General features: G+C 38.1%; 5 protein-coding genes and 1 long non-coding RNA gene across 10 annotated transcripts; 1 reads left to right on the forward strand and 5 right to left on the reverse strand.

Annotated features, from left to right (window-relative positions):
* Positions 1–1,718: 1,718 nt before the first annotated feature.
* On the reverse strand, positions 1,719–5,504 carry tspan34a (tetraspanin 34a). The gene is made up of 8 exons (XM_032563030.1): positions 5,397–5,504; positions 4,150–4,221; positions 3,257–3,472; positions 3,048–3,122; positions 2,827–2,934; positions 2,589–2,717; positions 2,390–2,482; positions 1,719–2,254 (listed from the first exon to the last, which is right to left on the reverse strand). Exons 2-8 carry the CDS (start codon positions 4,204–4,206, stop codon positions 2,198–2,200), a joined length of 735 nt encoding a protein of 244 aa, XP_032418921.1. The 5' UTR covers positions 4,207–4,221; positions 5,397–5,504; the 3' UTR covers positions 1,719–2,197.
* Positions 5,505–9,284: 3,780 nt separating this feature from the next.
* On the reverse strand, positions 9,285–22,815 carry LOC116720034 (ras-related protein Rab-3D-like). Of its 2 annotated transcripts, XM_032563032.1 has the most exons (6): positions 21,964–22,815; positions 18,081–18,155; positions 17,778–18,011; positions 13,127–13,245; positions 10,154–10,278; positions 9,285–10,014 (listed from the first exon to the last, which is right to left on the reverse strand). In XM_032563032.1, exons 3-6 carry the CDS (start codon positions 18,009–18,011, stop codon positions 9,827–9,829), a joined length of 666 nt encoding a protein of 221 aa, XP_032418923.1. In that variant the 5' UTR covers positions 18,081–18,155; positions 21,964–22,815; the 3' UTR covers positions 9,285–9,826. The 2 variants fall into 2 exon arrangements, with proteins under 2 accessions (XP_032418923.1, XP_032418922.1); XM_032563031.1 differs by lacking the exon at positions 18,081–18,155.
* Positions 22,816–22,989: 174 nt separating this feature from the next.
* On the reverse strand, positions 22,990–30,373 carry pld6 (phospholipase D family, member 6). Of its 2 annotated transcripts, XM_032563033.1 has the most exons (4): positions 30,275–30,373; positions 27,366–27,544; positions 26,892–27,121; positions 22,990–24,270 (listed from the first exon to the last, which is right to left on the reverse strand). In XM_032563033.1, the coding sequence occupies exons 2-4, from the start codon at positions 27,542–27,544 to the stop codon at positions 24,044–24,046; spliced, it is 636 nt and encodes a 211-aa protein (XP_032418924.1). In that variant the 5' UTR covers positions 30,275–30,373; the 3' UTR covers positions 22,990–24,043. The 2 variants fall into 2 exon arrangements, with proteins under 2 accessions (XP_032418924.1, XP_032418925.1); XM_032563034.1 differs by lacking the exon at positions 30,275–30,373 and having other exon boundaries at positions 27,366–28,396.
* Positions 30,374–30,396: 23 nt separating this feature from the next.
* On the forward strand, positions 30,397–35,756 carry LOC116720037 (transcription elongation factor 1 homolog). The gene is made up of 4 exons (XM_032563035.1): positions 30,397–30,476; positions 30,779–30,916; positions 30,996–31,066; positions 34,819–35,756. Exons 2-4 carry the CDS (start codon positions 30,801–30,803, stop codon positions 34,881–34,883), a joined length of 252 nt encoding a protein of 83 aa, XP_032418926.1. The 5' UTR covers positions 30,397–30,476; positions 30,779–30,800; the 3' UTR covers positions 34,884–35,756.
* Positions 35,757–37,563: 1,807 nt separating this feature from the next.
* Positions 37,564–44,705, reverse strand: LOC116720038 (uncharacterized). Its single transcript, XR_004339304.1, has 3 exons — positions 44,590–44,705; positions 41,364–41,495; positions 37,564–40,520 (listed from the first exon to the last, which is right to left on the reverse strand). It is a non-coding gene; the product is annotated as an uncharacterized LOC116720038 (long non-coding RNA).
* A 9,463-nt stretch (positions 44,706–54,168) lies between these two features.
* On the reverse strand, positions 54,169–110,916 carry LOC116720475 (phospholipid phosphatase-related protein type 5-like). 3 transcript variants are annotated; one of them, XM_032563764.1, is made up of 9 exons: positions 110,886–110,916; positions 109,251–109,703; positions 104,023–104,133; positions 89,593–89,781; positions 66,546–66,666; positions 65,681–65,931; positions 61,974–62,150; positions 59,181–59,314; positions 54,169–58,970 (listed from the first exon to the last, which is right to left on the reverse strand). In XM_032563764.1, exons 3-9 carry the CDS (start codon positions 104,131–104,133, stop codon positions 58,862–58,864), a joined length of 1,092 nt encoding a protein of 363 aa, XP_032419655.1. In that variant the 5' UTR covers positions 109,251–109,703; positions 110,886–110,916; the 3' UTR covers positions 54,169–58,861. The 3 variants fall into 3 exon arrangements, with proteins under 3 accessions (XP_032419655.1, XP_032419656.1, XP_032419657.1); XM_032563765.1 differs by lacking the exon at positions 110,886–110,916 and having other exon boundaries at positions 59,165–59,314; positions 109,251–109,771; XM_032563766.1 differs by lacking the exons at positions 104,023–104,133; positions 109,251–109,703; positions 110,886–110,916 and having other exon boundaries at positions 89,593–90,078.
* Positions 110,917–115,464: the final 4,548 nt, after the last annotated feature.

The following is a 115,464-nucleotide window of genomic DNA, read 5'->3' on the forward strand; positions in this document are numbered from 1 at the left end:
TAAAAATCTTTTTAACTTGCATTTGACAACCATTAGCTCTTTAGTTTTTAGCTTAACTTAGTTTATTTTGCACCATTAAAATACAGATCAAACATATTAAAATAAATTGTTTATAACCTCAAGAAGAGGCTCCATCCATGTAACATATTCCAAGAATAAAACCCTTCATCAGTTCGACATAAATTTATGAAATACAATCACATAGAAATAATAAAAACATGGAAACACATCCATAAAGTATTAATGGAATGTGCTCCTCCATTGCTGCTTAGTCATTTTATTGTGTTTGCTTCTTGTTTATGGACCATGTGGAAAGAGCTCACCTGTGTCACAATAATTATGTTCAGTGTCTAACCCTATAGTGCTAAAGACAGGAGGAGTTGCAGATCTAATCAACAATCTACACGGCATCCGATCTTTCACCTCAAAGTGCCCTTTGCTTCCCTGACCTCATTGTCTTGAGTGTGTGTCATAATTATATTATACTGTGGGAAACTGTAAATCTTTCCATATCAGTTTCAGGTTTTAGTACACTGATTATGGTACAGTAAACATGGTATGCATTGTGCATGAGATTCACTAATATCAGAGCAACAGGATTAACGTTTTGGTGCAGTAAAAAAGGATTTCAGGTATTTTCTTCAGTATTTGAGCAGAAGTTTACATACACTGATAAGTAGCATGTATGGAGTCTTAATTTGTACATTTAAAGAAACAAATGAAGATGTGAGTTTCAGAGTGATGGCTATACTTGTAGCAACTTCCATAGTTTTAAAACTACTTCTTGAGATGGTTCTCACACCACTGTTTGGAAAAAGGCCCAGTAGAGACTTTACTTCCTGATGCACCTCAAGAAGCAGTACAACCCACCACATGTGCTGCTGGTCATCTTCTACAATGCCATTATTCTGTCTATCCTGTGTTTCTTGATCACTGTGAGGGTTGGCTCATTTGCAAAACAGGACTGGACCAGACTGCAACACACAATTAGGTCTGCAGAGAAAATCATCAGGGCTGACCATCCTTTAATCCAGGACATGTGCAGGTCTGGGGTCAGGAAAAGGGCAGCTAGCATCTCTGGAGACTCCTCACATCCTGGATACAAACTGCTTTGTCGTTTACCTTCAGGCCAGCATTGCAGAGTGCTATTTACATAAAAAACAGCCACCACAGAGACAGTTTCTTCCCCCAGGCTGCTCCTCTGATGAACACTTAACAGTGTCCAGATCGATACTATGCACATTTGCACTAATTTGACCGTGTTTTCCTTTTTTGTAAAAAGGAACGTCCAGGAGAACATGAGAAATTTAACGTCACGTTTTCCTCACGTTAAATCTATCAAAACTTTCATGTCACTGAGGCTAATAAGCTCAGTCTTTGTTTCCTCTAACCATTTTTTTTTTTTTTTGCAAAAGACATTTGCCATGCCATTTTGGAAATCTGCAAGTTTCATATATTTTGGAAAATTTTGTTTTTGGAGCAAATGCTTTTCAGATGACATCTCCTCCACAATAAATTCAAACATGGATGTAGAGTCATAAGTAAAAAATAATAGTCCCAATATAAAAATCATACTGGTAACAAGTGGATTTATGTGAAACCTTAGCAAGAGGTTGTCCTCTTATTAGCAAAATTATTAACTGAATTGCTTGTTTTGTGCGAAATCAGACATGTGCAGCAGCTGGAAGATATCTTAACCTCAGAAATCAACTAATGTGTTATGTTCTTCATGTTTATTGCACAAACATGTTACACAGAGAAAATAAATCACATTTCTCAAACAAGACAAAGTTTCATTCACCGTTCCTACATAATTAAAAATACAAAATAAATGCATTCTATTAGTGCCATAAATGTGAGTAACATAAAACACACATAAAAGCTCAACAGAAGTCACCTCAATGTGCATCATTACATCTCAATATGGAATACATCAGCACAAAACATCAGTGGAGGTAAAGGCTTCCTAAAACTTTAAATAAATCACAGAATAAATATAAACAAGCAGTTTTAAAATGCACAACATATTAGTATTCCTTCTATATTTTAGTGCTCATAAAGAGTGATAACACTGCATAAAGAGTGTCATCTGTTCATGTTTGAATCAACCTGCTTGAATTAAATATCAGAAAAACTTTTTACATAAAAAGTCCCTTTTTACTTCCATTATTTTTTTTATCATCCCAAGGGCGAATCACTATCCCTTTTTGCCAGCATTGCAGTAGAGAACCATAGAAACCACCATTGCAGCAATCTGTAATCAAAGAAAATTCATTATCGGTTGATCAAATTCACTAGTATTCCAACCATTTTTAAACATCTCTACTCGGTACATTTATAATAAAAAAATAGTCAAACATAAATCAAATTAAATAGTGCCATACTGTACCTCAAGGGCAGCTATTCCTAGAGCTACACCAGCAATGATCGCAGAGTTTTCCTCCAACAGCTCCAACAGCTTAACAAAGCAACCTTTAATGTTCTGAAAGGGAAACATTTGGTTTCATATGAGGAAAGACCTGAGAGATAGATCTCCTTTGTATTTGAATAAGAAGCTAACAGAAAACAGAAATGAGTTGGTTTCATACCGCTGTTTGTGCTGCATTTGAAGTGCATGGTGATGCGCCATAACAGCATGGTGAGGGGTATCTATCTCCAGCGTTGTTGAAAGGGGAGCCTTCGAAATCTGTGTAGTTCTTGTAACCACAGCATTGAAACTGAAGATACATAAAAAAATAATAATAATTACACATCTCCTTCATTGCCTCGGTGGAACATATTTTACCACAATAAATAAATGCCTGACAAAAGGAATAAATTCAGTACCTGCTCCATGGTTGTATTCCAGAGTTGGGTCATATCATTCTCATTTCCATAGTTTGTTTGAATGTCTGTCCTTACTTCATTTTCTATGCTGTCAAAGATTTGATCAACCTGAGAATGAAAAATAAATAGTGATACATTGTTGTTATTTGCTTTTAAAAAAAGATCTGATCTGTAAAATTTAAGACCAGCAATGTCCTGGTTTACATTCCACAGTCTCTTACCTCATCGTTGAAGACGAACAGCACCACACCTCCTGCAACCTCGATGATGAAGATGATCAGCACGAGACTGAAGAACTAAAGGGAGGCAAACAATACAATATGTTTTAGAGAAATTAGCAAAAATAAATAGTTTTACATATTATATATATTTTTTCTTTACAGCGGATAAATTTATATTCTATGCAAGTGTGTTAATAATGATTACCCACCGTCAGCAGCATACACTTGCTCTCTCTGATGGCGCCGCAGCATCCCAGAAAGCCCATGATCAAAAGCACAGCGCCCACACCGATCAACACATAGCCTACATAGTTCAGCTGGAAGACATCTTCTGGCAACTCGACCACTTTGTCCACCAAAGCCAGCAAAGAGTCGCTGTCCACCGTCACCCATATACCAACTCCCAAAATGGCCGCACCTGCCAACTGAACGAGCCAAGAGAAACAAGAGCATTAGAGGAGCAGAAACAAGCAAACAATGAGAGAACATGTAAATCAGGGGTGTCAGACTCCAGGCCTCAAGGGCCGGTGTCCTGCAACTTTTAGATGTGCCTCTGCTGCACCACACCTGAATAGAATAATTAGGTCATTAGCAAGGCTCTGGAGAACTTAACTACACAAGGAGGAGGAAATTAAGCCATTTCATTCCAGTGTTTTGTACCTGTGGCACATCTAAAAACTGCAGGACAGTGACCCTTGAGGACTGGAGTTTGACACCTGTGATGTAAATGATGATCATCCTGGACATGTTGGGAAAATCCAACTATTCTAAATTATTACTCAATAACTATTCTTATCAAATGTGGTATTTTTTGAGAATTTTGTCATATCAAAGAGTTAATGACAGGATTTGTCATGGTTTCTCTACAACATACCACCTAATTTTGTGGAAAAAATTTTTTTAACTCCTCAACCCGATCAGATTTCAAACCCAGCAAAGAGTCGCTGAATATCTTCCACAGGATGCAATACGCAAATGTAAGATGGTAAAATGATGCCGTATAATAGTGTTGCTGACAGTGGGGGGTGTTATTCGCTACAGTTTACACAAGAGAAGAAGTTTCACAGAAAAGAAGTAACACTTTTCTCTTTTCCCAACTTACAAAGATGGCACCGTTGAAGATGAACATCATGACTTTAAGGAAACCTGTGCAACACATCTTGGCTGATTTGGGCTAGTGAAAAGAAGAGAAAAACAAAAACAAAAAAGATTAGCATGAACAGATCAGGTATTTTAACAGATATATATTTTTTTTTACTTGAAATGAACAGGGTGAGGCACAGGTGGACACAGAATGCGTCAAATAGGATTAAGCTCTGTCAAACATTAACCCCGGCAAACTACAAAAAAGCAGAGAGGAGGATTCTAATCTTCTTTAAATATTGCAAGTTTTTCTTTCTCGCATGGGGCACGGTTTCGGTTTAAGCATTAAGCTGAAAAATCAATACTTTATTTTAAGTCACTTGACTGTAAATGGTGTATGTTAAGCCCGGATTTATCACAGCATGTAAAATTTACCTGCAACCTTTCCCCTTATGTCTAAACACATTTTAGATATTGCTTTTATAACTTCCTAGTGTGCCAGAGTAATTTATGGAAGCATGTAAAGGTGGTAGCTCATGTTCTGTACAGTTGAGAAAGCATTGCCATGATTTCTCAGAGTTGATAACTGACATTAGCTTTCTCTAATTAACTGTTTCCAAGGGTTTATGGGTCCAAATGGCACTTTGTTCTAACAAAAAAGCTTTGATATCTTCCTGGAACAAAAGCATCATAAAAATATTCATTCACCCTTGAACCTAACATTGCCCAATTTATTCCTCTGCCTATTCCCGGTTGAGCTCAGTTTAATGGTTATTGAAGATTTTTTTTTGGCCCTTCCTTATCAAAACAGGCAATAAAACGCTCATATGACAGCAGGAAAACTAACGCTTGCCTGACTGCCTTCAGTGGAGACAAGAGGACAGTTTTATCCAGTGGACATGCTATATTTTTATTATTTCTTTTAACCAAAATGTAAAAGTTTGATAAATCACTTGTTTTTTTATTGTGTTTTCTGTTTAAGAAAAGAGCATTGGACTTTGTATCTTCATTTGGTTGGGACTATATAGTATAAAAAAGAGAAAATAATAAAAAGATTGTCTATGACTGAAAAGCACAATCTTGCATCAAATGATCAAACTATGGAACAAAATATTGGCTACGGTTAAAAATATTGAATAAAGAATTCTTCACTTCTTTGACTTTTTATACTAAAATGTAGCTAATTTTCTTAAAAATGTCAAATCTATCCTGGTTCTGCCCAGATAACTATTTTGGCAAAAGGTGCAATAAAGCATAAGTTCGTACCTGTACTGCTGAGATGACTGTGTGTCCGTTGAGGTCTGATACTTCAGGTGTGTGTACTCAGTGAGGCTTATGGCCGTCCTTTTATCGACAACGGCTTTCACACACACACACCCCCACACACAAACACACACTTGTAAGCTGGAGTTAGTGCCCTATATGTCATCAGGAAATGTTTTTAATCTGATAGCATGACAAGGATAGATTCCTTCTGACCAAAGTTCACCTTGAATATGCTTTTATGATCCAAACTTTTCTAAACAATTCATCATCAAACTAACTTCAAACAGCATGTTGAGCAACTCTAACATTTAAGACAATTTGACTTCGATTTAAAACTAAATGTGGATGTAAACTCCAATGAATGAAAACTAGAAATCTTTTCGGAAAAAGTCATATGACTTGACAACTTGTTGTATCAGAGGTTAATTACGGATGTGAATACGTCATGGAAACATTTTGCAATAAATGAAGAGCTTGATTGATTGTTTTATTTCATGCAACGATAAATGATAAATGAAACTGCAACCAGACCAGTGAACAAGGCGGAGAAATGGAACAGAGATATCTCACAGAAGTATAACTCTTACGACTATTTGACCGAACACATGTAATTGATAAAAATGCCTCAAACTAAAACAAATAAGACAATATACATTTGTGAAGTGGAAGGAAAATTTATTACAAATAAAAATCTGGAAAGTGTGACATACGTTCATATTCGGTCCCATTTGCTCTGATACCTCTAAATGAAATCTAGAGAAATTCACTGTCTTCAGAAATCACCTGAATCTAACTGTCAATAATTTCATCCCAGTATAAATGTGGCTGTTCTGTGAAGGCCTCAGAGGTTTGCATTGTTCAATCCACCCACAAATAGAGGATGGCACAAACCTGTATTTAACACACATGGCCTTTAAAGAAGAACATGTAGAAGAGAGCCATTGTTGAGAGAAAATCATAAGAGGTAATGTTTACAGTTTGTCACAAGACATGCAGAGGACACAGCAAACATGTGGAAGAAGGAGCTCTGCTCAAATGAGGCCAGTATTAAACACCGTAAATCTTTTTGAACACACCATGATGCTTTTCTTAACCCTCTAATGCGTAAGTGGGTCCTTTTTGACCCGGTAAGGTCATCTTTCTTGCAATATCTTTGTAATGAAAAGTTTTCATCATTTCATATTCCAGGTGTTCCTCAAAAAATATGTTACTGATATCATGCAATTCAAATTTTTAATTTACCTTTTATACATTTTCAGAAATATCATGTTTTATATTACTACCCCATTCTTCCGTAAGTGGGTCAAAAATGACCCGCATTCATTTCCTATGGAATTTAATGGGAATCTTTGTTTCTTACCAACTGTAACTGTCAGGAAAACATTTTTTTGTAAACCATACACACTGAGTCCTGAGTCTCACCCCTGAATAATAATATTTTACACAGCAAGAATTTTTACAAATAATTATTATGTAAATTTTTTACCTCACAAATGTGTATGTGTGTGTCAATCATGAGTAATGTGACAGCGATATTGTCACAAATCAACATATTAGCCTTCTTCAAAGTTATCCAACACTAGTTATCTAACCAAGTAGCTATCATTACCGCCTATACTTTATCACCGCCTATAAAGGAAGGCGGTAATAATAGCTAGTTGGTTAGATAACTAGTGTTGGCTAACTTTGAAGAAGGTATTATTTGTGGGTGTGGGTGTGTGTGTGGGGGGGTCTCTGTGTCTGACACCCTGGATAAGAAAACCAAGGGAGATAGAGTGTGTTGAATGGTATGGAAAACCTGTTGATCAATGTGTTCAAGGTTCTTTCTTTTATCATCTCAATAAATAAAATAAAAATTCATAGCTATATAAATAAATGCATAAATAAATGAGCTGGAAAATAATAGAGTGCCTTCTCCGGGTCGGGGAGGATGTCCTGCCCCAATTGGAGGAGTTCAAGTATCTCGGGATCTTGTTCAGCAATGAGGGAAAAATGGAACGGGAGATCAACAGGCGGAGTGGTGCAGTGAAGAGGGGGCTGTACAGGTCTGTCGTGGTGAAGAGAGAGCTGAGTCAAAAAGCGAAGCTCTCGATTTACCGGTTGATCTAAGTTCCTACCCTCATCTATGGTCATGAGCTTTGGGTCATGTCCGAAAGAACGAGGTCACGGATACAAGCGGCCGAAAATAGGAAGGAAGATAGACAAGATAAGATAAATCTTTATTGTCAGTGTCACAAGAACAACGAAATTTAAAAAGTGCCATCAGTCAGTGCATATGCTTAAAAACACAAAATAACTGTCTCACAATTCACACACAATGTGAGAAATAACAAATAACTGGTAAAAACACACACACAAAAAACAAAAACAAAAAAAAACTAATAAATAAGAATAGCCACATTCTCACATACATCATTCATGATGACTAATGGTTGTTTTTGATTGCATTTAGTTTTGTTATTGCTATTGGGTAGAAACTGTCTCTGAGACGGTTGGTTCTTGGAAGGAAGGAAGGAAGGAAGGAAGGAAGGAAGGAAGGAAGAAAAAAAGAAGGATGGATGGATGCACACATACATACACTCACATGCGTGACACATATAGCATAATAGAATGCAGACAGTAATGTTAGTGTGCTTGGTTAGCTAGCTAGTTTCAAGAAATGTGCTCTTTCGCACCCCCCCCCCCCCCCCCCATGCCCACACACACACACACACAATAGATGTTGACATTGTTCATTATTGACATTTCAGCATTGCTGTTGTAAAATTGCTGTTGTCATTTTGTTTTAAAAATGTTCTACGAAGTGTCACAAATGTTCTACATATTGTTCTAAAAACATTTAAAAAAGTGAAAAAGGAAACTATTTCAAACATGAAATAATTCTTGTGTGAAATAAAACACAGTGGAAAGTATTATACGAAACATTATTTTGAATCAAAATGACAAAAGTAGCATAAAAGCACACTTATTGCAACCCGGTCAAAAAAGACCCACTCACCAAAGACTGTGTAGTCAGTCTCTCATGTATCAGAGGGTTAAGCTGGGGCAGGGAGTCTGACTAGACTTAAAGAAAAGATGGATAGAGAGAGATAAATACAGATTGATTTTGGAAGAAAAGCTTTAAGTCTCACTGTCTCTAATCTGGAAGTGAAATTAAATGGTGACTTTAAATTTGACACAAGTCAAATCTGTAGTAAAAAAAAATAAAAAATCTTAATTGCCAAAATCAACAGACAAAATTTTGAAATCATGATTTATGCTTTTATTCACATGTATTTTGGTGACAGAAAGGATTTCCTCTCTTGTCTTCAGCTTGTTGAAAATGCAGATCAGTCACACCTCCCTTCTGTCCTGCTTTGTACTGGCTTCCTGCGTACTACAAAGCTGATTTTAAAATCCTTTAATTTGTTTTTCGATGTCTCCGACGTCAGCAGACCAGCTGCTCTAGATTGTTCCAAAGACAAGACTGAGGTGATTGGGTTTTTGCCGTTGGTTGTTAAAAAACTGGTTGTCTCTATGTAGTAGACAGGCTCTTTCACTGTCTTTTCTTAAAATTTGTTTTGAACACCTATGTTTTCACACTGGTGTTCACCACAGCATGAATCGTTTACGAATTATGCTGTTGACCAGTGTTTTACACCTGTTTTCACTTATTTAGTAATTTTATTTATTCTTAATGTACAGCATCAGTTCAGAAAATGTTGCATCATTTCATTTCTCTATGCATTACAAGGTCTTCTTAGATAATTGTAACCACTTCAGTACATATTTTTTTCTGGTTTTGGGATCCAATTTTAAAGTATTTCAGATCATTTTAGCCCCTTTCCTGTTGTAAAGTTGAAAAAAAAGTATGGAAGTACTTCACAAAAGTAAAACTAAGAGACATGATGCACAGATACAGCTTTTTTTATTGTCAACTTTAAGAGGCTAGAAATCCGACAAATGAAACAGTACAGTGACAATCGTTAAACACACATGACAAAAATAAGTTAAATAGAGGCAGGTGATGGCATCTTTTCAAAGCAAAGAGTTACATACTTTTTACACAATAAGCGCACCTGTTATAAGGACTTCCATATACGAGTTTGGCCTCAACCTTCAGGAATCTTCAAACTTAGGCCTTTTTAGTGGTGCATTTACACAAAATGGCCATAGGAGGGCAATGCAACACAAGTAAATCCATGCTGATCTGGTTCACTTCCTCAACTGCAACAGGGGCTGTCACCTACAGGAAACTGTTAAAGCAGGGATGTTATGAAGAAAGGCAGAGAGGAAGCTCTTTGGCTTTATTGGATAACAGTCTGAGGAAATTATGAGGGATCTTTCGAACCACCTCAAGGATGAGGAGAAAAATCCAATGGAGTTCATCTGCTTAGGTGTATGAAGTGAAACTGGTCGAGAGAACTGCTCCCGTTGCCGCCGATCGTCTATCAGCAAGCACAGCCTCCCTGACTCGTGTCAGGCTTATCCTTCAAGGTGTCCCCCTTCTGATTGACTGGCTGGCTGGTGTAACCGTTGACACTCTCGTTCATCTTCTCACAGATAAGGTCCACCAGCTTGTCGAAGACCTGCTTCACGTTGATGTTATCTTTGGCACTGGCTTCGAAGAACTGAAAACCTGTGGACAAATAAGTATAAAGGGGAGATTAATCAAAACTCATCAAGTGACAGACGGGTGATCTGAGTGCTCTTGCAAGATTAGATAAAAACAAATGCAACATGCATGTGTGTACACGTGTTGGGGTGTGTGTTATTACCAAGCTCTGTAGCCACTCTTTGGGCATCTGCTTTTGGGACTTGTCTGTCGTCTTCCAAGTCCATCTTGTTGCCCACTAGCACGACCTGAGCGCTGTCCCAGGAGTAAGTCTTGATCTGGGTTGCCCTGGGAAACAGCCAGAACATTTTCACAATTATTCTACCGCTGACCCAACATGTACACTGAAGAAAAGTTGATTTCAAACAATGAGGCAATGTGGTTTTATTTTAGAACTATTTAAATCTGGCAATGAACAGAGTAACTAAGGGTCACTAATCATTTATTTAGGAAGTAAGGCCCAATTTAATAACACTTGCACTGATATCTGCTTCACCTACCTTAAAATTTATTTAACACCAGCTAGAAGGACAAGTTACTACAGACATATATTGGCATTTATGTATAAAAAGCCTGAAAATAAATTTGTTAATACACTTACATCAGTGCCACTATGACATACATAGTCATTAATACATCAGTACTGTATTAACATCATACAGTACTTTGTATGATCTTAATACAAAGTACTGTTACTAAGAAGTCATCATAGTCCTTTGTAGCATTTTACAAGGTTAGAGCATGCAGAGAAATTGACCTTTGACCCTTCCTCTATGCCCATAGTATTTCTCAAAAGGATTTAGGCAATGAAAAAAAAAAAGTTTTGTGTCCGTCAAAACATTTTCAGTGTTCTGGAAATGTCAATCAGTTGTTTTGAATCTGCTGGTATTTTAAAGAGTTTGCAATGCTATGCTCTGCAGCGAGTTTCCAGTGGCTTTGGAAGGAAAACGGTCCCACAGCATCACAGAACCTCTACTATATTTAACAGTGGTAATGAGTGCTTTCCAACATATCCTTTGTTTTGTTTGCTTTGTCCATTTAAAATCAAATATCTCATTTTTACACATCTGTAAAACATGTATATTTGTGTGTTGCTAATTTATTTATTTTCTATACCAAAATCTGACATCTCAAGATGACTCGTTATAAACCGAACATAAACTTTACCCCCCAACTGGATTTAAGTGAGCAAATGCTAACATTTTGTGCTCATTAACATACCAGGACGTGTTAATTTTGAAACTTTTCATCAATTTCTTTAAAAATACCTTTGGACAATTACAAGTGGCCAACAGAATTGGGGGCTGAAGTAAAAGTTTAAAAATCTAACAATCTAAGCTGCCAGTAACTCAGAACATAGCGAGACATGTTGTAATTTTTAGCTCTATTTAATCACACTGATTTGTGTACAATAAACTTCTATTGCTATTTTAGCACATTTTGACATTGACCAGGGTGAGTTAATTGTGAACAGTTGTTGTTTTGGGAGGTGGCAGGGGGTTAAAGAAAGAGCTGCAGTTTTAGCTTTAGACTATTATTGGTCTTCAATTGATAACAACCCTAGATCTCAAATTAATGAGATTAGAAGACTTTTGAGATAAGTTAACATAAGGTGAGTTATCCGTGACAGTGGAGCTGAATTTCCTTGGTAGGTTGGAAATACAGGGAACTTCTGCACATCTGTGCAGACTCAATTACAGCCGATTGATTTATAAAGTTATAGAAAAACTGTAGGTTTCTATCTTTTCCATCTGTTCATCTGGAAATAACATTTCAAACCAGATTTTGTATGCATTACAGCTGCCTGTCTAACTGCTTTTCACTCACCAAAAGCAGGCGCACTTCCAAACAACAGCAGCTGAGCAGCTGTAATCATTTATCAGTCTAGCAAGGAACATAAACTCTGGTGTTCAGACATTATTGGGAGCCTTGCACCTGTACCAATAAGCATGTTGTTATTAATGTCACAACAAGCAGGTGTTTGTTTCAAGATTTTTTTCTTTAAGAAAATTATTACTCGGTCAATTAACTTGGCATAATTTCAATGAGTTATAAACATCAACTTAAAAAAATAATAACTGAACTTTAATTTTTGATGCATTTCACTTAATGTCAATTTGCGCGATACATGTCGTACATAAAGGTACAAAAGGTGTGTGCAAAGCAAAGAGATTAATTATCCCAAAGGTCATCTAACTTGAAAAACATGTTTATCAGCAAAAACTGATGTACCAATCTGCATCAATAATAATCATTTTTATTTAAATCTATGAATGCATTTTTATTGCAAGTATAACAATCAGCTCAGTTAGATGAAAGGAAAATCCCCCTAAACATATTTAAGGCATATTGCTCAGGTGAATGCTGCAAGTTGTGAGCCGCACTTTTTTGGTAACACAACCCCAGCTTCATGCTCTGAAAGCCCACAGGGCACTTGATCTTTGTGGCTCAATTTATATGATGTGAAAGGAAAGCGTAAGATGATCCCTTCCCTACAGTAGACAGATGGCAAATCACAGTGAGTTCGTAGAAAAGCCGTGAAACACTAGCAGACTTTTAAACCGTCAAATGCAACTGTGGAGGAAGTCATCCTGAGGCATATGCACAGTGCATTTGAGTTGTTTTTATGAAAAGAAAAAAACAAAACAACTGAAAACCTTTACATTTGTGGGGTACAACTGTATAATAATAAATATTAAACATCTCTGTTAAACTCTTTGTTAGGTTTGTCTTTATTTCTGCAGTCAAACAATGTTCATGTTACTATGCTAAAGTTACGGTAGTTCAGTCTGGCATCATTCCCCCTGACCTCCTTGAGTCGTTCTTGTTCACCCTACAGGTGTTAAGATTTCTTGATTCTGTCTAAAGCCGTTTTGTGCCATTTTGGCTTTGTAGTTGTTTAGAAAATTTTCCAGCTAAATAATAACCAGCTTAGGCTTGCTTATTAAACCTGGCAGATGGCAATAAAATGCTGTGGTCTCATGTGAAAGTATGGAGTGTTAGTATTGTTTCTTTTGGCTAGAAACATGGCCAGTTTGAGTTGTTTTATATTGCTAAATTCAGCTGACACAGGGGTTTTAGCCGTCAATAATTTTTTTTTTTTTTAAATCTAACTATCTCTGAAAGAAGTCCTTACCAGTCCTGCACCGCACAGAAGGACTCCTGGCTCGTGATATCATACATGAGCAGGAATCCCATGGCTCCCCTGTAGTACGCTGTAGTGATGGTCCTGTAGCGCTCCTGCCCCGCCGTGTCCTGCAAACACAGGATTTCTTGGTAAGAATCGAGAATGTCATTTAAATAAATACTAACAATCGCACAATCACATCCCTCTGATTTTAGGACAAAAATACAATAAAACGACACAGAAAACAAGGATCAGCTGGTAAATAAAAGTTTGGATATTGATGTGGTGTTGCATCACTGTTGCAAAGTGTTTTTTCTGCTGAACTTTCCTTATGTCAGAGGAAAGTATAACACCCAGAACATAAGATTTAGTGCAGTTATCAGATGGGAGTCCTTGCCTTCCACTAACATTCAGTAATAGATCTGTCCCCGGTGTCAGTCTGCGCAGTAAGCACATTGGGCTCCGGCAGCTCAAACCCATGCATCTTTCATGAAGCCTGCCGTCTGGGGACAATGTTAAACATCAACTGTCATTAGCTCTGGAGCGAGAGAAATTACTTTAAATTCATGACAGGCAGCGACACATAAGAGGGCAAACAATGGAAAGCTCTACTCGTTCTGCTACTCCGTCGGCAGAGACTGACGGATTTAAAAAACTTCTCACCCATAGGTAAGTGCTATTAATTATCTCAAGTAAATTACAGTTTTGACACTACAGAGACAGCAGCTTTTTGTGCCCCGTTTTGCTGACACAGAGACTGTCAATCTTGTTGTCTTTTAAACAAGATATTTTATGTCATCAATAAGAAAAAAAAATGCTTTCTGAGAATTCAATCCGCAACTGTTCTTTCAAGGCTCATTGCTTAGCCTAATGTGAACATGAAATGCACATCTACAAGGTAAAATATACAGCAAACACATAAAATAATCTCTTCCTAATGTAGACAGCAATGTTTTAATGGGCAACATAATTGCAAAAACACTTCAGGAATAGTTTTTGGCAACAAAAGCTATTTCTGTTCTTCACTGTCTCCTAGTGTTTTACACTAGGAGACAGTGGAATTGCTTGGCATGCACTTTATGCATATAAAGAAATTATGATTCTGCAGTAATCAAGTACATCACCTGATGTTCATTTGTCAAAGATGTAGTTTACCCCTACCTACAGAAAAGGCAAAGAGACACAGAACTTAAGAAAAATTGAGAAATGTTTGGCTGGGCCTGAAAAGCAATTCTAGACAGAGAATAAAATATTGGTTTAATATTTCCAGTTACTACTTGTAGGATACAAGTCTCTTCACAAAATGATGCAAACAAATCCAATATAGTCATTAAAATGTCATTCTTCTTTTATGTTAAGAGAACCTCGCTGCAAGACTACAAAATGCCTGAAACTTGTCAATGCCCACTTGCCATCAAAGGTACAAACTGCTAGAAAATGGCACAGTTGCGCTTTAATTTGTCAAACTATCGGGTTGGTGCGGATCAGTAAGCTATAATATTGTCTGGCTTATTCGGGAGTTAGTTTAACTCTGTCTGGCCAGGAGGGGTTAAACCCAAACCTTAAATGTGGCAATTTACTAGTGAGGTGACAAAAGTGACGCGCCACTTATGTCGCACTTGCTTGTCGCAAGCAGTGATGCTTTCCTGTCCTTCTGACCCAATCAATGAACCATGTTGTGTGACAGCAGCACCACTGTCTTGTGGAAACGCAACTGAAGGGGGTCCAGGATGGCGCCATAGGGGTCGGCTGTACGACTCGCTTTTACATGGGCCAACAATGCTGAGTGCAGTTACAATACTTCAGTGCAGAGCTTGTAACTGAGTGAAGAAGACTTTAGTTAGCTATTTTCAATGTTAATAGTTTTTAAAAGGAATTCAGAGATTTGAGAAGCTATTAAGTAAAAACAAACAGTTTTCCACAGCATGTCTACTGTCACTCAGGCGGAAAAGAGCGAGAAACGGCAAAGAGACGGGAAGACACCACAGCAAAGGTGCTCTTTGTTACCCGTTTCAGCTTTCAGTCTCTGTTAGGGATCATGCTGGAAAACTCAGTTTTGACAAAGATGATGATGATAATTTACTTCAGACAGACACATCACCAACAAACATAATAATAATAAAGACTTTCATGTAAAAGTGTCTCTTTCATTCAAGTGTAAATACAATACCTTACTATCAAATTTACATACTCAACTACATGTAAATACACCACTTATTCGGTGACTGTAAGTCTGAAAAGGAGTATGAAGTTTAACTTATATAATCATACCCCTTTTCCATTCATTAATTCATAGCATAAGTAGTCTTCCTATTTCTAGTATCCTTTCCAAAACAATAAAACAATAATAACTATAATAAGTTTTCCTGAACCAAATGAAAGTAATACATACACCCATATATATATATATATATATATATATATATATATATATATATACGCACGCATCTACCTGTATATATACATAAATAATATTCACCTATTTACACACCCACATATATTTACACACACATACACACCCCTGCACCCAATTGCACAAGTCATCCACAGTGCTGTAATTCTCAGCCAAATTCATCACCCCTGTTCATCCTTATACTTTTGAATAGTAACCATTTTAAGTCTTTTCTTAAAATATCTCATGCTTGGACTTTGCTTCAGCTCTTTAGTGAGTTTATTCCAGATCTTCCCTCCAATGACAGAAATGCACATTCTTTTCATTGTTGTTCAAACATACAAAGTTCTGAAGTTGAGGTTTTCTCCACAGTCACACTCCATCAGTAAATAATTTTTGAATATTTCCTGGTAATAATTTGTTTCTAACTTTATACATAAACTGTGCAGTTTGAAACTCTACCAAATCTGGGAATTTCAGAAAATAAGAATCTAAAAATAAATTGTTGGTTTGACAATAAAAATCAACCTTGTGAACTATTCAAATGGCTCTTTTCTGTAATGTGCATAATGGTTGAAGTGAAGTTTTGTAAGTGTTACCCCAAACTTCCACACAGTAAGTTAGATATGGCAAAATAAGTGAAAAACAAAGAATATGAAGGGCAGAGGAGTTTAGAAATTTTCTAGCATTAGAGAGAATTGCAATACTTCTAGCTATTTTAGATTGAACGTATTTAATATGAGGTTTCCAACAGATTTTATTATGAATCAATACCCCCAAAAACCGAATTTCAGTCACTCTCTCCACAGTCACGTGATCAATTATTATGTATAAATCACTATGCCTTTTACAATCCCCAAATAACATAAACTTAGTTTTAACTAAATTTTGTGATAATTTGTTAATATCAAACCACTTTTTCAATTTACATAACTCTAAATTAATTTCTATCCAAAGCTGGCATAAATTTTCACCTGTACAAAAAATGTTTGTATCATCTGCAAATAAAACAAAATTAAGTGTTTTGGAAATCTTACATATATCATTTCTGTATAAGATAAACAACTTTGGTCAAAATACTGAACCTTGGGGATCTGCATTTTCTAGGGAATACACTCAAGAGCTAGAGTGTTTAGTACTATTAGTTGCGCCCAATGCTAATAAAATATAATTTGTCACATTAACTCCATAATCATTTTGTTTTAAAATGAAAGGAAACTCCTCCATTACAGCAAATGCTCTCTCACTCAGCAGGTGACAACGCCTCTGCCCTGAATGTAAATCTTTAATGACGATTCACAGCAGGAGGACTACAAAAAAATTATCTTATCTTGTATGCTGGTTTTATATCTTATTATGTTATAGTTCTTGAAGATAAATTGACTAAAATATTTACGAAAATGGAAATGACCCCCCAAAAAAGAAAATTAAACAACAACGCTGCTTTGACAGTTTAAACTAGACCACAAAATTTGTGTCACTGCCTATATATAAACCCATCCGTTTATGTTGTCGTTAAAACAGAGTTGTTCGCTTTTTCTCAGAACTAAAACTGAAGTGTATGGAATAGGAGGGGAAAAAAAAAACAAGAGAAATATTCCCCAGGAAGGAGTCTTTAACCAATATTTTTTTCTGAAACTGTTTCTCCCATGTCAAAATCTTGAAACAGCATTCTGGTTTTGCTGAGTTTTGACTCTTACCTCTAATGTCAGTGCATCAGCTTTATACACTTGTTTTAGTTCATGTACTTTAGGGTTGCATTCTGCATTTTTGCTTGGATGAGAAATTTTAGAAACACTGCTGAATAAATGTTTTCACAAAACATCTAATAAAAAGCAGTGTTCAGTCTTTATCTGAATTTTTCTTTTTAATTTCTGCAGGGAAGAAAAAATAAATAAAATAAAAAATACACTTTCCCTTGAAATAAAACAATGTAAAACGGGTTTTGTTGTTCAACATTAAGTTAATTTGTAATAGTTTGAATCAAATCCTCTTCAAACTTGAAGTGCAGCTACTCAAGAACTTCTGCACCTGCTTTTGTAAATAGCATAAAGAGATCGACAAGGAGGTGAAGGACTGAAAGGAATAAGAAAATAAAAATGTAGCAAAATGGATGTGTAGTTTTATTTCATTTTTTTTCACGTTAAAATGAGTTGTCCTACTATTCCTTCTAACACATCACAGACAGCTGATAATTGAAGGCAAGTTTTAGGGGCGAGTCTCTGTTAATGTGGAGTTCAAAGAGCGTCCTTTGCTTTATCACCTCACCCAGATCTGGAGCTTGACCCTCTTGTCGTTCCTGTAGATTGTCTTGACTTTAAAGTCGATGCCCACTGTGCTCACAAACGCTGAGGTGAAGGAGTCGTCTGCATAGCGAAACAGGAAGGAGGTCTTTCCCACGCTGCTGTTGCCGATGATCAGCACCTTGAACATGTAGTCAAAGTTCTGGTCGGCCGCGTCCCTCTGCTCCTGGCCGACCCCTAGGTCCCGGGCTAGCGCCATCTGTTGAACGACAACAGAATGAGGACGATCCCACATTTGACAGCAGAATACAGATATGTTCATGGTCACCTTGGTCAAGTTTCCCTGGTTCGTCAGCTTCAAAACAAGCCCTGATCAACACTTTTATAACTCTCTGCAAGATGGCTGAAATGAGAAAGATTTTCAGCTGCTACACTGTTTTTCACCACAAGCTGTCAAAACGTCTTACCTAGCAGGGCTCAAACCTGCTGATGATCAGCTAATCAAGTGCTTTTAATTGGCAGCACCTGGCAGCTACTTGCCTTATTAATTCCTCTGAAAGCAGCAAAGCTATGTTCCCATTATTACATTTTTGGAAATTTTTGTCACATAAAAGACAAATTTCAACATGTTCTGGCAGAATTTAATTTAATAAAGCAACACAAATTGCAGTTCTTAAGTAAGAGCAAAACTGTTTTTTTTATTGCTTTTATATAAAATAAAAAATCTGAAAAGAGAAGAGCGCATTTGTATTAGGAATGCACCAATGTGGACATTTGAACCAACATACAGTAGACACTCAAAATTACTATTGCTGTTAAAGCTAATAACAGATATTTAAAGATATTATCTATATTATATACATTTCCCTACCCTTCTGAGATCATGAAAAAACCCTAACATCTAACATTTCACAGAGCTCTGTTTAATCTAAAAATGACACTGCTCAACTCCAACCTACCAAGATGTTGCTGTAAAGAACAGAGAAACTAGTCAGAGTTGATGGCAAAATGGGTAGAGCAAAATGCAGCGCAGAGCTGAAAGAAAAAAGGTTTCATACTGGGGTGGAGGTTCAACTTCCAGCAGGACAATGGCCCACGTTTCCAAAGCAATCCATTGTCTGTACACACATGTCCTTGCAGTGTTATGGGGGGTCAGAGTACCTGGCAAGAACCCACCGCAAACCCAGGACCTTCTTGCTACAAGACAAGAGATTATGTGCTACTTTGTGTTCAAATAAAACTCACTAAAGTTTGTGTGAAAATGTGGAAAACCTCTGGGGGAATTAGTACTAATTCCTAAGTAGTAATTTTGCAAGGAATTGCATAAGCTGGTGAGTGAGACACAGCTGAAAATATCTACAACATTTATAATATTTATTAATGACAACAGCTGGATGTAGATCCAGATTTGCTCCATAAAGAAAAGACAAGAAATGTGAAAATGTCCTTAAAAGTCTTGAAAGACTCATTATCCTTTACAGTTGATATGTTGTGTGCTGAAGTTTCAGGAATCTTCTATTTGAGAATCACCTTGCTGGTGGTAAGATGGTGTTTCATGTCTACCCCTTTGGTATTTTTCAGATTTAGCTAAAGCAATTGGAGCAAACTGTGACAGGCCGTTAGTGAAAAAGTACATAAAGATCCTTTTAAGATAGCCTATCTGACTGGCTGTCAGTTATGGTTAGGTCATCTCTCTGTGGAGTCGTAATGTCTAAGAGATCCATAGTGCAAAAAAATCCTCTGGAAAAGATGTTATACTGGTGTAAAAATGGGAGAAACTGCAGCGAGTGTCAAAAGTAAAATTTTAAAAGACCTTCAGAAAATCTGGAGGAACATTATACTATTCTAAAAGAAGACAAAAGCACACAGTATGCAGAGCAGTAAAATAACAGCATTAAGTGATCATGTTATTTTGCTGTATAGAAATACTAAACATGACATAACATTTAGGAGGAAAACTATATGTCTAACATTTCCATTGTCAACGAGAGAAAAATAAGTCAGAGGAAGCACAAAAATTGTGGGAGTACTTAAAAAGAAACTATTTTCCACTGAGCCACATTTCAGCAGATCAAAAGCTAAAGAGTTTTTAAGGTTATCCATTCAGGTGTATCCAATAGGAACAACTTATTTTTACAGCAACATTGTGTCATTCTTTCTCACTCATACAGTGTGATGCAGTCTCTGGCTTTTTTATAAATAATCAAACTATTTTTTTACATTTCCAAAATATATTTTAAATATACACTGTCAAAGACGCACCGTTTTAAATTTGTGACATGCCCAAAAAGTTTCTTTTTAAAAACACAATGACAAAACGTAGGAACAATATTTAGAAAAAATTAAAGCCAACCTTCTTTCAGACCTCATTAAGTTAAAGGGGTAGTATGTATTTTCCAGGCACATAGACCAAGTAACTATGCTACTTTCAGTTAGTATAAAAAATGCTGCATAAATCAAACTAAAAAAAATTTACTTTACAATTTGATGCCTTGAAATTGGCCTCTGTCTCTTTAAGAAGCTCCTACTCTTACAGACACTCCGCTTTAGCACATCACCACAACAATGCTTCTCATTATACCGTTAACTGTTCTTAGAGTTAGACTGAGAAGCAGTTTGTATGCTGAGCTCAACAGACTCACAGTTCCACCAGGTGTTTGCTAGTGCTGCTGCTGCTAGTCTGATGGAGCTGAGCAGGGAAGTGCTCTGCTCTGCTCAGCTGGGAACTGCAGCTCCAAGGAGGAGCTTTGTGATAGCAAGCATGTAGGCAATCTTGAATGATAACATGATATGAAACTCAAAAAAGTTCATTTTACATAATACCCTCCCTTTAAGAGTCGAGATAAAGTCAGTTGTGGTCAGCACCACTTGGAAGTAACTTTTGTAAAATATGCTTACTGGTCAGAAAGACATCAGAGTTTTCAGTTTCCAACCCATAGTTCACCGGTCAAAGCCTATCAAGAAGAAAATTGTCTCATCCCGGTCACAAGCTGATTTTCTTTAAAAATGACTGGAATTGCAAACTTTTATATCTGCAGTTCCAGAACATTACCAAAAAAACAGAGATTTGCCAGAAAACACTGGATATCTGAAAGTCTGTGCATTGAGGAAGAGCATGAGCCCTCTGAGAAGTTTAATTTTTTAATTTATAAATTTTTTGGATGCGAGTAACAAGTCTTGTTTGGCAGTGCCCACTTTGCAACTTTGGATCGTCTCGGTACGGGCAAAGTTAATGACTGGTGGAATAAATGTCTATCCGTCTTCCTGCCTTTGCTTTCTGAGAGATCATCACTAGGCTGTAAATCACATCCAGGGCGTGCTCCCTCCACAGTATCCCTCATTATCAGTCACCCGCCGCTCCCTCCGTCCATTTGTCACATGAAGTCACCACATAAACTTATAGCATCTGTAGGCACTGAGTGGTGTGCTGAGGGCAACACATCCTCTTAACCTCTGTGTGCATTTCATCCATCACCCACTGACATTCCCACTCAAACGTATACACAAACACACACCCACTGTCATCCATCTCCCTTAACTCGGCCATATTCATCCATCTATGCATCCCCTCCTTGTCATAAGCCATCCATATCTCACCCACTCTTTCCTCCCCTCATCCCTCTGCATCATAATGAGGCTGAACCATCCATTCATCAGCGGCCCACCCCCTTCCTTCGTCCCAGAGGAACAGGATGGTAGTGCTCCTCCCTGGCTGGCTGCTGATGGGATCTCTAGAGACCAGCTCAGCATTACCACTTCCAAGATCCTGGAGGAGGCGGATGGGCAGCATGCTGCTGCGCACACACTCAGCAAAACACCCATGCCCACGCATGCGCCTACACATCAATGAGCAGCAAACTGTTTGGAGGACGGTTTTTTGCAGTTAGTTTAGTACAAAGAAGGCAAGTTTTTCCACATGAAAGCAAACATACCACACCGAAGCAGATATAGTTGGCAAAGATAAAGAATCAGCTCTAACAAGAGCAACTCATCCCACTTTTAAACGACTACAAATGTCCCCGATTTTCTACAAGTTAAATCCGTAAAAAAAAGTTATCATTAAGTCGAAACACGACTCGTGGCTATGCTTTATCTAGTCTGGCTGCAACAAAGCACCATATGGTATGGTAGGTATACAAAAACAAACAACAACAAAAAAACACCTCCACTGCCTCCCCGACTGGCTGAAACACACGTGAACGCAACTTTACCTTGGATGTCGTTTATGATCTGCACTTCTCCGTCCTTCTCCACAAACCGCCACCTGAGAGCCGAAAGTTGCGTGCTGCTATTGGCCACTCCAGCTCAGGTGCTCGCCTCCCGGACCGCCACCCCGGCGCATGTGCCTGACACTGGGGCATCCACTGTGTAACGTGTCAAGTTAGACAAAGGAAAAAAAGAGAAACACTTCCGGTTGGAGCTCACAAAAATAAAGTCGTAAAAGAGGATAAATGTTTTCTACGAATGATAAACGGCGCATATTTTAACATCACACACTTCATTTTTACAATTTTGTCTCTGTTCTTCAGAAAAAAAATATCTTGCTATAAATTGAGATCCAAATTATGTCTAAAAGGTAGGCGGGCCACGCCTGGAGAGAAGAGAACAAAAAGTAGACCACCCTAAAATTATACTCGGATAAGAAGAGAGATAATAATATCACTCAAATAAAAGAAAGCACAGTGTAGTAAAACTATTTTTAAATGTTTTTTTTAAAAAGGTTGCTCGACTAAATACAACTATTTTATACCCATCACTGTGTAGGTCAACTGTTATGTTTGTCCTCCTTGCCTACTGCTGGAAAGAGAGCAGGTAAAGGGTTAGGAGACTATTTTAGTCAGCAACCATATGGAGTGTCCAAAGTTGCTGAATCAGCGCATGTCCTGTTAAACTGGCCTCCTCCCTCTATGGAAGTCCAGAAGTGCTGCAGTTCATAAAACAGAAAATCAAATATTACTTCTTTTTTCATGTTGATCAATAGCGATTTTAAACAAATATATCAGTAGCTTATTAAATAAATATTTAAGTGGATATGTCAAGCTCTGAGAACTACTTCTTATTGTAAATAAGTAACACATTTTTTATTTGCTTTCATCTTAACATTTTCTGTTTTAACAACAGTTTTCACTACAGTATACCATTTATGGTCTGAGTCAAATATTTTTGGGTGAGTCCCCTATTATAACATTTCTTTTTAACTGTAATCCAAAATAAAATAAGATAAAACCAAGCCATACTCTTGAAAGGAAGAAAAATCCACATTTTCAGTCATTGATTGTCATTGACATATGTGGTCAACATTTGTTTTGAAGGTGCTCTCTTGGTACATGACATTTAGTAAACTTCAACATTGTTGAGCAACAACCTTTACCCACACCCATGACCTTTCTGTTAAGCTGACAGAGCCTGACAGAGCGGTGATTTTAGAAAATTACCGCTGCAAGGATGTTAATATTTTAGACGTGATCTTTAAAATACAAAAAGTCGGACAAGCGGATTCTTTTTTTCTTCAAAGTGTTGGACAAGCAGAGTCAGGAAAAGTCAAATGTTTCATGTTTAAACAAGATCCCCTCTACACATCAAAAATCCATAAGCAAAGATGCACACAAACAATTCGGAACAACATAAAACATGTTACAGCAACAGCAAAAAAAAAAAAAACTGCACCTGGTAGAAAAATGATGCAAGACTGCTACAACGAGCCTCCAGTCAAAACACAATAATCTTACATTTTTTACAGCCACTGCAACTCAGTGCTGAACATATATGAAGATTTCCATAAACTTGTATCCACAGTTGTATTAAACATGCAGCAGAATGCTATCGCATAAAAAACCTCTGCTCTTAGATTATCAGATCTAAGAGCTAAGAAAAAAATTAAATGTGTGACATGGTATAAAACAAGTATATATATTTTTTTTTTTGTTAAATCAACAGCATGTATTTATCTATATTGAAACAATAGGGATTCTGTTTACTGGTGGACACGTTGTTTTAGAATACTGGGTCACCATCTGTAAACTAGTCCATTGGTTAATACCTAAACTGAATTGTTTTTAGCAACAAAAAAGAAATACTAAAACAGTCTACAACAAATTGTAAAGTAAATGTCGACTGAATGATTAAACAAGTCTAATTCCCTTCAGAGTATCTCAGAATCATTTTAACTTGACTCGGTTAAAATGAACTTGATTCAGTGACACACCAAGAAAAGATCTACAAGGCAAGCTGAATAAACTAATTTTGCTCACACATCTCCAGCTGTCAGTGACCATCATGGCTAATCACTTATTAGCTCTTATAGAATCGAGCTGGATCATTAAGAGTCCATATCTGGTTGAACTCCTTGATGAAGGGTTGAACCAACTCTGCCTCCTCAGTGATGATGATGTTCTCCATGTTGCTCTGCACTGCTGTCAACGTCCAGTTGAGGGAGCCGGTGATGAGCTGGCGGCCATCCACCACTGCAAACTTGTGGTGCATGTGCACAGAGCCAGCATCACATCGTACGCAGACGCCTATGGCGAGAATGTTGGACAAGGGAGAAAGCCATGGAAAGTGAGGGAAACCTTTCATATTTGGATTCATCACACATACTGAGTGTTGTGATGTTGAGTTTGGATTTGAGTTTTCAGTCACTGAGAATGGTTGTGCAGTTTTTTGATTACTCAATTATTGTATCAATTATTCAACATAAACCTATACTTTTATGTTTACCATGCAGATGTATTATATATATATCCATCCATCCATCCATCCATTTTCTGTTCACCCTTTGTCCCTAATGGGGTCGGGAGGGTTGCTGGTGCCTATCTCCAGCTACGTTCCAGGCGAGAGGCAGGGTTCACCCTGGACAGGTCGCCAGTCTGTCGCAGGGCAACACAGAGACATACAGGACAAACAACCATGCACACACACACTCACACCTAGGGAGAATTTAGAGAGACCAATTAACCTGACAGTCATGTTTTTGGACTGTGGGAGGAAGCCGGAGTACCCGGAGAGAACCCACGCATGCACAGGGAGAACATGCAAACTCCATGCAGAAAGACCCCGGCCGGGAATCGAACCCAGGACCTTCTTGCTGCAAGGCAACAGTGCTACCAACTGCGCCACTGTATATATATGTGCGTGCCATTATATATATATATATATATATATATATATATATATATATATATATATATATATAGATAGATAGATAGATAGATAGATAGAGAGAGAGAGAGAGAGAGAGAGAGAGAGAGAGAGAGAGAGAAAGAGGACATGAAGGTAGTTGGTGTGAGAGAAGAAGATGCAGAAGATAGGATTACATGGAGACGGATGACTCGCTGTGGCGACCCCTAAAGGGAAAAAGCCGAAAGGAAAAGAAGAAGATATATATACAGTATATATATATATATATATATATATATATATATATATAGCAGGACTTGCAGAGAAAATCATATATGTTTATATCTGCAAGCCCTTAAAAAAGACCAAACACAAAAAAACAAAAAAACACAACTAAAATCTGAATGGGTTGAATTCAAATCAAATTCAGCTCGATTGGACTAAATTTTCTTAACTTTGGATGATATCTGATTGGCCGACACCAAATTCGCCCACTACTCTTATGTACCTTTGCAAAGGACTGAAAATTATCAAGTCCAATGGACCCTTTCTCTTAGGACTGCGGGATGGTTAAAAAAAATTGGTATTGGTCAAAAATCATAATCGGTAGATCAAGCTTTTTAAAGATAAACTGCAATCGCTACATCCCTATACTTTAGAATATTGTTGCACTGAGAAGTTTATGGCTGTCTGGCTGCAACAGTACCCCAAGTCATTACCATTCTACCACCAAACTTAACAGCTGCATGAGGCATTTGCTCTGCTGTTTGAGTTTTCTTGAATAGGCATCTGTGTTATCAATAGTAGCAGTGTGGAATCAGCTGTGTGTTGATTTAAGTCATTTTAGTCACAAATAAAGACCAGATTTTATACCAAAACCCCAGACAGTAAAGAGTTTGTACTTTCTTTTTGTCATGACTGTATTTTTACAAACACCAGGCTACTTCAATCAAACCGCGACTGCAAACTGAATGACCTTGTGGTGGACCCAGTGGCATTCAGCAGGAATAAACAGCTTTTGCAAAACAAAATATGGAACAGGAGCTTAATTTTCCTCTAGCCAACTTAATTTTCCTGACGTTTGCATTCAACATTCACTTAGGCACACACAAACACACACTCAGAAACACTTTGCCTAATAACATTTGCTGTCTGGTTGCCAGCTTTGTACTTACTTAATTCTAACCCGACCATATGCAGTGACAGTGATTTATTAAATGCAGAAGGGACTGAGAGACAGAGTGAGACAGCATGAGTCACACATGTGATACAAATCTTTCAAAGCACTATTACTCTGAGTCATTGAAGGGCTTGTAGAGGCAACCTCAACTAACCCCATTATCTCACTGCTCGCCATTATAGATCATGTGGGACTTACTGACAATGATACTTCAGGTCTGAAAGCCTGGAGCAAGCTCCTGTTATTGAGTAAGACTAGCGTCATGCTCACTGTATCTTGAACTAAATGTGTCTATAATGGTGTTAAATAGGTTCATAGCAACCTTTTATTGTATATCTAAAATGTTTCTACAAGGGAGTCATGACTCTATATCCACAACATTTCTAACATTTTGTGATGGGAGGACCCTTGACCACAATTCATTTTGATTTTTATAGCAACAGTTTACAATAGACTGAAGCTCAGAAAAGACAATTCTATTTATATACGATTAAGTTTATATTAATCAAGTAAAGTACAGTACCCTATTTTATTGATTGGGGTTACGAGAGAAATCTCGTGTTAAAATTCCAATCAGCTGAGTTTCCTGTTCCAAGTACAAAAGTTAAACGTGAATTCCCAGACGATTTCTGCTATCGAGTTCACACTTCCAACAAGATACTAGCAAAAATACAGGACCGGCAGATGGATGGAAAAGTTTACAAATACAACTTATTTTTATCTTTTATTCTGAAATGGAAACCAAAATAAATTGATCAAATAATTCTAAAGGATAAGTTATTACATGGAAAATAAATTTGATCGTTGTACAAAAAAAGAGTGTAAAAACAGTGTTTCTCTTACCAGCCTTGCGAAGAGCTCCTATTTGTGAGCCTGTGATGGCAGAATAGTGCTTGTCACTAAGGACTCGGATAGTTACGCCCTTGCTATGCAACAGGAGCACAGCTCTACTCAGATCCATGTTTGAAAAAGAAAAAACACACAGGTCCAGTGAGGAGGAGGCAGAGAGGATGTGGCGGAGGAGACAAGAGAAAGACGTCTCTACACCGTGTGGCAGTGGACAGAAACATGAGCTGAAGCAGAAACAAAGAAGCAAGTCAGAGGCCTGTGCTGATCCATACATTTCATACTACTGTATTGCTACATGCAAATGCACTGACATGACAACATAGGTTTTCAGAACTATGTGAAACTCTCAAAATGTAGTGGTTAAAATTCACCAAAAGGCCTTCAAAAAGTCAAATGTTGAGAGTCTAATGTATCCTTCATATGTTTAGTTTGTGAGATATTTCACTAATTTCGTCACGTTGGTCTTACCAAGCTGAATTTTGGCTGAGCAAGTGCTCCACACAAGCCACCTTTGACGGGAAGAAGAGGACCTTGTTGAGGGTTCTTCTGCGCTTGCAGCGACCAAAGATCCAGCCAAGCAGCTCCAGACTGAGAGAGAGGGCCACCACTCCCAGGCCAACAATCTTCACACTCCACATCAGTGACATCTAACTCACATTACATATTCAGTTAGGTCCAGCCATCTTCTATTGATCCTCTTACATCAGGATAACAATAATCTGGTATAAAAATATAACTGTGTTTTACTGTGCATTACAATTAGTATTTTCAAATACAGTTGAATAAACTGTATAAATTGCAAATGTACTTGTGTAGAAGAATTAAAATGGACCCTTTTTAGTAAGATTCTCAGTTAACAGCACAGTAGCTGGAAACCTTTTTGTTTCCACATTTTGTCATGTTACAACCAAAGATTTAGTGTATTTTATTGGGATTTTATGTGGCAAATCAATGCAAAGTAGTGGATAATGGTGTGTTATAAGGAAACAGATTTTTCTTTTTTGTCAACAAGAAAATTGCTATATGTGGCGAAAAACTGACACTGCACATTACCCTGAATATGCTAATGATGAAAAATAGCGGTGGCATTATCATGCTGTGCGGATGCTGAAAACATAGCTGCAAAAGACTTGTGACTGGGCAGAGGTTCAATTTTCAGCAGGAAAATGATCCTAAACAAACAACCAGAGCAGCAGCAAAATGGTCTAGAACAAAGCACAATCATGAATCAGAATGGCAACATCAAAGTCCAGACACATAAATCAAAGCGGGAACATGTGAAAAGACACAATTTCCATTAAATCTAACTGGCTTGAGCTATATTTGGAAGAGAAAAATGCCAGTCTCTAGATGTGCAAAGCTCATATAGACATACTCTATACCAGTGGGGCCGTGGACCGGTACCGGTCCCGCACAATTGGTCTTGTGCGGGACCAATTGGTACCGCACAGGAAATAATTAAATATTTCCGTTTTATGTATTATTTGAGTCTGGAGGATCTTTTATTTTGAAAATCCTTTAACCGGATTCTCTCGGTTACGTCTTGCGCGCCAACATTGAGCCCACCAGCAACAAAATGAGTAAGAAACAGATCAGATGTCTTTGGAAAGTTTCTTTGCGAAGGGGAAAAGGCCCAGAGAAGAGACAGGAGAATTGATTTATCCCGGACCGGTAGGTGATTCCCACATACTGAGCCCGCTCTAAATAATATGCGGCGACCGGCTCGCTGATGAGGCAATGAAGCCTTCAAACTGCTTCGCCACGTAGAGACCAAGCACCCTGTGCATAAGCAACACTTCGGGTGTCATTGTCTCCCAGATGGGACCATCTCGTTGCAGAGAAACAAGCTCAGGGATCCCATAAATTTTTTTAATCGTTATAGTGAGTAAAAATTTTCAAGAAAGTAAAATGTTCGTTTTTGTTGCGCATCTGTATCTTATTTTGAAGGGATGTTTAAACGTTACCACAGCTACCAGAGTCAGAGAGCGTTAGGACAGTGGTCGAGAGGAGAGGAGTAGAGCTTGTGAGTCTTTAGTCTGGTTCACACGGCATGATTTAAAAAATGTCGGCCGATTTTCCAAACCTCTGATCACACACGAGCCGATAAAAATACAACAGGTGCGATCGGTTCTTGGGTCCAGCCGCACGGCAGGAGCAACACACTACACACGAACCGATTCCACTCACGAACATCCCGATTCCAGAAGAAAACCCCGTAAAACCCCAACATACCATACGTGAATTTAGAATAAACAAACACGGATGACGATGTAGAAGCAGTAGTGATAGTTTGTGGACTCATTTTAAGCGATAAAAGACGAAACAAAAAGAAAAGGCGGTGGGTAGAAGACGGCGGGAGCAGGCGCTCTATTTGCTGCATTGTGATTTGGAGGCGAGTTATGTTTTTCGTAGTTAACAGTTTTAACTGAATAAACATCCATGTTTATTAAGCACATGACAGTTTCCACATATCATCTCCGATGTCCACCTGACTCTCGGATGCGCCATGTCAGCTGTTTGGGAGTCCCTCCATGCTTACGTCACCGCGTTTTCTGATTGGCTACCTGTCACATTCAACAGGTTGCGTTCTCGCTCGCAGTTAAGGAAACCAGGGCAAAAAATGTAAAATTGTGCCATGTGAACTAGGCTTTAGCTTACACACCAACATGCAGAAGCCTTATCTGACGACTCAGCCCCCCGCCCACCGGGCCGCAGTAAAATAGCCAAGTCTTGACCGGACCGCGGTGATTAAAAAGGTTGGGGACCAAGTTGTCATCTCAATGGCTGACTTGAGGGGCCTTGTCAATTTAAATATTTGTATTTTTTCCTTATAATTTACAAACATGCACTGCATTGTCCATTTTAATCACATAAAATCCCATTAACAAAACATTAAAATTTGTGGCTGTAATATGAACAATTATGAAGGGTGTAAGCATTTTGTAAGACTTTGAATCTTCTCACAAAGGTTTTCTAATATTTTTTTTCTCTACTATTATGCAGTTTAAATACATATTTAAACATTATTAATTTAAATAAACTAGTTCTTATTATAACAGTATAACTGAAACACATCTGATATAGAACACCTTCATAAACGTTAAAATATATTTACAACACAACTACTGATTTGTCAGCTAGCTTAGCTAGCTGACAAATCAGTAGTTGTGTTGTAAATATACGTATATCAGCTAAGCTAGCTGACAAAAGCTAAATGATAAACTGATTACGGTAAAGCAGGAAGTTTCTAAACAGCGCAATATGGCAAGGTCAGTGTGACGGAAAGGATATAAAAACGAAGACCCTATGGAACAAATACGGGTTTAGCAACAGTTTCAAGTCAAAACAAGAAACATGAACTGGTTTTAACCCCAAACCTGCTAAAGTTTCTGTCGCCACCATGCGGGAGAAAGACTTATCAGGTTCTGCCAATCGATGTGACTGTCGTCTCAGACAGCCAATGGGAGATCGTGACGTAAACGCTATCCTCCAATCACTTCAATCGGACCGTTGTTGGTACCGTGACTTAAGGAACTCTTTTGCTGAGCTCTCCAACGTGTATGATCAGCCTGAACTCAGGTAAATACGATTAAACTTCCTCTAGTTAACCTGTAACAGTCACGCAGTGCTCCGTTGTTGTTAGTAAATGAAAGCACTGGAAAAGTAATTTTCTTTGCAAAATATAGTCGATGTGTCTTTTATCCGGAGGTGAATAAAGTTGTCAAGCAAGTCAACAAACATGCTAACGGTAGCCTGCTAAGTTAACAGCATGAAGTATTGACATAATTTAGGCCCCGTTGTAGTCATTAATAAGGTTGTATATTCGCTCATATTTGGTGATATCTTCTTTGAACAGTGTTTGTTTTGTGTTGCTCACCCAGACTTACATAAAGCTTGTGTAAAATGGGTCGACGCAAGTCTAAAAGAAAGCCTCCTCCAAAGAAGAAGATGACAGGGGATCTGGAAACTCAGTTCACCTGCCCCTTCTGCAACCACGAGAAGTCATGTGATGTCAAAATGTAAAACACTATACGTTCATCTGATCTGAAGTTCTTTTGATTTGTTTCGGCTGGGTTCTAACTTGTCTTTTTGTTACAGGGAGAGAAGCAGGAACACTGGAGTAATATCATGCTCTGTCTGTTTGGAGGAGTTCCAGACTCCCATTACCTGTATCCTTTTCACCAAGTAGATTATAGTTTGGTGGTTATGGTCCTCTTCTTAAAAGGAAACAAAACAGTAGTGATTTGAAGAAGCACTGCTGACTTTAATGTGTTTTCATTTTATAGTGATGGGGAAATGTCGTTTAAGAGACCTGGTTTTTGTGGTTTGGCTCTTTAAAAAAGCCATCTTTTTCTATTCCCATATGGATCCTCAGATATTTTTTTTCTTCTTAAATTAAAATCTTATTAAAAAAAACATTAAAATGAATTACTCATTTACAAAACATTCATTCTATTCAGTATTTATTATTTCAGTTGATTATTATACTCCATGGAACACAGTGCTGTAGTTCTGTTGTAAACAAATATTTTAGTAATCGAATAATCTATCGATTATTCTTACGATTAATCGAGTAATCGGATTTAAAAAAACATTGGTAAATCTAACATAACAGCAGTATTACGATTGCATATCAACATCAGTCCAATTTTTCACATTTGAGCTTCCCTAACCAATAACTTTTATGTAGGTTAGAAAATGAACTCGTAACAATAATAGCTCACTTTCTAAGTTAACCTGAAGAAAAGTTATACAAAAATCTGAAATTATATTCAATTTAATAATAAAGAGGCAGGCTCACAAATACGCTTATAAAAAAAATATCTATTCTCCAGCTTTTGGTTTATGTATTCATCTTCAGTGAGTTTAATAGATGAACTCTCACCTTGCTCAAACATTTATAGCTTTGTGTTCAGCAATAATAGCGACGGGATTTGGCACCTTCGTTCGTCACACACAGAAACACATCTACCAGGTATGTAAACGCCACCCATTAGTGGCGACCAGAATGATGCGAAATTTATTTTCCGGTTCGTCCGTAAAGTTACGCATCTAAAGCACAGCCTCCCGCAGTGTTCAGTCTATCCGCTCACCTGTATAAATAATCCCGCCGTGTTTGTCCCCGCCGTTCGCTTTGAACCAGCAGCTCCCGGAGGAGAAAGGCTGCCGTTCTCCAAGCATCGCTCCCGTCATTTTAAGGATGCTTATTGGTCCCCCGAAAAATGACAAAAACCCAGACATTATCATGAATCAATAAAATCTTCCCAGGTCGAACGTGAAAATTGGACCTTATTCTGCTAACCCTTAGCTTCAGGCGGAAGTGAGAGCGCTGCGCAACGCAAGTAATAACCCGGTCGGAACACGGTGCATTAAATAATAAAACATAACTTAACCAAGCTTTGAAGCAGATAAATTTTCCTCGAGGAATTTTAATAATCGAGGTACTCGAATCACTCGAGGAATCGTTTTAGCCCTACAGTGCTGCAAAAAATACATTTTAAGAAGAGGCTGCTTGAGATTTCAACCTTGTATACTGTACAGTCTGCTTTTGGTAATGATGTAATTTAAATGGCATCTAAATTTAACATCTTTCTCCTATTACTAATTTTCTCACTTTTCCAGCTTGTTGTCTTTTATTCATTGTTCTGTCTCACTCCGTAGCATCTCCCTTCTGCCTGTTTCCTTCTCTCTTTGTGTGTGTGCTGTGTCTGTAGCCGCTGCCCCTCCCATTCCTGCTCAGAGAGGCCACATAGCTGCTGTTTGTGATAAATATTACAAGGAAAGTGAAAAAAAGAAAAACAGCAGCTCTGATCCTTTTCTACATATGTAGAACTGGTTCTTTGAGTTGATTTGTTTATGATCTGTTTGAAGACTAGTTTGTTTTAATGAGGGAAACGGTTTTCAAAAGGGTTGGTTTTTTTTGTTGATGTTGAAAAATTCAGTTAGTTCAGCCCTTCACCAGTTATTGCCTTCATCTATCCACCTAGTGGCTGGAACTCGTCAGTCTGCTCTTTCAGTCTGGAAAGGTTGCCAGTTGTCCACCTCCATCAAAGATGGTGGATTGCTTTTCTGGTGCCCCGGTTTTATGAAGCAGGTTCAGCCTGTTCCGGTTTTCTTAAAGAGATCTTGCTGAAGATCGTGCTTAAATGGTTCAATGAAGATAGCTAATTAAGTCAGTAAATCAACCTAGGGTTACTTACGGTGGATATCTGCTTGCCATATAAAACAGGTGGAGCAGTAAAAGGACTTAACCAATGTTGCTGCCGTATCATTAAAGCATGAAACTATATACCATTTTGTCAGGAATTTTATCATTGCTGTTCAACAATCCCAACTGCTTTAAACCCCCTTTTGCACTAAATGATCTATCAAGGTGGGAATGTTTAAATCTAGCAGGTGGAGATACTATAAATGTCCAAGACTAAATCATGTTGTGGTTGTTTTGTGATGTTAAACAGTTGTTAAAAGTCATAAATATAAACACAAGCGTAGCAACACATGCAGAATGATAAACGCCAGCTCATGATGAATGAGATCTTTAAAGATGGAGGCATTTTAATTGATTGCTGGTTTTTAATCTTCAGCTCCCAGCATAAACTTTCAAATAATCAGCCTCAGTTTTTGGTACATAAGTATCAATTCTTCCATTTCTATTTCAAAACAGCATCACTCATTGAGGAGAAGAATAAAGGAACATAAGCAGTTTGTGTTCATGCATAGCTGTCCTTGTTCTCTTTTTAAATTACGTTCTGAGGAGACTCATTGGTGGAGAGCCGGTCCTTTTATTTCTAATTTAGAAAGCTAACTTGCTCTATTGTTTAATTTAGAGGAGCCCAAGTCCAGTCCTCAAAAACAACTATCCTGCAACTTTTAGATACAAATGGCTGAATTGTCTCATCAGAATATCATTCAGCTCTGCAGAGGCCCAGTAATGAGGCATTCATTTGATTCAGGTGTAGAGAAGGGATGCCTCTAAAAGTTTCAGGGTAGTAGCTATTGAGAGCTGAGTTGAACAGCCGTGTAGTAAGTTACCATGGTAACAGGCCTAGGTAAGTTATTGACCAATTCAAGCAGAACATGAGGTTACCTTGATAAACCACTTTCCCTGCTTCGTAGAATAAGCCTCTGATGTTGTAGTTAGGAAATTATTTTGGCTGAATCGCGATAGCCTCATAACAGCTGGCAGCCTCTGACGAAGTGATCATAATAACATTTAATAACATTTAACCCACAATAACACTGTGAGTTCTCTACTTATTTTGTAATTTAACATTCATCTACTTCAGGTGAGGGAATTATTCCTGCTGATATTTTTCCAGCCCTAATTAAAATAACATGTGTTTTAATCAATTTTATAACAATAAGTAATCAAATATTTATACATTTCCTGCATAATTTCTGCTAATTTAATTCCATATTATTTTCCAGTTGCTTTCTAACACACACTCCATTTTGATTCTGATTTAGACCTGTTGACTATCTCTGAGTTATGACAAATTATGACCCTGATCACATCAAAACAACCCCAACACCTCCTGCTTTTTCTTTTTTTGTGTTATTTAAACATATTTCTCTGCAGCAGAGGCCACTTATAAAAGGGGGGTTCTTAGGCTATTAAAGCTGCTATGAAATATTCCTCTGCCCAGTATCAATAAGTGTAAAAAGGTGTAAACTTATGGGGGTTTTTTTGTTTTTTTTATACTGAAATAAATAAAGAATAAATCTGTAGATAGATGGTACTCTCTGACATCTCTTCACAGATTCAGAATAATTAGGATTCTATCGATAATTAAACATGCCCTACTTTTAAGCCTAAGAAATGGCTTGGAAGCAGAAGGACTATATAATAGTTTAATTGCAATACTTGTCATTTGTTTAGCACTTTGTAGGATGATCTTTTCCTTAATCAGAGGCTTCTCAGATCTGTCGGAGCCTGTAGATGTGTACAGCGACTGGATAGATGCTTGTGAAGTAGCCAATCAGTAGTCCTCATGGAGCTGGACGCGCCTCAGGAAGCTGGAGAGGTCGGACATGCGTTAATAGGGCCGCGCCTATTCAGATCATGCTGCTTCAAGGATACAGTTGAAACATTGAACCATGATAATTTGTGAATTTTGATGGTCAGTAAAGACATACAACTCTGGTAGCAGCGGATTCGCTTCAGACTCCTCAGCAAAAACCTGTTTGAGAAAAACAACTTTCATTCTGATTAAGTTTATTGTACGATAGTAACCTACGACTTTAGCTTTAGATCAGATTTTATATAATTTCTTCTGTGTTTTTAAATGTAATGTTAAATGGCCCTGAAACAAATGCTGGCTTTTTAGAAATAAAGTAGGAATCAAGATATTTAGTTTATTCTAACTGCTAGATATTGCAGATTCATAGTTTATGCAAAAAGTGCATAATTTGAAGAGGTCAGGTCCTTGCATGTAATTGTGAGATCAGTAAGTACTGGATGAAGTGTACTAAATTAACTCGCAATGATCAATTTATGCAAAGGTTTAAAAATTCAAGCTCTGCAGCTTTTTCACCTTAATCCCTCTGCAGGATCTCTTTGAATTGCAACATTGTCTTATTTACTGTATTAAAACGTGGAGCTGGTGGGAACTTCTTAAGGTGGATTTAGATGAAATTTAGGTAAATGATGCTTTGAATTAGTTATTTTGTCTTAAATGCTGCAGATTGCCACTTAGTTTTTGTATAAATAAAGTAACCCATCATTACCAAGAGATCTAGAGAGAGCATGATATCAGTTTTCATTGCCAACACAACACTGTTACAACGCTCTGCCTCATCTTAAAGTACTGCAGCTTTAGGTCATCTACACACAATAAAACTACTAAATGCAGAATAAAACCAGTTAGCTACATAGTTAAGAGGTAATTAGTTAAATGGTTCATTATCCTTTAAGTTTTCACTTCATTGTTTTTGCTTGTTCAATGAAAGAATCTTGCCCTAAAAGAGGGAAATTCAGAAAAGAGTATTTTGCTTTGCTGAAATCTGTAATGCTGGTTGATTTTAAATTAATCTAATTGTAATGTTTTCAACTGTGATCAGTGAAATAAAGACTTCTTACTTGATGTTATTCTGGTGTTTACTTTTACACGGAATCAACAAAATTTTGCGTATTCGAGCTGTTATTTTGTCAAGGTGAAATGATCATACAACTTTAAGTTTAAAAATATTGAAGCACAAATAAGAATTTTATGGAAATGTTCTCTGATCCACACAAGTAAAAAAAAAATATTTATGAACCTTTTCTAAAATTTGGATAAATGTCCTTGAGCAAGTAGAGAGGAACCACTTTACTTTTTGTGTCCATGAGCATAATTCTAATTGAATATTTAACCACTCTAATGATCAGAATTCGCAGACCTTATTTACATTGGCACAAACAGGGTTTTAAGCAAAGTCTATAAATTTCCAAAAGGGCTGAGCTCAGGTTATTAGGGACGCCATTCAGGAAGCCTTCCAAAACTAACTCTGATTTGTTTTTAGAATCTTTGCCCTTTTGAAACAACAAACTGTGTCCATGTTTAGCCCCACATGACCTGAACTGTCACACTCAGGACGAGGTAAGTCAGCTTTACAACCCAAAGAGCCATAATTGTACATATTCCTACTAAAAGATATACATTTTATTTTGACCTTATAAACCTTTATAAATCTTTGACTAAAAAAAAACTTAAAACTTTTCTTGAATGGAATATTCCATAGTTTTAGTAAGATAAGAAGAACATAGCTTGCAACAGGATGATAAAAGAATGTTCACCAGCATTGTTGTTCTGTTGTGGAATTTTTATGCCAAAATTAAATGAAAGTGCACAGAAATGCTAGCTTTGTTTGTTGCTTTAATACTTTGGGATATCACTCAGTTCTGTCTTGTTTTTGGCCAATGTTAGTCTGAGCCGCATGTAACTCCAGAGCAGCAGGTTTCAGGCGTCTGCCAGAGATCAAAGATAGTCTTTTAGGATTTTAACAACCCAAGAACCACCAAAAGTCAAGTTGATCATAAACTGGAAGATGCTATAATGGAAGCGTCCTCACTGTCAACTGTGAATCAGACCTAGAAAAAAGCACTTACTCCAAAATAGGCACCTTGTAACTGCACATTTACCACCAGATTTAAGGTCAGATAAGACACAAATTGAGCTTTTTGGTCACAATAGCCAGAAGGTGTCTAGGCAAGGCTTTTATGCTTTTTTTTACTCAGTACCATCTTTTTATATGATGATGTCACACCTGGGTGTTTCAACAGGACAATCATCCATAACGCACATCAAATCTGTGTCTGGGATGTCCCAGACCTCTGCTCTATTGAAAATGTTTGTACTGAGATTGAAAACCTGAGCCATGCAGGGAATCTGATCGGTTTAAATCAACAGTATCATTTCTGTCAAACAGAAAAGTTAAATAACCAGCCAGAAATACTGCCAAACCTTGTTGATGGCTTGAAAATGTTTTGCTCTCCCTGTGACTTACTAAGTACATTTACCAAAATGTTTGTGGAGATGTATGTACTGTACATATTTAAGCCTGTATGCAGAATTTTTTTACCTTTGTGGATTACAGAAAGTCTACCTAAAATTCAAACATTACACCAATTTTTTAAAACCCGACTTAGTTTCATTATTCTACCCAAAAAAGCAACAATTCAAATGCGTCATTAAAAATCCTAATTTAATACATTCAGAGAAGACGATGGTTGTGGGTAAACTTCTGACCAGAACTGTACCTTGATAAAGACGACAGAACTCAGTCATGTTAATACCATTCAGTTTAAATCTGTCACGCATTTCAGACATAAAAAAAAACACATTTTGTTAAATTTCTTTTTTAGTAAAACAACATCTGTACAATGGAGGCTGTTTTGGCTCCACAATCTAGAATAGAAAACAGAGAAATACACATCTTCCAACAACCACATGGTGATGTTACATTTCAATACGCTAAAGGCGGTCTTTGAATGCCAATCTACTGTCCTGAGGCATCTGTGACTGTTGCACGTTTTCAGGAGCCCATTCATCCCCACTGAGCGCAGAATGTAGCACAAATGAAAGAAGGCAGTGTAGTGGGGTTGTGCACCAGACAGACATGAGTGATAATAGATGAGATGTTGAGTGCTTGCCTGGGCTCTCCACCCAGGAGGAGTGTGTCCGTGCATGCATGCTCTGCGGCATGCATTGTGTTCGATGATGGACCCCAGCTGGAGAGGTATTGACAGCGCCTTATGAAACATGCTGGAGGATGATTACAATGGAGAATGATTATCACTCAGCTTCTCCTGCTCCCTCCTCCTCCGTCTCTCGCTCCTTCTTTTTGCCTCTCCCATTCAGCACGCGAGGTCAAGTGTCACTCTGTCTCCCTGTTGTCAAGGCTGCCAATCAACCCACACAGCGAGTCCGGGGCAACTGTTGCCAGGGAAACAGAGCGATTTTGGTTGCTAGGCACCTGGAGCTGTGCTCACAATAGTCATTTTGTTGCTTGGAAGCAACATACACGCGCTTGCATAAACACACACATAGCCACGGAAGGCGCTTTCCCCTAATCAACAAGTTCACGGAGCGTCAGAGGGAAATTTGCGTTAATTATGATTACATACTGTCACAGATTTGCTTACACATTGGAAAAAAAATCATGCAAGTGTATTTGATGGGAGCGTAATCTATCTTCAGGCTGATGCTAACAAATTGCTGAATTTGCAAACGGATGCTGATCTTCTAATTTATAATACTTTAGCAATAATGCTAATGCTCCGAAAATGTTATTCCGGATGTTTTATTCCACCACCTCAGCCGCCTGATTAATCAGCAAGCCCAAACGTCCCAAGAATTCTTCAAACCCACACCCTGGACCTGATCAATAAAAGACATAAACATCCATCACTGTGACCAAAAATAGTTACCCATAAAAGCAGTCAATCCCTCACCCCCCCCTCCAGGCGTACGGACCCAGTGAACCTTCACGCAGCATCGCATGTGTGCTCAAATGGACGGGATCTATCCATGTGCCTGTTGTCATGAGCTCCATCAAACCCCGCTGTTTCCCTGCTGGCATGTAGATCCTGTGTTTGTGTCAGTGTGAGTCTGATTCTGCATCATGACAGCCAGTCAACTGAGTCAAAATGCTGAAATGTCAGCCACGGGTGCAAGCTTTACATGTCCTCATGTGTTACTGTCTCCTGTTGCTGCAGCTACTGGCATCAAACTAGCACTTTTTTTTTTTTTACTCCTTTTATAAGGTTTGAGCTGGAGAGTGGAAAAAAATCGGAGCGCAGGGGGTAGTATGGATGGGCTCGCTGCTGAGCAAAATTCTCAGGCACCGTATCTGGAAATGTAAGGACTTCTTGTTTGGAATGAATATAGACATAAAAACAGCAAAAGACAGCCATGAAATGATGAGACTATGACATCGCTTATGACTGACAAGAGTAGATAATCAAAAGATTTAATGTGCAGTGGTGAAGACTTTTGAGATAAGCTCCCAGAACTGCCTGGGTTTTAGCCGAGCAGCATGGTGCAAAGCTTCTTGTGAAGAAGCTGCTGAACACACCAGCTCCACAGGTGGACAGAGTGACACGGCTGATAACACCTTGTTAGTGGCTGAATTCAATTGAGACTCCTGGCAAGCCTCAATTGCCTTTTACTTTGCCTTGCAAAAGTAATCACTTCCGTTTAACTTTTTGTCACATTTTGTCACATTACAGCCACAAAGCTCGTTGTATCTTCTTGGCTAGTTTTGGCTTGTGTTTCTCAGAAGGATGTGCTGTGCTAGCTTTCAGCTACACATAGGATTTTTCTTGCATGCCAGAAAGTTTTAGTTTCATCTGATCAAAACGCCTTCTACCACGTTTTTGCTGTGTTCCCTACATGGCTTGAGGCGAACCGGACTTGTTCTGGTTCTTCTGGCCAACAAATCATATTGACACATCATCGACAGATTTTCCTGACTGGGCTGTGAATCTCTGCTGCTCCTCCAGAGTTACAGTGATTCTGCTTCTCTGATCTTGAATGAATGAACCAAAGTTTATTTAGGGGTATCGGAGCAAAATCATGGCCCACTTCTTGGATTTTTATTTGTAAAAATGTTAAAAATGTTTTTTACAAAATGTTTCCCTTCACTTCACAATTATGCACTAGTTTGTGCATAATTGGGCACAAAGTATACAGTTATTGGAATTTTATAAGAGATCCCAATAATAATCCCAATAAACCTAATTGAAGTTTGTGGCTACAATGTGACAAAATGCAGAAAACCTTAAGGTTTATGAGTACTCTTACAAGGTAAGGTAATTAAAAATCTGATTGACCAAACATTTCCATTTATTCCTTCCCTTATGTGTTTGGACTCTGCAGCACTACAGAACAGATCTCCACATCAGATCCAGTGTTGATGATAAAGCTTCCCCTCGACTACGCGTATTCTCAAGCAATAACATCCACATCTGTATTATCAACCCAAGAATACCCGTGGTCGAGACCGGAGCACAAAATGCCCGCCTCCACCCACGCTTCCACTCCTTTCTCACTCCATTCAGCTCCTTTTTTTTCCCTCTTCTCTGTTATCCTTTCAGCTCCTGAATCAGATTGCATCGTAGAGGCGAATCTTTAAGGACAGCACCTGTGATAAAGGAGACAAAAGAGATGATATTTAGCCTTGAGTGGCAATGCACAGCAGCAGCAGCATTCACAACTTAAGCCCACCGCTAGAGTACTAATTAGATTGTATGCTTTATGTATTCCACACACATTAAGAGATCACACTGCCATCAGCTCTTCCTGATATCAAGCCACCGTTTAGCCAAGCACTCGGGGAGAGGACAGGATCACCAATTATGTGCAAGGTGTCAGGAATTGCTACTCTCCAGTGAGGGGGAGGGAGCGATTACCAACAACGGATGATGTACATAACAGATGTTCATTCCTCACCTATTGTCTTCCCTCTTTCCCAACTTCCAACTCCTTTCCAGGAAAAAAAATCCACAATCCTTCTGCCTTCCTTACTCCGTCCCATGGAGAATAAGCCAGACTCTTCCCAATCCACACTTGCCAATTAGAGACACAGTAGCTGTCAGCCGAGGAGGAGAAAAGATGGGAGGAGGAGAGGCATTGGAAAAAGAGAGGAGGGGAGTTTGCATCAGCACCACAGTCAGCTCCTCCTGGAAAACTCCAGCCCCAGTTTACAAACCGGGCATGACAGTCTTCCTCCTTTATTCCCCACTCCTTCTCACTGTTCCTCTTAACCTTTCCCCTCTAATCACGCTGATCCGTCTGCCATCTCTTTCCCGCTCCTGCCCTGTGTTTGCTCTTTCATTGTCTGGACGGCTGCTTGTTTATCTGTTCAGACACATCCAGCACTTGAGCCACACATCTCCTTCAAACTACCTGACTGACTCTCCTGCAAAATTCCTCTGAGACCCTTAACCTGCTGTCACTTAGAAGACCTCAACATCTCGCTCATTACCTATAACCCCCTTGGTCTTCCTCTCCTCATCTCCCTTCCCTCTTTCTTGCCTCTTCCTCCGCCCCAACTGTCCAAGTCCGGCCTGCCGGTGATGGCAACTCGTGTGGACGTGTCTTCTGTTCTCACCACGAGCTGTGAAGAGATGTAGGGAGGTGTCACAGATCTGGTGTAAAAATACACCCCGCTGCTGCCCAGCTCACCCCGCAGGAGCGGCCGTGTGTCTGCTCTGTGTCACCGGGAACGTCTCGGTCTGATCTGCAAACACTTTCCAGTGTGGTACATCGAGGTTAAGCTATGATAACATGACACTCATGTGGGCGTGCCTGGAGCAGCAGTTCTGACACATTCATGCAAGCTGGTCATGTACCCACATATTTATGATTTTACCTTCTTCCTCACCCACCCCAATAATATATTTATAGACTGGTAAGAAGTTTATTTGATGCCGAAAGACATCTGGTTTGCATCTATAAGAAAATCCATTTCCTGAATTGACTTGATTGAAAGTGAACTGGCTCCAGCTGGAGGGCCTAATGAAAGAAAATCGGTCTGTGTTTCATATTTATGTCTGACGCAAACAGACTTATCAATCATTTTATGTACCTGGTATTTGGAGTAGGACGCAGAATTACAAGTGACTGAGCCTGGAGGCAAAGACGAGACGGGCTTGTGATGGAAAGACGAGACGGGCTTGTGATGGAAACAGAAGCAGAGCGGATGCTGGGCCTGCTGCTTGCACATTATTGCTTAATTGTTTGGAACTAAAGGCCCTGTTATGAGCATGTTTATGCTTTTGCCTGCAACAGCAAATCCTTCCAGTCATTTCTGCCACGCTGTTGAGTCTAATAGTCACTACATAAAAAAAATAAAAATAAAAAAAATAAATGACCCACTCGTAGCTGTTCTAATGAATTTATTCTGGAGTCCAGAATTAGCAGATCCTCTCTACATTTACCAAACTTCTGACTACAGTACCCTAAAGCACAAGGCCAGATTTAGGAGAAGGACTCCGCCTGGGACACCGTCACTTTTGATTCCCTACCCAGAGCTTGCTATATTAAAAACCTACAATATTTTGGAACAAATCAAAATCTGTCTCAAGGAGGGAACTTCCTGTTAGAAATAACATCTGCCTCCACCTGGCAAAGTAAAGATGGGATTTTATTATCATCCTCAGAAATGAAGGTGTGTGCTTTAAGCTTAACACCCTGTTGTATTTATGCCTGAGACTCATTTTTTGATATGAAAAGGGATGCAGTACTTCAGTTGTTCCCTTGCACTGTTGACAGAGGCATCTAAAAAGTATGTCTTTGGACAACACTTGGTTACAAAAGTGCTAAAGATTGTTTGTGTAATATAATATCGAGGACAGTAAGCACTGACAAAATACAACCATTAACCATTAGCCATGAGGGAGCAAATGTTAGCTTGCAGTGTTCAGCTAACAGGTATTAAAAGGGCAATTTACATTTCATTTTAATAATAAAACACTGATTATTTCTATGTGAAAGAGATTTTTTAAAGCATAGTTTGAGATTAACAAGTCCTTTATTCTCTAACAACAGACATTAAAGAGCATTTTCAATGCATTTCTGTCAGTAGCACCACCTTAAAATCAGACAAGCATAAGTTACATAATATATAAACTGGTAAAATTCTCATCGTAACATTCATATCAGTCCTTTATTACACAGCTTGTATGAATTGTGAAACCTTTATCCTATTTGTGAAAAAATAATTAGGTGAAATCACATCTTGTCTTGTTTTCTTGAGCAGAGTATTGAATATCATCTCATCTCATGTCCTGGATGTATTGTTAAACCCCTAATGGCCACAAATTGCATTGAAACTGCTACGGATAATTAACTAGTGACAAATTAATGTCAAAGTATACAGGCCTTGTCTACATGAAAATAGAGGTTTTATGGTATGTTTTCCTTTTTGAAAACTTAATTTTAAGAATAGCATGCTTGAATCAAGATACGTCTTCATTCGTATAAAAAATAAGATAACCCAAAATTTCACAGCAACACCCAAGATGATTTTAGGTGCATGTCAGAAAATCAATCCAATTTGCAAGTTGCTTTGGTGCTAACTGTTTTAAGGCAATTCACAAATACAAACCAGATCTTAGAGCCCAAACACATAATAACATAACATCCAGCTTTTTGATCTGTTCTTTTTGTCCTTAGAAGTCTGATTTTTCATTTTTCCAGTTTGAAACACAATAGATGTTTGAATTTCACATGAAAAACTCAGAAGTGTTCTCTATCCAATATGGCTGCCGTGCAATTTAAACACTGAGAAAGATGCAGAATCAAACAGTTTATTTGTAATTCTCACATCTTACAATACATTAAGCCACACGTAGAACAATACAGCTTCTATTGCTTCTTAACTCTGCAAACAAACACAATAGAGTAATAGTAGAGAAAGGAATACATTGTTATTAACTGGTACTTCTAATAGCAGTTAGACGTGGAAATCACAGTGATATAGGCTATGAAGTGAAGCAAACATTTATTTAAAAGCTGAAAAAAAAAAACTATTTTGAGGCCCCCCATGAAAGGCCACCACCAGGCTTCTGCCCCAGTGAGCCCTTGTTAAAGTCCGGCCCTGCCAGTACAGATGGCTCCAAGTTGGCCTACTGGCCCAGATAACCAAACAACCACACACTGTAAAATCGCACATAGCCAGCAGCACCTGTTTTCTACGTGACAGGCGTGGGTTATCAAGCTTTCTTTGTTTGTAAATACATCCGCTCCCACTGACAAGAAGATCCCAGTTCAGATGCCATGGTGGCAGGCGTGGACTGAATCCTTAACCCTTCAGCAGGAGAGTGTGAACGGGATTCAAACCCACATACTTTCCATCCAGCTGGCTACAAAAGGAAAAAGACGCGCTGCGGTGAAACACTGAGCTGGGAGCAGGTGTATCTCCCTTCAAGGCGTTTGATGGGCACTTTGGTGGGGATGCTGCTGGGACCAACCTGTTTAGTTATCAAACCATAAAGCGTGCCAGCATCCCACTGATCACTGATAGGGCGTCAGTGGCGCGATATTAACGGTTTCATCCGGAATCTTAAAATCTAGTTTCTTTACTTCCACGATTATAAAGAAAGGCTGTTTAGCCACGATTACAACATCCTAAAGTGCTGGAATCCACGCTATCAGCTGAGGCAAAATGTGATTTTATGAAAGGGAAAAAAAAAAAAATCATCACTTACCGCTTGGTCCACGTTTACGCTGCTCCCACGGAGAAGCCGTTCTTAATGCCACGCACTGTTTCCACGCTGAAGTCAGAGAATAGGTTATACTGTGCAGGGAAACGCCCCCCCGCCACCCCCTTCTCCCACCACCACACCTCCACCCCCCCTATCCTCTCCATCCATGCTATTCCTTTCTCCACCGTGCGCGTCTCCTCCCGCTTGTGGGGGAATCACATAACCACTCCTTTTTTTTTTTTCCTTTTTTTTCCCGCGGAATGGAAGGAATGAATGGAGCGATGACGACTCTGCAGGTGCTGTAGCAACAGCAGCATCCTTTGCAATGCAACTCATCTGCAACCTCTCACCTCTCTCCTCCCCCGCCTCTAATCACACTCTCATTCTCTCTCTCTCTCTCTCTGGTCCATCCCAGTAGAGCGTGGTCCTATAGCGCAGCGGCGGCAGCTCCAGAGCTGGTTTGGCTACTTCCAAGTCATGATGGAGTACAGGCTAACACAGAGTTCAGGGTTAATACAATGAATGCACCTCTGCGGATGGGTGATTAATTTGTCTCACTGACCACACACACACGCACCCCACACAGAGAGAGGGCGAGCAACAGAACATTGTCCTTTTTTCCCAACTGGAGTGCATTTCAGAAAATGAATGTCTTTTTTTTTCTCCACACAAATAGCTAAGGATTTATTTTACAACCCTACATTATAACCTTTGCTGCATTAGTCACAGTTGACAGAGCTTTAAATTATTAAGCAATTAAATAAATCACTATAAGTTAAGGATGCAGAGCTGTGAAAAAGTATTTGCACCATTACCAATTTGTTTGCTGTTTGTCACACTGAAGCATTTCAGATTATCAAATCATTTTAACATAAACCCAACCAAAAAGTAAGAGCTATCCAGACATACCTTGTGTAAATAGCATTCTTTCCGCACACAATCCAAAAACATGACTCTCCAAAGTGCTGTTAGGTGTCTGTGTTTGTGTGTATTGTGTGTCTCTGTTGCTGGGTATAGAAAATGGATGGATGGAAATTCATACTCAGTAAAAATGTTTGGAATATCATCTGTCCATAGTGACTTTATAATCTATTATTGGAGTCAGGATGTGAAGGTTTAATATAGCTGCACTAGTTTGAATTTACAATTTAGTAGCTCAAAGGCAAATGTTACATTTAGTGAACAAACTTGTTCTCAGTGGCATCAACATTTTTAAACAACAACATCTTACCATCTTATAATTTATTATGATCTTCTGGAATGGTTCAGTGAGGCCTCATCAGGTCGCAGTTTAATTGAAAATGGTGGTCTCTGAAGAATGATAAAGTCTTCTTGTGTCTTCTGTAACTCAACAACCTACATCACAATTTTTTACTCATTGCTGGGCTTAAACTCTCTAGCTTATGGTACAGAAGTATAAACCACACATTTTAATAAAACATAATAGCCAGCAAGTTTTACAGTGTAGACTTCAGATATTGGCGAGTTCTTATAAATGTGAATTATGCGTACATAAAAGACTTTGAAGCTAAAGGGATGATGTTATATATTTTTTAAAATTTAGATTATATGCCTTTATGGCAGAGGCATATAACTACTGAATCAGAGTACAGCTTGAGCACCTAGAACAAAACAAAACAATAAAACAAAAGTTATCTGTCAGGTTTGCACTGAACAAGTATCCATTGTGTGTAAATGCTGGGTCTCTATGTGTTATGGAAAGTGTGCATAGTCTTAAAAGAACATGGCTGCTAACACATAAGTTTGCATCTGATTATAAAATTATATTCTGCACTAATTCAAAAGTTTTGATGTACATTCTGGTTTTTGTTTTCAGACATCTGAATTGCATTTGATCCTCTAATTCAAAATCTAAAAACTCTGTCTGAACTCTGAACTGGGTGATGCACACTTAGCATAAAATCCTCGATATTATCAGAATCTTTATTTTCTTTCCTGAAATAACTAAAATGAACACATCTGTTAAATTTGCAAAGTTAGTTTTGCATCAAGACCACCAAAGACAAGCGTGAAAACTGGATTATATAGATGGCAAAAAGAAATATCCTTCTATCATCTTTAGTTATGTCTAATCGATCCATGAAAGACAACACAGGTGAACAGCTAACATTTTGGCAACATTCCCAATATTTGAGTTTCCTCAGTTTAAAGATAATGACTGAACTCTTGCCATGCAGTAGCAGACTTCCACTGTCTATAAAAAAATCCTGTCTCAACAACTTTGTAGCAGTTTTGCAAAAGGTATTTAATGAATCGTCAATCTATCGTGATGTTTGCATTGTCCTGTGTGAAATGTGCTGAGAATGGAACGTGATTTTTGGCTCTGACCAACTGTCTGATGTAAAAACTACAGTGGTGTAAGCAAAATATTATTGAAGTTTAAGTGAACACTTTAATATTGGCGTTTTATTTTGATGCTCTGGCTGGAAAAGCTTTAGGTGTCTCATTTTCAGTAGATGTTTTCAGAATGCTTATCGCCGGTGGGTTATCTTAATTTTTCATATGAATAATCAGCATTTGTGTGAATATGAACTAAATTCAAACATGACTTTGATGTTTATAAAAGAATCAGCATATAATACTGCTAGGTTTATAAGCATAGATTTATTTGATCTTGGTCTCTTTCGGGCTACATGTTAGCCTCAACTAATCTCCATTAGTGGACTTCGAGATTTCGAGAGCAGGTGGACTGACTGCTTATAAACCTTTAAGAAAACATACTTTAAAAAGATACAAAAACTGGATCTATCTCTTTATGAAAATGTCCATTTGCTGTAGTTTTTGGCACCTGACACTTCTTTCTAAGCCAATATTTCACAGTATGCTGTCACTGTGTTGTACTGGAGATGAAGTGAATAAAAATGCAGCCAAATTTTAAAGATAATATTGAAAGACATTCAAGAAGCCTAGGCAGCTAGTGACCTAGACCCCCACATAGGCTCATAAAAAAGTGTCTACCCTGTGATCTACGGTAAAACTGTCATAGCACCCTGAGTGATGCAGTATAGGTGTGATGTTTTTCATTTTTTTATTTTAGATAATATATATAAGGATTTTTCTTTCACTCAGGTTTCTGTATATAGATTTATGTTAGAAAAGGTTTAGTCATTCTGTGTGGTAATGGCATGTTAACACACATGGTGCTGAAATCGTAATGACCATGTCTTTAAGGATGTTTCCTGCTCAGCTAAATTCCCTGAGGTATATATGTCTCTGTGTGTGGTGGGCGTGTACATGTGTGTTCCTCCTCCTGCTCCTACATCTAATGGGGCCTGTGCATTCGATTGATGGTCGTCCTTAGCAGACATGCAGCATAGGACTAGTGGCTTGATGCCTTTTATATTTCTCCCTTCATTCGGTGGACTGGAATGGAGTGAACCCTGAAAACCTGTTTGTGTTTGAGTTCTGAAAGCTGGACGAAAACCCACAAAAGGAGTCAAACTAGCTTTGTGCATGCAGAGAAAACCGTCTCCTTTGCAGCTACAGACGAGCAGACGGGGAGCAAACATGTAGGCTTGATGTTTTAGAGCCTGCAGCGCTAACGCAAGCCCAGGAGCTGTGGGGCCATAAAATAAATTACAACATTTCCTCAAATCAGCAACCATAGATTCTCTCGCTGTCTTTTGCCTTCTCTGACTGTGTCACACACACATACACGCCCCCGCACACATACACACAGTGTTAATGGCTTCATAATTGTCGGAGGCAGACCACTGAGCATAATCAGGAGACTGCAGAAAGGCAAAAACCACTATTAGTAATTTACTATGACAGACAGTACATTTTTATTACCCAGCTGCCTCTGCTTTGTTTTGGGATGCGATAAACCACTCTCTCTTCAGCTTTCATTTGAGCTTTTTCTTTCTCTCACTTTTTTCTTTCTCTCACTCTCTTTTTCTTTATTTTCCTCTTCCTCTTTTTGTCTCTTTCTTTATTTTTCTTTTTCTCTTTTTCCATCTACCCTTCTTTCTGTCTTTTTTCTTCTTTCTTTCTTTCCTTTTTTCTCTCTTTCTTTCCTTCTTTTGTTCTTTCTTTCTTCCTTTCTTTTTGCATCAGACAGTGTGGCGCAGGGGTCAGATGAATTACGTCAAACAGACAGACACTGAGTCAGGGAGTAAAGTCCAACTCATCACTAGAAATATCAGGCGTGGGTCTCACACACAAACACACCCCCACACGCACACACGCCCACACACACACACACACACACACGCACACAGACATGTATTGCAGGAAGACAAGCCTATTCTCGGGTGTTGCATGCTGGCACAGTTGCTAGCACTGTTGCTTTGCTGCAAGAAGGTCCAGGGTCCAAATCCTGACCTGGGGTCTCCCTGCATGGAGCGTACATGTTGCATGCTCTGTATTTGAGCATGCTCTGCTCAAATGCAGAGAGTTAAAAACACATCGGTTAAGTTAAGTGCTGTCTATAAATTGTCCATAGGTGTGAGTGTGTGCGTGCATGATTGCTTGTCCTGTGTTGCCCTGCGATGAACTGGTGACCTGTCCACGGTGAATCCTGCCTCTCGCCCAGTGACTGCTGGAGATAGGTTACAGCCTCCCAATAACCCTGCAAGGATAAGTTGGTATAATGAATGGATGGATGGATAGAGAAGCCTATTCTCATTCCAACTGATGCACACAGTTTCTTTTTTATCAAAAATGTTTGCTCAGCTCTTTGAGTCATTGATCTCAGGTGTTACAGCCTCTTCCAATCCCATAGGTGCATAAAACCTGCAGACTGTGTTTACAAACACTGAAAGCATAGATTGCTCTCAGAAGCTGCTTAGAAATCTGCTAACTATTAAATATTCCACAGTCAGCTGTCAGTGGTATAACAAAGGGGAAAAGATTGGGAATGAAAGCAACCAAGGCACATAGTGGTAGGACACTTAAAAGCACAGAGTGGGGTCAGTGGCTGCTCAGGAGCATAGTGCGCTGAGGTCACCAACTTTCTGCAGTGTCAATAGTTCATGCAATGTGACCTTCAGACTTGCTTATAAACAGTGCATATAGAGATTCAGTGAATTGTTTCCATGGATGAGCAGGTACATCCAAGTCTTACATCACCAAGTGCAACACAAAGCTTTGATCGTAGTTGTGTAGCTGCCAGTGGAGTCAGTGGAGATGTGTTCTCTGGAATGACAAATCACGCCTTTCTGTCTGGCAATTCAATGGATGAGTCTGGGTTTGGCAGTTGCCATGAGAACGGCACTTACCTGACTGCATTTTGTCAAGTGTAATGTGTGGTGCAGACTGGATTATGGTGTGGGGTTGTTTTTCAGGAGATGAGCTCTCACTGCTTCAGTGTACCAAGACATTTAGGACTGCTTCACACTCAGTTTGAGAATGGTCCCTTGCTGTTTTAACATGGCTTTGCTCGTGTCCACAAAAAAGGGTCGGTAGAAACACAGACAAGCGAGTTTTATATGGTCTGCACAGAGTCTTGACCTCAAGCTGATAGAACAGTTTCAGGATGAATTAGTGCAACAAAAAAATAAATATGTAAAACAGGCCTTCTCTACCGTCATCAATGCTGGTCTCACAAAAACACCTCTGGAAGAATTATCTAAAAACTCAACCTTTAACCTTGTGGGAAGTCATACAGGGTGAAACAATTTCATATAAATGCATTTACATATCTGCCAACAAAAGGCCAGTAACCCAACACTTCAGGCAATTCAGTGCACAAAACATCTTAGCAAGATTTAGCTTCTGAGATGTTTTAGCAACAAAACAAAACAAAAAATCCAGAGGTAGGTTTTTGTGGCAGCCTAAATTGATTTGTGCTGCTTTTGTTGTGCTATAGCTCAACCTCCATCACATAAAATCAAGACAAACATTTTTCAGTCTCTGAAACACAGATTCTTAAATAGATTAAGGTCATGAGTTTGACTGGGCTGCTTGTGTATGTGAAAATACCTTAAGCTAAACGTTTCCATTTTAGCTCTGTTGTTTAGTGTGGTTGTTCTGTTAGAATGAGAACCCTCCATACCAGTTACAAGTTTTGCATAAACATGTATGAGTAATATTTGATTAACAGTGTCCAAATGCAAATTTCACCAGTGGAAATACCTTGGTCGTGGTTCAGTTTTTTTGCACTGAGGTTCTGTGAAGTTACTGTTAGTATTTGGAGAAGACAGACGGCAAATGGCAGGGAAATCCTCAGAGTGGGGAGGAAGCTAAAAGCACTTCACACCTGGGCTGAGCCAGTTTTTGCCATTTGAACAAATTTTAACTAAAGCATTTTCATATTTGTAGGACATAACACTACAAATAGCACTGAGAGGATGTTAATCATTTACATGTTCACAAAGAACTGCCGCTGAGATAGTTACTGCTTTCTCAGCCAAAGTACATATGTGGTTCCACAGGAGCTGTCACACAGGTGAAAGCTGTAAGCTGTATCAGCCGGAGTCATGAGTCCTGCCAGCAAGGGGCGGTTGTAAAGAGGGGCCAACAGGGGTCAGTGCCGCTGTAAAACAGATCTGGACCCTTTCTACAGGGGTCAGTTGTTGTGATTCTGAATCTTTCATTCATTACGAATGAAAGATTCAGAATCACATTTTACATCTTCTAAATCTGTGAAGTGCCCCCATGTAAAAACCTTTCCACTGGTAAATTCATTCCAGAACCACCACTGCCACAAGCCAGTCTTTCAAGATAAAAACTACAGGACCCGGTAAAGTACAGAACCGTACCACTGTGATGTGGTGGCACAAATTACAACCTGACACACAAATTCAAACGTTTACACCAATCTAAGCAGACTGATGAGTCACAGGCAGTGAGTGACCTAATCCAACAAAACTGTAGGGCAGTGTCATGAACAAAGTTCGGTTGAGATAATGGCAACAAACTTAATATTGGTTAAAGTGTAAACCTTTAATATCTCGTCCTGTACAAATACATTACAGTAAATTTAAAAAACCATAAAAAAATAAGACTCTTGTCAGATTAGAAGATAGCCTTTATTTTTGATACTTAGTACTTTAAGGCCTCAATAAGTCCTCAGTTCTGTATTATTAATTCACTTTGGTTTGATGCAATGTTCTAATCTGCAAGTGTAAAAACATCATATTTAACAGAAATAAAGGCTTTTAAAAAAATCAGTCTGGGTGTAAATAATCTATAATGCAGGGGTGCTCAAAGTCGGTCTCAGGCCTGTGGGGCTTAGCTCCTTCCCTGGTTCAACACACCTGAATAAAAACTACAGGCCTCTGCAGAACTTGAAGAAGGAGTTAATGGGACTATTTGAATCAGCTGTCTTCAAACAGAGACACATCTAAAATGCGTTACACTTAGTGAATTGTGTTATTAAAGTAAATTAACTTTTCAATAATATTCTAATTCATTAAGATACAAATCTATAGATGTCATTTTCAGTTTGAATTATTAAAATCAGCCTAAATAAAGATTTCCGTCTGAGTGTTCCACAAATTATATGACATCTGTCTACAGCAAAACAATTACTGACTATTACTTCTCAGAACCTCACTTAAAAAAAAAAAGAAACAACCTTCAAGATCCTTCTCTTGGTAAATGAAAGAGCACCCTTCATTGTTTTCTTGAAACAATATGCCTTTAACAGTTTGGCAAGACACTTGATATTAAATGTTATTACATCAATTAAATATATACTAAATGTCTTCTTCATTAAGGATGAAATGCTGCCTGTTGACTGTGGTGACTTGGCAAATTATGAATTATTTTGTTGATTTTACCTTAGAGACGGAGAATTATTTATGTCCCAAACAGGGGACCTAAAAATCACGAGGCATTAGAATAACACACGCAAATAATTAAATTGAGTGGTTTGCACTCTGAGGTGGAACCCAAAGATGTGAAAGATTTATACTCTAATTGGAGTGGAAATGTGTTTATTAGGCTCAGCAGTTAGTTTATAGGATTGGGAATGAGGATGCTGGCAATCAGGATATAAAAAAATGTGTGTGCATGTGTGTATTTGCGTGTGTGTGTGTGTGTGTGTGTGTGTCAGTGTTAACAAGAGAGACAAATAGGACACACAAACAGGAACGAAGAGACAGAGAGAGGCAGGTGCATCACTAATGGCTTTTTAAAAAGGTTACAGCATAGAGCTCTTCTTTTCTAATGGGGCTCTGGCTGTGCTTGAGAAGCAATTTCCGGAAAAGATAATGTTGTCGAGAGTCCAGAGAGTTCTGTCTGAGCGTGTGTGTGTTTGTGTGTGTGTGGGGGTGTACATACGTCTTGTTGTTAACAAGACTGACAACCACAAATTCAGAGGAACACAAAGAGGAGGCGGGACAAGATCGGGGCAGTTGTGAGACAGACTGACAAAGAGAGAAATTTTCTGTCTGCCATTAAATTGCTTCATTAGATTGATGACTAATGTCTGTTATGGTCCATCAGAGGCTTCAGTTAGAAAAGATACACAGATTTTGGATTCTTCGCATTTTAGCGTCCTAATTTGTTGTTTACTACCAGAAGCTTTCAACCTGGTGATTTTTTTTTTCTGAAAGCCTTATTATTAGGCACAGTTAAACAGCACCACCCTGTGCTCATGGTGGCCTACTGCAACCATTATGATATTTATGAGCAGGCATTTTAGTGAAGTGTTTAGGAACACATTTTCAGTTTTAATATTATTAAGGTCTGACCTTAATAATATTGAGCATTTAAGAAGAGAGATCTGTGGCAGAAAACCAACAATTAAAAAAAATGGAATTGGAATGAAAGGCCTCACCAAAGTTGTATTATTAACTATGCCAATTCATAAGGTAGTTATTTATATTAATGTATTAATATTCAATCTGATTCAATGAAATAGTCTTTTAAATCTTTAAAAAATCTTTATGTCTGAGGGGTAAATTCTCTTCGTCATGTAACCTAAATTGCACACTTCTAAGGAATGAAAGGATTCTGAAAACATATTTGTTCTTACGATCAAAGAAATAACTTTTCAATGTAAATTTATTTGATTATATTTGATCTATCACACATAATATATTTTGACAATCTCAGGGGCAGATTTTTTTTTGTCAGAATGTAAAATGTGTCCATCATTGTGTGCACATTTATGTTCAAATGATAATTAATAATGGCACTTAGTTGAGGTGTGTGTATACATTGGAGCTTGTAGGTGTATATTTAATAATGTTTGGATTAGGGAAAAGCCACAAAATCATCCAAGTTGTTCGTTATCTACACTGAGATAAGAACAGTTTAAATAAATCCTTAAACAATCTGACCTTCATGCCAATAACGACTGTATGTAAACTTCTGACCTGAACTGTATTCATATTCCATCACTTCTGCAAGCTGCCTACCTGTATGTGTAATTTTCAGAACATGAAGTAAGGAAACATTTGTTCAAGATCACAGTAACGAGAGAGAAAATCTTTCTTTTACGGCAGCCTGAATCAAAGCTCAGACAATCAGAGGCAAGAAAAGCGTGAAATTGTATTTGTTTAGAGACGTAGAAAGGGAATCCAATCTAATTTCCCTTTTTTGACTGATGTTGAAAGACTAATGTCCTGTGGGACATTCTTTGTGTGCACAATCCTGAGGAGTAGTAAGAAGTCAAATGAAAGATTATATTTATTGCGGTGTTTATGCTAAACTGTGTGGAATTAGGGCATCAACATTTTTATGTGACATGCAATGAAACAACAACAATAAAAAAAATTCCACTTTAGTTCTTACTGAGACTCCTAAATAACACAGACTTATTGTTGATATCACATGGAAATGGGGATTTGAGTGGCTGTGGCACAAGATGAGGAGTATTTTCTCTGCCAAATGGAAGCTCTGTGGTTTGATCTCTCACTTCTCTAGTTTGCATATTCTCCTTGGGCCAGGCAATGAAAGCAACAATAACCTCGATGTTTTCATCAGCAGTAGTGTAAAAACAGAAAAACCAATACATGCAGGCTAGGAGTCTGTAAAGGGTCAGTGATCTATAACAGCAACAGCTGTATAAATAATAGAAATGCATTTACAGCGCCGTGCAAAAGTATTCATAACACATTTTAATACATTACAACCAGAGCTTTTACTAGGATTTTAGACTAGCAACAAGTAGTGCATAATTATGAAATGTACATTAGGAAAATTTATCAAAATAGCTTTACAAGTAAATCTGAAAAGTATGGTGTCCATTTGTGTTCAGCCCCCTGAACTCTGATGCAATCAACTGCCTTCATCAACCGAGTCCATCTGTTTGTGATTTTATGTCATGTTAAATAAAGGTGTACTGTGTGAACAAGCAGCATTGTGAAGAGAAAACTGAGGAACACAATAGCCTGTTGCTGAGAAGTTCAAAACAGAGTTAGATTTTAAAACATATCATGCTTTGAACATCTAAAAAATAACAGTTCAATCCAATATCCAGAAAAAATATGGTGAGCAAAAAAAAAAAGCCTATTGATGACATAGATGACTGCCTATAGCAGAGATATCCCTAAATGTCTTGCAGCTCTACACAAAGAATAATGTGGTTCTACAAAGTATTGACTCTGCAGGAGCATATGCAAATGGATGCTGCACTTTTCAGATTTTTATTTGTAAAACAGTTAAAACCATACATAATTTGTCTTTGAATTCACAATTGCATATCACTTTGGGTTGGTTTATCACATAAAATCACAATAGAAGGCAGCTAAGATTGTGGGTTTAATGTCAGAGAATGCAAATACTCTTGCAAGGCACTGTGAATTTACATTTAATGTTTAAGGCTCTTGTTGGAGCCTTACCTAGTAAAAAACCTAGTAAAAAGTCAAATCTGCGTCTGTATAAAAGAATCTTACTTCACTAAGTGGTAATTGCAGTTTATTTTGGTAAATAAATACAAAACAGAGACTTTAACATGAAAATAACGTTATCTCGCCAGAGGGGGTGTAGTAATTTTTTTTTTTCTTAAAAAAAGAAGAAAATAAAAACAGACTTACAATACTGTAGGTAATCTCAAAGCTATAATGAGCACCTTCTGCTTTAACCGGCATTGTTAGGACGCCTTGGCAGGGGTCCTTCGGAGGCCTGCAGTTACAAACGAATGTGAGTGTGTAATTATAGCAGCTACTTTTGACAGTTTAACTTAAGAAAAACAGGCTGCCAAATTAACAGTTGTGCTGCCTTACAATGTGCTCATTATAAATACGCACACACACAGACACACGCACGCACGCACAGATCTAAATAAGTCCAAACACACACACAGCAAACGCACACACATAAGAAACCCATTAGGACGTCTTGTATATAACACACTTTCTTCTTACTTTAAGAACCTGTAGTTTTCTTTTAAACTGAGCAGAGCTGAGCCAGCTGTGAGCCATACACATTGACTGCAGGCTGGCTTGATTTTAAACTCTTCTTCACTGAGCTACATTCCTGCTTTACAGCCGTCCACCATGCCGCAAGAACATTTCAGGTAGCTTCACATTATCAAAACCATACAAAACTGGATGATAACATCATATATGTTTGAAGAAACCTAACCACTGTACAATACTCTACCAAAGTCAGAGGTCTCAATGCCGCCAATAAACTCAGTCAGTGTGTGGAAAACATGTTGAAGAGAAGCCTTTGAATGACTGGACCAGATAGATTCAGTCAAATTAGGCATGGGCTGCTCACAGGTATCAAGGTATTGCAAGGATTTAAAAAAATTTTCAAATTGTCAAAAGTTTCTGTCATGGCATTTTCATGGCTTGAAGGATTTTTAAAATGAGATGCCAAATAAAGTGCTTGAGTGACTGGAGATTTATTATTCTGAGGCACAGAAGTGATGCACTGCCCCTAACAACATGCTGCTGCTCACTGCCAGTTAGCTGGTAAAAAAAAAAAAGGCTACAAATGTATTCACTCTCCAAGGAATAAGAGAAATTTAGCTGGAAATATTTCGGTAGAATGAAATACAGACAGTTAAGGAGTCTTGCCAGAATATCAACACAGTGTTTGAGTCGTCATTGTTCCTGGATAAGAGACAAATTGTCCTTAGTGGGAAAACTGATTTCTTCACACTGTATTTCTTCAAAAAAAGCTTTGCTGTTTTGTTTCTTTTTCTACTACTTCTACTCTGACACATCTGCCATCTAGTGATTAGAGTTATAACCAGTTGAGTTTATTTTTTCTCATTTAGATATCAAATAGCTACATTTGTATCTACTCTATGTGCTTTATTCAACTAAAAAACCTATTCTTTATTTAGCACCTGTATCAAAATAAAACAAAACATAATTTGCTTTTCACATAATTAGAAGAATTCTGCTCACCTTACAATGCAAGTAAAAAATAACTTAAGTTTGAGGGTTTTTTTGTTCTTGTTTAACTTTGGCATATACAGTATGTTACTACACTTCGTCACTTTCTTACTCCTTCTTACTCAGTATACAGAAAGCTTTTTGTCAACGGTAGTTGGCAGGCTTTCGCCAACGATCAAAAACTGTTTTTAAGCCAAACCTTGTTAAGCAAACACCTATTCATGAAAGAGGGGCTGGAAGTGGATAGGACTATTTGTCCTTAGTGGGAAATGACTATTTAATTGTAGTTGCCTAAGCAAATTAAAATGTAGAGAGAGCAAAATTTGATTTAGTTTGAGAGTTTGGTGATAATTCATTCCTACAGAGCTGTTGGCTGTCCTCCATTTTGCTAAATTCCTCAGCCACCAAACAGAATGAATCAATGCTGCCAATATATTAGTAAAACAAACAAAAACATTTCATAGATGAAGCAATGAAGGAACAAATGTAGAAATTTAAGATGTAAATAATGGAACGTGAGGCCTCAAGTGAAAAATCTTGATGTAGATTTAATTACCAGATTTCTTTCCTTCAAATTAAAAAATACTTTATTAGTCCCAAAAGGAAATTAAATGTTGTTGTAGCTAATTAATTAAGATTCTTGAAGGTGTAAGTCAGTAAGTAATTATTGTCCTGACAAGCTTTAATAACTTCTGTTTTTTTCTATTTATTTTGTATTTTAAATTTTGCATCATGTTTTTATTGTTCCATGTAACCAAAACCCCAAGTACATACTGACAGTACAAATGGTAAAACTTATGGTCTTTGTTAATACCATACCATATTAATTTCAAGTCAGTGAATAATAAAAAAAAGGGTTAAATTTACATCTTAAAAAACCTGCAGAAACCCTATGGTTTAAATAGAAGCAATTAGATCATATTGCACGTTTCTTAAACTCATTTAAATACCTTGATACTGTGAAACCGTGGGGCTTTTACTCAGGGTCATCATAATGTGAAAATATTATGCTGCTCCATGCCTAATTCAAACAGCAGCCAGCTTTTTTCTTTAAAATCCAGTTTGATGTTTGTGCAAAATTTAACTGACTTTAGATGTAAGAAGTACCATGTTGCCATCTATTTAGATTTGCATTAATAGAGAAAATATGAGACATAAATTTGGTTAATAGATTATGGGAAGTACTAAAAAAGTAATGCTTTTTACTTCTAGTGAACAATAAAAATGCCACATGGAGATTTTGCACAGCATGGACATCAAACTAACAGACATCTGAAACACACTGTAACATTAATGTTATAGTATTGAAAAGTTGATGACAATCCGATTCAGGAGTAAATAAACAAAAGAAAAACTGGTATCAAAAGCAAAGCCCTAGTGTGTATAAACCACTCTTCTATCACGTTGCACAATTAAAATCAAAACTGAAAATTACAACATTGTTTACTGAGTTTTAAACTGGTTCATCTGTGCTATAATTTACAAAAGTGCTTCCCTCAACGACAACATCTCTTCTTGTGCACAGAACCAAAAATCTGTACCATATCACTCAACAGTACCAGCATTATTACATAAAGGTCTTCTTTCAGCTGTTTCCCCTAATTGTCCTGAGTATAACAAAATGATCTTGAGGAAAATCCACTTGTGACCCTCAGCTCAGCTGAGTTTTTTTTTATTTGATTGGAAATATCAAGTCATCACCAGCCAACAGTCTTTAGAGTCACCGTTGAATCTTTGTGGAAAACCGCAAGGACACAGTATTGCTTTAACAGCTCTGGCCTTAAAGAGTCTTTTCATGGATCTTTTACACCCAAAAGAAAAGGGCGGCCATCTTGAAGGACAAAACACAGCATCACAGGGAAAGGAGACGACAGGTCTTTGCTTCCCGGTTGGCTCCAGGCTTTGTCCTCTGTGATTAGTGAAGCCTCACACCTGCGTGGATTTGACTCGCCTCAGAGGTTTTCGTCCTTCAGGGTGGGCGGGGCAGGGCGGGGGGATTTCACGGGGCAGGTCTAGACTGAGCTGGTGAGGCAACGTCTTGAGGGGAGGAGCACATCGGGCGGGGCGGGGGGCAGGGTTGGCTGATGGTCATGTGATCTCAGAATATGGTAGCCCCGGAGCCTAAGAAGGAGACAGATAAAAACTAATTAGGAAAACTTTTTAAAAATTTGGGAATTTATAGTGTCAACATGAGGCTAAAATATTCCAAACCATTCAGGAATCAGATTCATAGAGGCAACCAAGAATTCAAGTCATTCCTTGACTTGAATTCTTGGTTGGTGTAAGGTGTACTCTTAATACACCTCATCCCTTACCTGGAAGCCACTTAACTTTTCGAGTGGACTCTCCACACGGGGCAGGCTGATCAGAGGCAGACTGATGGGGGCTTCTGGGCGCTGTGGAGGGGGAGGCGGAGTCGGCACTGCTAGCTTGGTTGGTTTGAAATTGTTGATCACGCAGGACACCTGATGTAGAGCAGACAAGAAATGAGTAGAAAGAAAAAAAAATATTCTCTCTTTTTCAACAACAGCTTTTTCTAATGGACAAAGTTTAGCTCCAAGTATGTCCCCATCTCTCCTTTCTTCTGGGATCAATCAGAACAACTTCACACTACCTCTGTTCTGAAACATGTTAAACAGAGATCCATAGGTCAATAACCGAGAACTTGAAAATGAGCAAAATTATTAACGTATCAACCAGCATCATTTACTTTTTTTTAAGCAAATGATTAAATACAGGAAAGTTACACATCTTTCAAAGCTTAATATTGTAATTTTGTGTTGGATTAAAAATTACTATGCGTCTTAAGTTTTTTAGAGTCACAATTGGTGGGTCCCTTGTCAAAGCAAAACAGGAAGTCTGTATCGGTCAAAAAAAAATTTATCTCAGATGTCAACACTTCCTGACACCATAACAATCAATTAAAAATGTTATTGAATCAAACTTTAACTTTATTTGGTAAAAACATATAGAGGAAAATAAATACTTTCAAGTTGCAAGGGAAGAAACTAAGATGCACAAGGATATCCACTGAAATTGGACAATTTTCACTTTAACTGAATTTGACTACCACTGAAAAATCGTTAATGCACCATATCTATGCTTTTTCAATATGAAATGTTTAAGACTTAAATCTGAAGAAACACAAAAGGTGAAAGAAGCTATTCCAAAGGAAACTGTATTCTCAGTAACATGTTAGTCCATGTCTTTTGGTTGTGAGAGAGAAACAGAGAAGGAAGGATGCATGTATTACAGAAAAGTTGTTCTGTTTTATCTGTGTAAGCTTTCAACCTCTGGCTGTCACAAAACATGTTGGATTTTTAAAGGTCAACAGCCTTCAGGAAATCCCTGAGTTAGGATAAGGATCTACATTCTCTAGGGAAATCAGACAAAGACTGCCGTTTCAGTAATGCCACCTCCACTAACTGCATTAATCCCCAATATAAGATCCTACACTCTATAATCATTTGTTTTTCTTATTTTAAAATATCAGTAACACCCTGTTTTGTATGCTTGCTCTCTTTCAAACACAAATTAATGTTGCCTCTGCTACTAATATAAATAATTCATGACAGTTCATGGAAAAAATGCAAGAAAAAAACCCCCTATTTTATAGTTCTTAAAGAGAAATTTGAATGAAAAATTAAAACTGGCAGGATGAATATCAGCTGATTAGAAACTGATTACAAAAATCTAATTGGTGCACCTTAAATCTGTTGATTATTCCTATATTTTAAATTCTTATTCCAGACTGAAATAGAAGTTTGGACAAACAATGTTTACATATGAGGTGCAAATTAAGCCACGTAAATGACTGAAACTGGTGTGCAGCATATTTTTTGTTTACACAAGATTATTAGATTCCTCAAACCCATTATGTAAAGTCATGGTTTTTTTGTTTTTACCAAGAAACAAAGGGGCAATCAGAAACAAGTTGCTCTCTACAAACTGTAGAGTTTCAGTTAGGCCTGTATTAAAGTAGAGACACTTGAAATGGGAGAAAACCATTCAACAGGTGGATATATTTATGCTTAATGGTGTTAATTAAATCTGCAATGACAAAAACATGTCTACTAAATTGTCCATGTGGTGACAGTATGGTGCAACACTGGTGGTAAGTGTTGCACCAGTGTAACACTTACCACTGGTGCACTTCATATGTGTTGTATATGAAGTGCATCAGAATATTATCAAGTGATAATAATAATAATAATAATAATAATAATAATAATAATAATAATAAAGTTTATTTTTAACACCCTGATTCCACGTTAACTTTATTTTAGACGCTATTTGGAACAAAAACAGGTATTTGTTGCTTCCAAAGGATTTAGCAGGAACAGTAGAAGCCAGCTTCTGCTAATGAAGCACTTCAATGACTGATTATACAGTATACTGCAACAGTAGTTTACCATTTTGGACCATTCATTTGCATCATTCTACAGTGGGTAGGATTTTTCCTAAATGAGAAAAATGTAAGACAGTTGTTAATCTCTTCAGGAGTTGTTCAACTCTGCTGTTCAGACTGTACAATGCACTGCAGAATCTATAATGGAGACGGCAGAATCTGGCCATCTCCATTATAACCTTCACAAACCTTGGTTAGCATGTGAAAAATTAAAGGGGCAATGTTATGTATTTGCCATGCACATAGTGTAATTAAAAAGCAAAATCAACTAACTAGAGTAACTTTCTGTTGATATAAAAATGCTGTATATATCAAACATCACTTCTAAGAAATTTGACTTTGCAATTTGATACCTTGAAATTTGCTTCTGTCTCTTTAAGAATCTCCTATTCTTTCCAACACTGACATAGTGAAGCAATCTGTCTGTGTTTGATAGCTAGATATTGGCTAAATCAAGAAATATACAACAGAATGGCTGATAAAGAAGGGATGGTGTTGCAATGGCTTAGTCAAATCCAGGCCTGAACCTAATTGAAAAGCTGTTGCGGGATCCTAAGAGATCTGTCAAAATTCCTCAACAACAACATTTGAAGTAAGAACTTAATATTTTTGAAGGTATTAAAGACCAGATCCACAGGTTAGCTGAATTGCTTGTCAAATTTAAGGAGAAATGTTACACATTTCTTTGCACCATCTCTCTTTTTGCTCCCCCTCACCAGGAATGCAGCGATGGCGCCTCCTGTGACAAAACCAGCCAGGACGTCGTTCCAGTGGTTCCTGTGCTCCGTCACTCTCACCACGCCGACCAGCACCGCCAGAGACAGCAGCACCAGGCACAGGGTGGGCTTCATCAGACGGGTTCCTTTGGTCCGAAACATCAACGTCACATACATCTGTATAACAAACACAGTCACAAGAATATGTAAAAATAGAAGAAAAAAAAACAAACAAAAAATACACATTTTGATATTTAGATGTAGGTGCTTGAGTCATCCAGCTGAGACGATGCAGACGGTGCCGCAGTCTTACTGACTCGGCAGGATGCACATCTTGATCAGGCCACAAGAGGACGCAATCTACAGTCATTTTGCAGCCGCTGAGTGGTTCCACACAAACCAATATAAAATTATTTTCAGTCTGCTAAAGAGGAAGTAAGACAAGCCTCTCTCAAAAGATAACAAAACAATGTAAAAGCAGAAAACACATGTTTTATAATTTACATCTTATTTAAAAAGGCTCTAAAATATCTCTGCCCTCCTCAATAATCATTTGCTGAGCAGCATTTTGCATACTCCCACTAGTTTTTTGATTCATCTTTGTTGATGAGCTCTGTTCGGTTTGTTACATTAAGATAAGGCTACAATGACTAATGATAATACATGTACACTGTATTTGATTTAATCCAGTTCTTTATTAAACTCAAAGGGAAATAAAACCTGAGCATCTGGGGCAGAAGTTTTGGATGATTTTTTTTTTAAAACAGATCTGGTTCTCATGAAGGAAGACACTGAAAAATGTATACCTATTGAAAAACCTGCATTAAGCCCAGAACATGCCATGGGAATGGTAGAGCTCCCTTAAGAAAAAGGCCAGGACATGTTAAGGTGGAATAACACTTTAACATGTGTAAATTTATCCAAAATTACTGACATTTTTACTTCTTGCCGTTTTGTTGTACGCACTGCTGCAAGTCTTAAATCAGCCAGTTGTAATAATCGCTGCTTTTATAGAGGTATTCAGACTTGATGATGAGGTCAGGGAGTGCAACTAGCTGTTGCTGACATTGTAAAACTTTATGGGAACAGCAAGGCATAGACCTGGGCTCTCACACACTTATTTTCAGTTAAATAATAAATGACATAGTAGTTGTACAGCAGAGGTTTTATTTATACTACCCTAAAAATTGATCAACTGTGCCTGTTTCAATCCACATGATGGGTCTGGATTAGAGTTTCCTTTTGTTGGACTGTGCCTTTAATATTCAATCAAATGTAAAAATTTCAGGAAATTTATAAAAATTGTTACAAACAACATTACTGAGATGTTCTTTAGTATTTTCGGTAATCAGTTATTGCTAATGACTGAGCATTTAGAATTTATAAAGTATCGTTGATTGGCCACATGCAAAGGATATACATATCTTTTATTGTTTATAGGAAGAACAGATTATCATTGCTGAGCCTTTAAGTCTGTGTACTCAGTAAATTATACTAATGCTTACCTAACAGATGATAAACTTAATGTCTTCAAAAATACATTAAGTTCAAAAATACATTAAGTTACAATATATCAGGACAAAAACAGTGTTTTCTGGTATTCTTCCTCAGCAGAATTAAATTCAACATGATAACAGAAAAAATATGCATAATAAGACTTAAAACCAACTTAACCTGGGACTTTACTTGAGAAGCTCTGCATTACTCACACTCGCAAAGAAAAGGTTTTCCTGATCCTCTATTTATTAACTCCTTTTTCTGTTTGCTAATCTGTCATTTTATGCCAGCTTTTTCAGATGGTGTGTCTACAAGGATCGTATTCCTAAAAGCCGGAGCTCTTCTGATTGGAAGACTTTGAGGAAGCTGAGGTGCAGCTCTGTAATTACGGGGCTGTTGGCAGCCTCTGAAAGCAAACTGAAAACCCACTGGCAAGAAAATATGTCTAAGGATTCTCATGGAAATGTGTAAAACTACCCAGGAAGATGAAGAGCATCCTGTAACTGCCAAGGATGACACAATGCATGCAGAACTTTGATGGAAATCTTTCTATATTCAATAGGACCATTCAGAACTTTAACATGTAATATATGCAGTACAATAAAAAAATATTTTAATAAATTGTTTTCTAAAATGAATTTATTAACTAAATTATCTTTTTGTTTACTTTTAGGCATTTTGTCTGTATTTACTTTACAGACAAACACCCGTCTAACAGTCACATCTGAACTACCACTCAGAAATCACCATCTGTGATGCAGCTGCAACTTACTGAAAGGCAAACTAACTTTTTGGAGAACTTTAGAATGACTGATTGTATTTTTCTACATTATAAACCTAAGCTGAACACATCACTCCCTGCTGTCATTGAGGAGCTCTTTATTTAGGCGTAAACAAAAGATTCAAAGCACACTATTGGGGGGAAAGTTTAGCTAAAGTGCTGAGAAAAGCATTTGCCTCCTTCAGTTTGCTTTTGTTTTTTCCTTCTTTTTTTTTTATCCCATTTTAATATCTGAGATCAACTAACAAATCTTTCATGGCAAATGATAACTTCATTTCTTAAGGGAAAATACAGTGGCCCTGAGGTGCTAACCACTTCAGCAAATTGAAAGCATAATTACAAATTACAAAAGCACTACAACATTAACAAAATAGAAGAGGTATGTCCCAGTGGGAGACCTAAGAAATCGCTGATTGGACTACAGCTCATTTTTACTTTTGAACCGGAGGTTATTCTGGCTTTAACGTGTTTTTTAAAAGCATGAATGTTCTCGGTGATCCAAAGCCTCTTGCCACAACTGCTACAAAGGTTTGGTGACGGCTCAACCAGCTCTTTTCCACAGTTTGGGCAATACGTGGCGATGTGACCGTATTCCCGCTTGCTTTGCTTCTCATTAAAACAAAGCACACCAGAGTAACTTCCGGTTCAGAATTAAAATGAGCTGTAGTCCAATCAGCGATTTCTTAGGTCTCCCACTGGGACATACCTCTTCTGTTTTGTTAATGTTGTAGTGCTTTTGTAATTTGTAATTATGCTTTCAATTTGCTGAAGTGGTTAGCACCTCAGGGCCACCGTAGAAAAAGCTTCTAAACTTACAACAAGTCGTACATATAAAAATAAAAGGCATAGTATGTTTTGGAATGGCCTAGCCAAAGTCTCGATATAAAATCCAAATCCTTTCAAATGGGAAAACTCTCCAGAGGAGCTTCACAGAATAAACTGCAATTTTATATGCTAATTGTAAAAGCCTACAGATTTTGCAGATTTTATTTGATTGTTATTGTGTGGATCCACAGCAGAGGAGAGCAGAGCAATGAAATTGAAGCTTCAAATCGGCATAAATCGGCAGATTATCTCATTACCTACATGTTCCTTCAAACTTTACATCATATGAAATATTTAGATTGAACAAGAACTAGTTAATGTTTGGAGTGTGAATTCAGTCCTTGTAGGTGGTAAACTGTGAACATGAATAAATTCAGTTTTAACCTGTGAGCTGAATCTAAAACAAGTTCTTGTTAAGAATGAACTTAACAAGAACCTCTTTTTTAAAAAAGAGGTTTTTAAAAAAACCTCTTTTTTAAAAAGAGGTTTCTTTTTAAAAAAGAAACCTCTTTGTGGTGTTACATTCAAGTAAGATTTTTTATTTTCAAAATTGATCCAGCCTATGAGTCCTCCCTCAATAATTCCCTGACATTTGATTTCCTACCACTGTGTAGATGGCTGAATAAAAGCTGAGCGCTGCATCTTTGGACGGGAAGGATTTGCGAGCGGACACCACCAGGAAAGGGTTTCCTGTGCAGGCTCGGTTCTCTGTGATGTACTGCAGAGGAGACTGGCAGCCTAAAGCTGTGTAGTTTGGTCTGCAGGCGGACAGGAAGTGAGGGGTCTGGTTTCCTGTCACCACCTGACCGGCATTGGCAAAGATGGTGGTGGCAAAGAGACCAAAGGAGTAGACACCTGGGAAAACAAGAGAGGAAATGAGTAAAGATAAGAGGATAAGTGGCAGGACTAAGGATCAGAAACAAGACGTTGGAGAGTAAAAAAAAAAAGATTTCTGCTTTGTGCTACATACAATGTGACACAAAAATATTCATACTGCTTAAAGTTTTAAATATTTTGTCACATAACTTCTGCAACTGTCCATATATTTTATTGGAATCTATGCAATAAACTAATACAAAGTAGTGCATAATTATAAAGATGAATGAAAACAATGGATGGTTTTCAAAATATTTATTTAAATAATATTGACTAGTGATTAGTAAAAACTGTATTGACATCAAACCCTTCTAATATTTGCTGATCATCTTTTTGCTTTATCTTCTATGATGTAAAATTTACATCTGGAATTCTGCTGGACTACGTCAACATGTTATTACGTTCAGTCAAAATTAAAAGACTTAAAAGACTTAAAGCTAAATCTACTGAGGAAACAGATAATTAGGGGCTTAACTGTATGTATTATTGTTATACTACTACACATTTTTGCACAAAAACTGGGTTGGTCTATCACAGAAAATTCCAATAAAACACATTGAAGGCAATGCATAAGCAGAGGGACTGAGACTGACCTAGAAAGCGTACGATCCTTCGGAGGAGAGGGTTGAAATAACAGCAGTCAGCAGTCACTATGGTCTTCTCCTGAGAACCCTCCGTCTTCACAAAGAAGCTCGTCACTTCCCCGATCAGAATCTGGGACACAACAAGCAAAGCGGAGTCAAACATTTTTAGCAAGAAGAAGCTAAAACAGCATGGTTGAGGGCTGATCAGCGTCTATGAATATTCTGCCTGTTAAATATGGTGCGCAGCAAAATTATTCATGAGTTTTTCTCCCTCAGATGTGCTGTGATAAAAAATTTCCCCCCACAATGTGGCCACTTTTCTGCTCCTTTATAAATGAACAACATCAACACCTTCAGTTTGCTGGAATCAGTGGGAGACCTGTTATTTATTTCACTTTTAATGCACAATTTTATGATGCTCCATTAAACAATGGATTCTCTTTATTGTATAGCATTGAAAAATAACAGTGTCCACTGACACAAAGCATTGCTTATATAATTCAGATAAAATATCCCAAGTGTTTAATGTTTTAGCTCACCCACATAGCCACAATTTTACTAATAGAGCCTGAACACATTTGGAGCACCCATTTAAATATCCGCCCCTAGCGTTTGGCAACCGTTTGAAAAGCAGCATGAAATGTTTCAAGCTAAATCAGCAGGACCTTGATTTCTTCTGACAGGGGAATAAACTGACTAAACACCAAGCCACACATTCGCGAACACCATTACGGTCTGCTTATGGATTTTGTCTCGTCAGGGGACGTCTGCTGACAGAGGCGTGGATGGATGTAGGTTACATGCTCATGCAATATAGATGGCTCTGAGCGAGGAGCGTGGGATGATGCTAATGTACCGAGGCTCCTTGCCCTCAGTGTGACAGATGAACGCTACGTTGGCCCTGATGTTATGAACTAAAAGCCGCCAGTGGAAGGTTCATTGATGCTTATCCGGCATGTGTAGCGTTAGTTATGGTGTCTTCAGTATGTAAGAGGTTACCCCAAAGGTACAAGAAGCACTGTAAGGTGATAATTATGCATGTTAGAGAAATTAATGATGTTTACAGTACTTTGGTGTGTCTGAATGTGATTCTTGTCCCACAAGAGTTCAACATTTTCCCTGAAAATGCTGCATTATAATTTCTTTGCAACCTGGAAAGCGTTACGGTGGTTGCAACATTAAAATTGTTTCTATCAGAAAGAACAAGAACACCACAACAGTCCTCTCTTTTAACATTTTACAAGATTTAATGAGATGGAAATGAAATGATTATAGGGATGTACTGCCGACCCAACATTTGGGTTTTTATGTATTTTTGCTTTTATGTATTTATGGCCATTGTCTATTGTTGTATTGTTCTTATTGCTGTACTGCAGTCTTATCCCTGCTTTTAAGCCAAATTTCTCCTATGGGAGACTCATAAATGATCTTATCTTAATAAATCTTAGACAATTTTTCTTTGCAAGGTTCAATCTTTCATCTTCTCTTCTGCTCTTCAGCTCTCCACATAAATGTTCTTTAGGGTTTATGTCTTTTGACTAACATGGCTGTAAGGGAAGGTTGATTACGTATACAATAACAAAAATGTTGAATATTTTGCTGAAGGGCCTGATTACTTATTGTTTTGTTTTCTGGCACAATTCACGTTTTTATCCAAGGTCCCTCATTATTTCAAAAACTTAAAAAAAAACATTACCAGGACATGTTGAATTTGCACATTTTTTACTTGACAGAATCTGAATTCTATCGGTGTTGTATCATTATTAATATTAATTATAATACAATTCCTTTATCACACCATGCATGATCTCATTAACACGGGAAATAAATGTACTTCTGATAAAAATTAAAAAAAGCTTTCTTTTTAATATAATGGTTTTACAGAATGACATCATGCAACTGCACTGGAAATAATGTTATTTTAAGACTTTCTACACATTCTCGCCAGGGGTTCATATAAATGAGGAGGCCGCTCTGTCTCAGATTTTCAGCTTTGTAGGGGACTGATAGATCACAGAGCCACTGCAGAGCAGCTATATCGAGCTTTCTATCTTTATTTCCGCTTAACTCCAAATTGAAATATTTTCCCATACCTCAGAAGTGTTGGTTATTGTATTTTGCTGTGTTAATTACAATAAATTTAAAATCGCTCACCTTATTTAAAATCAAAGTAATCTGTCAGTCCAGGATTATTACATTTTTCAACAATGAACAGTTCCTTCTATTTGAAGCTGTTGTATTCGATATTTTATGTACAGGAAGAACAAAATATAACATATTTAAAATGTTTTCCTCATGTGCCACTGAATGTACAGAAAACCAACACTTCTGGACTTTCTATGTATTAGCAAGCCTCTAAAAACTTTACCAGAAACAAATTAAATTACAGTGGACCCCTTCGGTTTGCAGCGCCAGTACGTCAATATGCGAATTAAAACATGACATTAACTTTGGAACCTTGTGGACACTTGCTATGTTGCTTTAACCTGGACCAGCTCAGTGCACCACTCACAAGGACAGATCAATACCAGATGTCTGAGGCTGAACTGCAGACGGTGGAAGAAACTTAAAATCATTTTGGCGTCCAACTATTTTTCTATCATTTTGGTGCAGAAGTGTTCCTCCTTCAGTTCAAGATGTATTTTGGATAGTTAGCAGGACTTTTAGATTAATATTTTTCGCACAACATTGTACACATGGACATTTTTGTGAGTTTTGTGATTTGAAAAAATTTATTGTGTAGCTCTAAACAATCCAATAATATTCTAGAGATCTCAAGTTAATGTTTCTCCATCTTTCTATCAATCCTCAAAATCAGGCTGAGCTGGCAGGACCTGGTCAGGGGGGACCTGGACAGGTCGCCAGTCCATCACAAGACAGCATAGACACACACTGATACTTAGGAAGAGCAAAACTCCATCACCTAAGCAGAAAAGTCCATGTATGATAAGGTGGAAGCAGCCAGTGTTATGACAACGCTTTAATTTTATTCTCTCCCACATTTGACTTATTTGTTTCTACAAGAAGAGTTGCTCAGGGGAGGTGAGTCAGCCTCAAATCCTTATCCTTGAAGCTGGAAGTGGTGTGGTATTATGCTGCAGGCGCTTTGGCTGAAGTTGTGGTTGCCAGAGATAAAACAGCTGGATCATATATTCTCTTCCAAGCTACTTCACAGTGTTATTACTGTCTGTATTTAAGGAAAATGACTCCATACTGCGGCTGCAAAATATCATTGCATTGTCAGAGTGTATAAAGTTAACATCACACAGGACTGTGTTATTGCACGGCTAATATATTCCAAGTCTTATGAGCTCATACCACACAATTTGCATGCCAATGTAAGATTCAGCCTGTTGAATGGAGTCTCACACCTGACACAGATAAAACCTCCCAAAACACTAAACTTTTGCATTTATCACAACTGATATCACCGTTGTTGTAGTCACCAATAATATTGCAGCCACACAGTTTTCTAACACCATGCAGCCATTTAACTTAAAAGTCATGTCTGTGGACAGTGGGCGGAAGCCGGAGTACCCGGAGAGAACCTACACACGAACAGGGAGAGTTTTCAAACTCCATTTAGAAAGACGCAGGCTGGGATTTGAATCCAGGAACAAGGCTGCCAACTGCAGCAAAATGCAGTTCTTTTCTTCATAAACTTTGGAAAGAAACTAAGCTAAGAAGGTGTTACTAATTTCAGCTGCTCTGTTAATCTTGCAGTAAACTGTGAACATGTATGCAAGTCATTTCTCAGAGATCATGAGATAAACAGATCAGAGATAAACCACCTTATCTTTTGATAGTTAATTCTGCTGAATATTTTATGTAAACAAACACATGACAATGTCTTAGACTAAAACATGACAATAGTTATATAATGTAATATTAGGAGGCAGCAACGTTTGCAGCAATCAGAATTAGGTTGGATTTCTTATGGCTTTCTTTTGCGTTTTTCAGACCGCACTTTTTGAACTGATCAACTGGGGCTCCAGTTCCATGAACTCTTACTGTTTAGTAACAATAGCAGTTGTGGTAACAGGAATGTGAAGGTGATTGGAGATGGTTTCCTATATTTGACCTTAAACATGAGTATGCATAAACAGTTTTCTGAGGTCCTCAGGCAGCTCTCACCTTTGCTTTTGCTGCGTGATGTTCAATGTGGTGCACTCAGTGATACTGAACTACTGTTTGTTTCATTTAAACAAGCTGAATGGTTGATGAGAGCCTGGAAGGCATCTGTGACACTAATGAAAACAAGAAACTAATAGCCTCCTAATGTCTATCAGTATATACAGTATGTTTGCAATGTTTCCATGTTATTGTAAAATAAACAGAAAATCATTTAATTTCACAAATTACATGAAAGTATGCATTAACTAATGATAATTTCTATTCACTTTTTAGGAGTAGGAGAAATGAGGTCTCAATGAGATATGTGGGTAACTCCAAATGCCCCCTCATCTTTTAGAAGATGACAAACATTTTTCTGGTACTACATACACATACAAGATCATGAGCTCTTGTAAAAAAAAACAACAAAAGAAGGAAGAACTTTCTATAGGTTAGCTGAAAACTGTCAGATGTGCACAAAGGCTGCTGCAAAGCTTTGTTGTGCAGGAAAGGAAGCAGTCTCCTTTTTATTATTTGGACTTATATGTAGTTTTTAGAATCATAAAATAACACAGTAACAGACTTGAGCACTAGAAAGGAAAAAAAAATCTATCACAACATCATTAAGTTGTCTAAGCCTAATGGTGTACTTTCTAAATTGGTTTCAGCATTTTGTCAAAGCTGAGCAAACCAAAGGAACTTCAGTTATGAGCAACCGGCGGATGTTTTCCAAGTCTCTGTTTTGTAAGAAAAAAATAAGGCTGGAACAATGCTTCTGAAGAGTACTCTCTGCAGGGCAACAGGATGCAAAACCAGCATGAGTGCAAAACACAGGTGCGGAAAACATTCAAATACAAAACGTGGCTAGCAAAGTACATAAAGAGACCAAACCTAACTCTGATTTTGTTTTTGCTTGTTTCTAAGTTCTCACAACGTTTTCTGACAGAATATTTGGCACCTGTATTCTAACATTTCTAGGTATCTGTTAGTACTCAAGTGTCGATGTTTCTGTTAAGTTTATGCCAGCCAGGCTTTGAGATTGTAAACTCCAACCATCCCAGTCTCCGACATGTTGTCAATTTTCATGCATCTATTTTCAAACAGCTCTATGAGGGTACAGTTTCTTGGATCCAATGTCTTATAGAGAAGTCAAAGACACAGAGAGGTGAAGTGTAGGAGAACTGACAGAACTGTGTTCATCTGTTTATTCATGTCTAGTGCAGTGTTTCTCAGCCCTGGCCCTAAGGGATCACTGCCCTGCATGTTTTAGGTGTTTCCCTTCTAACACACAAGGACCAGGATTAAGAGACATTTGTCTAGTGATTGCATAGTAACCAGCTGAAACATGAGCAGTGTCTATAGTAACAGTAAAGGTGATAATAGATAATGAAACTCTTAATACATTAATCTTTTATGCAGTAGCAAACAGGTGCTGAACCAACCAGTGGACTTTTATACCAGTCGAGTCTGTGCTCTAAAATGATGCAAAAATACTTGGATGGTTTGAGTTACGTCAGCATTTAATTTCCCTTTGGAATCAATCTGTCATGAAGTGTGATTGTAGAGGTGGTGAGGAAAACGCGGATGACCCAGGTTGAAAGTAAAATAAAGGTCATTTAATGGTGAAATGCAATCTCAAAATCCCAAATCCAGGCAGCAACAGATGAGCAGACACCTAACGCTCAGAGCTGGTAGCAACTGGTAGAAATAGACAACTAAACAAGACAGGTAGGACAGGAACGACACACCGGTACGACAAGGACCCGACAGAGACACAGGTGGTATTAAATACACAAAGGGTAATCACAGAACGAGACACACTTGGGAACAATCAAGGGGAAGACAGGACAACACAGAGACTCAAAAGACACAGAAACCTAAAATAAACACTCAAAAAAACTCAAATCCTTACACAATTACTGAATTGAACAGAAATTAGTTTTAATAGAGTTTGGTTTCAAGGTTTGGAACTATCAATGCTTTTGAGAAAGGGTTAAGTCAAGGGCTAAGGATTTGAAAAGACACATTTTTACTTTCACAAACTCTTCCGTAGCAATCTTGTTAGACATTTTTTCAGTCTAGTAAAGTCAAAATTAAACATATTTCAAAGACTCAAATCAAGTTTGTGCAAAGTGTCAGAATTTAAACAGATTTCTTGGCATAACGTAAATGGTGACCCATTTAAGCTTTATCAGTTCTCAGCTGTTTTGTTCACTCTCTTGCTTGGAAAACACAGATTCAGTGGAAAAAGCTCTGAGGATTTTCCTGGTCACAGGCACAAAATATCAATGTTTTGATCTCTCAGAAAATTGGTTGTCATGTTTACACTGTGAAGTGGAAATAATTTCTTTTTCTATACTTATCAACACCTGAAAAATACTTGAATATAATTTCTGATTTTACAAGCCTTCCCAGATTGGGTACAAATGTGTGTGTGTGTCTTCACAGCAGAGAATGGGAGCAGCTCTGGAGCCATTTTAAATGCAACGTCTAAAGTCTGACAAGTATATATATATGTATACGCTGAGAGGACATTCAGGGAAACAGGTAGCACCAGAGGTGCAATTTTTCTAATTGGCTCCCTTTTATTTTCTACTTTTGTGACAGGATGGCAGTTCAATCTCGCATGTGCCTCTGCCTTTCAGAGAGGAGACACTGCGGATATTTTCTGCTTACAAAGCTGAAGAACAAACTCAAACGAAAAGAAAAAAATGGGAACTCATCAAACTAAGTTAGATACTTCCCCCCCCAAAAAAAAAAGTCTGGCGAGAGAATAGAGAAGTCCACAAGTAAGTGATAATTACCTCTAGAGCAGGGGTGCCCAAAGTCGGTCCTCAAGGGACGGCATCCTGCATGTTTTAGTTCTCTCCCTGGTGGCACCAACAACCTTTTCAGTATGTCAATGTTCTACTTAGGCCTTCTAACGAGCCATCATTTGATCCAGGTGCGTTAAACCAGGGAGAGAACTAAAACATGCAGGATGCCGGACCTTGACGACCGACTTTGGGCACCCCTGCTCTAGAGGCATTGATTTTTAACACCTGTATTCTGGATGTTCAGTGAAGAATTACTTTGTACAAGTGACAAATCTCCAAGCATGCAAAGGTGTATAAAGTGAGAAACAGACAGTGATAGGAACACAGAGATCTCCCACTGTGTCTTAGAAGAGCATAACATACCGTACACACAGCGGGCACTGTGAGTAATTCCAGCAATCATTATCAAGTGATGCAGCATTAAAAGCGGATTTGACGTCAGAACATAAAAAAAGAGGGATAAAACATGGAAGCCTATGTGGGAGTGAGAAAATAAATGCGAGTGGAGCTGCAGTTTTTATTGCTGCAGATGTTGGAGACGTTTGCTGGAGCTATTTCTACAATATTCCTATATTTTGATGCAATGTGTTTCAATAATCCACTCACTGATAATGACGTCAGGATTGATACGCATCATGAATAATAACTGGAGAGAAACAGAAGATTACAGAGGATTATACTGAATCTATACAAAGCCTCTGCACAAATCACATGGCACATGTTGACATTGGAGGCCCAGTGCTCGACTTTTACCGCACACACACAGACATAGTATACCTTTTTTGTCTTCAGGAGACCTTTGCATCGACTTTCATACATTTTTTGTTCATTTCTATAACCTAACCCTGACCTTTACACTGATCTCTAAACCTAACCTAAAAAAACTCACCTCAATCCAAAAACTGACCCCTAACCCAGAAACAGCAGCTCTTCCTATGGGACCCGACTTTGGGTCCCATAAGGACAACATGCTATTTGTTGGAAAATAGTCCTTTCAATGTAAAAAAGACAAGGCCATACACATACACACACACATCTCATATGCTACTGATGGTAACCATGACAATGTAGCTCCTTCAGCATCACCCACTCTCTCCATCCATCTCCTCCTCTCTGTTTCACCCTGCCTTTATTCAGAGCTTGGTAGGGCAGTTTTCCCTGATCTTTGTGGAGGAGAAACTGGGCTACCAAAAGCATTTCCTATTTTTCATCTGTTTTTCACTTTTTATACAAATACAAAGTGTCCTCACTTGCCTCTGTGGTTCTATCCACCGTCCCTTCACACAGTTGAAATCCTGTTACACTCAGAAATGTTTTCTCTGCGGTGTGAAGTATGACCCCAATCTCTTCCGGTTTTATTTGTCGTTTCCTCTCTGTGCTTCAGTCTCTCCCTTTCTTTGTCCCATTTGTGCGTTATCTGTCCTCTGCCCTGTATCCGATGTTTCTCCATATAAGTCAAGTTCCTTTCCTCATTAGTACAAAGGAAGGCATCCTTGATCGGTGTGGGAGGAGACCTTCCAGCTAATCTTCCACAATGCACCAGGAGTACAGCCGGATTAGGGTTCTCATCTATGGGTTAGAACGCGTCTTACAGGCTATCAGGATGGGAACAGATCGCTGGACCGGCGTAGCAACATGGGGCTCTGTGCCCTGCTGTCTTCATCTTTAATTCCTCCATGCTGTCTGATTGGCAGCTACGGGGTAAAGCTGAGATTATCTCTTATTATCCCTGCCCCTCTTCCCAATGCTCCATCTCATAAGCATTACTATTGCTGAATTCTCGTCTGTCTGCTGCTCTCCCCGTCTCTGACTTTCAAATAGTCATTGATTTGAACAAACACAGAACCAGATAAACAAAGTAAAAAAGAAAATCTGATCATGTTCGCAACCTTGTAAAAGTGCTCGTACCATTTAAACTTAAACCAAATAAAAAAAATCTGTTAGAAACTACAAAACGCTTCAGTCTGGTGTAAAGGTTCACCTTCTACCAGGCCTGAAACATACAACTGCACAGTATGCTGGACCACAATCATTATCACAACATTACTTTGTTGCACTACTTGGTAAGCCCTTGCATTAAAACTCGATAAATCAATAATACATTTGACCTCTTGCAAAGTTTTTACTGTCATGTATGCCGAATTGAAAAATATCTTTCTGATTAAGATTATAACATTCAGGGACAGTGATGAAGTCATTGTGAAGAAACAAAAGGAAGAAAACTTTAATTAATCTTAATAGTTATTCAACAATGTAATTACAATCTTATGTTTTCCTAGTATTATGTTTTCCTGAAATTATGATCAATGTGTTCAAATGGCCCAGTCAAAGTCCACCAGGCAAGAATTTTAATGTTTTGTTTCAAGATGTGAAAAGTTAACAATATACTGCAAAAGACCTGTAGCAGTGTGGCTTGTTCAAAGTATTGGCTTGAACATCAAATTTTCCAGATTTTGATTTGTGAAAAAAAAGGACATCTATGCATCTTTTTTCCTTTCACTTCACAATTGTATTTGTTTTATTTTGGTCTATAGCAAAATCTGAAAGGTGTGGTTTTCACAAACTTAAATCTAATATCACAAAGATTGATATTTACCACGTAGTAAAATGTTGCTGCAAGTCAATGTTCTTTTCCAATAGTAATTCAGGTACAGACACCGAGAGCAAATCACTCTCTGCAGTATCCAGGATTGGCTTGGTTCATACTTGACCCAAGACTAGTAAGTGAAAAAAAAACCTGGTTGTTTTTAACATGACATAAAAAACAAATAAACAAATAGAAAAAGAAATAGTGTAAAGTAAAAATGATCCAACTTGCAACTGAATTAATCAGGTATGATATCAGCATACGCTCATTTAAAATGATTAAATATAAAGTAGCTAAAGGAAGACACCAAACAAAGAGACACAAAATGATAGTAAATATGTGCGAAAGTTCCTCGTAGGGAGAACACTATGCAACAACTCCTAGAAAAACCGAATCCGAAGCATTTTGGGGCATTTTTTGCTGCTCTTTTTTAAAACTCTGAGTCAGACAAGTGAGGGACATTTATGCAAGCTGAATGTAACATGCTGAGCTGTTAAAGTTTTACATCCAATTGGGCTTGCATCAGCACCAAAATCTTTTTTGGGTTCTTCCTCAAAAGATAATAACAAAAAGACTTCTGATGCCCTCACAATCCATCCATTGTTTGCAAAGCGACAGAGGAGTTTCAGAGTGACGTCTTTTCTTATTCTTTGCTAAGTTCTTTATGTCTGTCTCCATTATTCATGAAGGATTATTGTGAGGTTTAACTAAATGCAAACTTTTGGCTCATTTGCAATAGGGTATATTTTAACGTGTGCATGTGAAAGAGTTTGTGGTTGCGTTTGTTTTTGTGCTCTTTGCCACCAGCTTTGATCAGATAAACCGAATAATTGCAATCATTTTCAAATGTCATAAAAAGAAGACGCATACGTGAACTACGGCTTGTGATTGCACTTTTGTGAGCAGCGGTTCTTCTGTGTGAAATATCTTTTGTGCTTCCTGTCAAAGATGACAACTCTGATTACACTAACAAAAGAGGGTAAATTTAGAGCAAAGAAAGGCAGCAAATGAGAACAGGGAAAGCCTGGATTTTCTGAACAACATAATTTGTTAAGATTACCATAACAATTGTGCTGTCAGGGAGCATGATGAGAGCCGATTCGGGACACCGGAACCTTGTTCTAGCTTAGCTCACCTACAGCCACCCATAATTGAGCAGACAAAAAATCACAAGTCTGTACATGTACTGAGACTCCAAGAGAGAAAAACCTATTTCCACATCCTGAAGTGTTTATGACTGAGAGGGAAATGGTGTTACTGGCTCCCGTCAGAGCTGACATTTCCATATTATTCCAGACGTTTAATAAGGGAGATTGCGATCCTACAAGTGACTTTATTCACAACTTAACTTAGCCTCTGGGCTCAATAAAATAATAATTATTTATTTTGTGCAAAAACTGTTGACAAGTTGCTTTCATTTGTAAAGCCTTCTGTGCTGTTAACTTTGATTTCTACTTGTTCAGTTCATCAAACTTTTTAATCAGATGATCATCAGTGTGTCTTTACTCACTTGTATTGTTTCAAAGAAGATATCTTTCAATTTGTATTCTGTTATAATGCTTTATTCAACCCTTTTATTTGAGTATACCAGGGTTCACTGCATCCATCTCCCTACTGCCCTGCATGAAGGCTCATAAAGCTTAATTTAGGTCTCCTTCAACCAGAGAACATGCTTAAAAATGTTTGCTGTTCATATTTCATGTATTATAGCAAATGTTACACATAACATTAAAGCTTTTATTCAACGTCTTTCTTTCTTGTCACTCTTCCATAAAGACTGGATTCAGAGCGCACAACTTCCAGTTGTCTGGTTAACAGATTCTTCCTTGGAAACATTTCCCATGATCCTCTTAGGTGCTTCCGTCTTGCTCTCTATGATTTGATAGTAACTTTGAGGACGGTCCATTATGAGTCCGGTTGTTCAATTCACTCTCTATTTTTGAATCTCAGTGGCACAAGAGATTTGGTTTTATATTTACTATGCACTTGACTGTCACAGTAAATAAAATCTCAATTGTAGTCTACAGTTTAAACAAGATAAAAGGTGAAAAAATTGAAGTGGTATTATTACTTACATCAGATGTTTTATTATTCTTTTCTACCTATTAAAATTACAAGTTAGGGTTCAATCTGATACAGCATAACTTGTATTTTGTTTACTTCTTTAGTAAAAACTACACTTCAAGGATGCCTCCACAACTGTTGATGACAGAAAGAATGTAGTTTGTCCAGCAGCTGAATGACTAAATGTCTGAGCAGGTGGTCAGCAGGATGTGAGCGTCACATGGGCCTGTGCTCTAACCCTGAACGCCTCACACTTCCAGTACAACATGGAGTCCTATCATCTGCAGAAACCCTCAGATGGCTCTGCATACAGCAGTGCAGAGTGTAATTGTCTTTGCAGCCATCTGTTGGATCAGCTCTGTGCTGGAAACTATAAGGAGGTCATTACTGCCCACTGCAATAACCTTTGACAAAGACTCTGGCCCTGATCCACTAACAGGTGGTATTAGCTTTAATTTTCACCCGTCCTTTCTGCCTGCTGTCAGCTCCCTCTCAGTGTCTCATTCACAAGGCAAATAGCAGCAGATGAACACCAAGGCTTGCTGTTTTTGTGGCTCACGGAACATTAAAGATTATGAGCAAAAAACAGCAACTTGATCAAATTTGATTCACTCCTCAAATCAGTGCTCGAGTTCAACAGGAGACTACAGTGAAGTCAAATCAAGCTTATTATGAAGTAAATTTAAAAACAGCTGACCAAAACTGCAGTACAGCTCGAAAAATATAATAGATCATAAAAAGACACAAAAAACAAAAAAATTGTTAAATGGAACTGCAGCTTAATTCAATTAAATTAGATACTATGCAAATTATAACACAAGGGAATGACGCTTTGTCTGCTTTTAGTCTCTTGAACAATAAGATCTTGTGTTGTAGGTCCACTGCAATGAGGCTAACTGCCTTTCAACACATCTCCAGATAAGCCTTGTATTCATTTAGCAGTCTGCAGAATTTATTTTCTTTATTAAGAACAGAAAAAGATAAGTTAACCTTTTCCTTTCAACCTGGGTTTTCATAAATGCTCATGAATGGGGAACAAAATGTAACCTAGCATTCACAGCAAGCAAAAACTAGCCTCATTGCTAACGTGATAGTATAACCAATAATCCAAAAAGTATTGACAAAAGAATTAGGGGCAAATCAGAAGAGTCAGCATAAAACTGCACACTGGTCCGGACTGTAACTAGTTATGGCATTACTACTGAGATAAAATAAGTGCAGAAGAAAAATGTTTTCAGGTTTTCATACAAAAAATGTACTTTTACCTTTCAGATGAACAGATCAGATTTAAGCAACTTCTAAAAACCAATTCCTCTAGATTTCAGACAAAAACTGCACCTTTATATCCATAAATTTATACATGCCTTATAATTACCACTGCAAACAGATAGGAGTGATGGCTCTCGCTTCACAATTAAAATAACTCAGCAGTCACAAAAAGTGAAGGAGAGAAAATAAAAACATTTCCTCACAGAAAACTCTCAGTCTTGGTAGATTAACCATCAGGGGATTCTTCTCTGTTGATATTTCTAGAAATCAGTAAGTATTAGAAATGTTTTTCATGCAGGACTAGAGACTGAATAATGGTGGAATGATTCATCCCTTTAGTGATTCATTCTAACACTTCAGCGAATGTTAAAAAATACATTAGACTGTACAAATATTTGAGATGCTTCTTTTAAATAAGCCTTGTAAACTTTGAGGCATACTGTCAGAGTAAAAAGTGAACTGTTTTATTTCCTGTTTCTTCTATTTATATGGAGATGGTAAAAGTTTCATCTGAAATGAATGCTACAAATTTACATTTAGAATATTTCCCATAAAGCCATGCATACTGATTACATTAAATGGAGGCAAATTGTGTATGTGCAGAGAAATGCTACTAACTTGTCTGTTACTAACTTCAAGATATTTATTTCTGAGGGATTTGTGAAATAAATAGGAGAGTAAAACTTGTAGTAAACACCAGACATGGTCTCAAGAAAGAGTGCTCCTTTTAAAACATAAATGCACTGACCTGCTGATTAGGTCACATATTAACTTTCCAAGCATGCTTTGCTTTGTTCAGAGTCGAGGGTTGCTGAACTCATTTGCATCTGTCAGCTATTGAGGGGAGGATTGTATGGTAGACAGAGTGCTGGTTCATCACGGAACAAACGCATAATAAATCAAGTATGCATGAATGCACACCTTCACAAGGTAAATTTAGTATGACCAATTAACATGCATGTTTTGTTTTTTTTTAAACGTGGGAAGAAGCATCTTGTGAAAACCCACGCAAGTATGAGTAGAAAACTGGGCAAAAGTAACATATCAGTTACTTTTGCCCAGTCTGTAAATTTAGGATACTTTTTTTTATCACGTGAACAAAAGACATAAATAAAATACGAAAAACAACATGTATTACACCATACACGTTCTTCATTTAGGCACATAAACAACCTTTGAACACAGCACAGGCTCACAGTGCTGTTTACAATCTGTTTGAGTCCAGAGAAAAGCAGGTGATCGTGTGGAACCACTTTACCTAAGGATTAAAAATGATCAATAGATATGAAAACAAAAAAGTCTGAATGTCTAAAGAAACATTTCAGTACAGCAGCTCCTCTTTGAAGCCCTACTTTAAAGGGACGGACAATAATAATGGTCACACTCACAAATTGCCCCTTGCCACAGGGTTGACTTCAATAAATTCCACCATTAATTGCTCTTGCGCTGCAATCCACACTCATTACTGTGATGTTGTTTTATTTGTAATTCCGTTTCAGTTGTATTTTTTTGCCTGCACAATTTAAAAGTAATTTTGTATTTCTTCCAATCCGAAAAGCTTATTTACTTTTCTGTCTTTTGTTTTATTTGAACATTTCCTTAAAACTGGGATAATTTAATTCCCACTGGTAGTCATGGGTTCCTATTGTGCTTAAGCAAATGAAGTAGGTGTAATAAAAAGAAAAACTTTTACAAATAAGAACCTCTAAAGAAAACAGCTCCTGCAATGTGAAAGGAAACAACAACAGAAACTGAATCAAAAGGTATAAGAACTGTGAAAAGGGGCCAGGCATCCTAAAGCATTTGTGAACAGGTATTAAGATTGTTTTGTTAAACAATCAGATACATCCCTATTTATTGGGTGGGTCGGAGGCAGGTGATCTGAGAAGAGAAGCTGAAAAACCCCCAGAAAAATACAAAAGTGAAGTCTCAGGTCACATCTATGTCTGATTACTGTGAGACCTGCATCAAGAAATCGCTGATTCATATTTCTCTGCATCAATAAACAGGAAGATATTGTAGAGAAAGCGCGAGGGAGACAAGAAAGGACTGAACAGAGCCGAGAAGCTGTTCCTAATAGAGTCCAGCAACAGGTTTAATTCATTTTGATTCTCTCGTTTCTAATCACCTTAATAATCCTTCATCTTCTTGCAAGAAAGGTTTTTGAAAGGGTTACAGAAGTCTGAGGGATGGATGTATTACCGATATGATTGTTACCACATAAAGGTAGCTAAGTATACAGTTGCTACACTCAAAAATCTATCATTTTGGAGTCTTTCCACTTCACTACATGCTGATACCAACTACGCATTGTGTAAGATTTAGTGTGACAAGATCAAATATCCACTGACTATAACATACATAAGATGTTATCACCTTAATTACCTTGGTTTTATTTTGAAATTTCTGGCTAGGTTTAGAGATGTTTCAATGACTGATCTTTCCTTCTGTGTAACTTCACCTCTGTTAATAATACAGATAATAATGATCAATCACAACAACAAAAAAGTTAGTGTATAGTTAGAATGAAGTAGTTCATCACTGTAAATCATAGCTTTTTGGCAAATATCTTGGACGGTTGATCTAGTAGGAGAAAAATAATGTTTTGTCATATCATACACTGCCTGTATTTTATTTGCCTTAAAAATGCCTTATAAATTAGTAAAGAAGATTTGGCAGCATATTTTCAATTAGGATTTATTTCTAAAAAGGGTTTTGTCTAAAAAATGTTTTTCTTTAGTTTTTTTTTCTTTTACAATAAACATTTTATTTTTAACAGGTTACGTTGAAGATGAGATAGAGAGCATACAAATTATTTTGCATATTAAAAATGGTACCAGCAACTAAGAGCTTTACAAAATCATCAAGCAAAATTGTCAACAAATTTCTGATCAGTTTATTTCTAATTTTAGCTCATACTTTTCTTCAACTCCTGACTCTTCCTGTTCATTTCTTCCCATCTCTTGAAGAAATGACAACAGTACAATGAAGTCTTTTGTGCAGCTGGATCTCTATTGATAAACTCAGGCTGCCTGGATAATGTGGCCTCTCCTTCATGATTTTGCTCAATCCCCATCTTTCTGTCACATGGAGATGCATTATGCATGAGGGTTCGTTCCAGCGTTTACCAGATAACAGCAAACAAACTTGGAGAAGTGAGCATCCTCTCGAAGACGTCAGGCACATTTCATTTCCTAGTTTTTCAGTTCCAAATCCTTTGGCTTCTCTTCTTCTGGGATTTGTTTTCTTTTTTTTCCACATCTTGTTTATGGCTTCTTGCTCTTTTTCTTTATCTCTATGTTATGTTTACAGCAAATTTAAACATATTCTTTGTCCCATTTCAAAAAGCACCCTCGCTGTACCTCTCCCTCTGTATCAGAGCTTATATTCAACAGCACAAGAAACAAGATCTCAAGGGCAACATTTAGCATTTTATTTCTGACCCACATTAAAAAGAAAACAACATTGAAAGCTTTAACCCATTTTCTGCCTTCATCTTGCTTGTATTTACAAGTGTGTATGTTTGTTTGGCTCAGTGGGAGTCTCCATGAGCTGTTAAGGCTCACACTATGCCACATGCATCTAAAGCCTGCAATTACCATTTGATCCTCTGATTGGCTGCGGCTAAACTGTGCCACCTGACAGGTGGGTCAGGGCGTGCAATCAGCGGAAGGTCAGCTTTGCAAAATACATGCTCTCAAATAGACGCAAGCAAATAATCAGTAAACAGTTCAAGCAGGGCTGTGCTTTCAGCCAGCCAGGAGGACGATAATTGGAGCGAGAACAGAAATGTCACCTTCAATGCATCTGGATGCATGCATTGTTCGCAGACTGTGCTACGGGCTGCAGGCTGGATGCCGCGCGTTCGCCTGCACGAGAAAGCGATTTTGTTGCAGAGAGCGATACGGATTGCCTGCAGGTTCTTTGACTTGTTTATATTGGAGCTGTGATGCTCACATTCCAGCTCTCATCTGTGCACACAGCAACGGTTTTCTGCAGCGGAGAAGGAGAGAATGTGCGGCATCATCCACCCACATGGTTACCTTCACTGATACACTGAAACCTACGGCATTTTCGCCAAGTGCCACACGAGTGCATCTGTTCCACTCAGCCTCTCTGTTCCCCACTATCTAGCACTCGGATAATAATTCACACATGCATGAGCACCAAGAGGTGTGCTATTCAGAGAGCAAGGAAGGTTCAGTAAAGTCAGAATAATTGTAGGAAAATAAAAGTGTTTCACCCGCTCAGCTTATGGCATAAACATAGTGGTTTTAAATCTCATTAAGAGAGTTTATATATTGCAGTTTATGCCAAAGGCATAAGATGCATAAATAAAAGTGTAATGAATATTTTATTAATGGGAATGAACACAATGATAGTAATTCTTGAAACCTCTAAACCTGAATCAAGATTAAATCTGCATGAAGGAAAGCGGCTTTATAAAATGTTCCGTTTGCTGAGGAGAAATCCCAGGTTCTCCCTTTTCAGAGACCCAACTTAAAATCTGAGTCAGTTGTCCTGGTAACCATGGTAAGTTACCATGGCGAGTGACTCTGTACCCAACCGGCAGGTTTCTCTTTGACAAACTCCGGGGGTCCTGTTGAATAATCCTTTTTGCTAAGAAATGTTCCTTAGTAAGTGACATGACCCAGAGGTGCCAGAGTGGCAGCAATAAAAGAGCTTCAGTTTTTCCTTCATTACTAGCCGAGGAAACCCCCATGAAAGGAAAGCATTTATTTTCTGTCTCACCGCTCGCTGCAGACACATCTTACAGAGCAGCGCTCATCAGTCTAAATGTGGTCAATAACTAACAGGTCAGATTTGTAAAGTTTTGTTTCTGCGTGTGCTGCAATACATTCTCTTAGGAATCAAACTTCCAATCAGATAAAATAGCATCAGGACTTTCAGATGTAAAGCAGGTTTCAATTTCTAGAAGATGATATAATCATAATGCTAACTTGTGAATTACATCATGACCTACATATGTATTTTAACCTTTGTTTCAGACAAAATGTGATGAATGAACAAGAAAGTTCCTGCTGTAGATGTTAACTGAATTCAGTTCTTGTTCAAGATTAAATGACTCAACATTTTGGGTAGTGATGTATTTTTGCCCCATTTTATGTGTAAAATCACAAAAACAATGCACAGGCAACTGCACCATGTGTGAACTGGATCAGAGGGAACCAAACCAACCCTACTTCATTCATAAAGCATCATAAAACATCAAGTGCTGAATAAACAAAGGTAAAACAAATTAGATTTAAGTAAGTGTTTACCTGCTGCATTCATACCACATTCTGATTGTGGATCTGCCTGGAGATTTCCAAACTACAAATCAGAATTTAGGTTTCAGGAAACTTTTTTGATGTGTTTCCGACTGGTAGCTGTCAAAATCCAACTTGTGAGTACTAACTGAATGCAACATAAAAGCAGTTGTCAATCTTCTCTGCACCATTCATCTTTCATGTATATTGCCTCTGCTGTCGATGTTCTCTCTGCCCATTTAAGTCTTAGGGAAGACAGCAGTTATCATTGCAAGAAAGATAATTAAGGAAGTCTGTCATGTATAACTTTCTGTATTATACTAACTAGATTCCAGCTATATTTTCCACCAAAACCCCATAACGGATAGGAAAAACTAATTTCAGCAAGTCTGGCAAAACAACATGTTAAAGTATTAACCTTCTGAGTTGTTTTTCTGCTTTGTTTTAAAAAGCACACTGATATCACTTACATCTCTGACTCCATCGGATTAAAAGCTTCCCCTTATGTGCCTGTAGCCACTTTTTTTCCCCTTTTACCTTATTACACACTTAACTCAAGGTGAACAGATGCACACGTAATTGGATTAACTCTGATCTAATTCTGCTCTGACACAAAAGTGACAGAATTTCAAGTTTGAGTTCTGGCTTATAGTTTCACTCAACATGAATCAAACTCAATCATGTAACATCAGTACATGTCCCTGGCAGACAACAGGATCCAGGATTAGAATAAGACAAGACAAGGAGTCAAAAAGAAGAGAAAGAATAAGATAGTGATGGAGCTTCACAGTCTAACATATCACAATATTGGAATCATAAATGACTTCAATCCAATATTTGGCAGGCTTCAGTATTTCAGGTGTCATGTCTTAAATTGCTGTTTTTTTTGTTTGTTTTTTTTTTACAAATTTGGGTGTCACTCTTTTATTTTAAAACTTGATATTGATCATAGTCACCAAGATGAGAATGACTCAAGGAGAGTGGTAGACGATGGAAAGGGGAAAAAATGACAACATTTTCCCTAGATGCTAATATGGGGAAATATTTTACTTAAAGATGCCATAAAATTAAACTTTCATTTCAAACATGAACATTTAACCAATTTTTTAAAATATTGATTATTACACATCAAAACGTGATGAGTGCTTGATGCTTTATGAAAGAACAAATTAGGAATGAGATTCCTACTGCACAACAGCCTTGTGTAAAATTACCATGGTTTCAGGGTATCACTGTAAGTTCCCCGTAAAATTTTAATGCATAATTTAATGTATTTTTATTTGAACCAAAAAAACAAGTGTTATAGCATACCAATGTTTAGTGTTAAAAAGTTTCCATAACATTTGTTTATTATTATTATCAATTAGATACTAAGACTTAAGAAAAGAAATTGAATAAACACTATAAATTTGTCATTTTCAAGACAATATGTTTATTGCACATATAAAAATACCTTTTGACACACTGGGAGGATAACAAGCTGATATTAGATAACAGCAGTTAAATCACTAGGTTATCAATCATGGTAGCTAGCCTGCAGTCAGCTTTACAGATATGTTGCAAAGATCTTGCAATCGGAAGTTTTAAAACAACATTATCTTCAAAACAGTGATGGGTGGAACTTAAATTCCCACACCATGACTGGCTGTGTTTTTACAACCAGGAAAATTTACAAACAGCCAAATTTTTCTTTTGTGTTGGTAAGGAAAGAATGTGGTTCTTATCCTTTGGCTAGTTGAAGAAAAAGAGGAGGCCCTGCTCTAGTATGAACTGCATCAAGCTTGGCACACTTCGGTATCGTTAGCACATCCTGTTGCTAAGTTTTAGTGCGCTCTTGGTAACCTTTTAAAACCTTGGTAGGATGACATATTGGTAACTGACCATAGCCTGGTGTAAATTAATTTAATTTACTCACTGAATAAACTCTTCTAAACTTCTGAATGTGCAAATATTTTACAAATGGTTTTCTGTATGCCTGTTTTATTAGCTCGTCTCTTAACAAATATCAAATGTCTCTTCGCAACTTTTACAAACTTTGACCAGTGTGACACTGTTTATTCATCAGTTATGGAGATGATAAGCTGTGAGGCTGTAACTTATGATAACAAGGGCAAAGTCACAGATGTGAGCTATTTAATGATTTCTAATTAGGTCATATAATAAACCAGGCCTTCCCAGCTGTATGTGAGATCGGGTCCTGAAGCTTTCTATATTTGTATACAACTCCTGTGTTTCATTATTTAATGGGTTACTTTTAAAATAAAACTAACTTTTTTTATGAGAGACTATCACAACACTTATTTAAATGAAATAAATTCAAGGGGAGCATGACTCCTGGAAACTTTACCCTTATACTAATTCACTTGGTTTCAAACATGACCCTGTACTATAGAACCGTACAGTTTTATACACACCTCACATAGTTTGAATTGTGAAATATATCATCTAAACTCCCTGTCAGTTTACATCCACTAATCAAGGACAGGGTATATTTTAAAAACAATAACTGGATGTACAATTTTGAGTCTAAAATGGATCCAGGTTTGTAGATATAGTCCATGCATTTTCAAAACAGTTGAGGTCAGATCTTTACAGACATTTAACATTAGACTTCTTCATCCAAGAGATTTTGGATTGGGTGTTCTGTTGGAACATCCAGTCAAGTCTAAGATTCAACTAAAGCTGTTGATTTGAAGTGAAGTTGAACACTCTGGAGGTTGTCCCTCTGTTATTATGCTATTCAGTTGAGCAATCCACCACCCTTGACAGTGAAACTGACTCTTGGCATGATCAATAAACCTTTTGCATCACTTTGGAACAGCCGCAGGAGCAAATGACCTGGAGTGGAGTCATGCAATATTTGTGCATGTCACTTATGTGTAGATTTAACTTAATGGACAGAATTTGCTTTATTGGCAAATGACTAAATTAAACCAGCTTTTATTTATTTGTTTTGCTGTTTCTTTGTAAATCATTATTTGACTAGTTAACATTAACTTTTGCAGCAAACCAACTTTTGCATCCCTTCTACGTCCCTCAGAGACAGAGTACAAGGCATTAGGTTCTAGAGCATTGGTAAGTAGGACAAATCAGGTCAAAGTGTTTTTGTTGACACATGTTCTTAACATGTATCTCCTTTTCATCTACACTGGGTGAAAGAGACTCATGAAATGTATATGGGAGGACGGAAATGACCAGACCTAATCTTTAGGTACCAACTATTTATCTGAGAGGGAATTGCAAACCCAGTGCATCATCCACCAACACTACAATGACTGATTACCAAGCAGATAGACTTAAGGTTGGTCCAGTCCAACTAGTTAACCCCATCATGACTGCAGCTGCTTCACAGCTATGATTTGAGCTAAAACTGGAGGGAAGAGCAGAGAGCTCAGAAAAAGTTGCAGCAGTAAAATCAGTAAATCCCAGCCTGGGGTTTTTCTGCATGGAGTTCGCATGTTCTCCCTGTGCATGCGTGGGTTCTCTTCTACTCCAGCTTCCTCCCACAGTCCAAAAACATGACTCTCAGGTTGACTAGTTTCTCTAAATAGCCTTTAAACATGAATCTGTGTATCTTTATGTTGCTTTGGGATAAAGCAACATATCTCCCGCAGTCATTGGGCGAAGGCGGGAGATAGACACTAGCCCTCCCTGTGACCCTGCAAGGAAAAGATGGATGGATGAATTGATGGATGGATGAATACATAGATTTATATAGTTTAAGCTCTGAATATTAGGAGTATCCTTGTCAATGTTTGCTTCAGACTTAGCATCTATCATAGCTTGTGGATCGACAGAGTCATATTCTGACTCATAAGTTTGGACCCTTTACAGTTCAAAGGCCGTATTTTATAATCCTCAGGAAACAAACTGTCAGACAGGATGAACAGTTTGAAATCCACTTCAGACATATTGTCTACTAAAGTCAATCAATAGCCTTATATACTCTCATGACCCACCATGAGTCCTTATGACCCCTCTGTGATGTCACTGCCCTAGATGTTTACAATGCAAAGATTATACAAGAAAACTTTTAACGTTTACAAAATCCTGTATTGTAACTTTATTTATTTTTTGCTAATCCCCTTGTGCTTCATTTATTATGTTTATAAAATTGTTGAAAAGCAAATACACCTTAGATTATTTGCTTTAATGTGAGGCTCAGTGACAGACATGTCCTAATGCCACCTAAAGGTCTGACATCTAGACAGCTGAGGCCTAGGGGTCAAATTAACTCATGTAGGCAGCGCTCTGACTGTGATGCAGAGCTATGTTTCACTACTTATTATTTCCTTTTAGAAGAGAGAAAGTGATGAAATTTCACTTATTAGCTTGAAACACCAATTACCCTAACTTGTAAATGCTTAGTGATGGTAAAAAAGGAGCATTAAATCAGGTAAAATCAAATGAATGAAACGTTCACCATGACCTACTTTTTAAAATTCTGCATCAGTGTTTAATTATTAAACACACTTCCTGTGCATTTATCACACATGCTCTCTTGCAAAATAGTGCAAGTGAGCATTTTGTGAACAAACACAGAAATCCTTTAAAACTAATGATTTGTTCGGTTCCTTTAGGACACTATTTGAAACAGGAACAGAGTCTATGCACAATGTAGCTGTCTCTGGTTGCTCTACGGAGGACAAATATAGTACCCGTTGCCATGGTTATGCCAGAGAACACATTGCCACAAACATCTTTGAGCACCACGAGGACGCACACCTACACACGCACACACACACACACACACGACACTCTTTTCACCACGTGCAGATAAGCAGAAACCTGTTTATGACTAACTGTACTGAAGCAGGTAATCATTTCATCTGTTTGCATTAGACGTAAAAATTTCGTGAAGGTGAAAGATAAGCGCTTTTGGAGAAACTGTTGCCTTCCTTTTTTTCTTTCCTTAAATAAGTTGCTGACCAACTCACCGTCACAGTGGGGATGGCGGTGACGAGGGAGTAGACCAGGACCGGCGGCGCCTTGCTGTAGTCCTCTGGTCCTGGGTATGGCTTTGAGTAGGCTTTGTCGAAACAGAAGAAGCCCTGGATGTGCACGGGGAACGTGTCCGTGTACTCAAAGTAATACGCCAACAGAACGGTCCCTGCCATGATCACCAGCTGGAAATAAAACATATTGGTAGCAGCGTCAGGATTGGGGAAAAGAGAGGGCAGCCAGAAAAAAGAGAAAGAAAAGTAGAAATATTTTTTCCTTCACAGAGCAAAATGACGGATGCTTCCTTAATGTGTAAAGTAAGCCATTTGTGCGAGGAGAGAGAGAGTGAGGAAAGAGGTTGAGAGGGAGGGAAGTAGATAGAGACGGAGGAAGATGGATAAGGAGGAAGCAGGAGAGGAGAAAAGAAAGCAGAGTGGGAGAGTGAGAGATCCCTTCAGCAGTGTCAGTGTTCAGAGTAGGAGGGGAGAGAAACAAACTGAGCTCGCTTGGGAAAAGAGGAAATAAAGCTTCATGCAGAAGCAAGAAAAGGGAATGAGAAAAGGATGAGAAAAGAAACAGATGGGTGAGCGTCAGAAAAGAGGGGCAATGAACAGAGGGAATAACACAAGTAGAACAACATATGCATGTATGGATCTCTGCATAACTTCATTTATGGCTCTTCTGACATTTCTAATATTTCAGCTGCATGAAAAACACACGCAACATAACCTCCATAACTGCTAAAAATTAAATCACAATCATTCATTAGCAATTCATAACAGAGTGCATGGGTGAAATGAGAGAGGAAGAGGAATGGTAAATATAGAAACCACAAAAAAAAAATGCATCCATGCATTTCGGCACAGATGAGACAGATACACTGGTACTAATTAAACAGAATACTCATGCTACTGTTTAAAAAAAGAACATACAATCAGAATCCAAGCCTCTCTCATTCTATGACTGAAGACCTGTGGTTTGTGCAAAATCCTGACAGTAACCTAAAACCATAATATATTAAGAAAACAAGCACAGCAAAGCCAGCTGTTGATCAGTTTGACTTCCATTTGCAGCCTGGATATTTACGTGATGAGCTTGCTGTGTATTTGAAGGACAAATTTGTTGAGAGAAAAGCGTGAGGGGGCTTCTGAGGGCAGACTGAGCTGGATTAAAGCTGCAGGGACACAACTCTTTGCTGTTTCAGCTGTTTGATGGCTGTTCGTAGCCATTCCTTCTCCAAAAGAGCAGACATGTATGTACTGCGGTCATAAAAACATGACATGTAAAAGCCTAATACTAAAAACTGTAAAGAGTACTTTCTAATTGAAAAGAAAGGATAATCTCTGCTGTGACGTGTAAATACTGTATCTCTGGATCTGAGAGTTAGGATAAAATAAAGGTAGCGCCATGAATAATGTAAACAGATATAGAACTATGTAGTTGTAAAAGAAGTTAAAGAGAAAGAAAATCAAATTTGACTTCTAGGAATTGGCAAATACACAATAGGTTTTATTTATCAAAACCTGACTTAGATCTGGGTGCAGTAGTGATCAGAAAACAAGTTTCACATATGATTCATGAAATCATGTGCAAGCTGTGAAGCCTGAGGCACAAATAGGCAAGTGTTTATATATCTGGTGGCTGAAAACAATTGTAATTTATAAGCCATACGCCACAGAATTTGAGACATGGATGTCGATTTCTTATTTTAATATCTTGCTGCTCAAATATAAATATTTTGACAGTCAGACTGCCGAGTCAGAAGTTGATCTGGCAGTTCTCAGACCTAAATTAGTTCGTAACGTCACAGAGCCTCAAATTAAACCTGACTGTCCAGCACAATATAGTGCAGAACTGGACAGGACAAACGGATGCCACACACTATCTTGGACGTGTTCAGCAGAGCTCCTCCAGCCGATCCAAGACTCAACCGTCTCCTCTTCAATAGTTCCACACATTCAGACACTGCTGCCCTCCCCTCTTTTAACCTCTGCATGGAGAACACCTGCACTGATATGGCTGTAATGGTTTACCACTTAAATGCCCTCTTACATTTTGGCATGGTGGAGGACAAAGTCGACATAATAGTAATGCATGTTTTATGTACGAGACATCACTGAACACTGATATTTCTTTAAATCTGTTTATGGGATTTAATTTTAATCACACATACAGTCCAGATTCATGCAGTAGCACCGCTGGAACAGTCATCATTCTGAAAAATCCTCTGCTCGCTCCAGAATCTAAAATGTTTTCCATTTCAGAAACTTTTACTTTTCCATGTGTCCTCCACATATTAAACAGGAAAGCACACAATTTTCATGTTTTCAGCTAAAGTCCTCAATATTTGAAATACTGCATTGACGTAGCGGCATGCAGTCTATGGAATGCGACTGCAATCAGCCTTCATTATCTTCAAAGTAAACTGTTGGAAAAAAATCACTCAGATATAATTCACAATATGGAAATTATGTAAATTTTGAACTAAAATTTTAGCTTTTCCTAAACTCATCTCCAAGTGGACACAACCAAAAATGAATCAGAAAATGACTGTCCTTCATGGATCCATCATGTCTCCAAACTCAATCAAGGGGCCCTTCAAGCATTCATGTTGCTCTCTCGATGTCTGTCCAGGAACTAGTGCCAGCGCTGCTCTTCAGGGCTCCTCAGAGGGTTCAAGCAGCTGTGATGTGGAGCATGTTTTGTTTTAACTGTCTTTGTTAAGGAAGGATAAGATGACCTCAGTCTCACCTCTGATCTGTGTGCTTTCTTTAAAGATGCTGAAATTTAGAGAGTGACTCCAAATGAACTGTAAACTAAAACAACAATCTGACAAATGCATCTAATTGGGATTCAAATGATCTTTTACCTGGGGTCCACAGTACCAGTTAGCTTCATGCTCCAAGCACAGCATAGCCAGACACAACCCTCCGTGCAGCAAAATTGCTTTGTTTCTCTCCTTTTTCTTTAATCTCATAGAGCTTTGTTTGTGGTTTTGCATTTGATTGTGTGGGCGTGTTTCCATGTGCACTGAATTTGAGGATATCTGTTGGTATGTGGGTGCATTCCCATGTCTCATGAGGAACTCAGGCACAGGCGAGCTATGGTGAATGTTTCTTTCCATCATCCGGTCCTCTGTTCTGCCCAGGCTACAGAAGGCTTGAGGGAGGGAAGTGAGGAGAGGTGGGAGGACGAGAAAGATAGAACATCTACAAACACCCATTGAAGTTAAATATTTGAAGGCAACTGCTGAAACGCTCCTGAGAGATTTATGTTTTACATTTTTATATAAAGTTTTGCCATATGTCAGTATTAAAATGTCTCAATCAGCTGAATGTGCAGCACAACGCATGACTGGAGACAGACAGACAGACTGGAGTGTTGCCTTTTAATGCAAAAACACATCTCAGCGTGGAAGGTGTTGAGAGGAAGAAAACTCAAAATTAGCTATTTTTACTACCAGTGAGGTGTTTATAAATGGAGTTAGAGGAAGCACAAAAGGTCTCAGAGCTCCTAGAAAACTGGATTTTCTAAAGATATGACGGCTGTTTAGTAAGGCTCTAAACAGCTGAAGTGGAAGTTGAGCATATCACAGGACACACCATAGCTGCTCTGCTTTATCCTTTTCACATTCTGGAAAAGGGAATATTAGTAACCTTTTAAAAGTCTCACAACTAACAAAAGGATCTTATAAGACGACGTTGAATGGACATATTCATTGATATTCTTAGTAATGCTAGGTGCTCCAATTGTGCTAATCACTTATATAAAGACACAAAAGACAGTTTAAAATGCCAATTCTGACATAATATTGACTTTGTTTTAAAATAACACTAGAATCCCATTTGACTGCAGAGTTCTGTAACACTGACTTATCTTTGCGTCACAAATGTGGTGTGAATAACAGAAATAAAATCAGAACAACCTTTTGATTATAATAACCATGTTATTGTTAGCCTTAAGTACTCACTATTTAGCACAAATATTTCAATGCTTCCTTATTAAATATGGTGTTTACTTGAATGTCATTTGAGCTTTTATGTGCAGCTCACTCTGCAGACACTGAAAGTTTTACTAAATACTCCTGAAGGTCAAAGCATCTTCAAGTTGATGGTCTTTAATTAGCATCAAGGCGACGCTGCAGTCTCCTTGGAATATTAATTTGCATAAATGGAGGCCTTCTGCAAACAGAAGGTAAGAGGATCAACGCCATTATGTGTTTGTTCTTTGTTTGCGAGTGCTTCGTTGAATTTCCAACTAAACGTCTTGTCAGTATGACAAAAACTCCAAGTATAGTCGACGTTGGTTTTCTAAAAGGGACCGAGTTGCTTGCTATGTTTTTGGGTCTGACGAAAGCACCACTTTGGTCAGAGACTAAAACCTAACAACTAATTAAAATTTTGTGAAATGACAGCAGATAATTAATCTGATTTATTTCAAATCCTGTATTTGTCCAGGTGGCCACATAGCCAGACCAGCAAATAAGTGTTTAGGAATGCCAACTTTCTTTTTATTGTCTTAATCAGACTTCCTGGTGTGAAGATCTTATCTGTCGTTTTCACTTTGTCCACGTTCTAAAAGTTTTCATTTAAAAGGACATGTTTTATACTCAAAACATTCACCATAGAATGAAGCCAAACACACCAATACATGTCCGGGTTTACCTCTCTTTTTTAACCATCGCCAATTTGAAATGACAGGCACCATTTTAACTATGAACTGAGTCTGCCATATTGTTCTCACAAGAACTCAAACTACATTTAATAAAGGCTGCCATTTTGATTTCTTCTCCTACCAGCAGTTTATACACATATTAATTAACTCTGGCAGACATTTACACATGCCTCATGCTGCTTGATTGGATTTATTATCCTGTGATTTGGTAATTACCAGTTTAATAAATTCTGCTGAACTGTTTGGGGAAATAAATAAATGCCTGTGATTGTTGTAAATGTGTAATGAAATAACAGATCAGGGGCCGAGTCAATTCTCTTCTTTGCAGAATTATGTTAAACTTGACTTTCAAATTTCCCAAATCCTTTCAGCAATGCAAGCTTTGAAGAACATGCAGATAATCATAAATGTTGCAGCTCAGCTGTTGCACAAATTTCATTTTATCTTCCCCCTACTTGATATTCTCGGGTGTTTGGTTGAAAATGGATGAAATTAAATTTAAAGTTGTATTATACAGTCAGCACAGATTCTATAAGTATATAGAATGAGAAAGATCAATAAAAAGTATTCAATTTCAGCTAATCAGGCAGCCTAATAAAAGCTTGAAGCTAATACCTCTGAAGTTGAAAACCAGCAAAAGGAAGAAATCATGTCACAGAAAGTGAAGAAAATGCCCAGAAAGCCCGTGGACTGAAGACGCAGAAAATAAAATGTGACAATAATAGAGCATTTTAGGTAGGGAAAAAGCAAGGCGAAAATAGATGGGGCATCACTAATGTCTCCTGGGGCCAAACTGAGTTTGCACATGCAGTAAACGGTGCATGTCCACCATTGGGCTGTGGGGAGCAGCCAGATGGCAGAGAAGTCAACTGATAAAGTCAAACATGGTTAAGGAGGGTGAGAAATTTGTGGACAGTGGCTGGTGTTGAGCTGACAGCACCCCGCTGGCGCACTACGAATGTCAGGATGAACCAGACTCGAGCCGCTCTGTTTTCCTGCTAACAAAACCGGTGTCTTTATTTAATTAAAATAAAATGGTATGTGAATCTAATGTTTAAAACATGAACATGGATTCAACTTTTTATAGCTACTGACCAAATAAACATTAAGATGATCTTTACATATTAATTACTGGGACTGGCTTTGTAGGGATCAATAACAATGAATCTAAAATTTAATACAAGTTTAAATATCTTCTCAAATCTTTCCAAAAGCTGGCATTAACTGTTATTTCCAGTGTCAGGCTGGTTTTACAAGTTTTTATTGTTACTTCCCCTGTTGTCTTTGTCACAAAAACCTTCCCAAAATTAGCCTGAGATGAGGCGGCACCTCTCCCCCTGGTTTTCAAATCTGGTTCCCAGATGAGCACACATAATTACTAGCTGGTGTGAACAGAGCATGTGAGTATTTGACAGCAGCCATGGTCTTAATTCTACATTTTTTAGCAAACAGGCTTAGACAGTGATGGTTGTTTTTTCTTTTTCTTTTTTTTTTAAATTGCATGCTGTCATATGGGAGTGAAAAGCTGCCTAATGCTGAGCACCAAAGTCATTACATTTGCCCCATATTCAATGGAAGAAGCCACATGAGACTGCTGAGACAAACAAGGGCAACACACAAACTGAGCTTCATCAAATCAACACTGGTGATTACAATACATAGGCTTTACTGCCCCCTAGTGGCAGTGGATTGCATTCAAACAAGTCGAGAAAGAAAAGCAGATGAGACTGAAAGAAGTGAACTAAAGGGAGAGGTAGGGTCGAAAATATATCACTGGGAGGCAATAAAGGGGAACTGGAGGAAGATAAAAGATGGGTGAAACTGTTAAAGAGACATTAACTGATCACAATAAGCAGCAGAGCAAAGCTGAGTGTGCCACTGGGAAATAAATCAGAGGGTGCAGAAAAAACACCAAGAGTGGCTCCAGAGGAGCAAATAAGGACACATGAGAGACAGACAGAGGGTGAGAAAAGCAATATACAAAGCAAAGCAATGCAGGGGACGATGGCAATGGGGATGAGCAAAGGAGTCACCCATCTTATGGGCACTAACGCAAACTCTCTTCCTCCTTCATGTCTCTGCCAGCTTCTTCTCCCTGTTTACTGAATCTGCTTTACCACCTTAATTCATTCACTCATTTTTTTGTATCAAAAGAGTTTATTCTCCATTAGAAATACACCCATTTGAATTCTGTGGCAAATGTCCAATCTTTCTTTTTGGTAAAGCTTTAATCTCGGGATACAGATTTCTCCTAAGAACCGCAACATAAAAGTGAAACAGCATTCTGACTTCTTTTTTTCCCCTGGCCTTTATTGTTTTAGCATTGAAAAGCTATTTATGTTAAGCTGCTGTAATGCTGTTTCCTATCATGCTGTGTATGCTGGCGTTTTATAGAACACTTTACGTGGAAAATCAGCACCTTCAAAACAGGGATCAGGGTTTTGAACCATTTCATGTAGGAAAAAACAATTACCTGATACACCACACATTTCTAAAGGATTTTAGTTTATTATAGAAAACCTTTCAGCAGCAGATATATAATCTTTTTCCATTAGTAAGTTCACAATATTCTGAGTAACAAGCAGCACAGGCAGCAGAAAGAATCAATGTGTAGTTCTGAATCTTGTATTAGCATGAATCTTAGAAAGAAGCAACACTGAGGGATGATTACATACCATCAAGTCAATTTTATTTTACAGACTCGCTGCAGAGACGATCATATCTTTTTATTTCAGCAGAGATCATTTGACTTCGACTACACCTCAGACGCAGGCAAGTTCTTTTAATGCCTGAGCATAAAAGGAGATTGTAGAATATTGTGATATATATGGGTTTCTCATGCCTATGTCTCTCTTTTTTAAACAAGATAACAGGTTGGAAGCAGCCCGACTAACAAGTGTCCCCAGAGCATTGAGAGATCCCAGTGCGGCAGAGAAACGGGCAGGTGTTATTCATGGAGTCTGAGCGGTAACGAGCTGAAAGTAGGAAATAATGCAAGAATGAACCGGTGAAGGTTCTTTGTGATGGTATGGGTGCTGAAGAGGAAGAGGTATTTAAAAATAATCAATGCAAGAAATTCTAGTTAAGAAAATGAGGATAGTTATTACACTGAGAAATTAGTGTAATAACTATATTTAGGATGATCCTGAACAGCTGTATTACTGTCCTGTCAAGATTTGTCACCTTCCCTGTGTGCAGTTGGTAGCTTTTGATAGTGCACAAATTGATCACAGCAAGGTTTAAGAGAAACATGTAAATCTGTTTCTCATTTACATTTGAAAATGACTTGCATTTTCAAGATTTTCTGAGTTTTACGTGGCAAAACGTGGTTCAAATCCGTTGTTTGTGCCAAAGATGATGTTTGTGCCATCAGAGATGGCACAAACATCTCTGATCTGTTTACACTCTCAGATCTCTGATCTGAGAGTGTAAACAGACAACAAATAAATCACCTAAAGGTAATAGATGTACTGAGGAGGTGTTGAACCAAGATGGGAATATAGATAAATGGAGCAAAAGCCCACTTTATTGTTGGCAACTGTGGAGTAATGAAAGCAATTCTTACATCAAAACTACCATCCATCCAACAAGGTTGAAGTTGACCTACCAATATTAGGTCTCAGATCCATAGTTATAGGTAGAAACAAACTTGTAAGCTCTGCAAACTGTCCTGGCAGGATTGAAAGAGTGACACAGAGATATAACACACAGCCTGCTGGAGCAAACAAAGCTGAGACAGAAGAAGATCCTTCACTGTCCAGCTAATATGAGAAATATGCTGATCCACAAAATCTGATTGAGGTACTAATAAATATATTGTTGTAATATATCATAAGATATTACTACAATTTGTCATATGTAGTTGAACAGACAGACAACCATGCGAGGAAATGCTGCAGACAAGAAGAACCAATCAATTCACCACACACAGGGACACGCCAACACAAAACAGTGTCATCTATCTTATATGCTACAGATTGGAACCATCACAATGTAGATGCTTAATAACAAAAAATCCATACACATCCATATATATGTCAAAAATAAAAATGTAAACATTAACAGGGCAAAATGTATGAATTTTTGTGTGACATGAGGAACAATGCAATGCTCTAGTACAGTTTATTTTGACTTAAGGAGCCTGACAGCGTGGTGGTAAAAGCTGTCTTTTAGTCCTTTGGTGCTAGCAGTCAGACTCTTATACTGTCTGCCAGATGGCAATAGAAGTCTGTGTGCTGGATGACTGTGGTCCTAAATGACGCTGTGTGCCTTTCACAGACACTGGCTGCAGTAAATGTCCTGGATGGAAGACAGACTGCAATGTGCCTCCTGCTTCCCTTTTCCAGCTGTGCAAGGAGCTTTTCCCACACCGCTCTGTCATTCAGCTTTCCAGCACGCTCTCTATGCTACACCTGTAGAAGTTGGTGAGGATGCTGGTCTTCATGCCAAACAGCCTCACTATCCTCAGCAGATATATATTTTGAGGTTGCAACAAAATAACTTTGTTTTGAAGCACTTAATGTATCTGCACATCCTGTATGAGGATCACAGCCAGATGGAGAAGAAATGAAAGGCACAGAAATATGATGTGATGGTGCAACATCTTCTGAAACCACAAAGTCTAGTTATACTCCAGATTAATATGAGAGATGTGAATGACAAAAGGGGAGTGGATGAATGATTTATCACCCTTGGTTTCGTGTTTATCAGGGAACTATGACCTAAAAGTTACCATAAACCCTCCTGCATGTTCTGCTTTCCTGAGCCCAGAAAAACTCCAAAACAGATTGTATGTGGGACTTTCTTTTTGCTGCCAAAATTTACTCTTGATCATAGCTGAGGGATGGAATATGAATGGATGAGAGAATCAAACGCTTTGTCCTTTGGCTCAGCTCCTTCTTCACCACAACATATCACAGTAACTCTCATATTGCTGAGGCTGAAGTCCTGATCTTTGAATCCACTTCAAGCCATCTCTTGAGATACTTGCTGTGGTGATGCTTTTTTTTTTTTTTAGAAGTGACTGGGAAGCTGGTCAGATTTGATGGTAAGATGGTTGGAGACAAAGTGTAATACTTGAAGGATCAAATCCATCCCTGTATATGAACGCATTGGGCTCATTGTTGTGCGTTATCATCTATCTCACCTAAACATAAATAAATACTAAATATAATATAGTGAATCATTAAGAATGGGATAATGCAAAACTCAATAAATGTGGTGAAAATTCAAAGAATGTGTTTCTCTTTTAGAACTAATGTGCAGATAATATGCAAATTTGTTGTGCATGAAAAAAGTAGGAAATGAAATGTGTGCTTAAAATTGTAAAATTACAAAGAAGAGAGAGGTTATAATTGACTATAAAAGAGATGAGGGATAACAGATGTGCTGAGAATTAACAGAGACAGCATAGGCTGTAAAGCTGAAATATGATTTGGTCTGATGCTCAGCAGTCTGTTTATTTTACAGAACTCACAAAGCCATGGGAGGAAGCAGCCAATGAGGCATGAGGAAGGATTGACAGGGAGGAAAGTCGACTTGTCTGAGCCAGCAGTTCAGGCAGGAGAGAAGCTGGGAAGCCTGCATGCTGTGATCCGGGGGGATATGATGCAATCAATGAGCGATTAATACGGTACCTTACAACTGAAACAGCAGATGCCTCTCTGGAAATGTTGAGTCTAAACGGCAGAGTGAAAACCTCTCCCCTTACATCAAATTTGTCTTTAAACTGACAATCTCTTGCAAAAATACCCATACCTGTTGACTGTTTTCACATTAAAACCACAAACGTAGGACTTCATGAGATGAACCAACACAAAGTAGCTGGTAATTGTGAAATGGAAAGAAATGATAAACTTCTGTCAAAATTTTTTTACACATGAAAATGTTTAAAAAAGTGTAGAATGCATCTGTATAGACTTGAGGCTTAGGCAGAGCTTCACTTTCCAACAGGTCAACAACCTAAAATATTACTGATTCATACGCTCTAGATTTTCATTTTGAAAAAACATGAAAAAATTTTGTTTTTTTTCCTTTTTCCATGATTTATTGTATGATATGAAGTAAAGGTAAAATATGCTGAGGTTTTGTGGTTGTAGTGTGACAACATATGAAAAAACTCCCAGGGTCTGAATACTTTTTCAGGGTATTTATGAGTCAGCTTTAGAACAGATTTTCACAGTCAGTCCGTCTGACCCTGATGACATCAACTTCTGAGCAAAAGTCCTCCCACGAGGCCGTCGTATCAAAATGACTCTCTAAAGAGGAACGTCGGAAAGGGTGCCATTATAAGGCCACACCAAGAGAGGAGGTGAGATGAGGATTTATCATCTTTCCATATTGTTTTCTTTTTACTGTTGTTCTATATGTTAAACAAAAGGCGCACACTTCTAAATGAGAAATAATGAAATTTTTCATCAGAAAAATAATGCGTTCACTCAGGGACAGAAGATAAAGACATGAAACAGAGCTGATCAGAGTCAGATACTGCAGACAAGAGCTCAGATAACAGGAGTGATGAAATGTCTTCAGGACAGACTGAGGGACAGGAAAATGATCATCAAGCAGATACAAAGATAAGGGTGAGCGATACAGTGTGAGCAGCAGAGAACCAGATTGTATTGATAAAGACGGAACGAGAAAAGGATCATCATCAAGATGGCAAGAGAGGAGCAGGAATCACACAGGGCATTTGAATAGAAAAGAAGCAGATAATGAGATGCTAATGTAGCAACAAAGGACAGAGTGCCCTCCGGGGGGAGCTATGCAACAGCAGGCGGCTTCTGTAAGAAAACAGATGAAGATGAATTTAATTCAATTTTAAATTCATTTTTAAAATTGAATTTTAAAAATACCCTTTACTAAACCACCACAATGCGTGCGATTTCAGTCTAGTTCATACGAAGTGATTAAAGTCAAGCCAGATTCACCTCTGGCTGCATCTGAGCTAACGCAAACAGAGGCAGAAGCCTCCAACAAGGATGAGAAAATGGGAAGAAAATTCCATCCTGGGTTTGAATTTTTATCTCCGGTCTGTGGCGTGAGGTGAGCACACAAACGGGGTCCGCTGAGAACAAAATCTACATTAATGAGACACAAATATGAAGACAGAGCTAAAAGAAACATCTGAAAAAAAGGGGAAAGGAGACAAGAGAAAAGATGAAGCTGGACAGAAGCACTGAGGAGCAGGGAGAGGTTATGATGGAAGACTGGCTTGAGTGGGTGGAGGAAGTGATGAGATTTTATGTAAAAGGGGGATAAAATGGAGAGATCTGGTACAAATGATGTAATTACTCAAGTGAATGAGTGTTAAAGAAAAGTGATGCCAAGAACTTGCATGAGGAGACCGCCTGTGAACGGCTCCGGAGAGCATCAAAGAGAATACTGTAGGAGGGGAGGGGTAAATATATGCAAGGCTATGAGTAATTGTAAATTTGTGCAATAACCCCCCCCCCCCCCTGCCCCCGAAACGCTGCGCTGAGTGGCTTTATGTTGGAAGAGTGTAACAGTAGTGGTTTGTCTGAACTGTTGAAAAGCAATCGTAGGACCTCAAGAGGATGTTATGAATGAGCTCCAACAGACAAAAAAAACAACAGGGTCGAAATAAGTTCTTCTAAAGATCTTTTTAAAGAGGAGGTTGTCACTGCAGCTGAACTCAGTTACAAAAAAAGATCAAACGTGAAATGAGACAAGATTTTCAAAAACATCAGAAGTTTGGGCTTTTATCTCAAAAGTTTTCTCAACCAATCTTTTTCTTTTCCTAGCCTGCAGGATTTTTTTTTATCTTCAGTATGAAAGTCCAAGCATTTCACAATTATAGCACTTTAAGAAAATATTCATACTTCCCTTGTGCGGCCACAAACTTTGATTTATTTTCTGGAGATTTTACGTGATAGACCACCTAAGTAGTGCATAATTAATCAATGTAAGTGAAACTACACATAATGTTTGTTAAAAATTATTTCCATGGAAAATAAATAGACAGTGTCAGCCTTGGTCACATTTACTCTAACAACCCAAAATAAAATCCAGTGCAGCTAACAACCTTCAGAAGCCACATAATATCTGTGAAGGACTAAGGTGCACCTCACAGCCCAATGAAAAAGCTGTGGTAAAGTTGTAAGAGTTAAGTTGAAAATCAACATCCCAAGATTTGAGTATCTCACATTGTACTGTTCAATCCACCACCTGAAAATAGAGAGAATATGGCATAACTGCAAACCTATGAACATATCTCTGGTCACCAACATGCAGATTGGGCCTCTTGGCAGAAGTAGCCAAGAGGCCCATAGTAACTCTGGAGGAGCTGCAGAGATCTACTGCTCAAGTAGGATAATCTGCCAATTATAATCCATAAATCTGATTATTATGAAAGAAAAGCAAGAAGAAAGCCATAATTGAAGAAAATTATCAGTCATAAAACAACCAAAATGTTTTTGGCCTGCATGCAACTGTGTGTCGAAGAAATCTCTGCACATCACCCTAAACACACCAATCTCAATGTGAGACATGGAGGTAGCAGCATCATGTAGTGGGGAAGCTTTTGTTTGGCAGGGAAAGTTAAACTGGTTAGAGTTAAAGGGAAAATGGATGGAGCTACATAAAGAACAAAAAACAGTTAGAAAAAGGAAGCCAAAGGTTCACTTTTCAGCAGGACAACCCTGAACATAGATAGCTACAATAGAGCAGTTCAGATCAAAGCATACCCATGCAAATAGTAAAATGAAATAGAGTGTAAAGTCTAGACATCAAAATGCAATTGAGAATCTGTGGAAAAACTTGAAAAAATTCCACACAAACTGAGTTTGGCCTGTTTTACAAAGATGAATGGGCAAGAAAATTCAGTTTTTAGAAGTGCAAAGCCAAAAGATACAAACCCATGAAGAGCTTTATTTCCTAAATATAGTGCAGATATGCTCTATTTTGTGTTGCTCTTCCACAAAAATATCCCAATAAAATTCAATAAAGTTTGAGTTTGTAACGTGACAAGAGTTGAAAAGCACAATAGGGAGATGATAACATTAGCTCTGCACATTTGAAAGCTCATTAAACTTTCTGCAGCATTGTAATTGCATTGTCTTTTCTAGACTTTCAACAACAACAGCAAAAAGCTACGTCAACGCAACCTACTATCATTGCTGTGGTTCACACAACTTGCAGCATGGGATGGCCAAATTGGGTTTCCCTTCTTAATTAGGGCAATAAATTTGGAAATATTAGCAAAGGCCACAAGGGCTGCGCCAGGTCATTAAGGGATTACACAGAGAAATGAAGAGCCGTATGAGGGAGAGAGAGAGGGAGAGGAGCAGGAAATGATGAGCGAAGAAAGCTTTGGAGAGGACTTCCACGATAGATCCCTTCACCATCCTTTTAAACGTTATCACTAAGTGATTCATGGGCTGAGGATAATTACCCATTTGTGTTAATTCATCCAAATCAATCACTCTTTTTTGGAGTCAGTGAACTGAAAACAGAGCCTGCCATCTGATTTCTGCAGCTGACAGTCATTCATGCTAATCTGCCATGAGAAAAGCATCAAAGGCTGAGAGATAGAGATACAAGCAGAGAACATTCACATGATGGAAAATGTTCTTTTTCATGCTCATTAGTGTTCTTTATGGCATTTAATCTTCCTGGATGTTTTCAGAACTACCGAAGTACCTGGCAGTTTTAACTTGATTCTCTGTCACAACCCAAAGGGATGTTCTGTCTGTCGAACCAGATCACTGTGGGAAATATTATTTCAAGCTCACCTCCACGAAGAGGAAACAGGGCACGATGTAGGTGCTGGTTTTCAACTGGCCTCTGTCTGCGGTAAGGTTTGTCATGGGCCTCCTCTGCGATGGTCGCTGACTGTCAATCATCTGTAGGAGATAAAGTTCACTGTAACGCTTTTGTCTATCACATGTATTCATCTTTGTGTAAAATAAAAATATAATGCATATCCATGCAATAAAAGTATAGTTAAAACCGAAGCCATGGTTCTCAGTTAGAAAAGGTGGATCGCTCCCTTTAGGTTGAGGTTCAATCTTTCCCTTAAATGCAGACGTTTCAAGTATCTTTTTCATGAGTGACGGCAAGATGGAGAAGATGGGTAGATTGGGACCTTGTCTGCAGTAATACCTCACTGGCATGGAAAAGTCTTGGGTTCCCCTAGTATCAGTTGCATATCGTCACTGGTAAAAAGGAATGTGTTTTCTTCTGGTAAGTGATATCTCTACAAAACCATTTTTGACAATAGATGGATGAATTTATGAATACATTGACTCAGAGTCACATTCCTCTTGTTTTTCTCCGGCTAAACAGAGCTATGTATTCTCCTAAAGATTGAGACAAGTTCAAAAGTAGAAGGGCAGGTGATTTGTTGCTTTGGGCAATTTGCTTGGCTCCTTAATCTGTGTTGTCTTCACATCAGCCTGGGATCACTTCCTCTGCTGTACTGACCCACAGGTGTCACAAAAGCTTAGGTTGAGGCAGAGGATGTGGAAACTGGGTTGCTGACAATGCCTCACTACTTCTAGCATTTCACTTCATTTTCACTGGATATCAATCTATTGCTCTTTATAAAGAAGTGATTAAAATTGTCACCTCAACATATGAACCAGCCACCACTAGAAACAAAATCCTTCATTTATTACCAGAGTGTTTTAAACAAAATAATGTCAACAAAATCTTGTTACACAGTTAGGAATGTTAAACATGATGCTAAGACATAAACCAAATGCTCTGAAAAAGTACATGCAAATTACTACTTCAGATTTAGCTTAATTTGAGCCATCATATTTCTCCTTACAGTGAATATATTCCTAATGGTGAAGCCTTAAACATTTTTGATGCCTTTTACAGCTTACTGGAAATAACTGCAATTTATATCTAGTCTAATATGTTTTTCTGTCTATTTTCTTAAGTATTTTTGTGTAACTGCTTTATTTTAAGTTTCTGCAACATATTCTACCTCAGTTCTTTTGTGTATCGATCATGCATGATATGAAGAAAAATAATGATCACTATCATATATTGTGCTAACATATGAAACTTTAGTGAAATACTCCATCCCTCATGCCAGTTTTGCCTTTTCTCAAGTGTCTGCTTATTTCATCAAAACCATATAACTTCGAAGTGTGAGATTCAGACTGTAGCATTCTTGTGATGCTCTGATTTTCTTTCTGCTTTAAATAATTGAAACATTCGTAAAATCCTGTGATAATTAAACAGATTAAAAAAAAACTACGTGTAATTGTAGTTTACCAGATAAATGTTGCCTTTCTGAGGATTAACAGAAATGGCAACAGTTACAGAGGATCAAGCCCTTACAGTGAACAAAAGAAGCAGGATGTATCTAACTAGCATATTGAGGACAATTTGAATAATGTGCAAACCATGCACTCATAAGTCTAGATTTCCGATAGCCTTTGTGTCCTGCATTTCTGCATAAAATCCTTTTAGAGTATAAATGGGGAATCCTTTCTCTACCCACCATGAGTAAAAGGTATGAAAAAAAAACATTTTTTTTTAATGCAAACGCACACCTACGCTTTTTGCTACACACACATTTTCAGATGTACAAAAACGCACACAGTGGTACATCCTGCATGATACATCAAAAAAAACCAACAAAAAAAACACACTCAGGTATACAGACACAAACCGAACAGGGAGGCAATGGGAGAATGGAGGAGGAGGAAATTAGGCTGATAGGAGGAGATCTAAAGTGGAAACAGAGGAGTGATGATCAAAAACAAAAGCCTGACAGAAAGAGAAAGAGACAAAGTCATGATGCAGATGTTTGGAGACAGAAGTGTGGATGGTGAGGTAAAAAGCAAGCAAATTCAGCAATGGGAAATAATTGTGATAGTTGGATAACAGGTAGAAAGAAAAGAATAAAGCCTCAGATCACAAAGACAAAGAGAAAAAAGGAGAAGGAGCAGAGAGTTAGAGAAAGAGCTCATGAGAAGCTTTGGGGTTTCTGGCATGCAAATGATCGCACTGGCGCTAAATAATGTCAGCCTCGTTATATGCAGAAAATCTCAAAAGGCATTCAGATCATACGTCTTTGATTAAAGCAGCAAAAACATTTTGTTAGGAGTTGGAAACTTTCTAATCTGCCTGTTATTGCTCATAAAGAGAAAAAAAACCCACCAAACCTCTGTATATAATTTATTCATTTTAGGACCAGCTGGTTTTTCACTGCAGATATCACGCTTATTCCCTCATCTCCTTGGCAACAATTATCTCCCCAACTTTATAGCGCCTCGTCAGCCCTTTCCTCAATCAGCGGTTGTTACAGCAGAAGTGGAGAGTGCTCCACTTCACAAGGTTGGACGGCATCCATGCTTGTATTTTGGCCCTGAATGAGTAATGAAGAATAATAGATAAAAGCCGAGTCCTTCAGTCCTGTCCAAACAGGCCCTGAGATTTCATTATGAAAATGATAATAAATGTAAAAGCCCACAAATCAGTAAAACATGATCAAATATTAATAAAATGTATAATCTGTGCATTAATAAAGCAAGAATTAAAAATGCAACAGACTGAAAAAAACAAACATTTCACAAAGATCTCCTCACATCTGAAGCCATTTGATCCATCAAAAAACGAGGCTTTCTTTTTAACTGAAATTCAACAGGTTTTTTTTACTAACATGAGATTCAAAGATTACTAATTTATACTTTATACTGAAAAATATATCACATTGATCTTGTAAGCTCAGCACTATCTATGTATACATATATAGAGCTGAACAGTCCCTAAACTTGAAATATTAGCAAATTTGGGACTAATAACATGAATAAGTCAATAAATCTGTTAGTACTTCAAGTATCTTTTAATACAATAAGTCTTCTTGGTAATCTGGGGTTAACAAAGCTTGCAATGCAGACAGTCAAACATGCCTCTGAGAAATAGTGTTACATTATCTCTTAGATGTAGTTGAAGTAGAGAGGCAGAGAGAAATCAGCCGATGGAAGGAATGGCCAACAGGGCGAAGAAACATTAAAACCTGATATTTTCCTGATGAGGAAAACATCAGGACTACCTAAATGCTAGAACTCTTAGTTCTGGAAACTGTTAGGGTAAATAACTCAAAGAACAGAAAATATGAGAAGCTTTTTAAAATGAAAATGATTCTTTTTTTTTTGTTCAGTGTGAATGAGACTTGGATGTGTAATGGTCATTTCACCCCTTCACCATTTTGTAGCAGGTACCAAATTGAGTCACCTTCCAAAGGATGCCCAGTAGTACCCAAATTAGGGATGTTTTGTTAAACTGGAAAATGGCCAGCCAACCAAAAGCCAACTTCAACAGATAACAGGAAGGCTGAACATTGTACAGCAACTTTGTGGTTTCATTGTTTGAAGCCCTTAGCATCTGAAACCAGGAAATAGAGCACTTCATCCCAGTTCTAATGTCCTGGGCCTTGCAATGGCTCCCTGTAGCTCAGAGAGCAGACTTTCAAATACATTTTGTTATTTTATAAATCACTCAATGGCTTAGCAGCAAGATATATTAAAGATCTGCTGTTGTATCAAGCTTCCAGTCATGTCTTCTGATTCAAGTCCATTCGTCATTCCCAAAACCAGAACCAAACATGGAGATGCAGCATTCAGTTGTTGTGCTCTACTAATCTGGAACAAACTTCCAGAAAACTGCAAAACAGCTGAAACACTGAGTTCCTTTAAATCAAGGCTAACAACCCATCCTTTTAGAGTTGACTATGAGTCATAAAATCTTGGATATTGATCAGTATATTTAATATGTATTTGCTTCATGATTTTGATGACGGTATTTGATCAAATGTAATGTTTATTTGTAGTTGTTTGCAAATGCTTTATGGCGTAAAGCATTTTGAACTGCCTTGTTGCTGAAATGTGCAACAAGGCATTGATGTGATTGTTAAGGAACAGACTGGATTTGGACATTTTGCAGCTTCATGGAATGCCTTTGCCTTCTGTAGAAAGTACACACCAAAATCTGTTTCATGTCCGTATAACTGTTCTAGTCATTAATAGAAAATGGTAAAAACAGCTGAAAATGTTACTTCTGTAATCATTTAGGTTTTAATTTAAGGCAAAGCATAAACTTCTAATACCATAAAACTTCTAATAGAACAAAATACTTTCAATGTACTTAGCTGTAGTCCCCAGAAAGGCTAAAACTGTTATTTAAAAAAAAAAAAAAGAAAGAAAACTGGGGTTCAGAAATCATCCACAACACTCTGATTAGTGCTTCTGTACTATTAAAAATGCTCAAACCCAAAAAATATTCAGTAAACACTGCAGCAACATCACTACATATACATTACGTAGGTTGAAATATGAACTCTTGTAAAGCGTGAACCGTTTTCAAAGAGATACAGGATTCAAAGCTCCACAATCCACAGAGAGCAAATTGTAATATTTATGTCAGAAGATAAAAGACTTGTATCTATACATACACACGCTCATACAGGCAGCGATCTGTATATACTCTGTTTGGGAAGATCTTTTATGTACTGCTTTTCCAAAGCTGAGAATAAATAAGGCAAAAGGCTGGCATGACTGATTCTCCATGCTGTTCACTATTATGTGCATCTTTAAGCCCTTTACTGGTACCACGGCAACAAAAGGCAAAAAACCTCACTGGCACACACTCACCGATTCACCATCACACACACATTTATGCTCACGCTAAGGTTTTCTCCTACTTCTTACACTCAAAAAGTGACTATTATTCCAGGACTCATTGCATGCCGATTTGGGTATTAGTAGAGCAAGCAGGCACACCGTTGGTACTTTTTTAGAGTACGTGAGTGTGTGTGTGTGTGCAGCTGAGCATCCCTGTGACCCACATTGTTGAACCTCAGGAGCGGCACAGCAGGAATTCCATCTGTAGGAGGACGTCTTCCACTCCTCTCTTTACCTTTCTCTTCTGCTCACCCAAACACACGCACACACGCAGCTTTCCAAACAAACCAGGGTTAGCAAGTGGTTTGAAAAAGTCTCACCTTCTGTCTCTGTGTGTTGGAAGCAGTGCTGCTGAACAGTGGCCGCTGCCTCTAGAAGTCTAAGGGGATTTGCTTCTGCAGCGAAGTCGCATCGTGTGGTCTGGTTGTGGTCTCAGCTCCGATCTCTCTCTTTCTCCTCTTTTCGTCTCTTTCAAAGCATTGCCGCCCCTCACTTCCGCTGCTCCGCCACTTATAAGCCTTTCGGCACTGAGTGTGAATAGAGAGAGATAGAGAGCCTGCCCACTGCCAGGCACTCAGCCTGCAGCCAGACTGGTCTATATCTGTCTGCACTCTGCTGCTGGGTCGGCAAGCTAAATATGATGATCTTCAACAGCACTTCCAGGCTAATTAGTCAAGTGACGAGATCCACGGGCTCAGTGAGGGAGCCTGCTCGGTGCAGTTGCCGGTGGATACGGGGAGAGGAGGAGAAGGTGTGTGTGAGAGCATCTGCATCTGCGTGTGGGAAAGAAAGAGCGAAGGGAAAAAAACAGTGGAAGAGGGAATTTAAGAAAGAGAGAGAGATGGGAGCAAAAATGAAAATGTGTGTGTGGTAGTCAGAGGTAGAAGCAACACTGTGGCTAAAATGGTAGACATCATGCACTTTAGTACCCCTGCAAACCACTTTGAAAAAAAGGGAGACATCACACACTCTGAGCGTAAAAGTACTGGTGTGTGTGTGGGGGTGTGCGTGCATGTGTGTGATTATAGCTGGAGAACCAGAAGAGAAATGCAGCTGATTTACCCAATGGTAGTCAGTGTTGTGTGCTTCTATGGCTTTTTTGAGCACCTTGCCTTATACAGAGTGAGCTCAGGTGATCTGGGACCTCAGTTCTGAACAGCCCGAAGTGGGTTAACGATGCATTGTCAAGCAGAAAAGTGGGATGCAACCCACACATGTCCATATGTAGGTCACAGGCCTTCTGGTCGCAAGCTCACAAGGAGGATTTAGAGGTTGTTGTTTTATTCCACATGCAGGTATGTGCATTACTTAATGATTTTGGGTTGCATTAAATAAATTACACATAAATCAGTGGCAAACTGAAAGCAGTCAGAGTTTTCATGAGAAATGCATGTTTCTGTGAGGGTGTCTTTTAGTAAATGTTTAAACATGCATGCACAGTGCACTGCAAGAGACTGGGACATCCACTGAAGGCACTGAGGCAAAGGCTAAATTCACTTTGGACTTCAACCCTGTTTACAGAAAAAAAAATAGGAATTCCACTTTGACATAGTGGCTCTGCATAGGTTTTCATAACCCTTAAAATTTTGCAACTTTTTTCAAAAACTTCAATGTATATTACTGGGAATTTACATATATAACAGACCAACAGTGGAATTTTTTCAAATAAAAATCTGAAAAGGGTGGGATCCCCTTGTATAACCTATCTTTGAATAAAATCAACAATTTAAGATGAGAGTTAGATTAAAAAACAATGCTGAATATTTCAGAGAGCAGTAATTAATCTTTCAAAAGCGTAATATTGTGGCATATCTGTAAACTTACAAAGACATATCCGTCCATCTAGATTCTAGAAAGACAGACCAAGCAGGGGGAGCATTAATCAAAAAGATTGTAAAGAATCAGTCAAAAGACCAATAGTAACCCTAGAGGAGCTGCATAGATCCAAGGCTCACCTGGGAAAACCTGTGGACTGTTTCTTTGTCTTGTCTTTCTTCCATGCTGGGAAGAAAGACAAGAAGAAAGTCAATGTAAAAATACAAAATAAAGCCACAGGACGTGTAGGAAACAGCAAACATGTTATAGAAGGGTGCTCTACTAAGATGAGACTAGAACAGACATATCTTACGTATGCATGCAAAACACTGCAGTCTGTGTGTGTGTATGTGTGACACTAAAACTGTTACCCTATTTACCATGCCTATAGTAAAGTGGTAAAGTAAGGGGGTGGCAGCGTCACACTTTACAAATGTTTTATTTTATTTTTTTCATTTGGTGTAGGGAAGCTTATCAAACTTGAAAGACAAACGGAGTTAAATTCAGTAATCCTGGAAGGAAAACTGAAAAGGACTTGAGACTAGAGGATCACCTTCCAGCAGGACAGAAACGTCAAAACACAGCAACGGCTACAATGACATGTCATAGCTCAAACCACATTCATGCATTACAATGGCCCAGTCAAAGTCCAGACCTAAATTCAATCGAGAATTTGTGACAAGACTGAAAACTGATGTTCCTAGAGGATCTTAATCCTGACTAACTGATTAAGTTTGGTTTATTTTACAATGAGCAAAAATGTTAAAATCAAGATGTGTAAAGCTAGTAGAGACATACCCAAAAAGGCTTGCAGCTATGTAACATTTGTTCTATTTTTATTATGGAATAAATATTACAAACCATAAATTATTTTCCTTCCATTTCACAACTGTGCACTACATTGTATCAATATTTGTCACTCTTGGAAAGTCAACGTTACCTCCCCAACATTTATGACAGTTCAGTCTCTTTGAAACTTATTACCAGACGACGCCGTTGAGAGAGATAAAAGCTCAGAAATGGGACCGTGTCTGGTATTGTTCTTGATAAAACAAAATTTCAAAACCCATCAGTTTCCTACAATGTAAGGAACCAGCCGCCCACCCTTCTTCTCCACTCAAACAAATCACTCACAGCTGGAGAGGGACCGTGGACCACTCATGGCAAAGTGGCTTTTCTCTCCCACCCAGGCATTATGGATAAAATCACGTGGTGTCACTGATGTCATAGTTCCCATGGAAACCTGCTGCATTCAAGAACAGCAATATCAAATGGGGGAACGTGTGTATGTAGAAACACCCACACATTTAAAAGCACACAGACAATGCAGATGAGACAAGCGCTGGTGATAAGTGGCGTTGCAGGCAAATCACTGAGTTCAGAAGCCTGGGTGAGAAACGCTCACACATGCACACACAAGCACACCCCCACACACACACACACACACACAGAGAACTCGGTCAAAATAAAACTTCAGCTAATTATCCTCTTTCACTGCTATCTGAAGTGGAAGGAGAAGAAGAAGACATAATAAGTAATGTCTACTAATCAGTCCTTAACAAATGACACGAACAACTTTCCACAAATGTGAAAACATCACTCAGTTGCTGCAAGCTCATAGAAATGACTGCATGGTGTTAATTAGCTTCATTAATATCTGTCTATCCCATTTACTTTATTAAGACTATTGCTTTAACTCAAGCTCTGCAGGTACGCAGCTTTTCTCCCCCTTGCATGAGTAAAGAATGAGCCCCAAATAGCTTTGAATATGTATTTCTGGTCTTACTACTTATAAGGCGAAGTATGATGGTTCCACGAATGATTGTTCAAAGAATTAGTTAAAAGAAATAAGAAGAGAAGAGTTCTGGACAAAAGAGTTAAGGACAAAATAATAGAGAGGCTCTGTGCACATAAGCAAACTTCAAATACTGACAAGTCTAATGCAGCAGGGGGTTTGGATTCACAAACTTCCACATATGGAATACACCTGTGCTCTCCTGGGAATGTATCCGACACAGCTGTAATTCTGTCGGCCCCATCTATGGTAGCAGTTCTGCTTGTTGTGATCTACATCAAGAGCCAGTGCTGAACAAAAAAAATGTTTTATTTCTCAATGTGTGTTGGAGTTGGGTATGTCACAGATTGTCTTAAATTAATGCAAAAATACCACATTTCATTTTGGGTCATAAAACAAAAGGTTTCAGGTATATTTTTTGTTTTTTTTCTTCTACATATGCACATTTTTTAATGGCTTTTATACTTTCCATCTAGCATATATTCCCCCCTTTTGCCAATAGCAATAACTTGATGCTTTCTTGTTAGACCAAATCACAAAAAAACACGTAATTTAAAAAAAAAAACTGAACAAAGGATCGGATAGTATAATAATCACATTCAGTTTTGCTGAGTATTACATTTTTAACATCAAAGCCATCGACAGAGAATATTGTCCAAATCAAATACATTCATTATTTTTACAGTGTACATTGTTGTTCAATACACATTGCCTGGCCAAAAAAAAAAGAAAGTGGCTCTAAGCAAATAAGTACTACCCTATTGGATAATTACTGTCTGGGCAATTATTTTTTTTTATCCCCAGATGATGCAATGAGTACTTGTCAAAACTGTTATGTTTTAACACATGACTCCTCTCCCCAACTAATCAATGTATAACTAAAACATTTTAAATCTGCATTTTGAATTTACTCAGCTTATCTTTGTCAGATTAGATTTGTATTTTGTCCTGAAACATTTGACGGAAAAAAGTAAAAAATATCCGCATGGGGGCAGAAACTTTTTTACAGCACGATATAACATTAAACCTATCACTGTTAAGAAACAGTGATGTCATAAATAACATTGTCTCTAAATAAAAGCCCCTTGAATCCACTCCAGCCAGTCTCTCCTCCTGTGTGTGCTGCATTCACATGAACACAAACGGGACTCTTAACGGCACGCTGCATGTGCATACCTCTGCAGACAAAGAGCAGTGTTCAGAAGGTGCTGGTACTTGTACACATGAATACTCCTGTACAAAAGCCCATAGACTGCATTGTAAAGGAAAGGTTGGTATACTTCCAAATGCCTCCCCTTGGAAACACAACACACACACACACAGGGATTATTTCCATGTTGTAAGGATAATACAGTGAGATATGTGCCTGTGTACTCCCACCGGCTGGCTGCTCATGTAAAGACTCTCCCTTGTCTTGGGGAATCAGAAGTAGGCCGAGTCTTTGGATGTGCTCATTTCAGATACTATCGCTGTGGATCACAGCCAAGGACATTTTAGCTTCAAATTGCCAAGCTTGGGACTTTCAGACATAAAGAATTAATCAGATTTTCAGCTAAATGGGATTATAGAAGTAGACACAGCACAGGTCAGCTAAGCTGTGTTTCATGTGCCTTAAATACTGAGCATCTCTAAAGAACTTTTTTCTTTGGTATTTTAAGGGTTCATACTCTACATTTGGCCAAATTAAAACAAAAAAAGCTGTTCGTGGTGACAAAATGAGCTCAAAACGAGGCTCAAGTGTAATATAAAAGAAATATGAGTAAGCTGTAGTAAAAGATATATTAAAATAGATTGACCCAGTTTTTTTTCTTTTTTTTTTTAAATTGAGACATGGCACATAGTTTCCCCCATCATCCTATGATTCATGGACGAAAGGAAGAGCCTACTAATCTCTTAATGGTCGCCCTAGGTGTAATGCGACAAAAAGTAAAAATTTTCTTAACAGCCGGTTTAACAATAAATAACCTAAATCAAAAGAAAAAATTATCCTTTTGCAACCAGTCTGAGTAAACATTGCAGTCCATCTTAAACATAGACTGTAATTACCTGAGGATGTGAAGATTATATGTAGGTGTTTTGAAAAGGCTTCAATTAACTTAAAATAAACCGTTTGGGATGAAGAAACTTTGCCTGTATATGAGAGGGAACTGAAGAGTCTGGAACCTGAATTCACTGTGGGTTTTTACATTCATGTTAAAAAAAAAGTACATTTCTTGCAAATAAATCTAAAAGATGTTACCTCTAAGCAAAATCCAGTATAAACCAATGACCTTCACAAGTTAAGGGAAATAGATATTTTTGCAAGGTATTGAACATGACAAGACTTTCCTAGAATTTTTCCACATGTTCTGATGCGTCAAACAATTATATTTTTATCAAATAGGAATCTGAAAAAATCTGTGTTCTAACTTTTTCTACAGCTTTTTATAAAATATAAACATATATATGTCTCTAGTTAATAGAGGTGAAATATCTGCAATCACCTCTGAACTATCTCCAGAGAGTTTAAGAGCTGTACCTAAAATGGCTCTCAGTTAGCAAAACAATGTGTGAGTAGGCGTATGTCAGCCTTTCTTCTCCAACTATGAGTCAATGTGAAGGGAAATTTTGCTGCTTGTGCTTTTCTTTTGACCTGCATGGTGCTTGTTCAGACACATAGTATTTATCAGCAGAATAACAGTCATCAGTAAACTGCTATTCTCACTGCGCTGTAAAGAAAACAGCACACTGAGAGCGGCAGCTTTTCCACAACAAACCTGTTCCATCATGACCCGACTTGACTCTTGGTCTTTATCAACTGACGTACCATCACACTCCCCGTCTTGCATTTCCAGGCGTAAGAGCACATCTCTGGCAGAAGGTTTCGCACTCTGAATTACCGCCAACAAAGCAAAATTGGAGCAGAGGTCCAGACAAAGCTGTTA

The sequence above is a fragment of the Xiphophorus hellerii genome, chromosome 5 (assembly GCF_003331165.1).
Source record: "Xiphophorus hellerii strain 12219 chromosome 5, Xiphophorus_hellerii-4.1, whole genome shotgun sequence".
NCBI classification, from domain to species: domain Eukaryota; kingdom Metazoa; phylum Chordata; class Actinopteri; order Cyprinodontiformes; family Poeciliidae; genus Xiphophorus; species Xiphophorus hellerii.

Coding starts and splice junctions, on each gene's coding strand:
- LOC116720475 (XM_032563764.1), bottom strand. CDS start 104,133: ATGATTGACAGTCAGCGACCATCGCAGAGGAGGCCCATGACAAACCTT. Junction 89,782..104,022: donor CCTGTTTCCTCTTCGTGGAG/GTGAGCTTGAAA, acceptor TTTTATTTCCAG/CTGGTGATCATGGCAGGGAC. Junction 59,315..61,973: donor GCGCCATCGCTGCATTCCTG/GTGAGGGGGAGC, acceptor GCTCTACATCAG/GTGTCCTGCGTGATCAACAA.
- pld6 (XM_032563033.1), bottom strand. CDS start 27,544: ATGTCACTGATGTGGAGTGTGAAGATTGTTGGCCTGGGAGTGGTGGCC. Junction 27,122..27,365: donor CTCAGCCAAAATTCAGCTTG/GTAAGACCAACG, acceptor TTTCTGCTTCAG/CTCATGTTTCTGTCCACTGC. Junction 24,271..26,891: donor AGGAGCTCTTCGCAAGGCTG/GTAAGAGAAACA, acceptor TTCTCGCCATAG/GCGTCTGCGTACGATGTGAT.
- LOC116720037 (XM_032563035.1), top strand. CDS start 30,801: ATGGGTCGACGCAAGTCTAAAAGAAAGCCTCCTCCAAAGAAGAAGATG. Junction 30,917..30,995: donor AAGTCATGTGATGTCAAAAT/GTAAAACACTAT, acceptor TTTTTGTTACAG/GGAGAGAAGCAGGAACACTG. Junction 31,067..34,818: donor GTTCCAGACTCCCATTACCT/GTATCCTTTTCA, acceptor GAGGCTTCTCAG/ATCTGTCGGAGCCTGTAGAT.
- LOC116720034 (XM_032563031.1), bottom strand. CDS start 18,011: ATGGCGCTAGCCCGGGACCTAGGGGTCGGCCAGGAGCAGAGGGACGCG. Junction 10,279..13,126: donor TTCTGTGCGGTGCAGGACTG/GTAAGGACTTCT, acceptor GCTGTTTCCCAG/GGCAACCCAGATCAAGACTT. Junction 10,015..10,153: donor AAGAGTGGCTACAGAGCTTG/GTAATAACACAC, acceptor ATTTGTCCACAG/GTTTTCAGTTCTTCGAAGCC.
- tspan34a (XM_032563030.1), bottom strand. CDS start 4,206: ATGTGTTGCACAGGTTTCCTTAAAGTCATGATGTTCATCTTCAACGGT. Junction 2,483..2,588: donor CAAATGCAGCACAAACAGCG/GTATGAAACCAA, acceptor TTTCCCTTTCAG/AACATTAAAGGTTGCTTTGT. Junction 2,255..2,389: donor TAGGAATAGCTGCCCTTGAG/GTACAGTATGGC, acceptor CTTTGATTACAG/ATTGCTGCAATGGTGGTTTC.